Source organism: Typopeltis vanoorti, chromosome 26 (assembly GCF_054136105.1).
Source record: "Typopeltis vanoorti isolate ZY-2024b chromosome 26, IOZ_Tvanoo_1.0, whole genome shotgun sequence".
Classification (NCBI taxonomy): domain Eukaryota; kingdom Metazoa; phylum Arthropoda; class Arachnida; order Uropygi; family Thelyphonidae; genus Typopeltis; species Typopeltis vanoorti.
This window is the reverse complement of record NC_143574.1, coordinates 28,934,071-29,074,784: the sequence shown is the minus strand read 5'-3', so window position 1 is coordinate 29,074,784 and position 140,714 is coordinate 28,934,071. Positions and strand designations below refer to the sequence as shown.

At 35.3% G+C, this 140,714-nt stretch overlaps 2 protein-coding genes across 3 annotated transcripts in view; both read left to right on the top strand.

Moving 5' to 3' along the window:
* The first annotated feature begins 25,539 nt into the window (after positions 1-25,539).
* Positions 25,540-119,534, top strand: Dip-B (Dipeptidase B). Its single transcript, XM_090414946.1, has 15 exons — positions 25,540-25,733; positions 28,010-28,133; positions 40,031-40,099; positions 41,927-42,009; positions 48,709-48,820; positions 59,028-59,152; positions 68,187-68,362; positions 70,491-70,576; positions 76,008-76,112; positions 76,223-76,298; positions 83,872-83,990; positions 95,567-95,650; positions 102,217-102,324; positions 112,163-112,294; positions 119,210-119,534. The coding sequence occupies exons 1-15, from the start codon at positions 25,711-25,713 to the stop codon at positions 119,375-119,377; spliced, it is 1,590 nt and encodes a 529-aa protein (XP_090271072.1). The 5' UTR covers positions 25,540-25,710; the 3' UTR covers positions 119,378-119,534.
* A 10,211-nt stretch (positions 119,535-129,745) lies between these two features.
* The window catches only part of LOC150092445 (uncharacterized), an 18,975-nt gene continuing 8,006 nt past the window's right edge, over positions 129,746-140,714 (top strand). The window contains exons 1-3 of one of the 2 annotated variants that reach the window (XM_090414910.1): positions 129,746-129,963; positions 135,737-135,984; positions 139,747-139,902. In XM_090414910.1, the coding sequence (XP_090271036.1) occupies positions 129,891-129,963; positions 135,737-135,984; positions 139,747-139,902 (477 nt within the window). In that variant the 5' untranslated portion in view covers positions 129,746-129,890. Of the gene's footprint in view, positions 129,964-130,070; positions 130,240-135,736; positions 135,985-139,746; positions 139,903-140,714 lie in introns of those variants that run through there. The other variant, XM_090414911.1, reaches the window with a different exon arrangement.

The window sequence follows — 140,714 nt, the reverse complement described above, 5'->3', positions numbered from 1 at the left end:
AAAAACAGATTGCAAAATAACAACAAATTTGCCAGCCTGGTTGATCGGATAGCAGTGTTTCTGCTATATCCAGGATTACATAAAAGGATTCACGGAAAAGCAAACACGCGGCAATATTGGCGAGAGGAGGTGGGGGATAGGCATTTACTTAGAAATTTTAAAAACTTTTTTTTTTTTTGCGATGTAACGCGAAGTAGGTGATTTCAAGTTATGATATTTTTAGGGTTTCAAAGGGCCCTATAAAAAGTGAGGCAGGAATGAAATCTGATTTAAGGATCATTCCTCTGACTAACTTGTCATTTGGAACGTCCTTAATGGAAGATGAGAAAATGTATTGTTCCAATCACACTTGGAACAATACATACAGTTTTCAATTTTGGTGCGAGCAAAACGAGGCCACAAATACAATAAGAACATAAAAAGAATAATATAAACCATGCTAAATATTAATCCTATTAAAAGTAACCAGTTTGTTTCACTCAACGCAAAAATGCAATATGCAAAGTGAATTTCATGCATTTATTCTTACGTGAATTTGCTGTTGTAAAGCAAATTCATGTCGTATTTGTATGGAAACTAAAAGGTTCTACAAGATCCTTTTTTGTAGTAACTGGAAAAGTGTTAACAAAGTGAACATCGAGTAAAAAGAATCAAGTAAATAAATGTCAAACAAATGGAGTCACCCGCAATAATTATTAAAAAAAATTATTATCATAATACTACGCAAGAGATTGCATAGATTATTATACTTGATCACATGTCAGTTAAAATTCTCGAACTAGATGTAGAAACATTAGAAAAATGCACGCTAAAGAGTAAATTGAAAAAGAACACAATAAAACAAACATTTGCGAGGTCATAAAAGTTTATACACCTTATACAGCTTTCATTGATGTCTTCTCGTTTCCCCTGGTCTCCAGTTATTCTATAAAAATCTCATCCATGTTAATGTGGTAATTAACCCTTACCAACTTATACATCTCGATCAGTTTCTCCTCTTCCTTCTATCCACTAGACTCTGTAATTTGCATTCTCTCAATCTGTCTTCATATTCCAAAGACCAGATACGAACTTAGTCGATCGTCTCTGGCCCCTCTCCAACATCTCTTTATCTTTTTGAAAACACGTGGCAACCAAATCTGTGCACAGTAATCCATATGTGTCCTGATCAAAGTCTTGTACAATGGAATCAACACATCCTTACTTCTGCGTGTCAGTGGTCTCTGTATCACTCATAATCGGCTGTGTCGTCTTCACAATTTTAGCAAAATGTCCACGGAATTTCAAGTCTGTATCCACCACAACCCCCAAATCCTTCGTCTCCTCCACCTCCTCCAAATTATCCCCACCGATTCTATATTCTGCATCCCATCTTTCCTTCCCAAAATTTAAAACTTTACACTTTGTAAAATTAATCAGCCTACCGGCCAAGACGTCTATAGACGTCAACCTTATCATGGATGCGAAGTGCATATTAAAATTGAAATACTATTGATATTACATGAAATATATGATGGATACGAAGCGTATGAGAATGCATATTTGATCTATAATGGCTGGTAAGGTGATTAAACTGACATCCCCCACACCCTAATATGTTCCCCACCTGTTCCAATTTAACTACTAATTTGTCATGTGGCAACCTATCAAAAGAAATTGCAAAACCTAAATATAATGCTGTATATACATCTCCCTTGTCCATTGTATTCGTCACCTTGTTATAATAAACATGTTGCTCAAACACGATCTTCCTTTAGCACACCAATACTGTCCAGTAAAGAGAATTCTACTGCTGTCCACCCAGTCCTAAATCCTTGTCCTCAGTAGCTTTTCCAAATGGACAAGTGGTATATCACCGCTTGTCCATTAAGACAAGCGGTGATATACCATCAAGTCCAATGGCCCCGTTGACATCAAGTTTACTCAATTCCTCATACACCTCCTGCTCACTCACCATCAATGATTCATCCCATTCCAACTATTCTCAAGTTCAACATTATATTACAATACAATCATAAGAATGGATCTCATTCTTTCCATTTTCGTAAGATAGATTTCGTAAATTAATTTTGGCAAACTTGGATATACAAGTACTTAAATTGCTTCATTGTAAATGGCACTTGAGTGTTGATTACTTCAAGTTCCTGCTTCACTAATGTTATCATGAAAGTCAGTCTCTTTTGCTACTGAGAAATCGAAGATATCAAGACACAATACAATCCCATTATACCCACTCCTAACTAGGCCAACTAGTAAACATTTAAACAGAATTAGGGAGCGCTCTCATTCACTTTCTTTCTTATATAGCACTGAACTTAGAACACTTTGACCTTCAGACCCAACCTGTCAGATTAAAAACCATAATAACAAAGTGCCTTCAGTACCCGGAAATAGCACTATCATGAATCATTAGGGGAGAGAAGGCCTTTTACTTAGAAGTAACGTCATGCACCTTTTAAAATATGGTGCCACAGTCTAGCTAAAAAGTAAAACGTTTATACTATGACATCCGGTCAACTGGAAGGACATCTGGTTAAACACGATAAAGAAAGCAGGAACTAGGCTTGCAGACGACAAATGGAGTTTCCGAAAAATTATTCGTTTTACTGTTTTATTATTATAACACAATACGTGGTTTCACAATTATATTTTTTTTCCTAAACACTGTCCAATTTTTATGTTTTCTATTTTTTATCGAATTAAAATATTGTAAATTTCTCACAAGACAGATAATATTAGCTGATAATAAATCCTAAAATATATAACCTTTTTAACGACCTCAAAGCTAATAAAGATAAAAACTACAGATAATATAAATATAAATATTAAGCGCCTCCGTAGCGCAATTGGATGAACGACGGTACATTGCGCCCTTCGATTGGAATAGGCCTAAGTTCGATTCTCGTCGCGACGGGAGGAATCTTTATCTGGTCGATTTCAATCGATGGTGAGTTAGCCGATCTCATACGGAGGTAGCAGGGTTTTTTCTCCCGGAAACTCGGGTTTTTCATCCCGCATACATACAAATCGGCCCTTCAGAACACACGCAATTTACAGACAAAAATTACTAGTTGTGGTAGTGTTGGAGGTGGGCGGTAGATGGCGTTGATTCGTAGTAGAGGTAAGATGTAGAGACAGTTGAAGATGTCCTCCCGCGATGAGTCTTCGGACTCCTTGGAGGTATCAGGAATAATAATAATAATAATAATAATAATAAATTCAAACAAAAGTTCTTACGTTTTTTAAGCTTAATTCACCCTCTGTTCAAAAAGAAACCGAACTTTTTGAAAATAGAAGAAATTAATGGCGTCACCTGTTGTATCTTTTTGTTGTCGAAAGCGGCAACCCCCATTAGTGTTGTGTCAACTGTTTATGACATTTGTTTCATTAGAAGCCGAGTTATAGTGCCAAGGGTGACAGTGTGTTTTGACGAACGGTCGAAAAATTAGTTTCAAATTGACTTTTGCGTTAAACTCGATAAAAGTTTTACCCAAAACGCATTAAATGCTTCAAAAAGCATACGGTGATGAATGCTTATTCCGTACTCAAGTTGACGAGTGGTTTAAGCGATTTCAAAGTGGTCGTGAGACGCTTGAGGGCGACGTAAAGCCGGGCCGTTCAAAAACTGGACTGAGCGAAGTTAACATCCAAAAAGTGCGTGATTTCATCAAAGAAAACCCGAAATCGTCCGTGAGATTGAGTGAAGATGAATTGGGGATTCCAAAATCAACTGTGCACAACATTTTGACCGAGAGTTTGGGCCTTCGTAAATTGAATTCACGATTTGATCCCCACAAATTGAACGACTAAAACATGTATCGAATTGAACACTGCAAGGACCTCTTTAAACGGCTCGTAAGGACTCAGACTTCCTTGAAACGATCGTTACTGATGACAAAACGTGGTGTTTAGAGTATGAGCCCGAAACAAGGCGCTAGAGTGCTGAGTGGAGACCACCAGAAGAGGGGCATCCGAAAAAAAGTCGCTTGGAGATGCCAAAAGTAAAGTCAATGCTGATTTGTTTCTACGATTCCAAGGGCATTATCCACAAAGAATTCATTCTGCCTGACCAAACAGTCAATGGTGAGTTTTATCTCGAAGTTTTGAAGCGATTGATAGCGGGAATTCGTCGCGTACGGCATGAATATCGTGATGAACGACCGTTCGTCAAAACACGCTGTCACTCTTAGCACTATAACTCGGCTTCTAATGAAACAAATGTCATAAACAGTTGACACAACTAATGAAGGTTGCCGCTTTCTACAACAGAAAGATACAACAGGTGGCGCCAGAAGTTTCTTCTATTTTCGAAAAGTTCGGTTTTCTTTTTGGACTGAGTGTGTATAAAAAGTTTCACAACATAAAGTTTTCATTTTAACTTTCATCACCGATCTACTTTTTTTTATTTATTTATTTTATAAAATCTTGTTTCTTTTAGTATTAGTCAGTGATATCAGATCATAATAGCAGTCATTTTGATTCCTGAATTGCTACAACAGCGGAAATGCCTTGAGACACGTGCTAATGCAAGATACTTCACCTACACATACCCGCCCAGTTAGCTAGCTATTGATGTCGTTTCTCTAACAACATGATCAGTCTTTCCATTGGAAGCATGCCCACACCGTTTGCTTGATCTAATTCTCTTAAAAATGTTTGACGCGTCAGTAACTGCACTGGAAAAGGTCATTCCAACTGTGGGACATCAGATAAATGACACAGTATAAATAATATGCAAATTTGTTGTAAAATATCGAATATGAATTACAAATTATGTATTTTTTTAAAATTCAAATACTATACATTATTCTGTATTCATATTAAGAAACTGCCCAATCACACACACACATACACACACACGGTTTTTAGGATAAAGTTCAGTATTTTATTATTTACCCCGAATTATTCAAGTACAAATATATTATTTAAACTGCGAGGTTGTTAATTTAGGGGAAGGCCTTTTATTCTTTCTCTCTTTCGACACTATAATTCGGTAAGTCAGCGGAACCGTGAAGGGTAAAAGACTGCCTGAAAATTTTTACGGAACAAGTGAAACAGGAGAGAAGGAAGGTTGCTCAAGCATGACGTTAAAAACTCGCGTTTGCCCTCTTATCCTTTCTAACAGGTGAGGTGCTGACTAAGACAAAAGGCAAATTCCACAGCTTACAGACACAAACCAAAGAAAGGTCAAGGTAATCAGGATTAAAGTAGAACAGTGGGGAGAGACTTAAAATGACTACTGATATGGACGTATTATTCTTGTGCGAAGATATTTAGAGCCTTTGTTTACTAAACTACAATTTATTAAGTTAAAAATATATCTAGATCAAAGAATTACTTCATACAGTAATTCTAAAAACATTCTACAAAAATGTAGAAGAATTTATTGTATTGATTGGTGATCTTCAAATTAAGAACTGTCATCGCGTATAGTATTTAGAACATCATGAAATAAGTCAGTATAATAACAAGCAACAACAGCAATAATAATAATATTTACTTGCGTATATTTTACAAATACCTTTATGCGCATACCAAAATTCTTTAGGTGTGAAAGATTTTAAATACGCATTGTTTTTGGGCATTTATCAAATGGAAAGGAGTTAGGATGTCAGTCGATGATATGTTTAAACTGGATTTTGGGGGGCAAAATTTGAAAAGAATTTTTGATGTAAGATTCTGATGACGTTATGTGTTGTTCTAGTAGGTTGGCTAGATGTTTAGATAAGATCTAATCTAAACGTGGAATATAAAAACAAACATCTAATAACTTAATAAGCTGTAATTATCAGATGAGAATAACATCACTTGTCCTCTCATATATTGTATAAAATTATATAAAACAATTATCATCCCATCAGCTACTTATGCTTCAGAAGCCTGGAGATTAACTCAACCAATCAAGAAACTTCAAGCATTTGACATGAAATGCTTCAGGGTTTGGTCACATCCAGAGAATGGTCCCTCATAGACTCCGATGTTTAGCTCTGAATGGATATATAGGAAGTAAAAGACCTAGAGGCAGACCAAGAAGTACTTGGATAAAGTTACTGAAAGAACATTCCCATCTGCCCAGCTATAGAGTCATGATCGAGATGGCTAAAGATCGCGATAAGCGAAGAACCTTTCTTCTTAGTGGAGTCAACCCGTTATCAAGCGAATGAGATGATGATGATGATGATATATATATATATATATATATCATCATCATAGACAATAAAATCATAGACGATAGACAATAAAACACGTAGCCTCCGTAGCGCAATTGGAAGAACGACGGACATTGTGCCCTTCGATTGGAATAGTCCTAAGTTCGATACTCGTCGCGACGGAGGAATCTTTATCTGGACGATTTCAATCGAAGGTGAGTTAGCCGATCTCATATGGAGGTAGCAGGTTTTTTTCTCCCGGAAACTCGGGTTTTTCATCCCGCATACAGACAAATCGGCCCTTCAGAACACACGCAATTTACAGACAAAAAACACTAGTTGTGATTGTGGTGGTGGAGGTGGGCGGTAGATGGCGTTGATGGAGATGATTCGTGGTGATGTTCGGTGTAGTGGTTGAGACAGTTGTAGGTGTCCTCCAGCGATGAGTCTTCGGACTCCTTAGAGGTGTCAGGAATAATAATAATAATAATGAATAATAATATTCAGAATATAAATTTATTATTCTACTTCTTAACAAAGAATTGAGCTAACGTAGTTTGGCGGGCATTCTGTTTCTTGCATACAACTGCCGGTATGGCCCTATTGTTTCTTCTGCAAATTTTACTGGTTCTCTCTTCACCAGGGTCAGTTTCCAAGCATTGCTGCTTAAAAACTTCGACTGTATGAAAACTATTTTCAAATTGTTTCTGTGAAACCTCTTTGGGCTTGTCAGCGATTAAATTTTCTTCTTATTCTTCAGGATCTTCCCGCTGTGCATCTAAATGTTACAGGGCGGAATCATCCAGTTAATTAATTAACTTAGATTCATTTGTAAAGCCTCTAAAATCATTTTGCACCATGTGGAAGAATGTGCTTCCAAACGGCTCACATATTGCCAGCAGAAATGTCATTTGACTTTGAGACTTTATAACCATGGCTGCGATTTCCCTGATTTGCCCAGAACAGTCTTGGAAGGCATTCGCTTCCAAAAAAGGCTGGTTTCTTTGACATTAAATATTTGTTAGTCACAATAGTTCCACCCCCTCCGTTTTTCCACAATTTTCTTCAAAATCTCTGGATAATTTGTGGCCCCTCGTTATCTGCACTTGCAGCTTCGCCTGTGATTCAATCATTATGCAGGCTATTTCTCTTTGTTTGAAACGCTCAAATCACCCACCACTAACGTGGAATTCTTCTTATTTCCCATCATTAATAGCTCTTTCTTTCAAGATTGCAGAGACTTAATGCTTTTGATTTAATAAGGTCAGTGTTTAGCGGGATCCGTTATTGGTTACAATCTTCTATCCGTGTAGAAAGAAGTTTCTGTAAGTCAATCAATATAATACTTTCATTTCGAGTGGTCTGCGTGCATGATGAACTTGAAGCAGCCTTGCCTTTCTCTTTGTATTCAGTAGCTTTGCTTAAAATTGCACTTATAGTTGATTCACCCATTTTTGTGTTCTTGTCCTATTTATAAATTATTTCAAGCTGCTGAGTGTTTTTTTTTTAATAGTTAGCCATAAAAATGTACATAGAGAAAATTTTTTTAAATGTAACATTTATTTTTAAGATGTATATAGGCGCACTGATCGAATTTTAGAGGCGCACTGATCGAATTTTAGAGGCGCACTAATCGAATTTGGGTATCGAAAAAAAAAATGCCGCACTAATCGGGGGCGCATTAATCGAGGGATTGCTGTATATATTCCAACCAAGCTTATTCCATTTATATGCCAGCCTGGCTGGCCGAGTGGTTAGCGTGTCCACTCTCCAGTCAAGAGGCTGCGGGTTCCAATCCCACCATGGGCTTGGATGTTTGTGATTGTCTGTGGAAACACCAGTGGTGGTGGATGGCGTTGGTGTAGTTGCGGTCAGTGGTGGATTGTGAGTGGTGGAAGCAGAGCTGTAGAGTGGATGCCCTCCCTCGACGAGTCTTTGGACTCCCTGGAGGTGACAAATAATAATAATAATAATAATAATAATAATAATAATAATAATAATAATAATAATAATATATTCCAAGCAAGCTTATATACACATATAAGCTTGGTTGGAATTACGGTATAATTAACATAAAAAAAAACAACAACATAAGAGTCGTTAATTCACTCTTTGATTACATATCTCTGATAAAAGTTCTTCGTGTCCTAGCCAGGCTCTGAACCCATGTCTTTCTAGTCAAAAGGTTAAGTTGAATTAATTAGATGTTAATCTAATTTAGTTTATCTATAAAACTAGTTAACTCTTCCTTCGCTTTCACATTTATAAGCAGTTATAAATTGTTCCATTGGTTCTAGACAAGATCTGAATCCAAGTATATATATATATATATATATATATATATAATTAAAATTGAAATTAATAATTATTAATTAACGTTACTTCGCACACAAAAGTACAAGAACAAGAAACACATCATTAATATTATTAATATTATATTTTAAGTAATAAAATAAAATAAAAAATAATTAATATTATTTTTAAGATCTTTTCACTTAGGATTTACTATTAGTTCTGCTAATATTGCTTTCAATTATTTATCTATTAGCGCCACCTATATTTTCTCACCATCTTTGATTTAGAAAAAGTACGTATCCTGTCGTGTGTGTGTCAAGTTGGCCATGTGCTACATTTTCGCTTGTAATGCTCAGTTACGGTTGCTTGTTAATGGTTGAAATTTTTGCCCTTTCTAAGAAAGGGTCGTCTTCTTTACAAGAGAAGTTTTATGAATTCTTTCACGCTCTTTGCTATCTGATTGTGAGGTATCATTAAACCAAGTTTGTTCCAATGTATCGCACTGCCACTCAAGAAAATCTTCGACATAAGGTATTTATTACTCGCATAGTGATTTTCAAGGGTAAACAATATTATCATGGATGTTTGAACTAGCAAGCCTTTGTTTATCGTGTTTCATTTCATGGTTGCTTTAGATTCTTTTTTTTTTTTTAATTATAATCTCCTCGCGCTAAGTTCTGAAATGTATGTCAGTCGTAATAAGTTTTTTTTTTTTCCTGATTCTTCTTGAGGTAGGATTATTTCTTAAAGAAGTGTTTTACTAATCTAAGAATCTTTACTGGTTCTGCTCTAGTAATTATTTGAGAATTTCTTTCAAGATTACACATACTTTACTTGTTAATTCTCTAACATCCTTATCGTCTTGTTGGATATTGTTTTTTAGAAATTCCAGCTGCCCTAATCTTCAATGAGATCTGTGTGGTGAAAATTTGTAAGCGACTAAAATTCGAAAATAAGTGAAATGGATTCATTTATTTTCTATTTGAGCTATACTTATACACGGAAGGTCTAGTTGATATTTAAAAATCAGTTAGTCAATCTAAAATCGAAAATAAACAGATGCACTGATATAGGTAAAGAATGCCAACGTATTTTTAGCAAATAAATAATTCTCACTAGTCCAACCAATACAGTGATCATTGACCCTAAAAAAAAAAAAAATCCTACTTTCCAAATTTTATTTATTTATTTATTTCGTGTACGAACTATAGAAAATGTAAGATCATACATATAAATGATTAAAAGCATACGTTTAAAGAAATAGACATTAAGGGAATTGGGATTCAAAGCATTAAAAGTCAAAAATGGCACTTGCATCAAATATTACACAAAAACATAAAATATCAAATTTCATTCATCCAGTGACTAATATACAGGGCGGACATAAAATAACTTTCCCTCTTTGGAGGCATCTGTAGCTAAAACCAATAAATGGAATCAGACCAAATTTTATATGGAGACTTTTGAAGGCATGGGCAGACGATTTCCGCGAAAAAAAGATTTAGTACCAAAAGTCGCCGATAGGGGAAACTTTGGTACTAATATTTGGTAATAGGTGAAGCCAAAAACAAACAGATAATTACATTAAAGCCAGATAAAATGGAATAATAACATTTCGACGGTGTAAGCGACAGCCGCGTCACTCATTCCAGCTGGATATGTGGCGCATTACGATGATGATGATGATGATGATGATGATGATAATAACAACAACAACAACAACAACTTGTGAGAGACACAGAAATTAATGTAGTGATTGAACTCACAGGAAATAATGTTTTATTCATCAGAATCAGGGTCTCCTGGACCAAATACACGATTTTCACTGTGCTGACCTTTCTTGTGTAACGTCTGTTACTGTCTCTTCTTGCACTGCTTTCCGTTCTCTGCTTGGTCTAACTCCTAGTGATCCAGTTTCTTCAAAATTCTTAATCATAGTTCTCAGTGCGTGCTATAGCTGACATAGGACCTGTACTCAGGTTATGAAGCCTTCAAAATTACCGAAGGACCCCTACGGCATTCCACTGTTTAAGGTAAAACAACTTAACAAGTAAAGCACCCTGAGGCAAGGTAGGACGCATATTGAGCACAATTCGTCAGTCATTCGAATAACTGCCTGAACGTTCCCAATCCCTTTTGAGTGTAATTGGTGGCGCTGCTGTCACGTACGCACAGTAAAATTCGCATAATCCTTTTTACCTGCGTTTACTGCAAATATTTGACTGCTTTCGGCTCTGCCAGCGCCAAAATTTTCCCTCACGGTGACTTTTGGTACTAATTTTGTTTTTTGCAGAATTCATCTCCCCATGCCTTCAAGTCTCAATATAAAATATGGTCTCATTCCATTCATTGGTTTTAGCTACAGGTGCCTCAAAAGAGAAAGTTATTTTAAGGCCACCCTATACTTTAAAGCTGTTTCATTGCACTGCATTAAATATTCTTGAGTACATATATTATTAATGTCTATTAAGCAGCATTGCAGAAGATGGTCCATGGTTTGTGTTTCACCACTTGAGCAGCTGTCATTGTCTGTGTAGCCCCATCTGGCCATATTCTGCTTTGATCTACCCATTCTGAAGCGAAATCTATTCAATGCCTTCCATCTTTGCCATTCAAGATGGAAGGAAGGAAGAGATTCGTTTAAGTTCAGAACCTCTGGAGATTGTTCTTGCCCAATTGTTGACCTTACTTCTTTTATGGAATCAACCAACGGTTCCACTGAGTGAATAAAACTTTTCCTTGATCGTAGCCTCTTATGTACTGCAACATGTCCATACAAAGGATGCCGTTCATCATTTAGTTGTTGTTTCTGCTCATATCCCTCTATGTAGTCCTGATGTGAGGAGGTGCAATACCAGACAGTGAGTATAGATGGTCAATTTTTGTAGGCTTAAGGCAGCCGGTAATGTGCCGACATGTTTCATTAAGAACCTTATCAATAATTGTGGCATGTGATGATGTTTCCCAAACAGGGCTAGCATACTCGGCTGTCGAAAAGCAGAGTGCCAGTGCAGAGGTGTGCAGTACTTGTGGATTTGCACCCCACGGAGATGATGTTAATCGGCGCAGAATATTATTACGGTGTTTGAGTTTTAGTTGCTGTCTTCTCTGTGTGTCGCTTATAATTTAGGGTCGTATCTAGGGTAACACCTAGGTAAATTGGATTTGGATAATTGACCAGTTTCACACCATTCCAAATGTATTGCAGATATCAGCTTGTTTCGCTGCAATTTAGACCAGAAGTTTATCCAGTTCATTTTCTATGGAATTTCATATGAGTGGTCTGACTCTATGGCCTTTTGCGCTTTAGTGGTGGCAAATGGGATGACCTACATAACTTCTACTCCATTTTTCCATGTTCATTACTATTTCCACTCTCCTAATCTAAACGCTTACTCCTCCCAAATAACCGAAACAATCCTTACTGTTGTTCTCACCTCGATTTTCTCTAACATCATGAAGAAGATCATATAAGTCCACTAGTAAGTCCACTAATTAATTAATGACTATGGATTGATCCCGATTTTCTACAGGGTGTCCCAGAATTCACGCAAGAAGTAATTTTGATAGAAAACAGAGGGTTTTTAATTAAAAATTGTAATTTCTTATTGATTCATAAAGTATACAGTATAGGGTTATGCATGGAATAGCATATCGGGTAAATGGCCTCCACGGCTTTGCTGGCACATACGCACTCTTTTGTCGAAATTTTCCATGACCCTTTTGCATAAATGTGGCTGAATTTCGTTGATACAGCGCTCAATTTGCTCCTTCAAGGCGTGAGTGGTCGTGGGCTTCTTGGGATAAACCTTAGACTTCAAAAAACCCCAAAGAAAAAAGTCCCACGGCGTTAAGTCACATGATCTGGGCGGCCAATTCTGATCGCCAAAACGGGAAATTACACGACCAGTAAATGACTCATGCAGTAATTGAATTGTTTCTCGGGCTGTATGGCATGTGGCACCGTCTTGTTGAAACCACATGTCGTCCACATCCATATCTTGCAATTTAGGCACAAAAAACTGGATTATCATGTCGCGATAGCGAGCACCATTAACTGTCATTGCCTTACCAGCCGCATTTTCGAAGAAGAATGGACCGATGATGCCTCCAGCCCAAATTTCGCACCAAACAGTGACACGTTGTGGATGCATTTGTTTCTCAACAACCACTCGTGGATTTTCTGAACCCCAAATGCGACAATTTTGTCGATTAACGAAGCCATCAGGATGAAAATGAGCCTCATCGCTGAAGATGATTTTGTTCGAAAAATAAGCATCCACTTGTTGTTGTTCCATAATCCATTCAACGAACTCTCTTCGCTGCGTGTGGTCATTTTTAACAACCCTGAACTGTCAGCTGTCACACTGTCTTTTTTGTTTTTGTTGGCAACACTTTACCGCACAAATGGCGCTAAATTTAAATCTTGCGTGAATTTTGGGACACCCTTTAGCTCTTCACCATTTGAACATAAACCTTGGAATTGTATGGAGAAACTTATATTGTTGTTGATGTCGACATTGCCAGAGAATTCGATCATATCTAACACAGCCGCCCTACTCACCAAACCACAATCTTATGCCGTTTCTTCTCTGTTTATAACTGGGTTGCGAGCTTCCTCTTTCTTGTTCACTACATGATAGATGGCAGATTTTCTCCCAGAATGCCAGAGTACATAGGGAAAATCTATACATTCGATTACTCTTTTCTTCTTTTATATAATTGACCTCATCTTCAGACTACGGATGAAATCCGCCACCCACGATACTAATGCACCTATAGGTTCACATAAAAACCTTTTGTGATTTTTATTATTGTTATAGGTTACATAAATTTATTTTATTATAGGCCACATAATGGCGTATTATCAGCACTGAGAAAGGATTAAAACTAATTTTAATGCTTCCAATATTTCGTATCCGTCACAGCAACATCTTCAGGGATTACAAAAAACGTTTCGTAACAACACACGCAAATACAATAGTGAGTGAAACTAAAGTCCTATCTAGGTGCACCCTCTGTGGGCATTTGCAGGTGGTCCAGGATATAAACAGGAATCTCTGATAATTAATGTTTCCCAATCAGAGATCCCTCTTTATATCATAGGCCACCTGCAAATGCCCATAGAGGGCGCCCACCTAGATAGGACTTTTGTTTCACTCACTATTGTATTGTATTTGTGTGTGTTGTTACAATTTTTTTTTGTAATCCCTGAAGATATCTCTGTGACGGAGACGAAATATTGGAAGCATTAAAATTAGTTTTAATCCCCTCTCAGTGCTGATAATATTCCATTAATCCTCCAACATGAATTATTCACAGCACTTAAGCCTCAACACGAAGGTTACATAAAAACCTATAACTTATACCTATACAGTTATGAAAAAGAAAGCATTTTCGCGAAGGTGTGATCTGGATTATAAATGTAGGCTAAATGAATGACACTGAAGCTGTAAAATTTTTTTTCTTGAAGTAGAAAACTTTGAATTTAAAAAGAAAAATGAAAAGAGATGTAACTTTCCCAAATATTCGAATGTGAAATACCACTACCAGCATTCAACCTCAGACCCTGAAAATTCTAAGGTTAAGTATGATCAGAGAGTATTTACTGTCGCCATAAATTCTTTGATGAAGTTGTTAATATGTGCAATCTAAGTGGGGGCGGCTCGCACAATCTAAGCAGGCTCTGATGAACTACAGCACCCCCAATTTTTCTCGACATATAAATATATTTATGAATTTATTTATATTTGCTTGTAATATTTAATTTTATTATGAACAATCCTATACAATTCTCTTATTTCGTATAAAAAATAATAAAAATCCATCCTGTAGCACTTAGGAGGGCGCTAGCAGCACTGTGTTTACCACAGTGTCATATTACTACGCGCGCAAGCATATACACGTCATAGTGAGATACGAGCTATTAGCATAATGCGGCACTGTTCTTCGCACAGTGCTTATCGTGTTTACTCCGTCTCTTTAAATATTTGGACATTACAATTAAAGACAACATTTGTTATAATTTTTATTTTAGAACATTATTGGGGTTGTGATGATGGATTTTATTTTTAAGTAATTTTGAATTACACTAAACTGTATAATTTTATCGATAATAAACAATATTTTTTTCATGAAACAAAACAAGAAGAATATATTTTATTTTTAATTAATTTGGAATTATACCAAACTATATAATTTTATTGATAATAAACAATATTTTTTCATGTTTAATTTTTTTTTTAATTTTTACGATAATTTTGATATTTTATTCAAAAGTATACACTGTATTTACAGTGTGTATGTATATTTCGAAAGTTGCAGCGCCCCCACGATTTCAAGCCACGAGCCGCCATTGAATCTAAGATAAAATCTAGGAGGTTTCAGAAAAATATTTATAGATGGACAAAATAGCAGAAGGAACAAAAAAAAAAAAAAAAAAAAAAAAATATTAGTATAATTTTTCATCACGTCCTATGTATATTTCATTCCAGTTATTTATTTATTATTATTTGATTACATCTCATTGTTTTTATTCATAATAATTCAATTTAGCGGCTTAAATCATTGATGTAATTAAAAAAAGCATAATGACCACACGGTTTACTTATATATGTGAAAGTTAGTTCAGATGTAGTCGATTTTAACGTAATGCTTATGAAAATGATATCAGCCAAATGAACACCTAACCTGTGGAAAGCGAATAGTTCTGTTCTTTTATTTTTCTTTCATTTTTTAAATATATTTTTTATTTTATTTATACGTAAGATCTGAACCCCGCTGACCTCTTCGTTGACGTATCCCAAGGTGATATCATCATATTCCTGAAGGCATTTAAAATGCATTGGTTCGGTTTGTTACGCCTCATTGCATGGCAAGGTTTACTTTTTTCTTACTATCTTAACATTCCAGTGAAGGACAAAAATTTGCTACTTCCGTATCAGGGTCAATAAATGCCTACGGATACTTTTTTTTTTAATTTGAATATTTGGGTTGGCTATTTGAAAATGTACATATACATATTTATACATGTTTATATTATACTTTTTCAGAACTTGGCTGACTATTATGCCAGAGGGCGGCATCAAAATCTTTGAGACGTTGAGGTGGGACAAAAAACGTTGAGAAGCACTGATCTAGAGCGCCCTCTACTGTTATTGTCTCATCTTTGATCAATTGTTTATTTCCAAACCAAATCATAGATTCATAAGTGAAAATTGGTTTGAACACGATCTTTTATACTGTAAATATTGGGCTAATTTCTGTCTTATTACAAATAAATTATTCAAGCTTTTATTCTGTTATCTATTTCCATATTTAATTTGCCATCTTCATTAATAACTGGTGAAATAGTTGACATATTTCATATTATCTATAGATAATGCATTGAAGTTTCCATGTTTTTGCATATTTTCATAGTTTTAGTCTTTTTATTGCTAATTCTCATGCCAAATTTGTTCCGGCTTTAACCAAATTCAATTTAGTTAAAGAAGCCTGAAGACTTGCACTGGATTCACTTAGGAGTAAAATATCATCTTATGTTTTTTTCTTTTCTAACACTGCTTCTTAACTTCTAGAATCTATTATGGAGTTCTTATTTTTCTATCTTTGCAGAAAACTTTACCACATGATTCCCTAGTGAATCAATCAATGTTTTTTTTTTCTTCAGGTTTTTATACTGAGACTCCAAGGCTTGTTTTGTTTTCGAACTATTATTTTTTTCTTGAATAATATCTGTATCATTGAGTCTACAGTTCACCTGTAAAAGCTTCTCAACTTAAAAACTTTCTTACATTTTTTTTCCCACTGCGCTATTTATTCTTATCCTAATTAAAACTATGGGATGATCAGTTCCTTTTTGAAATCCTCTGCACACTGCTGAACCAGATATCGCTATAAACAATAGTCAATCTTCTTCCTCTTGTGCCTTATCCCATCTATTTGGGGTTAGCCTTTTTACATGATGCGAGCTTTCGCGCGCCATCCCAACCGATTTGTCGCAGAGCCTGACGTTGGGGAGGAGAATATTTTGGTCTGTAGAAGTGTGTGTTCACGGGGCCAATTTTCCGAGGGATAAAAAACCCGAGTTTCCGGGAGAAAAAACCCTACCTTCGTATGAGACCGCCTAACTCACTTTAGTCGAAAGAGACCAGATAAATGATCCTCACCTCATAGACGGGAATCGAACCCAGGTCGACCAATGGTTGGAAACTCGGACTTAGCTACAGAGGCTCTTATAAACCATACTCAATAAAGCTTTTATTATTTCTTGTGTCTTCTCTCTATGTAAATTTGTAAATATATTGAAACATGGTGTTAATAATAATTAGCCTTGATTTGCCTCTTTCTAATTATCAGTAATAATTATTTCTAATAGTTAGAAATAATTAATAAGCAGCACAACATAGTAATGCAATAATTAAATAGAAATAAACTTAATTAAAATGAACTAAATGCTTAATTAAATTCTTATTAATAATTATTAATAATTATTATTATTACTAATTATTAAAACTAATTATTAATTATAATTAATAATTAGCTTTGCCTATTTCAAATTTCACCAAAGCATTCCTATATGATTGTTCATTTTCTACTGCCTTATACTGCAGCATCCTTCTCTAATGATTCGAAAATTTTTTCTCCCTTAAAAGAACCCTCTGTGGGACTATATGCACAAATAAGTGTCATAGTCCAATTTCCCATTTTGAAGTTCCTCTCATAAATCTACTTGAAATTGCCTTCTAATGAAGAGAGTGCTTAGTCACTTCGCCTTTATTTCATTGTTGATTATTGCCTAAATATAACGTGTTATATTTATTATTCAGCATAAAAACCATCTGTTCTAGTCTCAGTAACAGGAGTTATATATTCATGGTACTTCTGTTCTTACAACCTCTGTCCAAAAAGAAACCGAACTTTTTGAAAATAGAATAAACTAGTGGCGCCACATGATGTCGAAAGCGGCAACCTCCCTCTTTAGTGTTGTGTCAATTGTTTATAACATTTGTTTCATTAGAAGCCGAGTTATGGTGCCAAGAGTGACTGTGTGTTTTGACGAACGGTCGGAAAATGAGTTTCAAACAGAGAGCTGCAATTGACGTTTGTGTTAAACTTGGTAAAAGTTTTACTGAAACGCATCAAATGCTTCCAAAAGCATACGGTGATGAATGCTTATCCCGTACTCAAGTTTACGAGTGGTTTAAGCGATTTCAAAGTGGTTGTGAGACGCTTGAGGACGAAGAAAAGCCGGACCGTCCAAAAACTGGACTGAGCGAAGTTAACATCCAAAAGTGCCTGATTTCATCAAAGAAAACCGGAGACCGTCCGTGAGATTGATTGAAGATGAATTGGGGATTTCAAAATCAACTGCGCACAACATTTAGACCGAGAGTTTGGGCCTTCGTAAATTGAATTCGCGATTTGTTCCCCACAAGTTGACCGACGACCAAAAAATGTATCGAATTGAACACTGCAAGGACCTCATTAAAATTGCTCATAAAGACTCAAACTGCCTTGAAACGACCATTACTAGTGACGAAACGTAGTGTTTTGAGTAAGTCCGAAACAGAGTGCTGAGTGGAGATCACCAGAAGAGGGGCATCCGAAAAAAAGTCCCTTGGAGAAGTCAAAAGTAAAGACAATGCTGATTTGTTTCTACGATTCCAAGAGCATTATTCACAATGAATTCGTTCCGCCTGGCCAAACGATCAATGGTGAGTTTTTTCTCGAAGTTTTGAAGCAACTGATAGCAAGAATTCGTCGCGCACAGCATGAATATCGTGACGACCGACTGTTCGTCAAAACACAGTCACTCTTTGCACTATAACTCGGCTTCTAATGAAACAAATGTCATAAACAGTTGACACAACACTAATGAAGGTTGCCGCTTTCCACAACAAAAAGATACAAAAGGTGGCGCCACTACTTTCTTCTATTTTCTAAAAGCTCGGTTTCCTTTTGGACAGAGGGTCTATGCTAGTTCGACTTGTTTTGGTTGGTACTACGTATATTGATGGTACTTATCTTCAATTCTGCAGACGTTAAGTTTCTTCCAGTAGCTGACTTTTCACTGTTTGTCTTTCTTCGTTGAAGTAAACTGCATGGGCCTTGCTTAACCAGGTGACGCACCAGCCAGCATACACTTTTATCATATTGTACCATTCATGTTTGCTTGTTTGTGGTTTAAACCAAGACTGAACACAATTTGCTGTTCTAAGTTCCAAACTGTCAGCCTATTCTCATTCGTTCAGTATGCAGTAAGTAGACACCTGCTAATGGGGCATACCACCTGAGGGGTATTCAGGATCAGAGATTAGGTGAGAATACCAAGTAGTTCCATTTCTTTATGTGTGTGTGTGTGTGTGTGTGTGTGTGTGTGTGTGTGTGTGTGTGTGTGTGTGTGTGTGTGTGTGTGTGTGTGTGTGTGTGTGTGTGTGTGTGTGTGTGTGTGTGTGTGTGTGTGTGTGTGTGTGTGTGTGTGTGTGTGTGTTTGTGTTAAAGATACCAAGCTATTTTATTTTAAACCTGTTTTTTTTTACTCATTTTCCCAAGTAAGCAAACAGACAAATAAGTCAAGTTTGTGCCTGCACGTAATGCAAGTCTAGCTGACCTGTAAAGTAGTAGAAGTCTAGGCAACTCGTGGTAAAGGTGGATAAGCTCTGATCAGTATTCTTAATATTTACCCTTAATGCAAAAATACTGAGAAAGTGATCGGATCTTAATCCACCTTTACTACGAGTTGCCTCAGTTTAGCACTATGTGCAGGCACAAACTTGACATACTGGTCTGTTTGCTTACTTGAGAAATAGGATTAAAAACCAAGTTTATATAAAATTACTTGGTATCTTGAATATATATATACAGGGTGTTCGGGATAAATTTGGCAGTTTCGTAAGGAAAAAGAAAATCTTCTTTGTATCTATTAAATTTAATGAATTGACAAAAAAACATTACAGGCAGAGTTAATTACAATACTATCAACAAGATTTACTCAAAATAACCACCATTAGCATCGATCACAGCTTCAATTCTGCTTCGGAACCTCGAACAAGCTGATGCTACAGTCTCCCTGGGAAGGGCCGCAAAAACTGTTTTAATTTTATCCATTAACTGGGCTTTTGTATTACTGGAAGTGCGATTGGTGTCTTTTTCAACTGCGCCCCATACAAAATAATCCATGGGGTTAAGGTCTGGGGAGTTTGGAGGCCAAACATTTGGACTGGTGAAGTCGTAGAAATTTTCAGACAACCATTTTTGACTTTTCCCAGAGGTGTGGCAAGGGGCCGAATTCTGCTGCCATACATACGGCCTACCATTGGCTACCCTTGTTATCCAGGGCTTGACTACAGTTAGCAACTCCACGAACAAAGCCCGAATTCCAATGCCAGGGTTCTTCAACACCTGTTCCTGCAGATTTGCGAGGAATTCTGCTGTACGAACGCAATCAGATCGTCTGCTAGGGATCTTTCTTCTTGCTACATCCTCGTAGTCACCATTGCAAGTCTCTAGTTCATGCCTGATTGTTTTTACTGTATTCAGGGAGCATTGGGCAGCAGTCGTAATATCCTTATTTTGATGGCGGGCACGAATCATCATGATACAAGTTATTCTCTTCCATGATTCAGGTGGGTTCCAGCTATCCATCCTTTCTGACATCTTGTATATGAATGAAGAAGGGTCCAAACTTTTAAATGAAGAGAAGTGTGTGTTAATACATGTAACTTACGGAAAAATATAATTAATTATAAATATGTCAAATTTATCCCGAACACCCTGTATTTCCTGAAACAATGTTCCATACTGCAGAATTCCAGAAGGGGCCACCTGCGTACAACAGTATCATGAAATGGTATATGAAATTCCGGGATGAAAGCTGTCTATGCACCACTCCCCTGTCGGGATGTCGCACGCACGCGCACACACACACACACACACACACACACACACACACACACACACACACACACACACACACACACACACATATAAAAATGTACTCAAAAATATTTTTTAAAAAACTTAGCTAATGCCTTTCATTCCAGTATAGGAAGTAGGTGAGGCCGTTTTTAAGCCCTAACTTTTGGAGACTGAGTGGGCAGTTCAATCTCCGCTGGTAGCCAATCAGAGATAGTTGGCCCATGTTTATCACTAATTTAAGCAGTCGCAGTAGAGAGACAGCTCAACAAGTGCCGCCATCTCGTGGTCCCTAACCCTACGACAGTTTTTTTTTTTTTTTTGTCTAAAATAGTGTGGATTATACGGTCAATTTTCTTGCGTTTACGGGACAAAAAAGCCTAATTTCCGGGAGAGAAAATTCGCTGGCCGTGCCAGAGATCGACTAACAGGGGAACCGGTCGAAAAAAGGTTTAGAAAAAGTTCCTCTAGTCCGTAGACTTGAACTTACGTCTATATTTGGGCAGTTTAGAACTGAGGAGTGCAAACAACTTCTACTAGCTGCACAGGCGCACTTCAAAAATATCTTAAGCCTATGTAGCTCAGTTGGTGGTGTTTACTCTCCTCAACGCTAAACTGCCTGAAGAAAGAGCGTCAAGAGTTCGATTGTAGTCACTGACCAGAGGAACTTTTTCTAAGCCTTTTCTCGATCGGTTTCCGAGTTAGTCGATCTCTGGCACAGGCAAGCAGGTTTTTTCTCCTAGAAACTCAGGTTTTTCATCCCATAAACTCAAGAAAATCGACCGTAGAAACCACACTATTTTCAGACATTAAAAATATTGTGTTAGGGTTAGATACCACGAGGTGGCGGCACTTATTAGTCGTCTCTTCAGTGCGTGCCGCTAAATTAGTGATAGCCTTGGGCCAGCTATCCCTGATTGACTACCAGTGGATATGGAACTGCCCATTCAATCTCCAAAAGTTAGGGCTAAAACGGACTTACCACTCCTTATACGGGAATAAAAGGCGTTAGGTGATTTTTTTTGTAATTTTATAATTTTATAATGTGATAAATTTTATAATTCTGATAATTTGATATCTGATAATTTTATAATGTGATAAAATTATTACTATTCTCTTTCTTTTAATCCAATAAGACGAGGAATTTTTATAACAGTATCACTATTCAACAGAGTTAAGGAATAACATAAATTTTTCACAAGCATCATGAGAGTCTTCTCGAACACAATCGAGTTGTCAAAAATTCTCAATATTTAGTTTAGTTTGGACTTATTGTTGAAGCAACTAAGTGTGAAGTATCTAAGGGCAGTATGCAAGTATTATAAATATTAACTACGTGTCTCTGCGGCAGGTTTTGCGGCTTTGAGGAAATGAAAATCTTCCACTTCTATATAAAAACCTGCTAATATGATGTGTATTGGTCATATGCATCGCCTGTAGTCCTGTGGTAAGATATTTTCCACTCATTTTAAGCTTTCTGGTTTCATGTTATGCCAGAAATATGTGAATCGCGCATTTTAAAATGATGGATAAGAGCGAACGGAAAAAAAATAATAAAAGACTAAATATTACAGGGTTCTGCATGTAATTGAATTGGAAAGGGAAGAGAGGGGGAAATACGTTCCCTACAGTGCAGTAATTTTGTTGTTAAACCAGTAATGGGTAGACTGTGTAGCTCAGTGGATGTGGCGTTTGCACACCACGCTTGGCCGCACGAAGGAAGACTCGATTTTAAGTCTGGTCGTCGACTAGAGGAAATTTTTCTAAGCCTTTTTTCGACCCGTTCCTGAGTTAGTCGATTTCTGGCACGGGCAAGCGGGTTTTTCCTCCCGGAAACTCAGGTTTTTCCTCCCAGAAACTCAAGAAAATCTACCCTAGAACCCACATTATTTCAGACATTAAATACAAGTGTTAGGGTTAGGGAACGGGAGATGGCGGCACTTGTTGAGCTGTCTCTCTTCATTGCATGCCGCTTAATTAGTGATTGCCTTGGGCCAGCTATCTCTGATTGGGTACCGGTGGAGATTGAACTGCCTACTCAGTCTCCAAAAGTTAGATAAGGTTAAAAACGGCCTCGCATAATCCCTAAATATACGGGAATAAAAATGTGTTAGCTGAATTTTTTTTTTTTAACCAGTAATAGATCCAAATCTCAGTTATGATTTGGAGTGGGAGGGGTTAAAACCTCGGATTTATTGCCAAGAAATGTTAATAATAATTTTACCTTTGGTTAGCAAAAAACAAACAACAACAAAACGAATTAATGTCTTGAATAATTTCCAAGCTTAATTTTCCTTATTTCGTTCTCACTTTAGTCATGCAGTGTTTGCGTGCACTTATCAACACTTATGCATTGTTCGCCGAAGATGCAATTTAATTTTAGAAAATATTGGAGGTAATAATTAAATGATTTTAGTTATTATATCATCGGTCTCAACATCTCTATTCTAAAATACGTCTACTTAACTCAGTAGCGAGGACGATGCTATATTTGCTGTTCGGTCGGAAAGAGCTAGGCTCGAATCCCATCTATGATACGAAAAACATAATGCGAATATATAGAAGCTTGGGCGGCGTTTATGCTGGTGAGTGTATTCCCGTAAACTCTCTGGTCAACTTATTTTTACGAAATTTTACTATGAAGTCTTATATGGGAAAAAATTTTTATGAATTTTTATATGGGATTTTTCAAGTGAAGATGAGTTTGCTGTTCTCTTATAGCAGTAAAAAGGTTTTTTCCCTATTGTCAAACAGCCAAATGACCGGGAACACATGCAATAACAGACAAAAACACCTGTAGAGTGGATTGGATGGTTTGGAGTGGCCTCTGGCGACAAGTCCTTAACTTGAAGTACCATGTAATTAATAGTTATAATAAGGAATTCACAGAGGCCTGTGTAGCTCAGTGGAAATGTCATTACATCCTCTGTGCTAAGCCTTCCGAAAATCTAGTCGCCGACTCAAAGAACTTTTTCTAAGCTTTTCTTCGACCGGTTCCCCCATTTAGTTGACTTCTGACATGGGTAAGTGGGTGTTTTATCCGAAAACTGTTTTTTTGTTCCATAAATTCTAGAAATTCGACCGTAGAATCCACACTATTTCAGACATAAACATATCCTGTTAAGTACCAACAGATGGCAGCACTTGTTTGCCAGAGTTTTCATCGGTTGCCGCTTCTAATTAGTGGTAGTCTTGGATCAGCTATCACTGATTGGCTTCTAGTGGAGACTGAACTGTCCACTCAGTCTCCAAAAGCTAGATAGGGTTAAAAGTCCTTTCCTACTCCCTATAAGGAATAAAAGGCATTAGCTTATTTTTTAAGGAATTCACAATGAAAAATGAATTAGCCAGTCTCATCATAGAAAGGTGCTGGATGATTGACTTTGATGATACTGACAGTCCTTGGACCATTGTTGTTCAATCTATGCATTAATGACATCAGGAAGGAACCAACAGATATTCATTTGTCTTCTAGGAAACACTGGTTTTGTATACCAGTGCATTTCTAAAAATATCAACATGCAAATTAACCCTAAGCAATTTTCTTACCAAAACCACAAAGTTCGCCTGGTTATTAAATAGATATCATGTTTTAGCAATTTGTGCATAATTTATAATCATGTTTTGGCTGACTGCATAAATGGAATGGATATGTCATGATACTGTTGGATTATTTTTCAAACAGTTCAGTAGGATATCACTGTTGCATAAATTGGCGACTATTGGTTTGAAATATAAACTCTTGACTTGGATAAGTGGATAGTCGACAGATCAGTATCAAAAAGTGGTATATAGTGAGTGTGAATCTACCAGATTTAAGGTGACCAGTGGTGCTTTCCACAGATCAGTCCTTGGACCATTGTTGTTCAATCTATACATTAATGACATTGGGAAGGAACCAACAGATGTTCATTTGTTTCTGATGATGAAACGATGGGCAAAAAAGTCAGGGATACTATTGACTTAGGGAATAACTCAATCATCCAGCAGTTAGAGAATGATTTGGATCGGCTGGAAATTTTAACAAATGATAATTGCTATCATTTCAATCTTTGTAAGTGTAAATGTTTGTTAATTCGATTTAAACGAAATATTATAAACGATGAATATAAAAGCCATAACGTAAAATTGGCTAATATTAAGTTGTGCAACTGGTGAGGCCAACACTTCAAGAATCAGAACCAATCAAGATTGTAAATTTATAAAACAGGATTATAAATTTCAACGACAACAATGCAACCTATCTATTTGATTTTAAAGTAAAAGCAAATTAATTTATAATAAATGTAATTAGCGTAAATTGATTTCAATTTATTTATTGCTAATAAAAATAACAACAGATAAGCATTTCTCAATTCTCCCCACCAAAATATATATATATATTTTAATTTATTCCCGTATACGGGGGAGTAGGCGAGGCCATTTAGCCCTATCTAACTTTTGGAGACTGAGTGGGCAGTTCAATCTCCACTGGTACCAATCAGAGATAGATGGTCCAAGGCTATCACTAATTAAGCGGTACACAGTGAAAAGAGACGGCTCAAATGTGCTGCCATCTCGTGGTCCCTAACCCTAACACAATATATTTTTGATGTCTGAAATAATGTGGGTTCTACAGTCGATTTTCTTGAGTTTACGAGACGAAAAACCCGAGTTTCCGGGAGGAAAAACCCGCTTGCCCTTGTCAGAGATCGACTAACTCGGGAACCGGTCGAAAAAAGGCTTAGAAAAATTTCCTCTAGTCGCCGACTAGACTCGAAACCAAGTCTTCCTTCGTGCGGCCAAGCGGCATTGTGCACTAAAAAAATATATATAATAAATTTAAAAAAATAAAATAAATTCTGCCTATGTCATTGAATTTTTTCGTAAGTTTATAATTTTTTATCAATAATAAAGTACACATACGAAGAACGGATCTGGTATTAGATTTACAAAAAAAAAAAAAGAAGATAAAAAATGTCTATTTATCTATCTTAAATATTTATAACACTGTAGATAAATTCTATTGTCCGCAGAATTTATTGTCTTTTAAATCTTTGCACTCAGACAAATCTTTAAGCAATGGCGAAATACATACTGGTAATTTTACGAGTGCATCTTTCAAAGCATTGCAAGTTTTGATTGGAGCGATGGTTTAAATATTATCTTATGCCACGAGGTGCTGAATGACTTAATTTGTGGTCACGAGGTGGCGGAAGATAAACCGCTTATATTAAACGAAATATACCGAGAAAAGAACCTACTTCAGCGAGTAAATAAATTATTTTATTATTGTATAATATAATATAATGTACCATTAAACTTCGATATTAACAGAATTCCAAGCACTTTATTTACTGCTTTTCTCGCAATGATTTCTGAATTAAAAGTAAGGTGGGTAAATGTTTTTCCTGATGTTTCGTGTAATTATTGAGTTCTTTTAACCTAATTAATTCAGTAAACTAAGCAGCTTACTATTACAGGTTATTTTGTAGGTTATTTTATTTACTTGATTACTTGCAATTTATTTGCATCACTTAAGTAACAAAAATTGCTGTATTAAACTAATTATGTTCACTAAGTTAAGGGGATAATAAATCCCTCATTATTTTAATTATTGTATAATATAATGTACCATTAAATTTCGATATTAACAGAATTCCAAGCACTTTATTTACTGCTTTTCTTGTAACGATTGCTACAATGATTTCTGAATTAAAAGTAAGGTTGGTAAATGTTTTTTTGTTCACTGTAAAACTGTATTATTCAGTTTGCGAAAAGGCGGTAGTAAATATAGAGGATATAGATAATAATGTGAGCCTAATAATGCATACATGGTCTGTTACCAGTCAGCTGTGGTTCAAAATCACCCATGTTTATGAAGTGAATGTTCCGATAATTTCATCCTATTGTGAATCACGTTTATTGGATGCTTGAAGTAGTATAAAACAGTGGCGTAGCAAGGGGGGGGGGTGCGGAAGGGGCGGCACTTTGAACCTTTGCAGTTAATTCTAAAATAGTCTCGAGAACTCGGTTCCAAATATTGTAATACTACTGCGAATTTTCCTCACAACTGCTGTAAGAGCAGTTGTGAGGAAGTTTTGCTAGTTGCGAGAGGAGTTTTTTTTTTAAAATTTGATTAAGAATTATCTACATTACTATGAAATAGACTTCACCAATGTCATCGACGATTTTGCTAACAGAAAAGCAAGAAAAATGACATTTTAGAATGTTGAAATTAAAGTTTTCTTCAAACATAAACATAGTGTTGTAATTTATTTCCCTATGTCGTTTTGACTTTTTGTAATATTTTTGGTGTGTGTATTGAGTGTGTATGGACTTTTTCAATCGAAGGCGAGTTAGCCGATCTCATACTGAGGTAGCAGGGTGTTTTCTCCCGGAAACTCTGGTTTTACATCATTCATGCAGACAAATCAGCTGTTCAGAACACATGCAATTTACCAACAAAAAATACTAGTTGTGCATAGTGGTGGAGACAGTTTATAATGGGTGTCCTCCCGCGATGATTCTTCGGACTCCTTGGAGGTGTCATGAATAATAATCGAGAGGGATGGCAAACTCAGGGACTGCCCCGGGTGACAACAACTCTAGCTATGCCACTGGTATAAAACATCATATTTTTCAACAGTCATGTTCAAATATAATGTTCAAGAGACTCATCGCCCAAGGTCCCACTCCCACATCATACCTTGACTTAAATGCATCCACTGTCCATGCACTCTCAGGCAATGCATTCCACCATTCTCTGTGCAAAAAAAAAAAAAATTCAATTAAATAAATGAATAAAATACTTCTCACGCCATTGCTCACACGTATATACGGCTTCCATGGATGGCCTCTTGTTCTCCAGGTGTTCTATGAGAAATCTCATCCATGTTAATCTAGTAATCACCCCCTACTTATGTCTCAGTCATCTCTCCCCTCTTCCTTCTATCCACTAGACTGTGTAATTTGCATTCTCTCAATCTGTCTTCATATTCCACATTCCAGAGATTAGAAACTAATTTATCGTTTCTGAACTCTCTCCAACATCTCATCATCCTTTTGAAAATCAGGTGGCAAATCTATACAAAGTAATCCATATGCAGGCTGATCAATGCGTTATTCACTGGAATTGAAACATCTTTAATTTTACACGTCAGTGTTCTTCACATTATTCCCATTATCCACTGTTGTCCTTATAATTTTAGCACAACGTCCATGAAATTTAAAGGCCCCATAGACCATCACCCCCCAGATCTTTCATCTCTTCCACCTCCTTTAAAATATTCCCACCAATCCTGTACTTTTCATCCCATTCTTGCTTCCCAAATTTAAAAAAAAAATTTGGAGATATTTTTGGGCACATAAAGGAGACGTCATTTTGATATCTCCTTTATGTGCATTGCACTCTTCAGAAAATCCACTCTTTTAGCTCATTTGGAAATCGTTTCGCAAGATTTTCATGAAACAACTGGATAAGTGATGCTCTGAATTTCTTGGCATGTTCCCTTAAAACATAATTCAGTTATATATAATTGTAAACCAGTTTTTGCTGGCATATTATGAATTTTTATTACACGCAGATTTGTTTATATGTAATCGGTATAGCTATTAAGTTCACTGGTATTATGTAAATGCAAATGTAATAATATGACATTTTTTTATAGACCCTCTTCCCAACTTAGTGCGGTCTTGGATGACTCATCGTATGATGCAGTAATACTCTTGTCAACTAAGCAGTTAGGTGATGCTACTTTCAAGTATCAGGCTCCTCTGGTTGCACTTAAAGAGGTGAATATTTGCAAGAATTTAATCTGAATTGATTATCCATCTAAGTAACCAGTTGATAATGAAGTTGTCTTTAATGAATATTTCCCATATTTAACAATTGTTTGACTGTTTGTAGCACAACAATCACCTAAATCATTACTTATTAGATTTAATGATAAAAATTAAACTTTGAAATTTGAATAATAATAAATTTTTTAAGGGAAGAATATATTAAAGTTTAAATCTTACTTTGACTTATATTTTCAAATAGAAGTTTCATCTGTGGTTCTTTGCCATCTTTGGGTGCAGTGCTGCTATAAGCAAGTGAAATAGAACAATTGAAAAAAAAATACAACAGTTATGCAGTGCATGCAGTTTCTAAGCTTCTGCTTCTTATTTTAACATGGTATGACAGACCATTTGGTACTTGATAGATTTTATATAGAATAATAGATCAAGTTGCTCTTTAGTTGAATGTAGAAAGGAAAGTATCCTGTATTGGATAAAAGGTTCCCTTTATAGATTTAAATAGTTTGAGTCTGGATAATTCTTCATGAACTTTAAATGTAAAGAAAGTGGATTTAATCAGTTGTTGATTTCTATTGTATCTCATCCCCCCTCTTCTATCTACCAGTGTATGTAGCCCACATACTCGGTCGATTCTCGTAATCAATATTATATTCTATAATCCCATCATGTTTGTAACTTTTCTATGCAGCCTTACCATAGCTTCTTTATATCTTTTGGAAAAGGGACCAAATCTGTGCACAGTAGTCTAGGTGTGGGCATGTCAATTCTTTGTATAGAGGCAAAAAGCCTTTTATATCCTTGTATGTCTGTTCATTTCAACATCTCAGTTATCTTCTGAGTTGAATTTGCAGTTTTTAATGACCTTTGAACGTCAACTTTCTATCCTTCATAGTGTTAGTTTAAGGTTATATTGCGAGTAGTCATGCAATTTAGTGCTTGTGTAAAATTAGTGAATTAGAAAATTAATGTATTATAGTGTATTAGTAGATTTTCATGTTTTTAGGGTATATGGTATCTTTATAACATTTTTATTGTGATATTGTCGACATGGCACCAGCGGGATGAACAATGGTGGCAAAGACCACCACAATTTGAATTTGCGGGATTTTATTCAGTGCAATGTGTTTGAGTGAAACTTATTCGTCAAGAAAATTAAAGAATATCTGGAAGGAAATTGAAAAGAGTATGTATTAAGTGTCTTCTAGGTGATGACCATGCAAGAAATACCAACAATAAGAAGGAAAATGATGTTATTAATGCCAAATGTGTGGCCATGGAAATAGAGATAATGAAATGGATATTAATAAAGATGTTTAATAGTGTGTTTAAATGTTATCCTTCATAGGACAAAGCAAGAAATTGAAGAATGCAGAAGTGGCAAGAGTTAAGCCGGCTGAAAAAAGAAAGAAAGAAGCAGGTGATCTGAAGGAATAATAAAAACTGACTGAACAAACAAGAAAAACAAGTTAAGGAGAAAATTATATATGGAGACTCAATGATCAAGGGAATGTAACAAAAGTGTGACAATCGTTAAAGGTATCTCTGGCATGACTATAAATAATAAATTACATGATAACCATAGTAATTACCTTTTAATGAAATGAAAGTACAGATATTTCCAGATGCAGGTTTAAATATGAATGCCTGTTCAAAGAAATTTGCGAAGCCCCTTTACATTGGCCAAATCTGAATAGGAACAATTATCTCTCTCTCAAAAGTTTGGGAGATTCTTATCTTATGTAACCATCAAAAATGGTTTTTAATAATATTCTTTATTAATATTAATTTCCAGTACATAGCAACAGTTTTTAATTGGTAAACCACCAACTGCTGTATGAATTTTGTATTCTGGTTTCTTTGATTGCTTGTTTCTACACACACAAATGATGTACTGTTAGTTTCAGTACAAAATATCTGTACTTTAATTTCATTAAAGTTAATTACTGTGATTATCATGTAATTTATTATGAAAGCGTAACAAAATAGTATTTCACGTTGCAAAAATTTATGATATTAGCCATACCATCCAGATGCAAAAAAAAAGGTAAGCTGATGGAAATTATTGTTTTGGTTGGTACAAATAGCAAAAGATTGTAAGTCTAAGTCTCCCATCATGCTATGATTAGAGGTGATTTGAGGAGTGCATAGCCAATTAGTCTATACGTAAATTATGCAGAAGGAATGAGGTAGGATCTGTGGTCTGTGTTTCACCGAAAGAAGGATCTGTACAATGCATATGGACTGCATCTAAATGGTTTTGGTAGTTGAAAGTTTTTCCACTTGGTTATACTATAAATTAAAGATACCAAGAAATTATATACGTGGTTTAATCCTTTATCCAAGTGTAAGCAAACAAAGTTTGCACCTGAAGTGTTTTCATGACTGGGACAACTTGTGGTAAATGTGGTATGACTTCACATCACTTGCCTTAGTGGTGTAACACCTTTTGGCAACTCGTATATGAAAATATGACTTCTGCATTTCAACCTTGGTATTACCTCTTGGTCTGGCTCCCACAGATGAGACCTCAATAAAGGTCAAAACCGGTCTGGGTAGTGACCCTTCCATAATGCATAGCATTATACATGTCTTCAAGGAGATGTGCTTTGCATTATGGGATACTAAGGCAAGTGATGTGATGTCATACCACCTTTACCACGAGTTGCACCACTCCTGAAAATACTTCAGGTTTGCAAGGATAAAGGATTAAATCAAATATGATTTCTTGGTATCTTTAATTTATAAATGGTTTTGGTGTTGCATGTCTAGAGAGCTTTGTTCACCAAGCATGCTGAAATACAAATTCAGGAAAACTTAAGCAATTAGGGTGGAAGCAAAAGTTTGTGTGAAGGTACCCATGAAGCAAATGAGTGTGAGAATGACCAAGTGAGGAATCTAGTCTCTCAAGTAAAAATATTGAATAGGATAGTCAGTTCAGAAAGTAAAGGTGGGTGGGTGCCTAAAGGAATGCTGCAGTTTCTATATATTAATGCCAGAAGTATTAGGAACAAGAGGGAGGAGTTTTTGGCATTGTGGGCATTTTTGCAACCTTGCCAACAGTTATAGGCATTAGTGAGACTTGGCTAACAGCAGATGATGTAGTTACAGGAATTGAATGTTTTTTTTTTTTGAATTTTTTTTTTAATTGAAAATCCAAACCATAGGATCTATTGGGAAAAGTCTAAACTTTTACATAGATCTTTATATAAACATGAACGTTCATACAAAGAAAGTTCTGATGCCCTACTACGCAGACCAAACTTAAACCACAACGAAGTTCTTACTATTCCTAAAGTATTGGAAATTGTCATACAAAATTGTTTTAAATAATTAATTTTTTTTTTTTTTTTTGGTTTTCTTTTGTTACTTCTGTAGCACGTTACACATGTTTAATAAGATTCTATTGTAATCATGCGCCCTAACTGTATGTTATTCCTATTATTGTTTAACCTACTGTACTGATGATGTCCTAAGATACTTAGGATGAAATATTTACAATTAAATAATTTTCACTGTGGTTAATACATGTTTCTTTTAATTATAATTAATTAGGAATTGAATATGAAGGGTTTAATATTTTCAGGGAAGATAGAGAAGATAGGAGTATTGTTGATGATAGCAGATGAATTGCAGCAAAAAAGAATAGGAGAAAGAATAGAAGACTAAAGGCAAAACATACAGTTCATTAGTAAATAATAATATTTTTTGGTTTACCGATCAAGTGTTGATCAATTTTATTAACTGAACCAACTAGTTTCTCCATACTTATCTGTTGGCATCTTCAGGGCTTACATAGAGGTTTAAACAATCTCACAATTATGTGTAACTGCAAGCTGACAAGAATAACTGTAAAACACTGACTAGAATAATTACAAATAAAATAGTATCGAACGTGAGTGAAACACGTATTGCGTGTACAAGATCAGCTAGCTGTTGCTGAGGAACTTTCTGTAGTTTGTATTAAAGTTCATTTCTTCCGTTTTTAAGGTTCTGATTAGGGTTTTCCATATCTCTGGGAGTATTAGGCCTTGATTTCTGTTAAGGTTGACAGTAGAATGGGCGACTGTGGGCTGCCTCTTTGAAAATTCTTGAATGGTAATCTTCCTCTATGTAAGGGAACAGCTTTTGTCCCATTCGATGACATCGTTAGTTGTAGAGAAATGAGACGATAGGCCAGAAATGTCCTGTCTATTGTTTTTGACATAGCCAATGTGCTCCTTTTTTCTGATTTCGAGGCTTCTCGAAGTCTGTCCGATGTAACTAGAGCCACATGAGCATGGAATATTATAAACTCCGGCATATTTGTAGAAAGGATGGTTGTCTTTTGGAGATCTTAGTAGTTTACTAATAGATTCTATTGGTTGAATGTTATTCTTATTTTATGTTGTTTGAGGAGATTGGCGAGCTTGTTGGAGATGCCACTTACAAACGGAATTGCAATCGTTTTTATGTATTGAATATCTTCTTGTTCTCTTTGTGGTGGTTCAGAGAAAAGGATTTTATTGACTAGTCTTCTTGGATATCCGTTCAAGTACAAATTGTTGGAAATAAATTTTAACTCATCTTGAAGGGTCTTGTTGTCCATTGTGATGCAAATCGCTCTTTTCTTAACATGTGTACAATGCTGAGTTTATGTGAGATGTACCTACATTTCAACTCCTTCCACCACATCTCACATAAACTCAGCATTGTACACATGTTAAAGAGCGATTCGTTCATTGATAGCAACAATGAACTGTATGCATCATGAAGGTTATTTTCTTAATCATAAATTAGTAAATAATAATATTTTTTGGTTTAGAATAATAATTCCATAGATGATCTGGAAGATATGCATCACCAAATTAATATGACGAGTACAGGTTCAGTGATTATTATGGGGGACTTCAGCTGTGGAGATATAAACCGGAAAGAAGAAAAATCACATGGCAGGAAAGAAATAGAATTTATACACCCGTTAAGAGATAATTACTTAAGGCAGCATGTGATGGAGGTGACTAGTAGAAGAGTATTGGACCTGGTCATAGGATCATGGGGTATAGTTAAGGGTCATCTAGAGGAAGCAGTATTTAATTGTATATTGAGGGTTAATCGGGTAGGAGTTGGATGGGTGAGTGATATCATTAAGCATGAGCTGCAGAAGAAGACAATGCTATGAAGGGTATATAAAGAGGAAAGGTGACCAGCAAACTCATGAACAGTACAAAGCTCAGGCAAGAAAGTTGACCAGCATGGCAAGGAAGGCAAAATCAGATTATGAGAAGAATCTAGCTTGAGCAAGCCAAAGGAAATCCAAAGAGTTCTTTCATTATATTGCAAGTAAGAGGAAGAATGATTATGGAAGATGAACCTTAATTAGTGATGATGGTCACTAACTAAGAGAAGCAGATAAAATAGTAGAGTTACTGAGTGACCACTTTGCAAGTATATATCATCCTACTGATTACTGCTTTAACATATGTGACAGATACCAATGTGGAAATAGAGGTGGATAAATTGGAGGTTCTTAGGATATTGCAGAATCTCAATGTAAATATAGCTGTGGGATTAGATGGGATATCAGCTAGGTATTTGCAAGAATTGCAAGGGAACTGGCAATGCCTTTGAGTAGGCTCTTTAATTTAAGTCTCAGCTCTGGTAGAGTTCCAAGGCAAATTAATTCCTTTTCATAAGGGAGGTTCTAAGACTGCAGTAGCAAATATAAACCAATCAGGATCTTGGGCATTGTAGTAAAAGTACTAGAAATATTGGTAAAAAAAAAGAGAATTCAAGAATGGATAGATAAAAATATGATACTGTATGAGTGTCATTGGCTTTGCGAAAGGTCAGTCATAGTCATGCCTTAGTAATTTACCAACTTTTTATAATAGAGTAACAGCTGAATTGGATAAAGGAAATGGCTACATGATTTTGTTATGCAAATTAGGACAAATGGGGATTAGATGGATATGACACTGGTTAAGTGGATAAGAGGGTGGCTGCTGGACAGATATCAAAAACTGGTATATGGAGGGGTTAGAATCAAGGCGAAAACAGGTGACTAGTAGTTTGCCACAAGGTTCAGTGCTGGGACCATTGCTGTTGATAGGAAATAATGTGAAAGGAAATATTCAGTTGTTTGCTGATGATTCCAAATTAGGAAGAGTAATAATTAATCAAGGTGATGTGGAGAGCTTGCAGGATAATTTAAATAGGCTGTCAGTATGGACAGAAGTTAATGGGTGTCAGCTTAATGTCAAGAAATATAAAGTTATGCATTTTGGGATAAATAGATTACAAGCCGTGTATATTACATTGGTGGCACTGTACTCCAGGAAAGAGATGAAGCTAGAGATTTAGAGGTGTGGTAGACAGAGAGTTGAAGTTTAAAGAACATGTTGCTAACATAGTCGTGGCTATTGAAGAATACATTAACAAGTAGTGATAAGGATGTTGTTATTCCTCTTTATAAGGCCTCGATATGCCCACATCTGGATTACTCGCTCAAGTAATCTGGTCTCCTGGGTTTTTTGGGATGAGGAAGCAGTTGTGAGATTCATAGGCGAGTGACCAAGATGGTGAATAGCCTGTAGAATATTCCCTATGAGGATAGATTGAAGGTGTGTGGGATTGCAGAAGTTGGTTGATAGGAGAAAAAGAGGGGATATGATAGAAACATTCAAGTTGCTTAAAGGGTTTTATAGGATAGATGAAAGGGAAATGTTTCAGCACTTGCCTAAAGGGACCAGAACAAAGGGATCATACCTGAAAGTTGAATGACGGTGTGGTTAGTAGGAGTGTGTGAAGGACTAGATTTTTTGCTTAGAGAGTTGTGAATGTGTGGAATGGGCTTCCAGAGTTAGTTATGAGTATTTTGTTTGTTAATGGGTTCAAGGTGAGGTATGGTAGATAATGTGGATCGATTGAGTCTCCTGCATTGAGTCTTTGTACTCCATGGAGGTGCCTATATAATAATAATGATTCCAATATTTCTAGCCTCATTAGTTACTCCAAACACAATCCTACAAATATGATATGCTTTTGAATTTTGCATCACACCATCCAACAGCATATTATAACTTTACACTTACTAATATTGAACCGATAGCCATTATCATTTGCCAACTCTTTCAGCCTATTTAAATCTCCCTGTCAATGCTATATATCAGTAGCATATCTGTGATTCCCTATCTATCTTTACATCATTAGCAAACAAGTAAATCTCCTATGAGTTCTTTTATAACTCACAGTTATGAAAGGTTGGTCTGAAAAGTTCTCTGCCTCAACCATAGATGGCAACACTATTGGCAAGCTTTTTTTTTTTCTAAGTTGGTACATCTGTCATAAACATTGGCACTTTCCAAATGCGGACCCATCGAAGATTTCAGGGATACAAAAGAAGAGGAGAAATAAAATTTCTTAGATAGTGGGTTCAATAATAAAGAATACATAGAACTGAGTTATACTGTGAGACATGTCTTCAAAAATTGTTAATTACAGGGAAGAATAGAAAATTCTTATGGACGAGGCATGGTGGTCTGAAAAGTTCTCAGCCTCCACCATAGATGGCAACACTATTGGCAAGATTTTTTTTTTTCTAAGTTGGTACATCTGTCATAAGCATCCATGTGAAATTGCAAGTCATTCTATCAAGTAGTTTGTTTTATACAGCTGTCTGAAGCAAAAGTAGTGTTGTCTGTATCCCTTGAAATGGATAAAATCGAGTATTGTGCGGTTATAAAATTCTTTGTAAAAGAAGGTTGAATGCCAAAAGAAATTCATTCGAAGTTCATAAAAGTTTATGGGCACTCTTCGCCTTTGTTTTCAACAATTAAGAAATGGGCTGCCGAGTTTAAACGTGGTCGTACCAGCCTTGAAAATGATCCACATGAAGGACGTCCAAAAAATGTAACAACATCAGAAATCATTCATCGAGTGCATGATATGGTATTGGATGTCCGGCGAGTCAAAGTGCGTAAAATTGCTGAGAATATAGGATTTCAAAAGAACATGTAGAATATATTTTGCATGAAGAATTGCAAATGAAAAAGCTTTGCGCAAGATGGGTGCCGCTCTTGCTCACAGCAGATCAAAAACACACTTGCATGAAAATCTGAACAGTGCTTGGTGAATTTTCACAAGAATAAAACTGATTTTGTGCATCGATTTATTACTATGGATGAGACTTGGATTCACCATTACACACCAGAATCCGAACAGCGGTCAAACCGTGGTTGTTCAGTGCCAAAGAAGACAAAAGTCTGTTTACATCAGCAGGAAAGGTCATGGCATTGGTGTTGTGGGATGCTAAAGGCATTTTGTTTATTAATTGTATTGAAAAGGGTAAAACAATAACCGTGGAATATTATTCCAATTTTTTAACCAGACTAGACGAAAAAATTCATGAGAAAAGACCTGGTTTGCAGAAGAAAAAAAAATCATCTTTCATCAGGACAATGCACCTGCCCACAAAGGTGTTTTGGCAATAGAAAAATTAAGGGATCTGCACTATGAATTGTTGGAACATCCATCCTATCCCCCAGATTTGGCTCCCTTTGACTTCTGTCTATTCCCAAAACTAAAACTCTTCCTCACAGGTCAACGTTTTTCTTCGAATCAAGAGGTGATTGCAGCTGTAGAGGGGTATTTTGCAGATCTTCTTGAGAACCACTACAGAGATGGGATAGTGGCGCTGGAGCATTGCTGGAATAAATGTATTAGTCTTAAGGGAGATGTTAAAAAATAAAAATAATTTCGAAATTATAAATTTATTTTTTCATCGTTAGGCTGAGAACTTCTCAGACCACCCTCATAGATTAAACAAATGGTTCAAGGACTTATCCCTGGGGAACATCACTAGTCACCTTAAATATGGCAGATTCACATCCTGCATATACTATTTCCTGATGACTGTCCGTCAGCTACCCATTTATCCAAGAAAATAGTACACTTATCCCAGCCAATAGTACACACTGCTTGGAAAGAAGTCAAGTGACACTTCCAATGGCAAGGTGCATCATGCTATGTAATGAGTCACATGTTTGTAGCTGGTATAAATTCAGAGGAATATGGTGCTTCCAAGTCAGTGCAATTGTGTCTAAGTGAAATGACTGTAATAAGGGAACGTCAGAGTTTGAAAGAGGCTTGTGATAGGATGCTTTGTCGCAGGCCTATCTGTTTGGCAAATTGTTAACAAATTGGACCAGATCAACAGTCAATGATACCATACTAAGTTGGAAGCACAGGTCATTGATTGCAAGTGCTACCCTGCAGTAGATGACCTGCCACACCCACTGAACATGACTGTTGGGTGCTGTGTAGGATAATATGTAAAAACAACCATTCAACAGCCAACATGTTGAATGCAGAGTTCCGGGCATTGACTGGAACATGAATCTGTACAAAACCATTTAGAACCGAGGTTGATGACATGCTTGCAATATACAAGCCTCATGTTACCTGAACCAACATGCAACGTTGTCTTCAGTAGATGGTGTTGATGTGGTGGATACCCAGTGAACAGAGCGTGTAACTCCAACTATGAAATTCTGAGATGGAGTGTGATGGTATGGTCCTGTTTTGGCCTTGGACCTCTGTTTGTGGTGCCACAAACATTGAACTCTGAAAAGGTATCTGAACACTTTGGAGAATGTAACGCTTCCTACTTTGTGGTGATTTGACGGAACTGACTATTGTCTTTTTCAGCAAGTCAATGCACTATGTTATAAGGTTACTGCTGTAACTGCATGATTTGTAGATATGAATGTAATCACACTTGAACTGGGCTCTACAGAACCCTGATCTCAACCCATTTGAACATCTGTGGGATGAACTGGAGTGTCAGGTGAGGTGGAGGGACATCTGCTCCACAATGGTCCAGGACCTCATTAAATGTCTACTTGAAGAATGGTCCCCTGATTGTTGTCACATGCTTGTGGAAAGTATGCCATGTAGGATTGCTGCAGTCTTTGCAGCGAAAGTAGATCCTACATCTTAAGTGGGTGCCATGGCTGTTTGTTCCTTACACTGTAGTTTCTGTTGACTTCTTTCAGCTGTACATATTTGAATCCCACATTCTCCATTTCATGCTTCAGCCTTTCATGTAGTGTCCTATCAAATGTTAGCAAAGTCCAACAATAGCGTATTCAATTCATTCTCTTTATCCAAGTCACCTGTAATAACATTATTATGAAATATGTGCAAATTGCTCAGACATTGTCCATGCTTGCAATGACTTGCAAAGTATTATATCTTTTTTTGTCCACCTGTTTTGAGTTCTTACAAACTTCTGTAAAATCCTTACAATCACCCTAGAAATACATGCTGAACAGTCGATAGCTACACATTAGTCATTGCACCACCCTTGTGTAGTGGGATTATCATACATTCTGTGCATTCCTGTGGTATTTCCTTAGCTAAGACTCAAACATGTGAAGGGCCTAGCTAGTTTGATTGAACATTGCTTAAGCATATGTGCTGATATATCATCCATCCATCTTTCTCTTTGCTAAATTCTATCCAGGTTATCTAGAACCTCCTCATGTGCATCTATCTTTTCACCCAATGTAATGGTAGCACTGTGCACTATGTTACATCATGACACATAGTATAACATATTCTTCTGACACATGGGTACTCTCTGTATTCAGTAAAGTCTTCTTCATTCATACTTTCTTTTATTTACCATAGTCTTTGGTCAGCTTCTTTCATACTCTGCCTTATTTTTCCAATATTCATTACTTTTCTCTCCTGAGCTTGATATATTTCATAACTCCTCTCACTCTTATTCTGATGCTATTTCTTCCACATCTTCTGCTTCTCATGGATCTCTTGCCTAATAAGATTGTGCATCCATTTGACTCTCATTTTGTTTGTTGTTCGGACTCCACTTAGAATCCTGTTAGTGTCCACACCCGATATTCTCACGCTCAGTGCTACATGGGACATTATTATCATTATTGCTTTTATATTTTTCTATCCTAACTGGCCTCAATCATCTAATATCATTAATAGTACTCTCCCTTCCTCTCCTGTCTCTTCTGTCATCATTCCTGAAAATCATATATCCATTACACTCGATTCCAGTAACTTATCTGACTCTGAGAGCTAGGATTCACTAATGCCAACAATTTTAGACCACAGCATATTCACTAAAGCAACAAACTCAACCATTTTGTTTCTAATGCTCCTGGCACTTGTATATTGATATAACAAGTTACCTTCTCACTTTTTTTCTTATTCTTAAATCTACAAACTGCTCGGCTGATTTGGGCTGCTTTTTGTTTTCTCTGTTCAGACACACTCAAAATGGTCAAAGCCTAATCTGTTCCTTCAGCAGATTCATAGCCATGCTCATTGACATTTAGATCACTGTTATTTTGGTATGAACTTACTTACTCATCCTCAGCATTCCTCCCAAAATGATCTACTTTCCTGCATTAGTTCTCATTGCAGTAAATAATTTCTCTAGGCTTTCCCTTTTATACAAATCCTTCTACCATCAAACTCACTCCACACATCCAAAAACCTTTGGATGTGTGGAGTGATTTGGATTTGTTTAGCTTAAGTAAATGAGGGTTAGTGTCAAGTTCTCTGGTGATGAAATCTATTGGTGTAACAATTTTTTTTTTTTTTTTTTTTTTTACTGATATCCACCTCCACTTTACCTATTGATGGATCACAACAATAAAACTTCTGCTTGTACTAGTATATAATGGTAATATTGGATAAGAGTATTGGCTGAAGCTGTTTTGTTTTTCCAAAAATTTTAACCTCAGTCTTTTAGTTAATTTACTTATTTTTTTGGCTAGGCTAGCTGCATCATAATATTTTTACATTTAGAATGTATTTAAATATTTCTTAAACTTTATATAAAAAAATATTTTTATTTTTTATTTTTTTATTTCTAGCTTGATCAAGCCTTGGAAAAAGAAGTATCTTTTGTTGCCCTTCCTGAAGAATATACTGTACGAAGACTTGTAAGTACTTTATTGGAGATGTCTTGAAGTGTGTAGCTTAATCATTCCATAGTAACAAATGTGCAATAGGTTTCCAACCTTTGGATGGGATTATTATTAAAAAAATAAATAAAATAATTTCTTTACACTTTCTTGAAGTTAGAAGATAAATTTCTGATATTATTTGAACATTATTATATGACAAAAAAAGGAATTCTTTTTTAAAATAAACTGAGAAAATAATGCATTTAGTTTTGCCAGATAATTATATTATGATAACCAGAAACTGCCTAGCAAAAATTTATAAATATTTGATGAACACCATCATATCTAACTGTTAATCTTAACATCATTGCTTCCTGTTATTTTTAAAATAACAGGAAATGTCAAACAATAAGATTATTCAAGGGCAGGGCTCCTGTACATGTATAATACCAAAGCAAAAGTTCAGAAGTGTTTACCAAATTTTGTTATTATCTTGAGAACTAGATTTTAAGTGGGATACTTTTTTTTGTTAGACATGGGAAATGGTTAGAGCAGTGTTCACTAAACAATAATATTCTCAGAATTCTACTGTGTGATTACTTGGTATATTCTCCACAATTAGTGCAGGATGCTCTGGTAGTCCATATGCATTAAGATTTCTTCAACTATTTTTTTCAAATTTATCTACTAATTTTCTGGTCTCCAGTTTAATTAGTTCTTAAATAAACTCATTGGAATTTTCTTTGGCCTGTTCAGCTAATTGCCCTCTCATAATCTGATTTTGCCTTCTTTACCACTACTACTACTGGTCACCCTTCTCGTCTCTACTTTATACTTTTCAAAAACTTGCTAATCACATTTTGTCTTATAATACCCTTCACAATAATTTTTCAGCTCCTGTTTAATGATGGTACACGTTCTTCTAACTCCTGATTTATCTAGGTTATACAGTCTGGCGCTCCTTCATTCAAACATTCCTTGATATTTCCAACCCTCCTTCTTTTTAATCATCCTATCCTTTAACAGCAGATGAATGTATATGCCAGGATGCCACTGAATAAGAAGACAGGCCAGCAACATCCTACAATGATATGTCCAAATTATTCCTCCTATATATTCTTCATATCTATATAAAACATCAGTAATGCTCTAAAATTTGAGTAAAAAGGCAATGACATTATAAAAAAACGGGGCACTCCTAAACAAAAATAGGCTAAATAGCCATAAAAATAATATTCCTTGACATCCTATGTACTGCTAATATCTTTTCTTTCCAGATTCTTATGCCACAGTACTGCATCAAACTGGCTTCTCAGTTTGTAATAATCACCTGTTCTGTAGTTCCATATATACCCCTTATGTTTCCTTGTGTCTGGACCTGTAAGGGCAAGATTGATCACTCTCTCCAGTCAGAAGCAATGTAGCTACCTTGATTATTGATAAATTTCTATCACAAGATTGAGCACTTTAAAACCCTGAGTTCCTTCCATTGCATGCTGTCTCAGGTATTAATAGCTGTATAAATTTCATTACCTTCCTTCCATGTGACTATTTCTTCTTCCAGTCTGATTTGCATTACCAGGGGATAAGCAGCACAGGGAATGTACTGATCATTACATAACGAGTACACTTAAATTCATGTGTCATGGTTAGGGCTGAGGCATACATTAATTGAAAAATGTGTAGCATTAAAGTGTTATTTTCTTATAATGGCCGATTTCATTTGTTGTAGCTGCAAAGTTATTTGAATCTTGATAACACCTAATTTTTGCATTGTATGCAAATTAAATATATTTTTTTATTGTTAGAAATGAAAAAAAAGTGTTTAATTGAATTAATCGTTATTTTCTTGGTTTTACTTAGATTATCAGTCCAACTGGACCATTAAATAGAGATTATGATGATGTCAGGAGATTTTCTGAGGCTGCAGAGAAAGGAATTAAAAGGTTAATATGTTATTAATAAATGCTTTTGTTTTAGCAACATTGCTATAAAGAAACTGGATAGCTTTTTTTTTAACTAGCTTGGAAAATGCTAATAATCACAAGTTAAATGATCATTGAATCAGACTGTTTTTGTAGTAAGTCTTTTGCCTGTCAGTACTTAGAGTTGTTCTGGCTAAAATAATAAGGCACAGCAAAGCTGAAATTTATTTATTTTCCATAGTTTTGAGATAGGAACTTTTTTAAGACTATAAAAATTAAGGGTTCAGTTGTGTATCTTAAACTTCCATTGCTTCCTTTATACACTTCAGTAGGGGTATTGTTATTGTTAATAACATATAGATAAAATGTGTGTGTATTAATATATAACAATATTGTTATTATATAGTTATTGTATCAATGAAAAGTGATATAAGTGTCTATTACTTTGAAGAATTTAGCACAGATTTATACAAACAGGAGCAATAATAATTTACATTTTTTTAGCATCTTTTTTTCCACATTGAAATTTCTATTGATCGATAAAAGCACTGCCCATTATGGACATCTGTTTCAGAATTGATGATCCAGTTATATTACAACCAAAACATCACGTGCATGCATTTTTAATGCACGCATGTGATGTTTTCTAAAATCCATTTTTCTTTATTTTTTCCTACTTTTTTTTAAAAAATTATTATTCCTAATGTTTAGTTTTAATGCTGATAATGCTACTAAGTTGAGAGACAAAAAAAAAATGCTTCTAGCTTGTTTTTAGATTTACCAAGTTGATAATTTCAGTAAACTTGGTATTTCAAGAAGATAGAAGACAATTTTTGACTCCTCAACATGTCAGATTAGCATATTCTGTATTTAAATTGCATTGCTCTGAAAGCAAGTTATTCTTCACAAGTGAACTTATAAATCACTCGTTATATTCAGAAAAGGAATGCTACAAGGATCATGGCCAATAAATTTTTAATTTGATCTAAAATAATATTCATGAAGTCTGTTTGTATTCCAGTACCAAAAAAAAAGAATAATGTAGTAGAATGTAAAGATTTAAGAGCAATTACTATCATATCCTATGCTTCATAAATACTGTTGAGTTAAAATGATAAAAAAATAGAATGTTTTTGAGAATTAAATGCCATATATAAGTGAACAGCAAAAAGGATTCATGTCAGGAAAAAGTGCAATTAATGCAATTTATGAATTAAAAACTTATTGAAAGATCAATAGAAATAAATACATATATCTGTGCTTCATAGAGATGTTTAAAAAATATTTGACATAGTGAGCCATGAAACATTAATAGAAATATTAAGACATTCAAATTGATACAAAAAGACCTTAGAATAATAATAATAATAATCGAATCCTACTCAAAACAAAGACAATTATAAAACAATCAATAATGAAACAATAGATATCAAAGAAGAGTGAGATAAGGGTATATAATATCCCGTATACTTTTCAACATATACAGTGAAATGATAATGAAAGAATACAAAGAAATTGAAATGGGAATAAAAATAAATGGCAATAGAATTAAAGATATTAGATTTCTGATGATTTGGTGTTCGTAGCAAAATCAAAAATAGTTACAAAATATTGTTGAAATGCTAATCAGAAAAGAATTATGCCTTAGTAAACCAATATATGGCAATAAGTAAAAAACAGCAACAAAACACAAATTTAAGAATATTAATGGGCATTCAAAATGTAAAGGCTTATAATTATTTGAGAGCTAAAGGCTTATAATTATTAAAAGTCAAGAGGCATTTAAATGAACAGAGGGAGAAAAAGAAAATTAAGCAGGAAAATAAGAAACAACAAAGCACGGAAACTGGTTAAGTCAGGAAGTAATGGAATTCGGATAAGTGACGTTGTTTGTAAAAAGAAAAGTTATTTGGTATGGTGAATCTATAATAAAACATGCTGTTGATGAGCGAGTTATAACTTTGAGTTTTCCTGGAGCGAAAATTAAGACTATAAAGGAAGCAATTCGAAAAGAAAAGTAAACGAAATCGTAATTGTAGTAGGTACTAATGACTTAACTGGCAATAAGTTCAGTATGAGAGAGGACATGAAAGGGTTGTTGCAAGAGGTAAGAGTGAGAAAGTGAAAATCATCAATATTTTACCTTGATATGATAAAATTTAATTAAGAAGGGCTATGATGGCAGACGATTTGATGTGTAGGCTGTATAGAAGGAGTGACAATGTTATATAATTGTGTTAATGATGGGAGTGGGCTTTGTCATGGAAATGTTTATGGAGATGTTTATGTTATCATGGAGATAACAATTTCGACTTTGTGTTCATCCGGTTCGGACCCATCAAATGTGTACAAAGATGTATAATGCAGCAGTAGAGAAGATTAGAGATCTGCAAGTTGTCCAACTATGTCATTCATGCAGACTGCAGACAAGAGTATACAAAAGAACATGCAGATGGATTATGTCTGTACACAAATGCTAGGAGTATCAGAAACAAAGGGGTAGAGTTTGTTGCCTTAGTATGTTGGGACCTCAGATTGTAGGCATTAGTGAGACCTGGTTATCAGAATCAGACCTACTAACTGGTATTAAGTGTCAAGTACAGTATTTGTAGGAAGGATAGAGAGGAGGAGGCTTGCTGCTAATGATATTGGATGACTTGAATCCAGTTAGAGTTGAGACCCTAGTATCAATTTTTCTTGTGGCAGTGAGTTTGAAGCCATCTGGTATGAGGTGGAATCTAACAAGATCAATTAACATAGTGGGATGATGTTACAGACCTGGTGAATCAGTTGCTAGTGATGAAGAAAAGCATCACCAAATAGAAAAGATGAGCCCAAAAAGAGCAATCATAATGGGAGACATTAATTATCCAAATATTGATTGGGTAGCAGTAGAATCTCATGAGAAGAATGCAAATACATTTATAGTGCTGTTGTGGGACAACTTCCTCAAGCAGTATGTAACATAAGGAACTCGTCAAAGAGTGTTAGATTTGATTATAGTGTCAGAGGGCATTTCAGTTAAAGACGTAACTATTCTGCCTCCGGTATCCGGAGAGTTCATCGAAAAGGCAATTCATCGAATGACAGTTTGTTGCAAATGCAATTCATCGAAAAAACAGTTCACTGAAAATTTAAAATTTTCGAAAATGTTATGAGAAAATTGATCCATTCAGAACAAAACCTGAACCGTGAATAAGGTTACAATGCTACTTTCATATAGGGAAAAATTGTAGAGCAATATGGTTCTTATAGTCTTTCTTGTCCGATAACTGTTTCATGTCTGTTCATGGGACTGATTTGCCTCTTTCCAGAAGAAAAGCCTAGCCGTATCTATATTATGCTTGCTAACTTACCTTTAGCAGAACAGGACTGATAAAAATTATGCGTAAATGGGATCCAACTACCCAGGTCTTTCTAACTAAACAGCTTCGTTTTTTCTGACTGAACTATGCGGGCTTCATTATTATTATTGTTGTTGCCCGTAGTAATATGCGACTTCAATACAGCAACTATTATGGGATGAATTTTACTCAGATTTGCTATTTGAAACTTTTACAAGAAAATGTCGAACCGTTCCAGTTTTCAGTTCAGCTATATTCTGGGCGACAAAGATATAATGTGTCTAAATTATGTACTGAATTACAAAAACTCTCTGACTTGGCGGAATTAGTATAAGTTGCAGTACAAGAAGCAGTCTGCATGGTTAAGTTTTTTGTTCTAAATAGATTATTTTACCATAACATTATCGAAATTTTAAAATTTTCGGTGAGTTGTTTTTCGATGAATTGCATTTTCGACGAATTGTCTTTCGATGAATTTTCCTGTAACCCTGCCTCCGGTTGGTGACAGTGATCATACAGTACTCACTTGGGAAGTGACTAAGTTTATGAGTGTTTCATTCAGAAAAGGTTACATGCTGAACTACAAAACAGGAAATTATGACCATCTGAGGAGTATCCTGAGTTCAGTGGAATGGAAACAGTTGCTAGATGGGAAGAATATCAACAGTGCATTAGAAGCATTTAAAAAATACTAAATTATGTCACATCAGCATGTGTCCCAAGAGCTCTAAGAATAAATAGGGAGGAGTCAAATGGATGTGTAATCTTATTAAACAAGAGATTCATAAGAAAAGGATGCGGAAGGAATGCCGTGTATAAGGATGATGTCCGTTATGAAAGTTATATGTAGCAGGCTAGAATAATCACAACTGTTGTACGGAAGGCAAAGTATGAGTATGACTAGCTTTGCATGCTAAAGACAACCCACAAGAATTCTATCGATATGCTGTAAATAAAAGAAAGAATGAATATTAAAGAATAACTTTAATATTCATTCTAAAATGCAGATGGCGTGATGGTTATTTTTGCAGAGCTCAACTAATGAGTATCCATTTTGTTAAAAGCTATCAACCTGGTGTAAGTGACATTGAGCTCACTGCTACCTCTTCACTGGATGAAGAAACTCAGGTGTATGCAGATGAGGTATTAGAGGTGTTGCACAAATTGAATAAGAATTCAGCAATAGGAACTGATGGGATATCAGCACATGTGCTAAAAGAGTGTTCAGCTGAACTGGCTATTCCTTTGACCAGGGTGATTAATATGACTTAGAACAGGGAAGATTCTACAGGAGTGAAAAGAATGTATGGTAATTCCATTGCACAAGGGTTATCCAAAGACCGATGTATTCAACTATCAACCAATTAGTAACTCAGGAGTGGTGGTGAAGATTTGGAAAAATTGGTTAGGGCTTGTGTTCAGAAATGGTTGACAGTGAATCTCTAATTTGCAAGAGCAACATCAGTTTTCTAAGGGAAGGTCATGTTTTAGCAACTTGCTCACATTCTCTAATAATGTTACCATTGAACTAGACAAGGGGAATGGGTGCACCATGATACTTTTGGATTTTGCTAATGCTTTTGACAGAATACAGCAGGGTAGACTGCGTAAATTGGAGAATGTGGGTTTGGATTATAGAATATTAGCATGGATAAGAGGATGGCTGACTGACAGATGTCAAAAAGTTGTATACAGAGGATGTGAGTCTGCAAGATTTAAGATAACAAACGGTGTACCACAAGGATCAGTGTTTGGTCCACTGTTATTCAATGTGTACATTAATGATATTGGAAAGGATTTTTTGACAAGAGACATACAGCTATTTGTGGATGATGCAAAGATAGGTAGAGTAATCAGGAATGCTGCTGATATGCAGTACTTGCAGAATGATTTGAGTAGGCTGGAATTGTGGGAATTGGAAAATGGATGAAAAATCTTTTATACTGAAGCATAAGCAAGAACATTATTTATATTAAGGGGATATTGAATCCCACATTGTTTTAAAACTGAATAAGAAACTCAAAGATCGAATCAGAGAGTTTCATGCTGATATAGAAAACTATAAAGTATCGGCGACACTAGCGTTCACCAATGCAAGTGACCCTAGTACGTAGTACAATACCGGACAACTCGTAGCAAAGGTGGTGAAGTTCTGATCGCTATTCTTAGGTATTTTCCATAATGTAAAAACACATTTCCTAGGAAATGTATGCTGTTATTACATTATGGTGGGAGGTCACTACCCAGACCGGTTTCAGCCTTTTTTGAGGCTTCATCTGTTTGGAAACTCGTACAGCAGAGTATATAAGTTCTTTTCGCTATACACTTTGGTATCAATTTGGTCTAGCTACTCACTGATGGATTCATATATTAAAAAATTTCCATCTAGAGTATTTTAATAATGTGGTGACACATCATTTTGTTCACTTGTATGTGGAAATATGACTTCTGCCATCACCTTAGTCCTCAGTATTGTCATGGTCTATCTCCCACTGATGGGACCTTGGTAAAGGAGGAAAGGATAGAGACTGAAATGCAGGATTTCACAATTTTGGAGATCTGACAACAGATTAATTTGAAATAAAATGGTTTGAGAAGCTTATAGTAATGTAAACTTCGTTATGTAGTATTCTGTACCTCCTTGAAAGTACATTTTAGGAAATATCATGATGAAATTTCTAAGATATGTAACAAAAGCATATTATTTTGGCATGCAATAAAAGTGTAATGATAGAAAGTTTCATATAGCATTGTTTGAACTGTTAAAAATGAAGGAAGTTGTTTCTTATATGAGTTGGCAATATGTTGTGTGTCCTGACAGATATTTTGACTTCTTGATAGAAAGAGTTAATATACAGTATATATGAAAAATTTTATTTACATGTTGGATGGTATAAAACATTCGGTGAGATCCATTTATTGAATACGTGGATTCTACTGTCAAGTAGCAAGAAGTTGTTTTAATTAGCATTTCATAAGCTTAAGTTTTTGGTATGAAACATTTTTTTCTTGTGTATGATATGTGCTCAACTCATGCATGTACACATAACATACAATGCTTGATTGATAAATGTGGATTCATACCATGTTAAAAACATGAACTCTTTCAACTGTTGGTCTCAGCGCCAGTTCCAGATGTTAGTTTTGAAAAGGTTGATGTTGATTCATAAATATTAGATGGAAAAGCTTATTTGGTTTTTAATGTTCCTTATTTTATTAATATATTTTATTTTAATTTTTCACTGTTAATTCTGATTCTTTTGAATTTTTAATTTGTTATAATTCTTAATGATTTTCAAGAAGAAATCAATGAAGAATATAAAATTCAAGTTTAAATACATGTTATGTATAAATTCGAAATATTCCTTTATTTTAGGGCTCTTAAGACTGGAGCTAAGAAATTGGTTTTGGTTCTTCCCTCAGAAGATGGAGGCTTTATACATAGTGCACTTGTTAGTGTATTAGGTGCTTTACGAGCACTCTATGTGGTAAGTCTGTTATCTTTTTATGAATTTCCCAAATATGAAAGGTTATTAGTAAACCTATTAGTACATTTGTACCCTGGGTGGACTAAGAATTTTTTTTCCCATTTTTTATCAAGTTTATGTATATAAATATTTTATTATTTATTTTTTGCATATTTCGGAAACCCTGCTCTGGAGACCAAACATGGAACTTTTTTAAGCCACTTCAGGCCTCCAATAAGGGAAGCAGTGGTCCCACACTGGGCATTGAAATCCATCTCCCACCTAATTTTTTTAAAGCGCATTTCCTTTTTTTTTTATTTTTTTATTTATTAGCATTAAGCATTTATCATTAAAACAATAAAAATGCATAGATCCTTCTTTTGCATTCTTCTTTTTCCTCTTAATAACACATACAAGATGTTATATTAAGGCAATAGTGATTTGGGAAAGGAAGGAATAATATAGTACTTAATACTAAACAAAAGGATAACTTTCTTTATGGTAGGCTGTATTAAGTATGGTGTTGTGGGTAGACATCTAAATGGAGAATTGGACAATCAAAAATTTGACTTACATATCCACAAAAAAAATTCTACTAAAAAAAGTGAAAAAAAAAAGTAGAGAAATGTCATTACAAAAGGCAGCTGATGCAAAGAAAATGGAAAAAGAAAAATTGGTCCTTGTTGGAGATCTAAACAGCAGTGTAGGAAATGAACACAAGAATATAGTATTATTATTACATGACTCACTGTGGGAGTTTGAACACTCACAGACCACAATAACTGCCTTGCTAGAATATGTTGTGTTGGAGCACTCATTACTCACATCAGCAATGCATTCTACTCATCTGCCATGCATAAAATCTTCTTATTCACTTACTTACTCACATGACCTTCATATAGTTTCCAGAGATGACCTCTTGTTCTCTGTTATCACCAGTGTTAGAGATACAGGGGAATTATTATGTAACAATTACCCTGTATCTATTTGATAGGCTCCTCTCACCAAATGTGATTGTCTTTTGAAAATACTAGTGGTGGTTGGTGATAGATGGCATTGGTGTAGATGCAGTTGGTTGTATATGGAGTTGGTGATGGAGATAGTTATAGAGCAAGTGCCCTCCCTCAATGCATCAATGGACTCCCTAATAATAATAATAAAATTGTCTCAATCATATCACTTTTCCTATTACTACCAAGCTCTGCAAGCCACATTACTTTAATCTGAACTCATATTTCATTATAGCTTATATATATATATATATATATATATATATATATATATATATATATATATATATATATATATATATATAAGCTATAATGAAACTTGCTTTGACCTCTCATGATTCATCCCAATCATGAGAGGTCAAAGGACCTATAAGCATATGAGTGCTGTGTCTGGGCTGCCAGTGAGGACTCAGAAGCTTCATTTTTTTTTTTTTTTGAAAACTTGTAGTTGTTTGGAAATGCTTCTTGTAGGCTGTTCCAGAGGACAGAGGTATATGGAATAAAAGAGGAAGAAGAGCAGGTTTGTTGTATTTGCACTTGGACAGTAAAAGGGTGCATGGCGGCTGCTACTCTTGTATTAACAGGTGCAACAGAAAGTGGAGGAATGATAGTTGCCATTTCATCAGATCAATGGCCATTGAAGCTCTTGTACAATAGATGCAATGCTGAAACTGCATGTGTGTGTGTGTGTGTGTGTGTGTGTGTGTGTGTGAGAGAGAGAGAGATTGAAGCGAATCTATAAGAGAGGGGATCAGCTATTAGCTGAAATGCTCTCCTCTGGACAGCATAAAGGAATTTTAGAGAAGTTTTAGGTGCACCATCCCAAACACATGAGCAGTATTCTAAGCATGGGTGGATTTGGGATTGTATATAGTTAAGAGTTGGTTGGATGTAAAATAGCATCTTGAATGGAAGAGAATACCTAGTTGTTTTGGATGCTGATTCTCCTCTCTCACTCCCTCTTGCCTATTTTACACGGAAAATTTTGAATTATGAGCCATAAACTCAGCCCCTCTCAAACCTTCTATCTGGCTAATATATGTAGATGATGTGTTCTCTATTTGGCCTCATAGCCCAGACATATTAGACTTCTTCCTCAGTCACCTCAATAGTTTACATCCAAGAATCCCATTTACAATGGAAATGGAACATAATAATAGTTGACTCTTCCTAGACACTTTAGTAACATGCCTTCCTAATGGTAACCTTTCCTTCACTGTACAAGGTGTTTTCAAAAGAGTGTGTACAACTTTGTAGGAGAACAGAGAAATAACTCAGAAGACATACAAAAGCTGAGTGAGTGTCACAATGTAATGAAACGCATCAATTTTAATTTTTAGTCATGTAACTTTATTACCAAGTGACAACATTAGATGGTGTAATGCATCACACCATTTAAAAATGGGGACTTTTGAGTTCAGAGTGAGTGTGTTTTGGATAGAGGAAATGAAGTCTGTAACACAAGTTCAGAGGAATTTTTACATGCAATACAGCAAAGAACCTAAACTAGGTGCATGATCTACATGTGGCATTAGAATTTTTTGAAAACGGGCTGTTCTGTGCATCGTTCGAGGTCAATAGGAAGGCCATTTGCTGTTGCGAAAGTTCAAGAAAATTTCCAGAGAAGCCCTGCTCAAACCATCTGGTTGATGCTCAAGATACCCATCTGGAACATCAACCTACATTTAAGGCCCTACAAATTTATCCTTGTACAAGAGTTGAAGAAAGACTATAAGAAGATATGCCAGGATTTCTATACGGAAATGATCACTAAGATAGAACAAAATAAGGACTTTTTGGACACAATCGTTTTCAGTGATGAGCATACTTTTCATGTAATTAGGCAAGTAAACACTCAACTGCAGAATTTGGGGAAGTGAAAATCCACATGCCATTGTAAAACATGTTTGCAGCACCCTAAAGCTAGTGTTTTTTGTGCCATAAGCAAGAAGAAAGAGTATGGTCCCTTCTTTTTTTCTGGAGTCTACCGTTACTGGTTGTGTGTAGCTAATACCACAATTAGACAACGGTGATAATCATGACAGATGCTTCAATTTCCAGCAAGACAGAGGACCTCCTCAATACCTGATAGATGTAAGATCATACCGTGACACCTATTTTCCAAGCAGATGAATTGATAGAGGGACGCCTGTAGCATGGCCACCATATTCCCCCGACCTTATACCATTAGATTTTTTTCTTGTGGGGCTTTGCGAAAGATTGAGTGTTTGTACCACCACTAGCAGCCAGTTTGGATGTGCTGCAGTCCCATCTGTAATGTGCTGCATTACAGATGGGACATCTGCAGAATTACTGGAGGTAGTCATATTGAACTTTGGGACACTGTACCCCATACCAAAGTTTACGTGCTTCTCTCAGTCAACTATCCCTGTAACCAAACTACCAAACAACTGCCACCACCATCCTGCTCAATTTCAATAGTAGTTTCTCATGGGTACTTGATCAAATGCTTTAGCAGAATCCAGATAAATTAATTTTATGCATTTCTTCTGTTTAATGCACTAATCACACTGTTATAAAATGCAACCAGGTAACTAAATTATGACCTCCCCTTAATAAGCCCATGCTGTTCTCCAAATAGACATATACTACACATGATATACACACTGGCCTATTGTTTGACACTACTGACTTGGATCCTCCCTTAAGCATTGGCAGTATTTTTTCTTTTCGCTATTCTGAGACTTGCTAGATTTCTGATGTACAACTATGTCAAGGGCACTGCCAGCTGTTTCATACATTCTCATAATATGCGTGGTAATATCACATCTGATCCCACTTCCTTGTTAACGTTGGACGTTTATTTTCCACTTGGTTGGAAAATTAAATTTAGTTTAATCCTTTACCCAAGTGTAAGCAAACAACGTTTGCACCTGAAGTATCTTCAGGACTGAGGCAACTCGTAGTAAATGTGGACCAAGCTCTCATCACTCCTTCTCTCAGTATCTCCCATAATGTAAAGCACATCTCTTTGCAGACATGTATAATGCTATGCATTAAGGGAAGGGCCACTACCCAGACTGGTTTTGGCCTTTATTGAGGTCTCGTCAGTGGGAGCCAAACCCAGAAGTGGTGATACTAAGGCAGAAGCAATGGTATCGCCACTTCTGGGTCTGGCTCCCACTGACGAGACCTCAATAAAGGTAGAAATCGGTCTGGGTAGTGGTCCTTCCCTTAATGCATAGCATTACATGTCCGCAAGGAGATGTGCTTTGCATTATGGGAGATACTGAGACAAGGAGTGGTGAGAGATTGGTCCACCTTTACTATGAGTTGACTCAGTCCTGAAGATACTTCAGGTGCAAACTTTGTTTGCTTACACTTGGATAAAGGATTAAACTAAATTCCTTGTTAACATCATGATTACTTAATATTCTGATCACAGACATTCTTGAATTGTCAATATCTGTCCTCCTTCCTATTGTTTTTCAGCAATACTCCTAAGAATAACTCCTAAGAAATACACTAAAATATATAAAAAAATTGCTAATTATATGAAGAGCCAAAGGCTTCAATTCGGCGACATGAACTTATTTAAGTTAAGGGATATTATATCCCATATTGTTTCTTAGCCGAATAAGAAACTCAAATAGTTTCATGCTGAATATAGAAACTATATAAAGTTCGGTGATTTCAAGCGTAAGCAAATACCTGGATAGTGCAGCATCTGATCCTTTAAGGTAGTGCAAGGTGAGGCAACTCATAGAAAGGGTGGAGCAAGCTCCAATCACTATTCTTGATATTTACCCATAATGTGAACTTAGCTCCTAGGAGCTGTATTATTGTTCAACATTATGAGAGAGGTCACTACCCAGACCGGTTTCGATCTTTTTTTTTTGAGGTCTCATCAGTAAGTAGGTAGATCTAGTTAATACCAAGTTTGTAGCAAACAAAACTTACATCCCTTTTATGAGAATTGCCAAGAAAGTGTCCTAATAAATTACTAATTATATGAAGAGCCAAAGGCTTCAATTCGACAACATGAACTTATTTAAGTTAAGGGGCTTCAGCTTGCACTACCTTAAAGGATCAGGTGCTGCACTATCCAGGTATTTGCTTATGCTTGGAATCACTGAACTTTATATAGTTTCTATATTCGGCATGAAACTCTTTGAGTTTCTTATTCGGCTAAGAAACAATATGGGATATAATATCCTTTAACTTATATAAAAAAAATGTTTATTGAACATTTCCACTATATCTTCAGCTGATGTGACTAGTGTTCCATCTCTAGAAACTGTCAGCCTTCCATTTACTCATGACGTAATTGTAGAATTCTTAGAATTCTTTTGCTTTAGTGTTTTAGCCAATCTCCTTTCATATGTCAATTTCTCCTTCTTCACTACACTCATCAACTTCCTAGTCTACATGTTATACTCCTTGTGTTACTGAGGGGTACCCTGTTCTCTATATCTTCTCCATAACATCCTCTTTCTCAGAAGCTCCTGCATGATTCATCTATTTCACTCCTATTTTGTATTCTTATAGTTAAGGACAATAAATTATGTGACATTGCCATAAGTAACTGATTTCTCTAAACTTCAGTTGATCAAGCTGCTACACATTGCCAGTCTGTTTCCTTAATTTATCATAGTATTAGATCTGATTATTAGTATCTGGGTGTGTGGTGGAGGGGGGGGGGAGAAGAGTTCACTTAAAGATGTGACTGTTCGGCATTTGGTTGGTGACAGTGATCATGCTCTACTGACTTGGGAAGTTGCTAAATGTATACATGTTCATTCAGAAAAAGTTACATGCTGAACTATAAAGCAGGAAATTATGGCTATCTGAGGAGAAATAATAAATTCAGTCCCATGGTATCAGTTGCTAGACGGAGAAGTGTGTTGTCAGTGCATTGGAAGTATTAAAAAAAATTCATCTGGAATGCAACATCAGAATATGTCCTTAGAGTTCGATGGGAATGAAATGGATTGCAATCTTATGAAGCATGAGATTCTTAAGAAAAGTTTGATGTGGAAGGAATACTGTGTGCATAGAAATGATGTTTAGTTATGAAAACTTTAAGGCATGGTCCAGAAGAGCCACAACAATTGTATGGCAAGCCAGATGCAAGTATGAAAAGAATCTGGCTCCGCAAGCAAAAGGCAACCCAAAAGAATTATGTTGTTATGTTGCAAGTAAAAGAAAGAATGAATATGAAAAAATAACTACTGAATGTGGATGGTATGTAGGTTTGACTGATGAGTGCCTATTTTGCTAAAATCTATTAACCTGGCGTATACAGTATAGAGCTCAGTGCTACCTCTATGGGAAAAACTCATCTGTATGAGGCGATACTAGAGCTGTTGCTGCATGAACTAAATAAGAATTCAGCAATGCAGGCTGATAGGATATCAGCATATGCTGAAAAAAGTGTTTAGCTGAATTGACTATAAGTCTCAGCACAGGGAAGATTTCAAGTGGAAAGAATGTCTAATTATTGACCTGTCGGTATCTCTAGAATGATGTTGAAGATTTTGGAAAAGTTGATAAAAGTTCACATACAGAGAATCTTTACTTTGCAATGAACAGCATAGGTATACTAAGGGTATAATAATAAGTATACCTTTTACACTTCAAGAAGTGTAAATTGGCTGAATTGTGCACAAAACCTTCAAGAGACCATAAAAGATATGCTAATGAAGAAAAGTAGAGACTGAAATAAACTTTACAGGGAAAAGAACAATGATGAGAGAGGAAAATTAAAAATGAAAACAGCTAAAGCACTGTAAGACTAATTAAACAGCCTAGTGGATCAAATAATCAATAAGCTGTAATCAGTGAGAAAAAGCATAGAGAATATTTGTTACAACTGTGATGATTGCAGTGCAAGATATTATCGCATTGGCATCTCTTGGAGTCTCTCATCATTGGAGGCTCATACTGTTATTCACAAAATACTTATCATACTGCTCCTTAAGGTCGTTTACTGAAGTGACTCCTCTGAAAACCCATTCTACTATTTCTCTCTAAACAAAAAAGTAGTCTTCACGCTCTTACTGACAGCACTCTTATTAAATACTTTCTTGGAGTGACGGCATGAATTTAAAAATTCCTTCAAAGATAATTTGAATCTGAATCTTTCCAATCAGTGTTTAAAATGTTAAGCCAAACTAATCTAAGATGGGATGATTACTTAAACAGAGTGGTCTGATGTCAATAAAAATACTCCACAGAAGACCTAACTCTTGACGTAGTGATGCAGTTAATAGTTCTTTTAAAATGCAAGATCTGACTATACTAGAGACCTGGTAAGATCAATTTGGAGGAAAATTATTGATAGGAAGCTAGTAATGATGTAAATTTACTTTCAATGATGTAAAAAGTACTCTCATTGTATCCTGTAACATCCCTTGAGGATATATATATATATATATATATATATATATATATATATATATATCCTATTACAGAAGAAACAGAAATTATAAATGAACTCAGTTTTCTAAAAAAACGTTTATTAACAATGGCTTCTCTCCAAAGAAGATTGACAAATTTCTTTCCCCCAGGCACTCAACTACTGCTGAAGATCCCCCTCCCCCAAGAGCCTTCATCTCCTTGCCTTACATCAGCTCTCTTTCACCAAAACTGGCAAAGATTCTCAAGAAATTTAACTTCAAAACGTGCTACACTACGCTTCCAAAACTTCGTTCATTACTTTGCAAATATAAACAGAAACATCTTCCTACTCAGTTTCCAGGAGTCTACAAGATTTTATGTGATTGCGGAAAGCCATATTATGGACAGACTGCTAAATCCATCCTTCTACGTTTGGATGAACACCGTAGAGATATCTCCTATAACAGGACTAGAGCTAACGCTCTCTCTAGCCACGTTCTCTTTTCTGCTAATTCAGACGAAGGCCGCCAGCACATTGTAAACTGGACTCAAACTGCTAATATCCATGTGTGCTACGAATGAACTGGAAAGAAAGATTGTTGAATCAAGAGAAATTTCTCTAGATTCCTCTCATATTAACAACAGCCTGAGTTACAATCTCTCGGACGCACACGTTGCTTCTATTCAGTACTGGCGCACTCACGACAGCGCGTAGTATTCGTTTGTATGGAACTCATACTTGCATTTTTTCAAACATGCTACTGTTTTTCACTTGTTCTGTTAGTACAATGTTAAGTCTCTGTAGTTTTTTATATACTTCTTTGAGTATGATACCTGATGATGTTCTTGTAACGAAACTAGTAAACTAGTAGTATCTTGTTAAATATATCTTGCCATCTTTTCTCTCGGTAATAGTCATTAAACTTATTTTATATATATATATATATATATATATATATATATATATATATATTAGGAATTTATGATCATTATATATATGGAAGGCTGTTTACATAGTAAGTATGGGATTGAAGTATAAAGTACTAGTTTGGATAAAGGATGGCTTACTGATGGATATCAAAAAGTGGTGTGTGTAAGATTTAAGGTAATCAGTGGCAGATTCCAGGGAGATTAGTCATTGATCCATTCTTATTCAGTTTTTACTTTAATCACGTTAGGAAGAATTTGACAGGTGACATATAGCTATTTGTTGATGATGCAAAAATAGGCAGGTTAATCAGAAATGTGACTGACATGGCTTACTTCCAGAATGATTTGAATAAGCTAGAATTATAGACGTGTGAAAATGTCTGTTAGTATAATGTTAGTAAACGTAAAGTTACGTGCTTCGGTGCAATGAGATATGCATGTTATATATTGGCTGGATTATGCTAAAAGAAACTACCGTATTTTTCGTGTATAAGACTATACTTTTTTTCTAAAATTTTTAGATCAAAAATTGGGGGTCATCTTATACATGGGGGGGTAACTGGTTGAGTGACCCGCGGTTGCCATGGCGAAACTGCTGGCACCTTGTCTACGCATACAGACTTCTGCCAATCATTACCCTTTGTTAACTCTGTCGATTGATGTCATTAATGGCTGATTCTGAATAAACCAATCGGAACTCTGAAAGCATTCTGCAACTTATTGGTGGGGTAAGTTAATGCATTAACAATATTTGAGCACTAGCCCATAAAAATGTCCAAAAATAAAAAATGATTGTCATGAGTGATGCATAATTTCTTAGTATGTATTTTAAAAAATTACCTAATTACTAAATATACTTTGAATATTTAAAAGACCATCAAATGTGTTCTGTTTTATGTTTAAAATATTGATTTCTTAATTTTGGGTTCGTCTTATACATGGAAAAATACGGTAATTTGGCTGGGGGGGGATCTTGGAGTTTTACTACATAGGAAGTTGAAGTTCAGGTGCCATATAGCGAAGATTGAAAATAAAATATGACTTGGATGATAATTGCAGTGTTGAAATGAATACTGGTATATATAGGAATATGGAAGCACTTTAACTGGTAATTAATTTACAGAATTAACAACGCATATAAAGTATATTAATTAAAGGTAACTTTAATAAATAACTTCTATATTTCGGCGTATAAGCCTTGCTACTAGAATGGAAGCACTTTGCCTCTTAACAAGGCTTTGATGTAACCTCATCTGGGCTATTGCGCACAGAGTGTGCTTGTCTGAGGTTAATGCTAAGTGGAGAGGGTGCAAATGATAGTGTTAAAGATGATATCAGAACTGTGTAATATAGATTTATGAGCAGAAATTGAGAATTTGTGGATGCTAGCAGAGAGGAGAAAGATGGGTAATATGATAGACCTACAAACTTCTGTAATAATAGAGGATACCAGCAGGCAGAATGTTTCATTTTGTGGAGGTGAGAAGAGTATGCAAGGCATCAGCAGAAGTTGAGAATGAATGGAGACAAGAATGGGACAAGAACTAGATTTTTCGCTCAGAACAGTGTGTTGACTTGAATGGTTTGCCTTTGAAGGTTGAGTGCGTATAGTATGAAGGAATTCAAAAGAAAGTACAGTGTGATTTCGATGATATGTGGCCTTCCTCAATGAGTCTCTGACAAGGAGGTCTCTTGTTATAATAATAATAATATATATCTATGTAGCCCTTATAGTATTGGTTTAGGAGAAATTATGACCAGCACTAAGAAGCAACTGATCCCAAATGGGATGGTTGGGGATAAATATTGGAATTTGTAGTTTTGTAAAGGTGAGAGTCAATCCAAAAGAATAATATTTGTATGTATTAAAAATACGACTGAAAATTTATATTTCTTTTTTTTTTTTTTTTTCTCTTTTTCACTTTAAGCCTTTAGAAATCCGGGAAGCTCTACCTACGAAGAAGTCCAAAGCCGATGCATTAGGCATCAGTAACGTAACGAATGCTAACCCAGATCATCTGATAAATTTAGCTATGGTACTTGAAAGTGGAAGGTTAGTGGATGCTTTTATACTGATAGCCTTATGTATAGATATCAAACTATAAGAATTTTGTTCTTGCTGAATACAGAATATAACAAGATAACAAATCTGCATATTTAAAACTATTCCAAATGAATCATACTTGTTAATCTCACCTGGTTGGAAATGTACAGTGCATTTCAGTATAATGGATGGAATAAAGGGAAAAATATCTGTGTATCCTTCTCTAGAGATCAAACATGGAACTTTTTAAAAGTCCATTCGTGTGAATCTCTAGTAAACACAGTAATGGTCTCACACTTACTGAATATCATCCACCTCCTAATGATATTTATAATCTCCATGTCACATCAGTGCCGCACCTGATGCTGGACCGTGCCTTACTTCGTGTAATATACACATAATAAACACAGTACCGGTCTACAGATAATATACATCTGTATATTATCTGTAGACCAGTCCTACTCTTCTTTCTTTCTTACTTGTTCCTCTTGCTCCTTCTCCCAATGCTATTAGAGTAGTTGAGGGCTAGGGGTGAATCTTTCTTATTATACTATGTTTTTTCCATCTCATGCAGTGGGAGCCTGCTTTCCCTCCCAAAAGGCAGGTTTTGGAGGCCTTAAGGTGACAGCCTCACCACCGAACTCACCCTGCGAAAGGTTGGTAGCCTATCCACGGGAAATTTACAATCACTCGTAAAGCTCTGAAGAAGAAAAATAGGATGATTTTAAAATCTATCTGCAAGAGTAAAAACACTACGGACTATATAGAATATAAGAAACTACAGGTTGAAGTCAGAAATTGACCTGGCTAATGGACAGGGACTTCTCTTTGAGAAATTAAAAATAGCTGCTTGCAATGAGCTAAACTGAGAACTAAAAAAATAGAAACATTGATATAGCACAATAAGTGAGACAAAAAAGAAAAAGAAGGGATCTCAAATTCTGGAAGGTTATGTCATGATCTTCTCCAGAATTGCAGAAGACAAATGGCCTTCATCTGGGGTTGCAATTTGGATTAATAAAAAATGGAAAAACAAATTCTTGGATTATACTTGGGTATGAGACAGAATAATCAAAGTTAGAACGAATATTTTCGGAATTTATGCACCAATAAATGGAAAAGAGGAAGAGACGGAAGAATTTTACGGAAAACATTCAGGAATGTATCGATGAAACAAATAAAAATGAAGCAACAATTTTGATGAGCGATTTCAGTGCCAGAGTGGGAAATAACCCAATAACAGGATGCATTGGATCAGAGGGAGAATCAGTAATCAATAACAGTGGAATTTTATTAAGAGACTTCTGCATATTTAACAGTCTAAAAATTAGTAATACTTTCTTCAGGCATAAAAATATACATAAGTACACATGGGAAGCAAGAGGAACTAAATCACTTATAGATTACATTATTATTAACAACAAACTAAATAATATCAAGGATACAAGGGTTTTTAGAGGGAGCAAAATTGATAGTGATCACATGTTAGTTGAAAGCAGATTTGAATTCATAATAAGAACTACATACTTCAAAAGAAAAAAAGATAATGTACCAACATCTAATAAACAGTTTAAAATTCACCTCCTAGAACAGGAGAGTATCAGAAACATATATAAATGCAGAATATTGAAACTGAATATTGAAAGTTAGTAATGATGTAATTTTTTCATGTAGTACTGTCATATCCTGTACACCCCTTGAGGGTACATGGCAGGAATTTGATGATGATGATGATGATATTGAAACTGACTGGAAAAATATATAGGAAACCATACTGAAAGCAGCAGAAGAAAGTTTAGAATAAAAATCAAGGAAAAACAAAAAATGGCTCAGAACTTTGAATGATAACAAAGGAATTAATCAAAAGAAAAAATAGGCTTTTAAAATCTATCTGCAAGAGTAAAAATACTGCTGACTATATAGAATATAAGAAACTACGGGCTGAAGTGAAGGCTTTCCAGAAGTATATGCAGAGAAGATTGGAGTAAATATGTTAAATCATTAGAGCAGGATATCATTGGATCACACTGGAGCAATGATCACAAAGAATAGGTTTTAAGTTTTTCAAGCAACTACAAACAGCAGAAAATCACCATTTAAGAAATAATCTAATTTCCAAAGCAGATTGGATAGCCACTATAAAACATTGTGGAATGAAAAACAAGAAATACAAAACAATGGCAAAACTCACAAAATTGAAGATATAAATACACAGGAAAGTACAGAAGAAATAGCAATAGAAGAATTAAAAAAAAAGAATTTAAAAATTCAAGAAATTGAAAAAACCCAGGCCTCGATGGAATATGCATTGAGCTCTTTAAATATGCAGAGAATAGCTTAAAAAAACCTACTTAAACTCTTCAGTAATATCTGGAAATATCAAAAGATCCCAAAAGAATGGGAAACTGGAGCAGTAATAAATATTCACAAAAAAGGTCCCAAGGACAGAGTGGAAATTACAGAGGCATTACTCTCTTAATAATGGCATCTACACTATATGCAAACATTTTAAAGAACAGGCTAATTAAATATACAGAAAATTATTTAATACAATAAAAAGTGTATACAGAGAAACAAAAATTTGCAGATGGAATATTATCAGACCCTATAACTATAAATAAAGGAGTAAGACAAGGTTTATCTCCGATCCTATTCAATATTTATATAAACAGAATCCTAAAAGAATGGAAAACAACTGTCAAAGATGGAGTTAAACTAACAAATAATATACAGCTAAATACAATACTTTATGCAGAGATCAGGTACTAATTTCAAATTCAGAAGATAAACTCCAAATTGCAACTAACCGTCTAAATGAAATAGCAAAAAAATTTAAAATGGAAAAATCTAAAACAAAAGCTATGGCAGTGTGTGGAAACACTATTCAAAAAGTCAAAATTATGCTTAACAATAAAATAATAGAACAAGTTGCAGAATTCAAATACTTGAGAAATATAATCTCGCAATATAATACTGATTCACAATTGGAAGCGAGACTACAAATTTACAATAGAATTAATGGCATAATTAAAAGAAATTTTGGAAAACAAATGACTAAAGAAACTCAAGATTACATAACATGACCGCTAAACCATCTCTCAAATTTGGAAGTGAAACTTGGATTCTAAAACAAAGACTAGAAGCAGCACAGATGAAGTTTCTAAGACCTCTCCTGGGACTCATTAGGTTAGATAAAAAGAAAAACCTAGAAATAAGAGAACGATTAGATACAAAAAACATCATACAAAAAATAGAAGAATATCAGCAAAATTATCTACACCGCATAGAAAGGATGGGTAACAATAGGATCCCCAAATTAGCATATAAATATAAACCTACAGGAATAAGAAACTATGGATGTCCAAGATTAAGGTGGAAAGATCAACTTCATCTGCAGAGCAGGAACAGGACATAAAAAAGCCTATACCTGAATTGCTCAGACGACGAAGCGATAACATTGTACGTAGATAATTCAAGATGAAGTGTGAAGTATCATAATAGAAGTGTTTTTATAAAGTAATTTTGCTATTTATTTTATAGAAGTTTGTTGTATAGATTGTATAGATTTTCTGTACATTCAAATGAAAATTTCAAATCACATGGAGCAAGTGAAAAAATTTTTTATAAAGTTCTCAAGTTGAATTATTCAGTTTTTATTGTTCATATCTGATGTATGCTAAAATCATTCCCACAAGTATTGCATATGGCAATGATTAAGTAGAGCAAAAACATCTCATTTATGATTAAAAAAAATTATTTTCATCATTTGAGATTGTGAATGTTCTAGAGAAGATTGATGAAGTAAGGACATGCCTCAACGAAATATAAGCTTTCATGAGATTTATCAGCTTCCATTTATAAATATAAAATTGTCGTGTAACTGATATTTATACTGCACCAATCATTTGCTCTGAAATATTCCTAATATATTTCAGTATGTGTGTATGGACTGAAAATTTGGGATTTAGTCAATCAGACTGTATTTCTGTTAACTGAAATGTGGTAGCTTGTGAGTGAGATCAATGTAAAAATAAGAAATCTGGGAAAATGAACTAAACATTTCTTGGTATTCACCCTCAAAGTGTATACTGGATACTATGATAGTCATTATCAGTGCCCATGGATCCAATTCCTATTGGTATCTGATGCTTGTTTCACCATTCTTTGCCATTTTTTCTGCCCATTGCCAGAAACTTAAATCCTGCAAACTCTTTCCACACCACTCCTTCACATCATATATCCACTCTCACCATGGATCCCCCCCCATGAGTCACACTCATCTAGGAGGTCTTGTTTGTCATACACACAGCTCATCATACTGTGCTTTAAACACATTCAAATTCTTTGCAGCCACCACCTTCTCAGGGAGTGCATTCCAATCATTCACAACTCTCCATGCAAAAAACCTGCTTCTCACCCCCTCTTATACAGCTTCCAGGGATGACCTCTAGTGCTCCCCCAATCTCCCACCATTTTTTGAAAAACCTCTTCAACCTTAATCCTACAACACCCTCTTACCAACTTGTATATCTTTATCATATCACTCCTCTTACCAACTTGTACATCTCTATCATATCATCCCTCTTCCTCCTATCTACTAGACTCTGCAAATTGCATCATCTCAACCTTTCTTCATTTTCAGCCTTCTAGAGATCAGAAATTATTAGTCAATTGCCTCCGAACCATCTTTAACATCTCTTCATCCTTTTTAAAAACCAGATGACCAAATCTGTGCACAGTAATCCATATGTGGCCTAATCAGAGCCTTATACAGTGGAACCAGACTCTCCTTACGTCTACAAGTCGGTGTCCTCTGCATCATTGTCAGAATTCATTGTGTTGTCCTCACAATTTTGGCAATGTGTCCTCTAAATTTTAGATCCTTATCCACCATCACCCCAAGATCTCTTATTTCCTCCACCTCCAACAATATATATCCTCACCAAGAGTAAATTCTACATCCCATATTTGTTTTCCAAATTTTAAAACCTTACATTTCACAACATTGAACTGATATTCCCACCCATATGCCTATTCCCTCAGTTTATTCCTTGTAAGACCACAACATCTGCTTTACTCCTCTTAGTTTTTCCCAACTTTGCATCATCTGCAAACAAATGAATATCCCCATTAAAATCTTCTTCAATATCATTAATATACATGTTAAACAGTAATGGCCCTAAAACAGACCGCTGAGGCACACCGCTAGTGACTTTCCTTTTCCTGGATATTGCTTCCCCATACACAACTTGCTGATACCTATCAGATAGCCAGTCTCCAATCCAATGCACTAATCTAATATCCAACCCCATCTGCTGTGGTTTGGCTATCAACTTATGATGCGATAATCTGTCAAAAGCCTTTGCAAAATCTAAGTTAACTACTGTGTATCCATCTCCCACATTCAATGCTGCTGTCACCTTATACCATTGTTGTCAACCCAATTCTGGATTCTGATTCTCACCAGCCTTTCCAACACTTGAACCACAACACCTGACAGACAGATTGGCCTACAATTTGAAACTTGAGTTTTTTCCACCTCCTTTAGGAAGCAACATAATCTTGCTTTCCTTCCACGCCTTTGGAACTTGACCCAATGTAAGACTCATATCAGACATGCCAAGGCAAACGTCAATTTCCTGGCACATTCCTTCAACATACACAGTGATATATTATCATCAGATTCCACTACGTTATTAACATCAAGTTTGCTTAATTCTCCATATACTCTTTCTTCATTCAGTCTCCTTATCATTCACTGCTCCTAATCTCTCCATGTCGCATTCACATGGATGAAAGACCTTTATGAACTGCTCTTGAAATATCTCAACTATATTGCAATTCTGCCATAATTATTCTTTTTTGTCCTGGCTACATATCAAAAGGACTCACTAGGATTTTATTTTTATTTTTTTTTGCTTCATTAGCTAACTGATGCTCATACTGAACTTTTGCCACCTTTATCAACCGAGTCAGCCTCCTTGTCCATTCTTTGTATTCCTCATGGAATTATCACTTCTCTTATGTTGCCTCTACAATGTCTTTTTTCTCTGTATTGCATGCGTGTGTTGAGACTTAAGTGCTATGAGGATGTCATGTTGGAGGTTTAATGGAATATTATCAGCTCTGGGAAAGGATTAAAACTACCTTCAATGCTTCCAATATTTCGTCTCAGTCACTGAGACATCTTCAGGGATTATAAATAACTTTTGTAACAACACACTTAAATACAATACTAAGTGAAATAACACCATGGGTGACTAAAATCCTATCTAGGTGATGCATCCTCTATGGGCATTTGTAGGTGGCCTAGGATGTAACGTGGGATCTCTGATAATTAATGTTTCCCAAATTTTGGGAAGTTTTTTATGCAACCGTATTTATTTAAATTCAGTTGATATCTGAGTGCTGCCACAGATTCTAAAAGCAGTCTTTCTTTTTTGAATTTACTATGGTGGAGCATGGTGGTTTTTCTTCAGGAGATTCTGTGGGTTGTATCCAAAACATGGTCAGCAAGGCCATCTGATTGCAGATGTATGATTCATGTTCTTCTAGTAAGTAAGGCAGCTTGCAGGAACAGGGTACCCTCCTCCAGGCACTGAAAAAGATGGGAGCTGATCTTTGGTCGAATGGATCAGGGTAGTAAGTTTGTGGTGGGGCTTAAGCACTGTGTGGAGGTTGTACTTTTTTAAAGACTTGGCTGTTTATGTGCCACAAATATGGTGATGCCATTTCTGAAGTCCTTCTGAAGAGATGGTCAGGGAATGGGGAGAAATTAATTATTTTCCTAATTCTGTAATCGCTGTAGCCATTGAAAGGAAGGTGTTGTGTATGTGTTTGAGTTCGGTTGAAAGAGAGGTTCCACTGGAACAAAGATTGTGGGCTCTATTGGTTAGTTTTACTAATGCTGTATTGTTGAGAGGAGTGGTGGGAGTTTGTGAATGTATCTGCCTGTGTGAGTAGGTTTTCTATATACAGAGAAAGAAAGGTTACCATTAGGAAGGTGTGTTAGTGAGATGTCTAGGAAGGGTAAACTATTGTTATTTTCCTTTTACATCAAAAACTGAATTCTTGGATGTAGGCTATTGAGGTGACTGAGGAAGGAATCTAATGTGTCTGGGCCATGAGGCCAAATAGAAAACACATTGTCTACATATCTTAGAAGGTTTGAGAGGAGATGAGTCTATAGCTCATTTTTCAAAATTTTCCATGTAAAAATTGGCATGGGGGTGAGAGGGGGGGGGACCCATAGCAGTTCCTTCTATCTGTTTGTGGATTTTGTTCTTCCAAGAAAAATAACCAGAATCGATGGCAAAGAGCTGTAAGATATCAGAAGGAAAAACATTTTTAGGAGGGTTAAGATGTCATTTAGGGGAATATTGGTGAGCAGTGAGGTGATGTCAGAGCTTACTGATATGTCTGTATTATTTCAAGTTAGATTTTCAATTAAGGTTTTAAAGTGGGTAGAGTTTTTTTACATAGGATGTGGTAAGATCAGTGACATCTACTGTAGGTCTTAGGAGAGAATTAGGGTTGTGGATTTTTGGTAAACTGTATATCTGGTGGGGGGGGTGAGAACTGAAAGGTTCGAGTTCTTGTAATGTCCAGCGGCAGAGGATACTTTTTTAAGTAAGTTTTTTAACTTGAGGTTTTGTGGGATCGTGTTCTAGTGGGATGTAGAGAGCGTGATCTCGGAGAATAATCTCCATTTTTTTTTATTATATTCTGTGGCATTAAGGGCGATTTTGGCATTACTCTTATCCACTTTGGTGATGACGATGCCTTTTTCTTTCCATAATTTTCTGAGGGAAGCAAGTTGTCTGGAAGATAAATTACTTTTTTAAGGTGAAGACTGGGTGAAGATGTTGGGGACGTCAAGTCTGATGTTATTGACTGTTTCCAGCACTAAGCAACAGATTCCGTGTTCGATGTTGTACATTATCTAGCACCGGCACTTCTTTCAGTGTGATGGCAAAATTGTAGCCGAGGCTTGGAGGGCACTGACAGCATCTTCATTGAGTCTTTTTGATGATAGATTGACTACTGTCTGGAGCAGTTGACCTTGCAGTAGTGGTTTTGATTTACAGGTTGTTAAACTTTTTGATGTGCTTATTTTTTACTTTTTGGAATTCTTTCCATGTGGAAGCTTCTGAGATGTCAGAGAGAATGAACCAAATTTCAGGGTTGAGTATCATGGAGAGCTCTGATTGTAACAAGCCAATGGAGGCATTTGTTGCAGAGAGGCTGGCAATCTGCTCTCATAATAGTGCCAGGCTGGTACTTTTATATATGCGGAGGGCTATTTTTGAATGAAATTTAATTTTTAGTTTAACACAGTTAGGTATCACTCTTGTGTCCTGCCATCTTTTTAAAAAGCCCAGCCAATTTAATTGCCTAGATAAGTGTAGTTTCGACTTACCATATTGTCTTGATTTGTGTGCTATTTCTTCACCATGAATGATTAGAATCTGTGTGTTGAGGCTCAAGTGCTGTGAGGACATCATGTTGGAAGTTTAATAGAAAATTATCAGCACTGGGAAAGGACTCTTCCACCACCACCCCTCTTAACGATATGGATTATTAAAACGCTTAACCAGTGGAGCCCCTTTTGTTGAGCTTTGTGTGTGTTGAGAGAGATAGACAGTGGAGACCTCCTGCAATGAGTTTTTTTTTTTGACTCCATATAGTCTCTGATGTTAATAATTTTGCTTCAAAAGTTTTCATTCATAATGTTATTCTTCTTGAAATCAAATAATTTAAATTTAATAGCAGTAATTAGGCAAGTGACATTTTCATTTTACTTGTACGATTGCTTCAGACTGTAAAAATTCTGTTTGTTTTTTCTCGTGGGAGAAAAATTACAAGGGAGTGTTAATCTTGCTAGTGAACAGTTGCTGATTATCATAATCAGATATTGAAATTTTATAATGTTGAGATTCTGTATGATTTTGATTTGTTAACTTTATGGAATACTTTATATTAATCTACATGAAAACATTTTGGATTGTTATATACTGTTTGCTTAGATGATTATCTGTTTTAGACAGGTTTGTCGTGACATTGGGGGCTCAGATCCAGAACGAATGACACCTCCAGCAGTTACTGATTATGTAAAGGATATATTTAAACAAACTTGTATACAAGTGAAAGTAGTGGAAGATGAACTAGAAATAAAAAACAATTATCCATTACTTCATGCAGTCAATAGAGCTGCCCGTGGTAAGGATTTCATTTATTGAAATATATATTCCAATTTCTGATCTTTATTTGTATTTCCTGAGGAAGAATTTGATTTTTGACAGAAAAATTACAAGGGGAAACTTCTACCATGGGAATCTTTTTTAAAAATTAATTTTAGAAATTAATCTGGAATGTATTTTTGATGAAAGCTCCATAATTTATATTAAAACAATTTATATTGTTTTATTATAAATTAAGAACTTCCTCTTCATTTTTATTTTATTTATTTTTATTTGCATAAAAGCAAGAAAATGTTAAATACATAAATTATATATATTTAAGCTTTTCATGGCTATTGTACATGATTTTAAGGAAAATCACTTATGACTATATAGTTGAATGTTAAAATAGAATATAACTAATTTATTTTTAAAGGCACAACTAGTTTCGTCTTTCTAGAAGACTTCATCGAGTGCATAATACAAAAGAAAAAAAGTGATACATAAAAAAACATTGTTAATAGGTAAAATTAATGTTAATAATTAAAACATTACATTAATAATTTAGAACAGTTCTAAATTATTAGCAGATTGCTCATATTAGAATGAATTTGTGGATTAGTTGTATTGTTTTCATGCATGAGAATGGCCTTGAGACTGCCATAGCTGAATAGCAGGGGAGTAATATAATATATATTATTTCTACAAATTTTCTACATTGCTCAGTTGTGTGTGTGATCTAGTTGGTGTGTCTTAAAAGTAATGTACTAGAAGTTCTTTTCATTCATGCATCACAGTTTGTCTCTCTCTCTCTCTCTCACACACACACACACACACACACACACACACACACACACACACACACACACACACACACACACACACACACACACACACACACACACACACACACACACAAAAAAAAAAAAGTTTGATTTGCTGTCATTGCAAAAACTGATTGAATTTAGTCACCCGGAAAAGTTCTATGTAGAAGAAAGCAAGAAAAGAAAAAAAATGTTGTGGTAAAAGAATTTCGTTCAGATCATACAGAAAAAGCACCCCCCCCCCCTCAGGCTTTTCCACTAATGTGAATAGAGTTGATACTAAACTTTCTGATGACTAGTCTCAAAAATAATTCACTTCCTTTTTTTTTTTTTTTTTATAACTACATACATTTTTATAAATTTTCACAATTCGTAATTTTTGTGTGAATGGATACATTTTTGATTTTGGTACTTGGAACAGTTGCCTTAAATGACTGCTTCTAGCCTTGAATATATATATAATCAATCCCACATAAAATCCTTTAAATTCAGGATGTCCTTTGAATTTATCATTTTATATAGATTAATTTGCAGATGAATATTACATTGACAAGTAAACTTTTACATGACAATAATGCTGATGATTACCCATGCTTTCAGATATTTCATACTACTGCTATCAGAAGTAGCAATTGTATCAGTTTTTATATATATTTGGTAGAATTTTTCCTCTTGGAAACTGAAATTTTTTTTTTTTTTAATAAATCCCTATAAAAGACAAGCAATTTAGACAGTGTGTTTGTGTTCCAAGGTATTTAATTCTAAAGCACATGTAACTTGTCATACATTGTTTTTCAAGTACTGCAACCTCCAGCTATTCAAAAATTCAGTCTCAAAGCTGTCTTCAGAGTAACTGGTTTATCATGTTAGATAGCTCTTCTCCTTATTGGCTGAGTGAACTTTTACGTCTGTTGCCATGGCTACATTCTTATAGACCAATTATGGAATGAATTCTGATGTTATGCCAGTAAATACAATTCACTATGAATTTTTGAAATTTATTTTTCACCACAGTCAACATAAAATAGCATTTTAAGATTTTGTTTAGGACTTCTATAGTTTGTCGTGGAAGTGGGTGAATTTGCTGAATTGATAAAATCTTTAAAATTCAGTGTGTAGGAAATTAACCATATATAATAAACTAGAGGATCCTTGCTTTGTGGAAGGGCAGAGCCTGAAGTTTATATTTTGACTTGCAGCCACTCAATCCAGTCAGTCAGTTAAGCAACACATACATGTGTCTATATGTTCTTCTTGTAACAATTTTATTTATACAATCGTAGATATACATATTATTTTATATCTGTTATATTGCATATTACTATTCTTTTGTTTTTCATGTAGGTATTGAACGTCATCGAGCAAGAGTAATTTTTCTAAGTTATGAGCCAGAAGGCCCGATTGATACTACTCTGGTTCTTGTGGGGAAGGTTAGTGCATGAAAATTTTTATGTCTGAATGTTTATCATACATGTTTGTTATTTCTGGTGATTGTTTGGTTTTAACCAAATTTTTAAATACAAACAATATTAATTTTTTTAATGTTTAGTAATTATCTCTGTGTTTGTAAATATCATGATATAAAGAAATTATTGTATTTGGCTTAAATTTGTAATAATGATAAGCAGACAAAATGACACATCTCTATGGAGTTGATTTATTGTAGGAGGTATGTGCCACATCATTTCATCATTTTGCACTCATTATCTTGCCACTTACCATACATATTTTGAGGAATGGCTTCTTGTTCCTTCTGTCTTTTGAAAAAATCCTTCCATTGAAAATGTTTTGGCCACCTATCTTTATATTATTTTCTGGAATTTCTGCATTTCCACCAAAACTAGCCACACTCTCTCTCTCTCTATTATTATCCAGATGCCTCTGAACCAAAGCATTATGTAAAGGAAAGCCTCCTCTCCCCAGTCAAGTATGCAGTCTTCTATCTCCCTAGCAATATGCAAAGTAACACTTAAATTTTTCAAGTGATTCATAGAAATCTAAATTGCACTTACCTCAATAATGATGGGGTCCCCTCCTTTATTATACTTAACATCCGTTCTAATATTTTCCACAAATTTGTATTAGTATCAGGTATTTGGAACCGTTCTTCCTTTAGCAGTTATTTTCTTTATTTTTTACTGTTGTTTAGTCATGACTATCATTATGTGATATTTCAAAAGCATTCTATACTATGGCACTGATGCATACTAGAAAAATGGCAGCCAAGACATTGATGTTGAATGATATTAATATACAGGTTTTAGTGTGGTGTAGTGTGTGTTTAATATGTTCATTGCAGAGAGAGAGAGAGAGAGAGATAATGGTTCGTGATACTAGAAAGAAAAAATGGAGAGAATGTTTGTTAGAAATGTTTCATGAGTGAATGCAAGAAATGAGAAGCATGTCAAGAGCAGGAAAATGAACTGACTGATATTAAGGACATGCAGCGGGATTTTGAAAGTGTTACGGAGAATGTAATGGAGGCAGTGAATGATAGTGCACGAAATAGGAATAAGAGTTTGAAAGAAGTGGATGATGAGAAGCTAATGCAGAAACTGCACTTATGTGGTATCCTTTACAAGACAAAACAGGAGGGTGATGATTTATGGTTTTAATGGCACAAGGACAACTTTGTTGTCCTTGTGCCATTAAAACCACAAATTAAACCCCTGCTATTTAATTTGTACATGAATGATATAGCAGAAGATTTGAGGTGGGGGGGGGTATTCAATTGTTTGCTGATTGTGCAAAACTGCAAAGGCAATAGTTGATAAAGGTGATATATCTTGTAGGATGATTTAAATAAATTGACAATGTGGGCAGAGGACAATGGTTGTCAATTTAATGTTGCAAAATATAAGATTAATGCATTTTGGGATGAGAAGATTACATATTTTGTATCATATTGATGGTACTAAATTACAGGAAATTAAGAGACTAGTGATCTGGGAGTGATAGTGGATATAGATTTGAAATTCAGAGGGCATATTGCAAGAGTTAGCAAAATAGTTCAGATGATTACTTGAATGTCGAAGAGCACATTGACTAGAAATGATAGGGAAATCATTATCCCCCCTTATAAGGCTATAAAGCTTTATAAGGCACCTACATTTCTAGTGCACCAGGAAGTGGTGGAGAGGATTCAGAGATGAGTGTCCAAGCTCATGACAGGTCTATGGAATGTTCCTTATGAGAATAGATTGGAGGTGAGTGTGTGGGTTGTAGAGTTTAGCTGACAGGCAGAGGAGAGGGGATATGATAGAAGCTTACAAGTTACTAAAGAGATTCTATAAGATTGACACAGAAGAAATTTTTCAATATATGGGGAGTTGGAGGGAAAACAAGGGGTCACACTCGGAAGTTGTCTAAGAGTGTGGTTAGTAAGGGTGTGCAGACTAGGTTCTTTATGTGGTGAATGAATTGTCAGAGGTGGTTGTGAGTACTCCAAGAGTGAATAAGTTTAAGGAGATGTATGACAGGTATTGTGTTAATGGATAGTGTGTGTCTCTGGTGATAAGTCTTTTGACTCCATGGAGTACCAGTTTAGATAATAACAATGTACAACCAATTTATGTACTGTTGTTGGATCCACTGGAGACTTCAGCCAATGTCCCAGTACATTCCAAAGCATTCAGTCATGTTGTGATCAAGACTTTCTGTGCAAACCAGCAAAGGTTTTTTTATATTATCTTACCAAAACTGTTAGCACCTGCATATGAACTTAGAGATCATTCACTTTGGGATGATGGACTTGGCTATAATGTGTTGCCCAGACATATGCCACACCCGCACTTTTTCATCTGAACTGAAAAGGTTGAGGTATGATGCATTATTCCATATCACAAGTTTTCCATGCTCTGTGGGCCAGTCATAATGTAGGCTGCATTGTTGATTGCCAGTTGATGCTATATGTTAATAACCCTGCCTTACAATGCTTTGCTTTTGACACTCCACTCATGCAACACTTTTCAGTTAAGACCAGTATCCATTTATGACACTTTACTTACTACATGTGCATATTTATACGATGTTGTATTCATTCATATGACACTTTTAGCAACATGATGCTCCTGTGAATCATCCAGTGCACCGTTTTTGTGAACCGTTTGTTTACAATGTTGTTTGCTGCATCTTTGTTTTGGTTTCTCTCTGTGAATTATAAATCTGCTATTTATTGTTAATAAATGGCAGATAAAATTCAATGGAGTGTTGTGGCTTCCAGTGAAAAGATGCATAACCTTATTACATTAGATACTTAAGATATCAAACACTATGGTAGGCCACCAGCTAAACTTACTTTGCACTACTGTTGTTAAAAACAAAGATAAAGTGAAAAAGTGTTGCACTAGTTGATACTACAGTTATCTGTAAATGTGACAATCTTATCCAGAATGGAAAAATTTTAATGGTGTAGATTGATAGCTAGACTGGTTGTTGTGTTCCCTTAAGCCAAGCTATTCAGAATAACTTTTACCTTTGTAAAAATTATTCTAAATTTTTTGTTTGTGTAACTGACAAAAAAATTAAATATATAAATTAAAAAATAAAAATTACCAATGAAGATGTCTTAAAATCCATTGGCAAAGCTAAACATCTTGTACAAATAATCAAGAAACGAAAAACATCATATCTTGGCCACATCATGAGAAACAGCAAATACCAACTTCTATACAAACTATTTTGGTAGGAAGAATTGATGGCAAAGGAACTAGAGGAAGAAAAAGAATATCATGGTTCGACAACATCAAGAAGTGGACAGGAAAGAGCAGTGCACAACTGCTCAGATTAGCACAAGAGCGCAGTTTGTTCGCCAAGATGGTCGCTGGCCTTCGATAGAAGATAGCACAATAAGAAGAACTGACATAAGTTAATTCTTTATCTACATCATGTATGCACATATGCGATAGCTTAAAAAGTTACTAAATCATTACGTGCATCAACAAGTGAAAAAAGCAGTGATTTGCTATACGACAGTGGTCTGGAAACTAATGTATCATATGACTGGGGTATACACCTGTATTTCAGAAACTTCCTTTGTCTATTGGCTGAGGTGGCACCCTCACATTCCCAACAGCTCATAATATAGCCTACACTTGCTTTTGGCTGGTGCAGTCTTTTACAAGTATCACACATGGATAGGCGACTGATATGCTATCTTATGATAATAACATCAAAGTCTGTGAATACTTCGCATTCCAATTGCAGAGTATGATGTACGCTCAGCTGTAGGAGTGGGGGAGATATGAGAATACTGTAGTCCATGCATGACAACAGGAATGTACTTTAGTGCATTTCATTCAAAAACAGGAGTATTCCAGTACTTATTTCTTCATTGTGCTACAACTCCAAAACAATACTTAAATAGCATGTAGTATTATTTCTAAATATCAAGTGATCATTTTGCCAAAAGCAAAACCAGATTTTGATGTCATCCTTTTATTTATTACAAAAAAACTTTGTATACAGTAATGATTATTTAAATTCGTTAGATGTGGGGTGATCAAAATTAAAATATCTCTTTAAGGCCTCTTGTGGAGTGCCATCTAGTGATCCAAATGCTGCAAAACTTTACAGAATACATTGTGCGTCATACAGAAGTGATATCTGAGAAAAAAAAGTAGTTCCTAAAATCACTACAAGGGGTATTGTAAATACCAGATGCACAGAATTTGCATATCACTCAACTCAGTAGGTGACAAGGGAATTGAAAAAGATGGACATGGGATTTTTTCCCTCATTCTGGTTGTTAATACCATACACCATAATGCCCCTAACCTCACCCAAACATGCTTTGCTTGTGAAGCTATACTACATAAATAATTGCAATGTTGTTGCTGCACTCCACAAATTTCGGCACCTGAACAAATGTCGATAAGGTTTACTATCTTCATGTGCTCTGCAGCCATTGATTTGTTGCTTTGAAGAAACAGAATCATTGGGATTTAGACCTGACAGAGGTCACAACAAGTGAATGAAGTTGCTGCTGCTGTTGTGGAAATAATAGGCAGATCAAAGATCATGGAAGATGATCTTTGATCTGCATTTTCCTCAACAATTTCCCAGGATCAGGCAACTAGCTACAGAAAAAAAAAAAATCATTACTTCCTACTAGATAAGTGGTAAGTAATAATATTATTTATACATGAAAGCAGATAAATTCAGAATTCACTTCATATTCTTAAAAAAAAAAGTTTCACGGGTTCTTTGACTTCCCTATAATTTCCCCAAATTCCAAGAGCTACAATAGAAGAGGATTAAATTTGAATTTGAAACAATAGTTTTTTCCAATTAACAAATGATATATTTAAATTTTTAACTTTGTGTTTGTTACGTAAAATGTGTGTAGTCATGCTGTGTAAATTTAAATTAAATATAAATTATGTTTTATTTACATTATATTTAAACAGTATTTCATTTTTACTTTGATTATCCTGGGCCATGAGTATACTAACAGTGCAAAGTAGGTCACATTAGTATGAAGGTTGAGAACCCCTAAAATAGAGAATGTGGTTTGTTTGGCAAAGTCCCAAATTGCCAGCCCATTCTGCATGTGTTGATTATCCAGATGGATACTTAGTAATGACATGCACTATGGGAAGGTGGGTATCAGATATTGAATCAGAAGCTTTAGCTATTTAGTTCTGTATTCCTTAATAAATAAATAAAATAAATCTGTATTCCTTTTAGATCACATGCAGTTCTGCTTATCTCAGTTTAAGTGGCCTAAATTATTTAATAATAATTCCTTATTTATTTTTCTAATAAACTGTTTCAATGGATTAATTAAAAATCAATTTGCTATATATTTTGCCACATTTACTACCATTTAATACAAGTCTTCATAAATAACCATCTCCATAGGGAGTTACGTATGACACAGGTGGGGCAGATATCAAAGCTGGTGGTGTTATGGCAGGCATGCATAGAGATAAATGTGGAGCTGCTGCAGTAGCAGGTTTTTTTCAGGTATGAAAAGTTTTTCTCACAAGACCTTGGTATGAAATGTTTTACAAAATAGTTTTTAAAAAAAATGTATGGAAATAAAGTTTACATATAAATTTTCAATTTTTGTATAGGTACTAGCTGTTACTAAACCAAAAGGAATTAAGGTGTTAGGAGGCATGGCAATGGTTAGGAATAGTGTTGGACCAGGTAATTTTTGCATATTTGGTAGCAACTGCTCTGTATTAAGGTTAATGTATATGAATCTTCATAATTTTTAAAAACTAAAATATTTTGGGATATATCTTTTTATCATGAGAAAAAATTTTGCTTATTTGTGAAATTTTTCTAATTCAACCTCCAAAGACATACTCACTGAGGATTTATCGTAACATGTTGCTGCATAGTATGGTTTATTTAAATTATAATACACTTTATATTTATGTATTCCTATGTTGCATGTTAATCTGAGAAGCGGGAGCTAACTAAATAGTAAAGGTATCAGTACCTATGCAGATGATGGCAGTAGGATTAGTTATTACTTATGCATGATGATTCAGGTTTTTTTTTATTTTAATTTTTATTTGTTACTGTTTCTTAAAAGGTAGACAAAGCTTGATATGATAGAAATATTTAAGTTGAGCAGTCATTTTATAATATGGTTGCTGACTGAAGGTGGATGCGTGCATATGTTTGTATGGCTGAAAGTCAGAGTAGGTGAATGAATAAAGCATCAAATTTTGTTCTAATCATCAGGAAAACAGTCAGCGGAGACCTTACACACACGGAGGATGGGAGGGAGGGAAATTATAAAATTTGGTTATATCTAAGAACTAACCAGTAAAACATAATTACATTCTCTTATTTCACAAAGAACAATTGTTGAAACTTATAATGCAGTTCTTGAAGTTCTAACTTGAATAACTCTTAGATCTATTAGAAAATAACTTATAATTATGACTTCTCATTGCTTTAAAAGATAAATCTTTCCAAATGTTCCAATACATTCCTACAGTTAACAAGTATTAAAAAAAAAATGTAACCTAATAGGTTACATTTCTTTTTTATACTCCTACCCATGAAAGCTTGTTACTGTAGGTCATCTTCGTGCTAGATTATTTAGAAACTTTGCTTTAGAGACCAAACATGGAACTTTTTCTAGCCACTTCAGGCCTTAAATAAGTGGGATGATGCTAGTCTCACTTCACATAGTGAAATTCATCAGAGGAAGTTGAACCTACAGTTTGTTAGTTGGAGAGAAGGTATGCTATTCATTTGGCTAGCTAAACCAGTTGAAATGAATGAAAAAAATATTTTAAAAATTTAATAAAACAATGGAGAATGTACTATAGGTTTATATAGTACTATAGCCTTTTGTGGGTGGGAGCCACATAAGGAAAAAAGAGAAAAAAAATAGAAGTCTCCACATAACTGCTTGGAATTTATAGGATTGTATTCTGATCCATTTGTCAGCTTCCTATAGAGTGTACATTTGGTATATATCCACTTCGATACTGAATGAAGGATGGGTTGGTAATTTGGAACTGAGCTGACCAAATTGCATTTCTGTTGAATGAAACAGTTTTTGTAGTTTTTCAAAACAACTTGTCATTTTAATTAAAAGAAAAAAAAGTATAATGATTTTGTATTTCCTACATGTTTTTCTTCACATCCATATGAGAACAGACACCCAATCAGGTGTCTGTTCTCCTAGTCCAGACACCTGATTGGGCCAAATGACTCAAATAATCCTTACTGGAAGGAGGGCCTCCTTCATTTCCTACTCCATACAGTATCCACATCCACTATCCAAGCTCTAGTACTCCAACAAGTGTGTCAACGCAGTCCATAAATGGCTTGAGTCAAAAATCTCAGCTGCTCATGTAGCCTACACTACAATGTCTACATAAAAATTAGCAAACCCAAAACTGTTTGTAAGCATAAAAATAAATAAAATAATAATAAATAAATAAATAAAAATAAGCAGATGTAAAAAAACTTGCCTTCTGCTCAAAAAGTTGAGCTCCCTCACTAAGAATATTGGGCACAACTATTGCCCTTCCATACTTCCACCCCTCTCTCTCTCATTCAGATAGTACCATGATAACATCACCTAAAGATAAGGTTGATATCTCTTAGCATCAGTTACTTCCTCAAAATCTTATGTAGACAATCGAGAAAAATTGCCTTCCATTTTACTTTATGGAAAAACTCACTGCGTGCCTACTGTTTTCTACCAGAAAGGAAGATATCTGAAAGTTCCTTGGTAATCTAGATATCTGATATCTTCTGGTTCAGATTGTATCCTTCCAGTTGTGCTAAAAATTTGTTCCACAATTGGTATCCGTTCTGAAGGTAGATTACACAAGCTCTATAGCTCGTGCATCTACTCATAGAAGACGCAATGGTAGCAACCTTTATGTAGCCTAAAAAGGAAGATAGAAATCATCCATTAAATTATTATCACATTGTCTTCACTTTTGTACTTCTGTTGAAAGCAATCCAGGTCATTAACAGCCAACTTTATTACCTCAAGTCCCACCAAGTATTGGGACAGTTGGAAAAACTCATGTAATCAAGTCGCTCTTGATATTTCTAAGGCATTTGATCCAAACCTTCTTACTGAGCTACTATTTTGCTCCCTCCTATTTGTGATTGGGTTTTGTCAGTTTCCTCTCTGGTCATTTGTGTCATGGTAGATGGTTTCCTCTCTCATCAGATTTTGCTGTCAATGCTGTAGTATCCTCCAGTGCTCTGCGTTCCCACATTCTTTCTCCTATACATTAATGATTTGTTTTCATTAATCCCAAATCCTATCCATAGTTTTGCAGTAATAGTACATTCCATTCTTCATATGCGAAACCTTGTGGTGTTCAAATGGCATAAACTTTTAGAACTTCCATAACCAGTAGGAAAATTCTAGAAGAATAAACGTTAATCTCTGCAGTCTCAAGTGGAGAATGCAGAGATTAAAGTGAAGATAATCAATTCAATTTCAATACTACCAAAACATAGTACTGTCTGATTTCTCAGAAGAAAAGTCTTTAATTCACTCTTATTTTTTATAATTTTATGATCTCCACTCAAGATGACCTCTTCTTAGATGATTTTCACATAATGCCTCTCCTGGCATAAACATCCATAAAACTTCCTCAGTCTTCAAAAAACTGTCTTCTTTTGTTCAAAAATTACTTCTGGTCTGCACAACTCCACCACTTGGTAAATCTTAAATCGACCCAACCTTAGAATACTGTTCTCGCATTTGGGTTACACCAAACCTTCCTAAGAATACCTGATGTTGTGAGAAGAAGGAATTCTGCTTAATAGATGCCCCTCATAAACTCCCAATTGTTTTTTATACATGCTCTTTTTCTGCATTGTCTTTTTTTGTACATGTTCTCATAAGTGCTGCTCCACCAAAGAAGTCACCACTGTTTGTCCACTTTCCTCTAATTATGTATGTATGCTGTTAGTCAAGATCCATACAGTAAGTACCCCCCACCTTCATACTTATCTCCCAACTTCTCATGTTTTTCTTTCATTCTGTCTACCTTTGTTCTTTGGGACAGCCTTTTTTTTTTCCCAATTCCAAACTCCAGACCTTCTACAGATAACTTCTCTCTAATCATATTATAGGTATTATAGGTTTTGTAACTGCTCATGAGGTTCATATATAATTAGGGTTTTCAGATTATGTAAAAAATAAAAAAATATTAAAATAACAATAAAAAGTAAAAATCACATTGTGGATTGAGCTAAGGATTAAATAATCCAGAAACCCAGTTCTAAAGAGCAAATGTGAAACTTTTGGTCCAAGCCAGTTCTTGTCTCTGCTAAACAGGGGTGGTAGTCTATTCCACAGTGAGATCCAAATCTATAGCTTATAAGCTAGAGAGAGAGTGAATGTTACTCACTTGTCCAGCCTGGCTGGAAAATGTGTTTTGCTTTTTTTTTTATTGGACTCTACAACTGCACTGTTTATCTTGTGTCTTCCCACTGACATTTTCAGTTATCCATTTCTACCATGTTATTATAGATCAGAATAACAAGTGCACGTAAGTTTTATGACTGATTCAGTATGGTGAGCAGTTGAATGGGAAGAATAAGCTATAACTAAAAAAATATTACTTCACACGAAAACTGGAATGAAAGAATATCTGAAAGAGATCTGTATTCTAATGTTGATAAATTAAAGCCTATTGAATCAGTAATATGAGTTGTATAGTATGCAATGAAATTTAATGTATACATTATAAGACAACAAAAAATGAACATAAAAATTGCCCATGTATAGAGTGTTGCTATATTAGATTCGAAAGGTTTTTGGATCAGCTAGTACTATCCTTATTCCTGTAAATTATGGTTCTACTTCTTTCCATGTTATTATCCTGTTAAACAGGTAAACAAGTCAGAGAACCCACATAGTTAACAGAATAATATATTGTCCTCATAAATTTAGTCTGGTTTGAATCAATTGAAATTAGTCTCTTTCAGTATTTGGGCTTAAATTCTGTTGCACATTTTTGGTTTTAATACTTATGGTTTTAATTATGCAAATCTGTTTTAAAAATTATTAATTTTTTAAACCTTTCCATTGTTTGAAATATAATTTACCTTCTGTGAGATATTGAGGACTTCAATTTTTATGTTAGGATGCAGATCATATTGCCAAACTTGAACTCAGACAGCTATATTTGATCTCTATAGAATATGACTGGGTTTAGACATAAGGACCTTTTTAAATAGGCATTTGTATTATATCATTTTGGAGTTGAACTATTTCCTCCAAAACAAGATGTAGTACTGACAATTTTCATTTTGGTAGTATTTTCTCTCTGGTGACATTGATTGTTCTGAATCATTTTGTGTGAATTCTGTTATTGAGAAGTTTTATTCTTTTGCACTTCAGTGATCTTGAGTTGATCTCTGATGTAGGTTTGCTCATTACAATATGCTATACTTCATCAGTTTTTAGTTGACAATAGAATGTTTTCTTAAATACCACTCTCCAAGCTTTGTTTATGCAAGAGAGGGAGGAATAGGCAATTAGATTTGGTTTATTAATTCCACTGATAATTTCCTATAAAATAATAAGATAATTATCTCTCTTTATTTATAAGGTTTTGATACAATTGCATTATGTGGATTACTGTGCACAGATTTAGTCCTGGGTTTCCTGGGGAATAAGGAAGTGGTGGAGAGAATCAACTTGATAAGATCTTAGTGATTTCGGTGAGTTACCAAAATGGGAAAAATTACTAAAGGAATTTTATAAAGTAGATGTTAAAGAAAAATTTCAGTATATGACATGACAGAAAAGAACATAGGGTAATCTCTGGTAGTTGTATAAGAAAGTGGTTAGCAAGAGTATGAAGACTACATTTTTTTTTTGCCTGAAGAATGCTGAATGAGTGGAATGGATTGTCAGAGCCAGTTGAGTACATTCCCAGCAAAAATTCTCAGTTACATCAAGACTCGTAAGTGTACGTTCCTTTAATGTTATGTGACGATCAGCATTCATTTTGCTAAATTATGGAGACTACGACCATGTTAGGAATAATTGCTTCAATTTCCTGACATTTCAACCTCCATGTTAAAGTCATCCTCTGGAGTATATACACACACATGCAAAGATAAAGAATGTGACAATGATTTGATCTACTGGCCTGACCACTAGTGAAAAAAAACCCATCAAAATTATATCCTATTTCTAACATCATCAGAGAACAAATTCATATTAATACTTTTCATACAGCAGTAATGGTGGCCTAATCAATAATTTAACATAAGTGTTTGTTATATTAAGGCTAAGATCCTAGATGACTACAATCCTAATTATACATTATACTGGATTCTTAGAACAAAAGGGTATGTGGATAAGAATATGGATGGCCCATATTTTGAGATTTTTAGACCACCATTATTGTTAAGATTGGGATAAGAATTTCATAGCCCTCTTTAAATTTGCACTCATACATGTTTTGGTGTGATGTAATGTGAACATGTTCCTTTTCGGTCAATTCTATATGGAGTATTCGGGGCATGATCAGAGAGACCAGATTTACCATAGTTATTAAATTTAATGTGTTGTAATGCTCCTTTGTTCAGATAGGAATTGTACATCCTCTTTCACCTATGTAAGGCAAATTACAGGTGCAGTGAATACAATATATTCCAGAGTGGGCCAGGGTAAGACGGGGATCCTTGGAGTAGAATAGGTTCTTTAATTTTGCAGGAGGTTTAAAGGTGGCATTAAGGTTGTATTTCTGTATTACTCTGTTTATTTTATCTGATATCTCTTTAATGTATGGAATGACTATAGTTTCATTGTAATCTAGTTTATTTTTATTATTAGGTGCAGTCTTGTGAAGAATTTTGTTGATAGTATTTTTACTATAGGCATATTTTAGGAAGGTATTGCTGATAACTTAATTCATATTTAAGCACTTGCTCATTGGAGCAAATCTTTAAAGTCCTGTTTTTTAGTGCGTCGATGACTCCTAGTTTTTGTGTTGGTTGGTGGTAAGAGTTTGTGTATATATATGACCTGACACAGTTGTAGTTGCTATAATTTACCAAAATGAAGGTAAATTTTAGTACTAAGCTTGTTGGAACACGTGCAGCTACTGCTCAACATCCCTTCACAGTGCACCTTGAAACCCACAGAACAAGTTTCTTCTCCTCCTTCATCCCTGCAACTGCTGTGCTGTGGAACAGTCCTCCCCTTGTTGTTCTCTGGGAAATACAATATACAGTCATTCAAATCAAATGTGATCAAGTGCCTTCTCTCCCAACCCACCACCCATACACGGTACTAATGTACTATAGGTTGATCAACCAACCTCTCGTGTATGACAAAGGTGCACTTTCTTTGTCCAAGTAAAGTATACTCTCTTTGGATGTATCTTTTGAAAGAGACATCCCTTTAAAAGGAAATGCATTTCGTATATACTTAATTCTACAATATTGAAACTGTTATGCATGTTTAGAATTGCCTGGGTCTGAATCCACATTTTTTAAATGTAAATAAAAATTCAAATATACAAAACTATTGATAGAAATCTAGATGCTGAACCAAGATGTGTGTCAGTCATGTATCGGATTTCAGAGCCTTGGTGTAAGATAAAGAATGCAAAGTTTCACAGTAAAATTTTTATATTTCTGTATTACCTAGTGATATTTTTTTGGTCATTCTTTCACATTTATTTATGGATAAAATAATTATAAAAACAAAATATATTACAAATGCCATTCGTAATGTTTTTTTTTTTTTTTTTTATTTCTCATTTATAATAAGAAAAATTGAGAACCCTGTTGCCATTAATGTGAATGTCTTCTACAAACAGTTATAAACCTATCATATATAGTACTCTAGCTGGACTAAGGGTTAGATAACCTTGTCCTAGAGATTAAACATGATGCTTCAGGCCTCTAATAAACAGGATGGTGGTCATTCATCAGCTGGCAAAAATTGTATGCTACCTGTATATTTTCACAAATATGGCATAGTGGCATATAAACCTACCAGAGATTTTAAATACTTTCAGATCCTGCAGAATCAAAATTAAAATCAAGATATATATATTGCTTTGTTGGTTTGTTTATTAGTATATTCCTATATGTTTTAATATTCAGATTTTGATTTGTTTTCGTTTATGTTGGTTGGAATTATTACAAGAACATGACTTTCTTTGAATTCACTATGCAGACTTTTCTCACAGAAAGTTAAGAAAAAAGTTTGACCAAATTTAAGTTAGAATAAAGATATTTGAAATAATTTCAGATTCATATGTTGCTGATGAGTTAATTACATCTAGAGCTGGTGTAAGAATTAGAATTGGAAACACAGATGCTGAAGGACGAATGGCTATGGCTGATGTGCTCTGTCATCTAAAAGAACAGGTATTAATTGTTATTATATATTGTTTTGTAGTGTCACAAATTCTTAACAGCAACTACACCAGTTGTTGATGGAGTTTATGAATTTTTTTTTTCCATTAAATTCTTTTTAATGGTGAAGGAATGTAAGGAAGATTTTGACATTCACCATCGAAAACCACAAGGAATTTTTTTCTTCATACAAAGCTTTTACTCTGATTATCTATCAAGGATGAAGCACTTGTTTTTCTCTTCTACTTTTGCTATACCAAGAAGCATCTTCTTTTGTAAATGTCATGGACATAACTCCATGTTCATCAGTTTGTGAAATGACCATTAATAATCAGTTGGTCTGAAATATTCACCATGAACATATGCATGGCATATGTTTTATTCTGTATCCTACCATTTTAGCTAGATTTATATGTTCAAGAATAAACTGCAGTCTTTTTCTCTAAGATTAGTTTTTTTTTTTTTGATATAGTATTCCATTCTTGGTGTGAATATGATGCAGATGAACCAGTATTCAATATGTGGGAATACTGGTTTTATTACATATGGGTATTCTTTGACTTATGACCATCCAAAATTAGGACCAAAATTTCCTTAAGACAATTTCTATTCAGATGACTGCACTATAAATATTATTCCTGACAATTTTAATTCAAATCACTGAATTATGTCTGTTATTGAGACAGTTTCCTATGGGAACATGACTCATGCATCTTAAGGGGCTATTAGACATAAATTGTTGGACTGACTTCCTAATTTTTTAGAATTTTTGATTATAGTATATAATTCAGTTTTAGTTCTGTTTTATTTGCATCTGTATTGACTTTATTTTGTTGTGCCATTCAAAAAAAAAAAAAAAAAAAAAAAGAAGTAAATAATCCCGTATCTTCTAAACCGAAGAGTAATAGTGATTTGGGTAGGCAATAAAATGGTGCCATTGAGATGTTTAAGGAGTTGGGCAAGATAATAGGGAGGAAGAATTTTTTTTTACTGAAGCAAACATTTAATGTCTATTGAGATGGGCTTTCTATTGAAGAAAATGCTAGAATGTATCTACATTCATGAAGAAGTTAATATTGAATGCCTAATGTTTTCTGTGCTGCACATATCTAATAACTGTGAAAAATCTCTTTTTATATTTTCTTTAGCAAAAAAAACTTATTATTTTGCTTTATAATAAAACTTTATTTTGAAAGCGAAATAGTAGACTTTTTTTTTTTTTTTGAATCCCTCTTGAATTGCTGGAGTTATGATTCACTTCATATTTTTTTACTTATGATCAGGTGTTAGAAAAAATTTTATATAAAATAAAATATATGTAAGAAAGCCTGTGTAGCTCAGTGGAAGTGGTGGTTGACCACCCAAAGGAAGATCGGTTCAAATCTAGTCGCCAATTAGGGGAACATTTTCTAAGCTGTTCTTCTACCAGTTCCTGAGTTAGCCGATCTCTGGCGCAGACGTGGTTTTTTTCCTCCCCGAAACTTGGGCTTTTTCTCCTGTATACTCAAGAAAATCGACCATAGAATACACACTATCTCAGATATTGAATATATAACGTTAGGATCAGGAACCACGAGATGGCTGTGCTTGTCACCCATCTCTTCACCAGATGCCAGATGTTGTTAGTGATAGTCTTGAGGAAGTTATTTCTAATTGGCCTCAGGTGGAGATTGAACCACCTCTCAGTCTCCAAAAATTAGATAGGGCTAAGACAGCCTCTTCTATTCCCTGTAAGGGAATTAAAGGTGTTAGCATTTTTTTTTTAAATATAATGTATAAGAAAATATAATTGTATGGTATAGTCCAAAAAAAAGAAAGTGCTCAACTTCAAATTCCCCTTCAGTATATATACTATGAGATATACTATTTGACTGCATGCACGTTGGCAAACATTTAAACAATACTTAGATGATCCAATATCAGAATCCCAGTGTCCCGAGAGCAGGAAATTATGACCAACTGAGGAGTATCTATCCTAAGTTATGTGGAATAGGAACAGTTGCTGGATGGGAAGGATATCAACAGTGCATTGGAAGCATTTAAAAAATACTAAATGATGTACTATCAGCATGTGCCCCGAGAGTTCAAAGAATAAATAGGGTAGGAGTCAAATTAATGCGTAATCTTATTAAGCAAGAGATTTGTAAGAAAAAGATGATGTGGAAGGAATACCGTGTGCATAAGGATGATGTCTGTTATGAAAATTATAAGCAGCAGGCTAGAATAATCACAACTGTTGTATGGAAAGCAAAGAAAAGAAACTGGCTCTGCATGCTAAAGAAATCCACAAGAATTCTATCGATATGCTGCAAGTAAAAGAAAGAATAACTCTTCTACGTGCAGATGGCATGAGGGTAACAGATGCAGAAGAGGTTTAACTAATGAGTGCCCATTTTGTTAAAAGTTATCAACCTGGTGTATGCAAAATTGAGCTCACTGCTACCTCTTCACTGAATGAAGAAACTCAGGTGTCTGAAGATGAGGTATTAGAGCTATTGCACAAACTGAAATAAGAATTCAGCAATAGGGACTGATGGGATATCAGCACGTGTGCAAAAAGTGTGTTCAGCTGAACTGGCTATTCCTTTGACCAGACTGTTAATGAGTCTCAGAACAGAGAAGATTCCACAGGAATGCAAGAATGTAAGGTAATTCCATTGCACAAGGGTGGTCCAAAGACCACTGTATCCAACTATTGAACAATTAGTATCTCAGGAGTGGTGAAGATTTTGGAAAAATTGGTTAGGACTTTCCCAAATGGGTTGACAGTGAATCTCTACTTTGCAATGAACAACATGGGCTTACTAAGGGAAGGTCATGTTTTAGAAACTTGTTCACATTCTATAACAATGAACTAGACAAGGGGAATGGATACGCCATTATACTTTTGAATTTTGCTAAGGCTTTTAACAGAATACATCATGGTAGACTGTTGCATAAATTGGAGAATGTGGGTTTGGATTATAGAATATTAGCATGGATAAGAGGATGGCTGACTGACAGATATCAAAAAGTGGTATATGGGAGATGTGAGTCTGTAAGAAAGTGGTGTACCACAAGGATCAGTGCTTGGTCCACTGTTATTTAATCTCTACATTAATGATATTGGAAAGGATTTGATAAGCAACATACAGCTGTTTGCTGATGCAAATATAGGTAGGATAACAGGAATGCTGCCGATATACAGTACTTGCAAATTTGATTTGAATGATTTGAATAGGCTGGAATTGTGGCCATGGGAAAATGAATGTTAGTTCAATGTCAGTAAATGTAAAGGCTAATGAGTGTTAGTAGATACGAAGTTGAAGTTCAGGGACAATGTTGCAAAGATGCAATTACAACTCAAAAGATAAGAATGATAAAGATAAATTATAAAGTGGCCAAATGCCTCTTTATAAGGCCTTGATAAGACCTCATTTGGAGTATTGTGTGCAGGACTGTTGTGTGTGTGTCTCCTGGTTTCCATTGTTATTCTGATATAGTGGAGAGAGTGCAAAGTAGATAGTTAAAAATGATATCACAATTCTGGAATATTGATTATGAAGACAGATGAGAATTTGTGGATTGCAGATATTAGCAAACAGGAGAAAAAGTGGGGATAGGAGCGAGACTTAAAAACTTCTGAAAGGGTCATACAGGATTTCAGTTGATGGAATTTTTCAATTAATGGAGGGTGAGGAAATGGCAAGAGGGCATCCCTTGAAGCTGAGAATGAATGCTGCTAAGAAGGGGGGGGGCTAGATTTTTCTCTTATAGGGTGGTGCATGATTGGACTGGATTGTCATCGGATATCGTGAGTGTAAGCAGTATGAATGAATTCAAGAATAAGTATGATAGCTGGTGCATGTAGTATGTGGCCTCCCTTGATGAGTCCCTGACTCCCTGGAGGCTTCACTTAATAGTAATAATTGAAGAGCACATTCTACACCATTTTATTTAGCTGTAGCAATGGTGTTGACGTTGGAAGAAAAGAAGTTTGTTGTTGAGCACCATTTCGTTCATACAGAGTTGGTAGAGCAAATGATCCAAACCTATAAACATCTTTGTGAGCAGTTTTTTGTCATATCTGTACGTGTGACTCAAACAAATGGTGTCATCATTTCCTTAATTGAGGAGTTCCGAAGTACCGTGAGCATTTTGCAACACTGCAAAGGGCATTTGGGGAGACCATGAACTGTTTACACAAATAAAAATCACGGGCATGTGCTGGAATAAGTGTCAGCACCAAACAGTGGTAAAATTTGGGATACTACGGTGATCACTACTAAGGAACTGGGTGCCTTTTCATACATCATTCAGATGGGTCAGTGTTTAACCGCAATGGATCACACTACATGGCGGGAATCCTGTTCATGCGTGCTGCCAATGTCTATAAAGATCCATCCTTCCTCCTTAATGTCTGGTTCTCAGACAGAGCACATTTCCATCTAAGCGGTCATGCAAACAAGTGAACCTACAGGTCTTGGTTTTCTCAGGACCTGAATTTGTTTAAGAGAAACCTCTTCACAGCAAGATGGTCACCTCATGGTGTGCGTTTTCCAGCCATAGCATAATTGGGCCCTGCTTCATTGAAGAGGGCAGCATAACCATGATCTTAAATACCGAATGCTGCATCAAGAATGTGTTTATTCCATTCACCCAGGATTTACATAGGATGAGTCATGCAAAAAAAAAAAAAAAAAAAAATTCCATTTCGTGCACAGGTATTCCAACAGGACAGAGCAACCTGTCACACATCACATAGCGCTTGAGCCTATTTATCAGACCACTTCCACAGGAGGCTCATTTTGAGGTTTGCAAAATTCCCTTATGTTCTCCTAATCTCACATCACTTGATGCCTTTCTTTGGGGTATGTAGAGCTTCACTACTTTCTTTGAATAGCCTTTCATATCTATATGTAGATATGTGTAAAAGCTTTGTGTTTTCCCATTAGATCCTATGGTTTGCATTTGCAATTCTGTATTGTGCTGGGGCTGATTTGTGTAGTTTAATGAGCCAGATATGGTCTTGATGTTCAGAAATGCATTTATAGACTGATCTTCCTGTTTGCCTATAGCATGACAGATTGCATGAACACGGGACCTGATATACTCCAGGCAGCATCATTGTTGAGAGTTTGTCTTTTGACAAACCAAAAGGCTTGTAATCATCCAGACCAAGACTAAGTGCAAATATTTCAGCTTCATTTTTTTCCCTAAAAAAAAACTGCATTTCAGAGTTATGTTTTGGATTCTTGGAAAAAAGAAAAAAAAAAGTGCAAAATCTTCTCACTTTATGATGCACAATTAAGTTGGTAAGGGGTAATTACCAGATTGACATGGATGAAATTTTTCATAGAATATCTGGAGACAGGAGAACGAGAAGCCATCCCTGGAAGCTGTATAAGGTGGGTGTGAGCAAGGAGGTGAGGAGTAGATTTTTTGCATGGAGTGTGTTTGGAATTCTTTCCTCAATATATAATCACAGCAGGTTTTTTTTTTTTTTTTTTTGCTTTGGAAACAGAACAGTGACAATGCACCAGCAACAATTTTTGTTCAGTTCAAAATTATTTCTTCACCTAGTGCTTTCTTGCTATGTCATCTCCAAGTAAATGAGCATTTTAGATCTTTGAAATGGGGAACTGGAAATTTAAAGAAATTGAAGCAAGAAAACTTTTCACATGAGAAGGTAAAGAAAAAAGAAGTTTAGCATCCAGAAAAGAAGTCTGTGATAATCAAGGATATTTCCAAAATTAAATGTGTGTACTAGATTCTAAGATGAAAATTATTATTAATTATTTTATATGAAATATGAGGGTGGTCTGAAAAGTTCTCAGCCTAACAATGAAAAAACAAATTTATAATTTCTAAAATTATTTTTATTTTTCAACATAATCTCCCTTAAGACTAATACATTTATTCCAGCTGTGCTCCAGTGCCATTATCCCATCCCTGTAGTAGTTCTCAATAAGATATGCAAAATACCCCTCTACAGATGCAATCACCTCTTGATTTGAAGAAAAACACTGACCAGCGAGGAAGAGTTTTAGTTTTGGGAAGAGATAGGAGTCAGAGGGAGCCAAATCTGGGGAATAGGGTGGATGTTCCAACAATTCATAGTGCAGATCCCTTAATTTTCCCATTGCCTAAACACCTTTGTGGGCAGGTGCATTGTCCTGATGAAAGATGATTTTTTCCTTCTGTAAACTGGGTCTTTTCTCATGAATTTTTTCGCCTAGTCTGACTAAAACATCAGAATAATATTTCCCAGTTATTGTTTTACCCTTTTCAAGATAATTACTAAACAAAATGCCTTTAGCATCCCAAAACACCGATGCCATTACCTTTCCTGCTGATGGAACAGATTATCTTTTTCGGTGCTGAACAACCGGCTGCTGTTCACTGTTTTGACTGTTGTTTGGATTCTGGTGTGTAATAGTGAATCGAAGTCTCATCCATATTAATAAATCGATGCACAAAATCAGTTTTATTTTTGTTAAAACTCTCCAAGCACTGTTCAGAGATTTTCATACGAGTGTGTTTTTGATCTACTGTCAGCAAGCGCGGCACGGCACCCATCTGGCACAAAGCTTTTTCATTTGCAATTCTTCATGCAAAATGTATCTTAAACATTCTTTTGAAATGGTTATAGTCTCAGCAATTTCACACACTTTGACTCACCGGTCATCCAATGCCATATCGTGCACTTGATCAATGATTTATGGTGTTGTTACACTTTTTGGACGTCCTTCATGTGGATCATCTTCAAGGCTGGTATGGCCACATTTAAACTTGGTAGCCCATTTCTTAATTGTCGAAAATGAAGGAGAAGAGTGCCCATAAACTTTTATGATCTTCGACTGAATTTCTTTTGCTGTTAAACCTTCTTTTACAAAGAATTTTATAACCACACGATACTCAATTTTATCCATTTCAGGGGATACAGAAACCACTACTTTTGCTTCAGGCAGCTGTATAAAACAAACTTCTTGATAGGATGACTTGCAATTTCACATGGATGCTTATGACAGATGTACCAACTTAGAAAAAAAAATAGTGTTGATAGTTGCCATCTATGGTCGAGGCTGAGAACTTTTCAGACCACTCTCATAATTACATATAATGAAATAATTATTAATAATTATCAACAGACTCATCATGTGAGGTCCCATTCTCATGCATAGCTTATCATACCTTGACTTAAATGCATTCACTGTGCCTCACTCCCAGACAGTGCATTCCAATCACACACCACTCTCCATGCAAAAAATCTACTCCTTATACTCACCTCATACAGCTTCCATGGATGGCTTCTTGTTCTCTCCTGTCTCCAGATATTCTATGAAAAATTTCATCCATGTTAATCTGGTAATTATCCAGTACCAGCATATACATCTCAATCATGTTTTTCCCTTCTTCCTTCTATTCACTAAGCTCTATAATTTGTATTCATTCAATCTGTCATCATATTCCACATTCAGGAGACCAGAAACCAACTTAATCAGTCATCTCTGGATCCTCTCCAACATCTCCTGATCTGTTTGAAAACCATGTGAATAAATCTGTGCAGTAATCCATATGATACTTGATCCAAGACTTGTACAATGGAATCAAAACATCTGTACTTATACACATTCTCCACATCATTCCTGTAATTTGTTGTGTTATCCCACGATTTTAGCAAAATGTCCACAAAATTTCAAGTCCCTATCCACCATCTCTCCTACATCATTCATATCCTCCACTTCGTCTAAAATATTCCCACTAATCCTATACTCTGCATCCCATCTTTTCTTCCCAAATTTTAAAACCTTACACTTTGCTACATTAAACTGATATCCTCTCTCTCTCTCTCACACACAAACACACACACACACCTATTTAGACAGTCTATTTACATTTGCATAATTCTTCCCATCATCTGCAAATAGCTGTATATCACTATTAAAGTCCTTTCCAGTGTCATTTACATACAAATTAAACAACAGCAGCCCCGAATCAGACTCCTGGGGCATGCCAGTAATGACTTCTCTTCTGGAAGATCCCCCCCCCCTTTACACAACCTGCTAATACCTATCAGGCAGCCAATCCAATGCACTAATCCACTAACCTCCCCCTCCCATCTGTTCCAGTTTAACTAGTTTATCATGTGGCAATCTATTGCGAAAGCCTTTGCAAAATCTAAATATACTACTGTATATGCATCCCCTGTGTCCAATGTATTTGTCACCTTGTTGTAATAAGTAAGCAGATTGCTAAAATACAATCTTCCTTTAGCAGTCTCATGTTGTCCATTAAAAAGAGATTCTACTGCTTTCAACCCCAGTTCTAAATCCTTGTCCTCACTAGCTTCTCCAGCACCTTGACCACAACTCCAGACTAGCAGATTATCTTATAATTCAAAGCCTTAGCCTTATCACTCCCTTTATGAAGTGGAACAATTTTACCATCTTTCCGATCTTTCTTTTGGAATTTGGGCTAATTGAAGACTCATGTTAAAAATCCAAGTTAAAGCTGTGTTAACTCCCTGGAACATTCACTCAAGACATGTGGTGATATACCATCAAGTCCCATAGCCTTGTTGGCATTATGTTTACTTAATTCCTCATATACCTCCTGCTCACTCACCATCATTGATTTCTCCCTCATTCCCATTGCTCTCAAGTTCTGCAATATGTTACATTCACAAGGAATACTTTAATGAACTGCTCATTAAAAATCTCTGCTATATCCTCCTCACTGTTTATCATCCTCCGATAACCATTCTTCCTTCTACTGGCTGCATACAAAAAAAAAAAAAAAAAAAAAAAAAAAAAAAAACTCCCTAGGATTTTTTTTTTTAGTGTCATTTGCTTAACTGCTACTCATACCACACTTTTGTTACCCTTACTGAGTCACCTTCCTTGCTTGCTCTTTGTATTTCTCATGTTACTGATTATCTTCACTCATCTTGTGCTGCCTCCATAATGCCTTCTTCTTCCAGAATGTATGTTTCACCTCTTCAATCATCCATTTTACACCTGCCTTATTTAATCTCCTGACCTTTGGAATACACTCAGTCATTACCTCTGCCAGATACTTTCTGAGTAGAGGCCAACTGCATTGATTTCCTTCTCATCCAATTCCTTGTTCCATGATATCACTCAGCTGCCTGAGATTGTCATAATCACCTGCCTTATAGTTCCACATATAACCTTTTCTCCCAAATGTACTGATATGGCTGGCCACCATCCAAATAATCACTTCATGATCACTTTCACAAACTCTAGGAAGATGTGACACTTACTTTAAACATCTTCTGATGAGATAATCAAATCCAAGACCCTTGATCCATATGTGGTCTCTGTTACGTGCTGTTTAAGGTAGTTATCCCTTAAAAACTCCAGAAATGTATTCTCTTTGGTTCCTGATGCTCTTTGGATCCTCTTCATTCGAATCTATATTACCATAATTGAATTCGTCCATAACGATCATCCTTTTCTTATTAGCCAGACCAATTTTTATAAACATTTCCTTCTCACTCCCTTCCACATCACCAGATTTACAGCAACACCCTATTAAACATTTCATCCTGTCCACTTCCACTTTACACCATATGCTTCAAAACCATTGTCAGTATTTGCTCCTTGCATCTCCACCATAGATGGGCCCAACTGCTCTGCCATCATCAGTAATGCTCCTCCTCCTCCCTTTTTGCCTTCTATGTTTTCACAAAAGACTACATATCTCTCCATCTGTTTCTGTCAGAATGTCATCCTTGTTCAACCACTTCTCACTGATACTAACAATTTTTGGTTGAATAAACTTTATCAATGCTGTAATTTCATTCCACTTGTTTTGAATACTTCTAACACTTGCAAACATACACACTAGCTCATTTCTTTTTCTATAACAAGTCCCACTGACCCCACTTCTCAGATATGACTCCTCCCCCCCCCCAATCCATTCCTGTCTATCATCACTAATATTACACCCCACCCCAGACTTAAATGTTATCCCCTATATCCTTGACTATCTTAATCCTTTCTCCTTGTCCATCCTGACCTCCCTCGTTTCCCTGTCCATCTGTGTTCCTTCTCTCTCATTCTCTTCACTCGTGCCATTCACCTTTCTATTCACAAACTTGCCTACCTTACTCTCTTGCTCTTCCACAATGCCTCTTGCTTCCTCAGGTGTTACATTCACTTCATTTATTTTCACTTGCAGCAACAGTTTCTCCAACTGACTCACACCAAATCTATTCAAATGTAGCCCATCTCTTTTATATCTATCTGTACCCTCAAACTCATCCCACACATTCATAAAATGAACTCCTTTCTCCTCACATCACTCTACTGGCATACCATTCATAATCTTTGTTTGCCTTTTCAACTCATCATTATCATACCTGGGTAACATGCTGACTACCTTCCACACTGTTATCTTTCACTCTTCTTAACAGCCTCATGACATCCCTTCTATGTTCTTGTTACCAGCCAAATCATTCGTGGCAAGTACCACTACCAAATCTTTTGCTTGCATACATAAATCCAGTGCTTCAACCACCCTGCTCATTCTTCCTCCTTGAAAACAGACCTTGTGTACCTTTTCACTTACCATGCCTCTTTTCATCGAATTTCTGTACCTTGCCACTCTAAAATCAGTCTATTTCTTTCAAATCTTTAATCCCCTTCTTCCTCTCATTCCCATGCAAATCTGTAATTCATCTCAGTTCATTTCTCATGTTTAATCATTTGCTTCATCTTTACCAACTCTGCTTTCATGTCTTCAGTTAGTTTTTCAGTGCCATTTACACAAATTGCATTTTCACTGCCTTGCACGTCTGCTGTCTTACCACTCACCACCGCTAACTCACTGCCATCTACATACTGTCTTACTCATTGCCATTTTTATCCACTGTCTTACTGTTACCATTCAAGCACTCAGCCATACCATTCATAATCACTTACTCTTGTAACTACATTCACTATCTTTTGCCCACTATTGCTTACATTCAATGATATCTCATAATCCATAAGTATGCTACACTTCTTACATGCTTAAACTCTCTCATCTATCCCCTCCACATAAATATTTTCAGTCTCTCCCAACCATACATATGGCATCTTACCATTTTAGAAATATATTTTATATACATTTTAGAAATATCCATGCCCTTTGTATTTGTCTTTTGCACCTTACATTTCACCATCATTTTACTCCAATCAAAACCACACACAAACATAAATTTAATAAATACAGAACTTTAACTACACCAAACGCCACCTACTCATCAACTGTTGAATTATTCCAACAAAGTATCTAGCACTAGAAAAAGGCAATTCGGTTTTAAAAAAAAATGATAAATTACTATTAGTAATAGAAATCTAAATGTTAACTTTTCACTAGAAATGTCTTTAGTTCATATTAAAAATTAAGTGTATGTATTTGACATGCTTTTCATTATATCAAATATAATTTTATATGCTGAAAAGCTTTGTAGCTTCATTAACCTCACAATTAATCTAGTGTGATTAATGGGATGTACTTCAGTTTATTTCAAATTAACTGAGTTTGAATTAGCCAAGATTTATATGCTAATCTTTTTTTTAACAACTGGAATTCTTTAGGCAGCAAGAGATCCGAATCCACATTTCTTTACTATTGCAACATTAACAGGACATGCTGTTTTGGCCGTTGGTGAAGGCTATTCAGTGAGTACTTCATATAAAATATTATATTATAATATGATGTGTAATTTCACACTGAGATTGAAGAGAAATAATTATTGATTCCTTCTCTTCCATCCCAGTGCTATCAATTTTTTTTCTTACATGCTAAAAAAACAAAAAGTACAATATGTTATTCTATAGGAATTAAAGTTTTTTGATAAGTTTAGAAAAATTAGTTTATTAAAAAAAACAAAAAAACATCAACTTCCTGATATATATACCCTTAAGGGATGTACAGGATAATTATGATAGTACTACATGAAAAAGTTACACCATTACTAACTTCCAATCAATAATTTTCCTCAAAATTAATCTGTTATCTGTAAAGACTCCAATATTATAAGATCTTATATTTCTGCCTTTTAAGGCACTTTTTACTGTATCATTCATCTTGGTCTTTCTCTGGGTCTTTTTCCTGCCACCCAGGCAAAGAACACTTGTTATTCTTTCCTCTCCCATTCTGTTTAAGTGACCATGCCAAGTGAGATTAGTTCTACTAACACATTCCTGAATGCTGACAATGTCAAGCTCTTTCCTAATATTCTCATTTTTAATGTGATACTGCCATTGATGCCATCTGTTCACTCCACTAAAAGAGGTCTCTAGTCTTTGATCAAGTGTTTTATTTCTAACCCAGCTCTCGGATCCATAAGTTAAAATTGGTTTGAATTGGCTTGTATACAACTAATTTAGTGTTTTGACTAATTTCTTTCTTATTTCATATAATATTCAGCTGACTTTCTACTATGCTTTACTAATACTGTTGTTTGTTTCCATATTTAATTTACTATCTTCACTAAAAATCGTGCCAAAGTAGCTGGAATGTTTTACTTGTTCTATAGGTTCACCATTCAGGATATAGTTGTCTTAAATGTTTCTACCTATTTTCATTGTCTTTTTATTGCTGATTTTCATACCAAATTTATTACAACAGTTATTCAATTTAGTTAGAGAATCTTGCAGATTTTATACTGGATTTATTCAGAGGTATAAACATCTGCATAAAAAGCTAAGATTAATATCACCAATTTTGATATCAGATTTAATACCACTTTCCTTCATAATTTGATCCATATAGATAATAGTAGTGGAGATAATGTGCACCCTTATCTCACACATGATTTTACCAGTTCTAACTGCTGACTTACAGCTTAAATAGAGACTTTAAGTTTATTGCTTAACTATGTATTGCTTGATATAATGTCCTATTTACATCAGATAACTTGATAATTAATACTTAAGGAATTGACAGCGTACACTAGAAATATAAATTAAAACAACTTTAATATATACTTTCCGATATTTCGGCAAGGTTGCGTTGACATCTTCATGGGAACTTAAGATAAAGACACGTGCACGCAAGTACTACATAACAGCAAATGAGAAACAAAGCAAGGAAGCTACCGTTTTCTTAAAGTCCTGATGGTGCCCCCTGGCGGGCTATATTAGGTGTTCTTGGCCGGGCTGAAGTTCTTCTGATGTATGTTCCCCAAATTTGGGGCAGTCTCATGCAACCAAATTTGTTGAGGTTTGGCATTTTCCTAAGGGCTGAGGCTGATTCCATGAATAGTCTTTCATATTTGAACTTGCTGCGGTGTATTATTGTGGCTTTCTTACACCTTATTCTGTGGCGAGTATCCAGAGCATGGTCTGCAAGCCCAGAGTGGCTGTACTGGTGAAATCAGATGTATTCCTTGTGTTCTGAGATTCTGATATTTTCTGTCCTGCCTGTTTGGCCAAAGTGGGACAATTTACAGCTGCAAGGGACTTGGTATACACCACGTAGGTCTAGGGGAAGTGGTTGGTCTTTAGTGGAGCGGATAAGGTATGCAAATTTTCTATACGGTTTGTAACAAGTGGTCAAGTCGTTTTTTTAGGATTTTGATTTTTTCCGAGGTGCCTCGGATGTAGGGAATTGGGATGGATTTAGAGTAATCTTTTTTTTCGAGGGGGGGGTGGATAACTGGTTTTAGTATTTTTGGATTTTTTTTGGGGGGGGGGGGGGGTAGCCATTGGCTGAGAAAGTGTTAAGGATGTGATTTAGTTCAGTGGTTTAGGGCTTGATCATTTGAACAGATTAGTTTAGCCCTGTTGAATAGTGCCCTGTTGAATAACTTTATATTGTTGTGGGGGGGGAGATTGTTGGTGAATGTATCTGCCTGTATTTTCTAAAAACTGAGAAAACCAAGGTACTATCAGGTTGGCAGGTGACTAGTGTGTCTAGGAAAGGGAAGCTATTGTTTTCCTCTTTTTTCCAGGGTGAACTTGATTCTAGGGTGTTGGTTGTTTAAGTGTGTTAGGAAGGAGAGGAATATTCGGGCCATGTAGCCAAATAGCAAACACATCATCAACATACCGAAGCCATATAGTAGGTTTTTGTGGGGCAGAGTTTAAGGCTTTCTCTTCAAAAGTCCCCATAAAGAAATTGGCCAAGGATGGGGAAAGTGGTGAACCCATGGCTGTCCCCTCTATCTGTTTGTAGAATTTTTCTTGCCAAATGAAATAGTCTGAGTTCATTGTGAACTGAAATAGGGCTGAGATATCAGGAGGAAATTTAGCTTCGATGAGCTCTAAGGTTTCTTTGAGGGGGACATTTGTGAATAAGGAAGAGATGTCAAAACTGACCATTATGTTGGAGTGTAAGGTTTTCTATACTGGCTTTGAAGTGGGCTGAGTTTTTTGTGTGTGATGGTGTGTTGCCAGTATAGTGTGAGAGTGCTTTGGCTAAATATTTAGCTAGTTTGTAAGTGGTACTCAATCATACTGACTACATAGGTAAGCTTAAGGCTTTACTATTAGATCGAGCTACTTACTTCCCCCATTGAATACAATCCCACAACTCGCAAATTGGAAAACTCCATATGCTCCTTAAGAAGGTCACGTCTTGGCCTGTGGAGATTACTAACAGACAGACTAAAACCATATAACTCTAGACACTCCCCCCCTCCCGTGTATGTATGTATGTATGTATATATACATATGTATGTATATATATATATATATATATATATATATATATATATATATATATATATATATATATATGGGCTCCCGAAAATACATAAAGAAAATGTGCCATTATGTCCCATAGCGAATGGCATTGATTCCCCCACTTACAAACTAGCTAAATATTTAGCCAAAGCGCTCTCACACTATACTGGCAACACACCATCACACATAAAAAAAAAAAAAAAAACGGCCCACTTCAAGCCAGTATAGAAAACCTTACATTCCAACATAATGACATAATGGTCAGTTTTGACATCTCCTCCTTATTCACAAATATCCCCCCTCAAAGAAACCTTACAGCTAATCCAGCTAAATTTCCTCCCGATATCTCAGCCCTATTTCAGTTCACAATGAACTCAGGCTATTTCATTTGGCAGGAAAAATTTTACAAACAGATAGAGGGGACAGCCATGGGTTCACCACTTTCTCTACCCCTTGGCCAAATTCTTTATGGAGACTTTTGAAGAGAAAGCCTTAAACTCTGTCCCACAAAAACCTACCATATGGCTTCGCTATGTTGATGATGTGTTTGCTATTTGGCCACGAACACCTAATATAGCCCTTCAGGGGGCACCATCAGGACTTTAGGAAAAACGGTAGCTTCCTCGCTTTGTTTCTCATTTGCTGTTATGTAGCACTTGCTTGCACGTGTCTTTATCTTAAGTTTCCATGAAGATGGCAACGTGACGTTGCCGAAATATTGGAAAGCGTATATTAAAGTTGTTTTAATTTATATTTCTAGTGTACGCTGTCAATTCCTTGTGTTAATTATCATGTTTAACCTGTGTATAAGCCTTTCTACAAGAAACACCATATAACTATATAACTTTAAAGAATCCTTTCTTTAATGGCCAAAAATGGAAGCTACTTCCGGCAGCAGGATGAAGGTCTCATACCAGGCAGTTAAAGTTGTCTGCCACCTAAAGACATCACAGATGTACATGTTGCAATGGGATTTAAATTCATAATCTCTAGGTTGGAGAGCAGATACTATCTAGGCAACAACCATTCTAAATCTGGATCATGCATATATTTCAGATGAAAGGTGTCATTCTGGGGTGTGTGTGTGTGTCATGATAGATCACACTATAGTATGTTTAAGTACATGTCTGTTTAAAAATTATGCTACCTAAAGGAAGCCATAATTCCTAAGTAGAGATGACTATAAAAATTACAGAACAGTTTAGAAATCCTGTACACTAGCAGTCCTGTTCTATATGAGGTTATGAATATTGTTTTGCATTAAGGGTTACACATAACATAACTATCCCAACATCATTGACTGACCAAATTCACTAGGTTTGTTTGACTTAATATAGACTTTCTTGCATATCATTCATTCTTCACTGAACATTAACAATTAATGTAACACTAGTAGTAAACATTAGCAATTAACATTATTGCAAATAGATTAGAAGGATATTATTAATCCATTGATGTCATAGCCAGATAAGATAGGAACTTAATAAGTTTCCATAAGTTACCAGAGAGTTTACAAGAATATAACTTGTGGCATAAGAATTGCCTTGGATTGGCACTATTTAGATGGACTCTACCCAGGAGCCCATATAATAATTGACTTTAATTGGTGCTTGGTAGTTTTACTGGCCTGACAGTTGTTTCGGAATAGTTGGTTCTCATCAAAGACCAGAAAGAAAACCTAAAGAGGGCGAAAACTCTCAATTCAGTACCACAGTGTTAGAAAGTTATATTATTCATAAATGAATTCTCAATAGGTGCATAATTAATTATTGAAATAAAGAGCCTAAAAGGCTTCAATCTGGTATAGTAAATTATATAGATTAAAAGGATATTATTAATCCATTAATGTTGTAACCAGAAAAAATAAAATCTTAAAGTTTTGAAATTTACCAGAGAGTATAAATAATATAACTTTCTAATATTATTGTTATAATTATCATGAAAGACTTCCAGGAAGTCAAGTACTCAAAGGAGGCTGTAGATCACCTACACTGGTTCTCATATCTTCTCTTAAACTCATTCACACTAGATGCACTCGGTACTTTAACAGGCAAACTATTCCACTCACTCACTGCTCTTTGAGAGAAAAATCTAGCTCTCACCTCTTTCTTAACCTCACACAAACTAACTTTCATGGATGCACCCTTGTCCTCTCCCTACCTTCTATATAATGAAAAATTTCATCAGTTAATAATGCATAACATCCTTTCAGAAGTTCATAGACCTCTATCATATCACTCCTTTTTCTCCTGTTTACCAGTGTCTGCAGTCCACATACTCTCCATCTGATCTGTCCTTGTAATCTACATTCCATAATCTCAGTTCATCTTTGCACCCTTTACACAGCTTCTTTATCCCTTCCGAACCCAACAGACCAAATTTGTTCAGTATAGTTGTATTAAGTTGTAGTCCACCAGTATAATATGCCATTTGAAATCTCATCTCTTTAATTGGTCACCTTAAATCTTTTAGATTTCACACCCACCATACACCACTTTCTGATACCTATCCATCAACCATATTCTCCAATTTATCAACAGCCTTTCATGTGGTATCCTGTTAAATGCCTTAGGAAAGGCTAACAATATCATAGTATATCAATTTTCTTTATCCAATTCAGTCGCAAAATTATTCTAAAATATGAGCAAATTGCTAAAATGTGATCTCCCTTTAGTAAACTCCATGCTGTTCTTTTCAAAGTGTAACTTGTCTGTCAACCCATTTTTGCATTGCAAGCTGTTACCAGCTTCTCTAAAATCTTCATCACACCAGAAGCACTAAGATCAGTAGCTAGACAGATCAGATTTTGTGCCATCTTATACAATAGAACCATCATACATTCTTTCCATTCCTGTGGAATCTTTTCTGAGCTGAGACCCAAGTTATCCAAGCATGTCAAGGGCCAAATCATTTTGGCTGAATATTCCTTCAGCATTCATTCTGACGATGAACAACCTATTTTCTTACCCACTGTAGGGTGAATGCCTCTCCCATTGTAGGCGGTTTGGGTTTACTACTACTCCCATGGTGACCCAGTCCCATCAGAAACTAGGTTTTTGCCTAGTTTCTGATGATAACTAACTGTTCAACTGCAAAGCAGTGGTGAAGATGAAATCCAAGAAGTTAAGAGGCAATCATGGAACCAGTGAAACTGCAAAGCACTAATAAAAGGCAACTATGTGGGGCTCATGGGTAGAGTTCCATTTCAAGGCAATTCCTGTGCCAAAGGTTATATTCACATAAACTGTCTGGTGAATCTCAAAACTTAGGTTTTCTCTCTTGATAGGCAGTTAATAATAATGTTAATTAATTATGTACTACTATCATTCTATACACTGCATTAGAGCATATGATATGAACATATGATAATAATAGAAAACATTAGTAATATACTTTTTGAACATGTACAACAGTTTATTTAAAACAAAACAACTGATGTTATATTTTGATGAAATCCACAGTAAATATGGTATAAGATATTACTATACTAATAAGTTGAACAAATTATCTTGATCTTTTTGAACTTAAAATGATGTTTTTTCCCTTATTTAATGCAGATTGTGATAGATAATGGTCCTGCAAGGAAAGTAGGGATAGGGAGAAGTTTGCAGAAAGCTGGTGATCTAGTTGGAGACATGTTTGAAATCTCCACTCTTCGTCGAGAGGCAAGTTTTTGATTGCTACCTTAATTTATTTTTTTAAAAAGTTGAGATTGCCTTAAAATTTAGCTTTTTCTTTTTCACTGTAATCTGTGATGATGCAATTTTTCTTTTTACCCTTCTATGCATTTTCTTATAACACATCAACTAGTTGCCACTGCTAGTCTATGTATTCTCCACTGCTAGAAGTGGAGAATTTTTTGAGTCATTAGAAAGGTAGCTGATATAAAGAAAAATCTGGTCCCTGGTGACTTATACAGAAGAGTAGGACATGAATACCAGGCATATAGAAATGTTTTGGGAAAATTTGAAGAAAGGAGCAAGGCTAATAATATAGTAAGTAATTCCTGTGCCAAAGGTTATATTCACATAACCTTTGGCACATCTTTCAATGTAAAGATGTGCACAAATTTACATGGAGAAAAGATATCAGGAATAAGAATGTTTCATTGATTGTATTATTGTGGATAATGATACCTTCAAGACACGAGTATTATTAATTAATTATTATTACATGACACCTCCAGGGAGTCCAAAGACTCATTGAGAGAGGGCAGCTACTCTACAACTGTCTTCACCTCAATCCACCTACTACAATGAACCACAACTACTAACTGCATCTACCAATAGCTGTAGTGTAGTTGCAGTTGGTGGAGTGAGGTGGAGACAGTTGTAGAGTAGGTGCCCTCCCTCGTATTTTCAGACAATCACAAACATCCATGCCCACTGTGGGATTGAACCTGCAACTTCTTGGCTAGAGAGCAGATACACTAACCTCTCGGCCAGCCAGGCCGGCTATTTCAAATCCCCTAGTATACCAGGGGATTTGAAATAGCTTGCAATCAGGTCTAGTTTTCCATCCATAATAATAAATGTAGCTCAACCATGACTTTGCCGTGTAATCCTGAAATAATACTAAAGCATACATCAATACAATTGTTACTGTAGTATGCTAAATCACTATAGTACTACTGTTTTAGTAGTCAGAATATCGATAATGAACTATGGTACCATAATGTTAAAAAATATTTAAATTGTTAAAAATTATAAACCGTGTTATAACAAAACCTGTGCTATGCAAGGTATTACTATATCACACTGAAAAGAAAAATATGTAAAAGTTTTTTTAAAAAAGAATCAAAGTTGAGCAGCTTTCAGAGGTAAACTATGGAGCTTAAGTATACCACTATTGGAGTCAAAAATGAAGGATTCAAAACAATCAAATCTTTTAGACTCATTGGCAAACTTTGAAGAAAACATTGATTCATTCAGAAAGCCATGTAATTAATTTGTCTGCTAGGATAAAAAATCAGAATTTCCTGGTGGACTCAAGAAATTAGAGGCAATCATGGAAAAGAAGAAAGTATATTAAAAGTTCTAAACAATTAAATCAGCATGTCATCTGAGAGAATACATAGAAAAATTTAAGGAAGAAAAGTAGTGTGTGAAAGTAGTTAAGCAAGCAGGTCTTGGAAAGATCTTCATAAGAAAGGTGGGGAAGATGTTCTGTGGAGGCTATTGAAATAGAACATGGAAAAAAGGAAATTAGAAATGGAAAAAAAAGAGTACTTTAAAATGAATCAGGAATAATAAAGGTGAAGGTGGCATGAAAACTGCAGATAAAATAAAAAAGACTATCATAGGTAAAATAACCTGCTCGTGCGGCTTGAATTACATCGGCCAAACTTCAAGGAGCCTTGAAATTAGGCAAAAAGAACACATAGGTGATGTCAATAATAACAGAGAAGAAAAATTGGGGTTAGCTTTTCATTTCTCAAAAACGAACCATATCATAGAGTGGGATAGAAGCACAATTCCTTACATGGAGGAAGACTTCTGCTCCCGAATTTTTAAGGAGGCCACAACAGTTGCCTGCTGTATACAAAACCTTAACAGAACCAAGGACTAATCTTGCCCGTGATCTGGAAGACCCTTATCAGATCCTTCAAGTCACCAGAACTGAATTATAGTGCCAACTATAGAACGTTCCTAAATAACAAGTGATATCGTGCACGCTCTATGCATGTATTGTACGTGCTCTGTTCTTTGTTTAATGTAATTGGAATCGGTTGATTATAGTTTGTAACAGTTTTTTACTTTTTAGTGCCTTACATCAGTTATGTACCCTGAAAATGCCAACAACCTTAGTTGGTGAAACTAGTTGGTATAACATAGTTGTTTATTATATGCACTTGATCAATATAATCCCATTAAAAGTCTTTCCAGGTTATCATAGATGTTTGGAGAATTATTTTGAAGGACAGTTTAATGAAATAGTAGGAGTACATATCAGTGTTTGAGGTTAAAAAAAAAAAAAAAAAAAAAAAAAAAAAAAAAGCTATCAAATATCTAATATCTAGTCTGGTTAAAAGATAGGAATAATATTCCTTGGTTATTGTTTTGTCAAAAATGAAGGAGAAGAGTGCCCATAAACTTTTATGAACTCCGAATGAATTTCTTTTGACGTTAAACCTTCTTTTACAAAGAATTTTATAACCACACGATACTCAATTTTATCCATTTCAAGGGATAATGACAGTACTTTGGCTTACAACAGCTATAAAAAAACTTACTTGTTAGAATGACTAGCTATTTCACATTAATGCTTATGGCAGATGTAACAACTTCGAAAAAAAAAATCTTTTTTTTTTTTCTAAGCTGGTACTAAGCCGCTAGTGTTGCCTTTTATGGTTTGAGGCCGAGAACTTTTCACACCACCCATGTATAAATTCATGTTTATATATGGATCAGTGTAACAGCATGGTGTTTTCCCATTGGATCCTGTGGCTAGTGTTTACAATTCCATGTTGTTTGAGTCCAGACCGCATCTGGACTGATGTGATCTGGACCTGATTAGAGATCTTCCTTTTTCTCCATAGTAAGAACAAGTTGTGCAAACATGGTACTTTTGTATATGGCAGGTAGCAGGTTATGAATTTGGTTGATGGGTTTATAGGTAACGATGAGTTTATACTTTTTTTAAATTTTTTCACTAGTTTAGACATGGCTTTTATATATGGGATATTTAAATAACTTTCATGGGTAACATGTAACAAAAATTATATAGAATTTTATTCAAAAACTCCAATATGTTTCATCCAACGTTACACGGACATCCCTAGTGAAACAGCTAACTACATTCAAAGCACGAATCACAATAATGAGTCAAAAAATGTGCTTATTATTGTGCTTATTGCAGCTGAAGTACAGGGTTTTTCAAAAGGGTGTATACAACTTTCCAGGAGAATAGAGAATAACTCAGAAGACATAAAAAAAGCTGAGTGAGTATCATAATGTAGTGAAACACATTAATTTTTGGTCACATAACTTTATTACCAAATGACAACACTAGATGGCATGGTATGTCACACCATTTGAACATGTTGACTTTCGATGATTCAGAGTGAGCATGTTGTGTGTTTTGGTTTAAGAAAACGAAGTCTTCAACACAAGTTCAGAGGAATTTCCGCACGCAATATAGCAAAGAACTTCATAGTAGGCGCATGATCTACCTTCTCATAGTAGACACAAGAATTTTGTGGAAACAGGCTGTTCTGTGTGTCATCTAAGATCAATGGGAAGGGTGCGTACTGCTAATGCTGTGGAAGAAGTTTGGGAAAGTTTCCAGAAAAATCCTTTCCAAGGCTTCTCTGGAATCAGATGGGTGTTTGTCAAATTGGAATTCCACATGTGACTGTGGTGTGTTTTATGAACAGTATTTACATTTCAGACCTAACAAATTTACCCTCCTACAACATTTGAAGAAAGACGATAAGAAGATATACCAGGATTTCTGTACGGAAATTATTAGTAGGATAGAACAAAATGAGGACATTTTGGGCACAATCATTTTCAGCGATGAGTGCACTTTCACGTAAGTGAGCAAGTAAACACTCACAACCGCAGAGTTTGGGAAGTGAAAATCTACACAGCATCATAGAACATGTTCATGGCACCCCAAAATCTAATGTTTTTTGCACCATAAAGCAAGAAGAAAGTGTATGGACACTTCTTTTTTTTGGAGTCTACTGTTACTGGTGGTGTTTATCTGGACATGCTACAAGAGTACCTAATACCACAATTAGATGACAATGACCACAACGGACACTTGCATTTCCAGCAAGATGGAGCACCTCCTCATTACCTGACAGATGTAAGGTCATACCTTGACACGCATTTCCCAAGCAGATGGATTGGTAGAGGGATGCCTGTGGCATGGCCACCGCATTCCCCCTCACCTTACACTGTTGGATTTTTTCTTGTGGGCTATGCAAAAGATAGTGTTTGTACCAACCACCACCAGTAACACACAGACAGTTAAATTTGGATGAGCTGCATTCCAGAATTACTGCTGCCATTGCTGAAATTATGCCAGATATGCTCTGCTGCATGTGGCAGGAATTGCTGGAGGCAGTCATATCGAACTTTAATTGTCTGTGTTGAAACTTCAAGTGTTATACTACATTTGTATGGTAATAAAAATTGTTCATCTATTGCTATTTACCTTCTATTGTTATTTAAATTTTTATACCTCCTTTTTGAAACATCCTGTATATGATGACATTATTAGAGTTCAAAGGAACAAATGTTCATTTTTCGAATGAAGCACTTTTAAACTCAGCATGTATGATTGCATTAATTTACCAAAGATATTGGAGACTGTCCTTACACACAGTCCTTTATCCAACTCATAAAGGACTGTGTGTAAGGACATTAGTTCTGTTGTCAGTTACAATTTAAATTGTTTTCATCATTTGTGTAGTTTAATTCTGTATGCCTAACACAGTTTCACCATTAGCATAATTTCATCATCGCATTCAAAATAGTATCAATTCTGGAAATTATGACTAGCATAGAACGTGGTATTTACGATCTTACACCCACAGTAGCTAATAACATTTGGTTGATTGTAGCTAGTATTCTAGCAAAATATTAGTGAGTTTAATAAATATATTGTTTTCCTCTCTTGGTATTGTTTATTCCGTAAAACATTATGAATCATCGACACCTAAGCCTCTCTATACATATTCAAATTCTCTACAGAGAAGAATGCACATAAAGCATGTCAACTTGGTAAGTGAAATCTAAAATTGTCAACTCAGTTGGCTGGTTTGGACACAAATACCATTCCATACCATCTAAGATTCCACAAAAGCTTAATGTCTTTATATGCAAGCAAACTTACTGCTAATTCGAGAACAGATCAGCAGCACTCATGTCGAGTTAGCAAAAATCAATGCTGCATGAAGAGCTTTTGGAAATGCATAATCCAGAACAGTGGTCGATTCTTATCACCATCTCTGAAAATACTGCTAGTAAAGAATTTTTAAAAATTAAGAATTACCATCTGAAAAAAATTGCATCTCTTCAAGAGTGAAACTATTCCTGATTGCAACTACATCAGGAACACATAGTGGTGAATCTATTATCACAGACTCTCTCAGAAGATGCTATCAGCACACTTAGTCACAGGCATAATTTCACCATCGCATTCAAAATAGTATCAATTCTGGAAATTATGACGAGTATAGAATGTGGTATTTATGATCTTACACAGTAGCTAATAACATTTGGTTGATTGTGGCTGGTATTCTAACAAAATCAAGACCTCCCAGGAATAATATTCCACCTAAAAAAATCAGTGCTTAAAAAGTTATATAGGAGCAAACAAAGTTTTGTAACTTGGTCTGAAGAAATTGCCAAATAACTCAAACCTTGTCATATCAAACCACTGGAATATACAGGGCCCCTAAAATTCATGAACCTAATACCACCTCTGTCTTATAGTAGACAGCATAGACATCTCCACCTACATACTTGCCAAACTTATCCAAATCGCTTTCCTCCCTTACATGCAACTCTCTCTCATCTATTAAAAATTCTGCACATTTACAAATGTATCTTTGACAGAGACCTTTAACCTAACCAAGCCACTTTCTCCCCCCCCTTTCATAAATGAATTATTCAGATTCATTATATGTGCAGGTATTTCCCACGGAAAGGAAAAAACATGCAAACAGCTTGATGAGACTGCTATTCCTCCTCCTCCCAAACATTTTGAAAACCAAGCACTCAACATAGCCACACTTAAACCAATAGTTTGGTTGCACTGTTTTGATGTATTTGCTGTTTGGTCCATCCAGACACATTAGAAACATTTTTGGCATCTTAATACCTTAAAATAAACCTCACCATTAGAAAAGAAAGCAACGATCGTCTTCCCATTTTACATAGACTAGTGACACTTCTTAGTGGCTCATTATCCTTCTTCATTTACAGAAAATCCACTCACACAGAAAGGTATATACCGTATTTTCTGGTGTATAAGACACACTTTTTTACCTTTTAAAAATTCATCTTAAAAATGGGGTGCGTCTTATATAATGAAGGTAAAGGTTGCTTCCTTTTTTCAAAGTCATACGCACTCCCTTTTATGTTCCAAGATCTTTGTAGGCGATTAATGGTGCAATCAAATTGATGCGCGACTTCTAGTGCATCATTGGCTAAGAACGGGGAGTCCTTATTCAAGTTTCATAATATCTTATCCGAGTAATCAGTTACCGATGTTTATCAGTATTGAGTTGACGTGTTGAGATATTTTGTGTTCAGTTTGATGTTTCCCTGTAGATTTTAGTGATGGAAAAAAACAGGCGACATTCATATACTTCAAGTTACAAATTGCAGGTTGTAAAATATGTGGAAGAACACGGGAATAGGGAAGCTGAAAGACATTTTGGACCTCCGCCTACAGAAAAAGTTTTTTTTAGGTTTTTTCCCAGAAAATTGTATTAAATTTCTTGGGTGCGTCTTACACATAGGAGCGTCTTATACACCGGAAAATACAGTACATAATCACACCACCATCCTTTCCAAGTATGGCATCCTCAAAACTCTTACGCACAGAGGCAGGTCTATTTGTTCAAATGACACAGCACTTTTTAGCCAGTGGCTATAGTCCATATAAAATACTGCATACATCTCTATCTTTTTACCACACAGGATCACCACAAAACTATTGTCATCGTATGTGTTAAGAGTACATCTGAAAAAATAGCCAAAGTTCTCTGCAAATATGATCTCCATGCCACTTTCAAACTTTGATCTTCAGCTAGCTACCTTCATACATTCTCCTAAAGATCAACTTGAACATCCTGGTGCATATAAAGTTCCTTGTGCTTGCAGTTTAGCCTACTTAGGACAGATTGGTAGATCAGTTAACATCCACCTGGAAGAACACAAAAATTACATCTGTATGACGAGTCGGGATTGGCAGACCATGCTCTGGATACTCCTTCACATAGGACCAGATGGAGGAAAACATCTTTATTACATAGAAATTGTTATAGATTTGAGACTGTTTTTAGAATCAGCCTCAGCTATGAAATAGTCTTAACCTCACCAAGTATGCTTACATTAATTTATCCAAAATCTGGGAAACTATCATTTTAAGACCTGATAGCCTGACTTCTCTAAATTAACTTTGTGGTTATCCAGTCCATAGAGGCATTATTAGCTCAACAATATTAGTTCTGTTGTTGGTTATAATTTAAATCGTTTTCCTCAATTACGTAGTTTAGTACTGTGTGCTTATTGTAGCTATAATTGTGCTCCAATGAGGCTGGTTAGAAATCTGGTAAAATATTACTGAATTTAATAAGTTTATAAAATGCTTTGTGTTTATAAATGTCCTCTTGAAAAATTGAGATTTTTTTTTTATTTTTCCTACCTATTTTTCAAAAATAGGTAGAAAAATGCATTTTTCTATTAATGAAAAAGACTGCATATACTATCCATGGTACATAAGCAGGTTGATCTTCATGCAACATCAGTTATCTCAAAAGAAAGACTAAAAAGGGTTGGAAATTTTTCCACTTGGTTATACTATAAATTAAATATACCAAGAAATTATATACTTGGTTTAATCCTTTATCCAAGTGTAAGCAAACAAAGTTCGCACCTGAAATATAATCAGGATTGGAGCAACTCGTATATAGAAGCTAATGACTTCACATCACTTGCCTTAGTATCTCATAATGCAAAGCACATATCCTTACGGGTATGTAAAATGCTATGCATTATGGGATGGGTCACTACCCACACTGATTTTGACCTTTATTGAGGTATCATCAGTGGGAGCCAGACCGACCCACTGAGTTGGGGTGTGTTTTCAGATTTGTTCCAGTAGCACACTTTTCGCTGTTTGCCTTGGTTCTCTGGTGAAAACAACGGGGCCTTGTTTAACCAGGCAACGCCGCAGCCGGCATGAAATTTTGTCATGTTGTACCATCATTTTGTGTTTTGGCTTAAGCCAATAAGAATACAATTTGGTCGGCTAAATCCCAGCCCATCCTCGTTTGTTCAGTATCCAGATAGATGCCCAACAGGGTGCACCACAAGGTGAGAATTGGACATTAGGTCAGAAGCCCTGGTCAGTTCTTTGCATTCTTTTAAAGGCTATGTGGAGATCTCGTCTCAGTTATACAGCTTTGACCCTTAAGCACCCCGTAGCCAGACGGTGTCACACCTTATTATTAAAATACTCTGGATTAGATATAGTTCTTAGAAGTTTTTCCACTTGGTTATACTGTAAATTAAAGATACCAAGAAATTATATATTTGGTTTAATCCTTTATCCAAGCGCAAGCAAACAAAGTTTGCACCTGAAAATGAAATGAAAATAAAAATATGATTTCAACCTTAGCCAGACCTCTGGGTCTGGCTCCCACTGACAAGATCTCAATAAAGGTCGAAATCGGTCTGGATAGTGACCCTTCCCATAATGCTTAGCATTATACATACCTGTAAGGATATGTGCTTTGCATATGGGATACTAAGGCAAGTGATGCGAAGTCATTAGCTTCTATGTATGAGTTGCCCCACTCCTGATTACATTTCAGGTGCCAACTTTGTTTGCTTACACTTGGATAAAGGATTAAACCAAGTATATAATTTCTTGGTATCTTTAAGACTAAATCTATGGTTTCTAGATTCTTGAAATTTTTTAATAGTTGGGAAATGGTAGTTCTTGAGAATTCTCAAAAATTTTATTTTGATTTGATAGTTAGTTTCTCTTAAGTAAGAATTTTTGTTTATTCATGATAAAACTAATAATGAACTGTACATTTTAATATATAAGAAAATAGTAAAATTTGATTAGTATTAGATATTAAAAAATAAGACTCAAATTTTGACGATTGTAAACAAACTGTTATATTGGTATGGCATACAGATAGGTCACAAATATGTGACCTATCTGTATGCCTTGGTTCACTGACTTTAAGATTAACATAAAAAATTCTCTGTATGTACTATTGCTGGAGAAAAAAAAATTTAATACCCAACAATATTTACATTTATTGTTAAAATAGAATTTTAAAGAACAGCTTTAGTCAGAAAGTCTGGATCTTTGTTTAGTTACAAATAAGCCTGAAGCAGAAAAAATTTTATTTCGATTGACTTAGGTCTGTAGTGCATTTAACAGAATTTTTGGTTTCAGTGCCACTACACATATCACTTCACATGAATTCATTTCACTTTTTGATGATTGAATTAGCTTTGATTTTCCTATTGGAACGAATATATCTATCTCTGCTTTTAAATCTTAGATAATTAGATCATAATATCACTTTCTTTTTCCATTTAGCAGATTCCTGCAGGGCAAGCCTTTTTTTACAGCATAACATTTGCTCTGAATGTCAGTACTCCCCATACTTGATAAAATAGCTATTACTGCATAGAATAGATACTTTCAGTGTTAAATAGTAAAGTTAGCTGTATTAAAGCATCTGAGCAGTTTGGTGTGAATATCAAAACTTAAATTTTCTATCTTCATTTCTTCATATAGGATTTTGAATTCCATATGGGAAAATCAGAGTATGAAGATGTACTTCAGTGTAATAATCTGCCTTCTTCTCAAACATCACGGGGACATCAATCTCCTTTTGCCTTCCTCATCATGGCATCCGGAATGGATCAGGTTAGTCATTTAGTTACCATATTTATCAGTGATAAAAGAGGTCAAAGTTCACAAGGACTAAGGCCATACCATAGTTGCATTATTTAGTGCAACTGTGGTATGGTATGGTATGGCCTTTATGCAGACTCTCATGTGGACACTTCAATCTTCTGTGACACGAATTCTCATCATGTGGTCCAATACCAAGCTTTAATTGCAGCCTCAACTTTCCAAAGACCTACCAAATCTGACACATTATCATTCCATTTCATCGATAGCCTGCTAACCCTTTTTCTAGGTTCTCCACACTCTACTAATTTAAAATGTTTTTCCTCTCCACTTCCATTCTTTCTGAATGTCCAAATATTCAAAACATTTCTAGTTGAAATGTTTTGGATCCTGGAGATCTTATCCTAGAGAGAATATCAAAAGAACTCTGACTCATTATGCTTGAGTCAGAGTTAGTTCTTTTGATATTCTCTCTAGGATCCATCTATTAGTCTTTGTAGCCATTGTGTGGTCTATTGAGCACATCACCAAAGAAGGCTGAACTCTGTATACATTTCTGAGGCAGAAGCAGACTGCTAAGAATAATAGAATTTGGAGAAAAATGATGTACCTTTTTTTCGTGTACTACTATAATATTTTAAGTTTTCTGTAACACTACATATCAAAGCTTATCCTTTTCTTGTATCAGACTTCTTTAGATTCCAACTTTACATTCATAAGTTGTTACTAGGCCTTTAACTAGGTGGGAAATGAATTTCATAGCTTGTTGGAGACCTGAAGTAGCTTACAAAAGTTCTATTGGTCTTTAGAGCAGGGTTTCCAGACTGTGTAAAAAATAAATTAAAAATGCAAAAATATATAAAATTGATAAAAATAGAAAAAATTCTTTAGCTCACCCACAGTACAAAATGTACTATAGGTTTGCAAATAGCCTTTTAATGGGCGGGAGCAGCATAAAAAGAAAAAAAGACAGAGTCTCTTATTATTGTCCTGACTGTTCCTAGTTTTCTGAATGGTAACTATTTGCATTGGTGGAGCCTCAATTATTTCCCTACTATGCTTACAGTGCATCACAGTTCTTTCTCTGGATTTTCTTTAAGAAACTAGGGTTGAAGTTCAGTTCTTCTGCTCTTGCTGATCGTATTAATTCTGTTAAGAATTCATTCTAGCTCTTCCCTGTACCCCTCATTATAGAAGAGTACTGTCATTACATACCTTAGGTTGCTGACCCACCTGCCATCTATTCTAATTCTTGTCTTCAGTTCATCTATTGCTATGTGCTTGATGCTTGATGTTCGCAAGTGAGTGGGGGGGATGAAGTAATTGCTTACTCAAATCACTTGGTCCTACACTTGACATCATAGTAACCCCCTTGTTCACTGTACAAGCTAATTATCTACCTGGTAATGTTGAGAGATGCCTGTTTTCTAAAGTGTCTTGTGGTCTATTGAGCACAGCACCAAAGAAGGCTGAAATCTGTATACATTTCTCATCTGCCTGAGGCAGAAGCAGACTGCTGAGAATAATAGAATTTGGAGAAAAATTGTGTACTTTTTTCATGTACTACTACTGCTATAATATCTGGTGCACCCCCCCCCCCTCCCAAAGGTATATGTCAGGAGTTTGGTGATATATTATGGTAGTAGTACATGAAAAAAAGTTATATCATTACTAACTTCTTATCATCAGTTTTCCTCCAAATTCTATTATCTCAATCCTCCAATATGAAGAGATCTTATTTCTCTCTTCTAAGACACTTACTATATCAATCCACCTAGAGTTTGTTCTTTCTGTGTCTTTTTCCTGCCATCCTGGCAGCGAACACTTGTTTTGCTAACCTTCCCACTCGTATTCCATTTAAGTGACCATGACACCTGAAATTAGCTCTGCTAATATATTCCTGGATGCTAAGAATGTCAATTTTTTTTCTGATATCTTGATTCAATTTTAATTATACTGCCATTGATGCCACCTTTTCACTCCTCTAATCTTTCTCAGAACTCTATCTGCATCCAAGAACAAGTTTCATCACTATTGTTTTTTTTTTCTGATCTCCTCAGAGATTTTTTTTTTTTCTGTCCCTTGTGAATGACCCATAAGGGATAGAAACACAAAAATGCATTTCATTTGGTGGACAGATCATGTATAACTTGTCATATACATGCAACATTGTCCATATACAAGTAAAGGCACAAGAAAATGAATAACAATGATAATTATCTTAAAATACATAGAGATAACATATGACATATTAAGGCATAACTAATGATAAAAAATAAGCTATTTACATTGCTGAGAATAGAATTACAAACTTTTATTTAAGAATAGAATATACAGTTAGTTAGATTGAGGTTTGATCAGTGCAAAAAAGCTTTGTTCATATCCCTGAATATAAATGATGTACATCATGCATATTCATGCATGATGTACATCATTTTAAACAAATTTAAAATGATGTCTATATGATTAGGCATGTGTTTGAGCAAAATGATTTCATGATCTGTGTCTATTCTGTCCTGAGTAAGACCAGATATGAGATTTCTTGTATTAGGAATCTGTTATTGTTCATGAAATTTCTTCTGTGTGGAATAGCTGGTTTGTCCAAATAGAAGAGATGATGTTTCAAAGCTGGTCCAAAATGTGAGAGATGATTTCAGGTGCCTTCCATTCTCATGACACTTGGACAGTACCTGAGCAGTAAACACTTGAAAGAGACAAAGCTGAAAGTTTATCTTTGATGGATGGTAAGAAATAAAGTTCATTGATATAAAAAAAAAACATGACATCAGGTTATATTTCTTCAGGTTATATTCTTGCAATTGGTTTAGCAATATCAGAGACATAATGGAATGAAACCCCACATTCATTATTTCAGATATGTGAACTCAGATTGATAATGAGTTGAATATTTCAGGAGAGCTAATCACTGAGAATTCTGAGGATCTACAAAATATGGTTAATAAACTAGCAGAAATCTTGATAAATTTAGTCTAAAAATACCATGGTTTCTATAAATTAAAGAACAAAGAGAAAAATCACAGTAACTCAAACTGCATGATGAATTTTTATGTAATTCAGTGAAAAAGCAGTCCGGTATGAGATGTGAAAGAAATTGTAAATAAACAGTTTAATTCAGTAATAAATGGGTATGCAAAGATAATGATCAAAAACAAGGTCAAAATGAGAATGTCAAAGTGCTTCAATAAGGAACGTGGTCATCCCTCACAGCAATGTATTATAATGCTGTAATAATGACCATTGCTCCTGCAAGGCTCTCCTAAGTGCCTGAAGGTTTTGGGAAGTGGGGGGGGGGGGGGGAGTTGAGAGCAGCAACACATCTACCTAGAGCATCCCAGACATGCTCAATTGGATGAAGGTCAGGAGACCTGGCTGGCAATACACACACACACAAAATTAATCAATGATGAAAGGGATGAATAACAACCTAAACATAACTTTAAAAGATTTCCATAGAACAATTGTGTGTTTATATATATATATATATATATATATATATATATCTTGAATGTCTAGACACTTGTAATGAAAAATGTGAACATGAAATAAAAAAAAAAGAATTCAAGTTGCCAGAATGGTGTTTCCATATAAAACATACTGATAGAAAAGTCAATATAAATGCAGCTGATAACTTATGCATATTCTATGTAATGTGCATATATTAGAAACATGGACTATTGGGAAAGCACGGGAAAGGAAACTGGTGCATCTGGGATTTGGTTTCTAAGAAGAATGATGGGCAGATTAGCTGGATAGAAAAAGTTACAAACACAGCTACTTGAAAGAGAACTTATTGAATGAGACTGGAAAGCAGGGAAATGAAATTTTAGAATATGTTAAGAGAAGAACAACTGAACATCATGATCATCACAAAAAAAACTCAAGGAAGAACAGGCTGTGAAGGACATAGCACACTATGCAGAGAAAAGCACCATCCAAATCTTTAGAGATGCATGAGAGAAGTACAGACCATGGTTCCGATCAGAGATAGCATCTGAATGAATGTTCTATCCCTTAAATATCTGTCTGTCTTTGCTTCAACCTTCTTGTCCTGATAACATTCCATGTCAGTTTTGAGATCCATTGGTTTAAGATTTTCTCATTTCATCAAAATGTTTACTGGCTGTAAACATCAAAATGTTTAGCAATATGCTTCTCCCTCCCAGTCATTTCTGGCATCATCTTCCAGTAGAACATCAAATCTTTTCACAGCTATGGAAGCCTCCCAAGGGGGATTATCTCTCCTAGGGATAATCTCCCTTGCAAAGATTTATAGTCCTAGTTTGGCAAGGAATTTTAAAAATCAAAAATTAGTTAATTCAACTAATTTTTGATTTTTAAGATTGCATCAAAATGCAAGACATCACCTATATCTTGCATTTTGCTCCTCGACAGCTATGTCCATCTTTGATGGACATAGCCGTCAAGGAGCAAAATGTATGTTATCCATTTATTCACTATTTGCATGGTTGGGATGTAATCAGTTTGGTGTCTTAACCCATCATTGCCAAGTATGGGTACTGTTAGAAGCATATGTTAGTAATAACTAATCTGTTATCTGGAATTTGTCCAGTGTCTTTCATCACAGCTGTTTCCTTCTGAGACTTAACCTGCCACACTTGGGCTTGACTATCTTTCTTTCTTCCTTTCTAGAATGAAGAAAACATTTCTCTCTCTCTCCTTGGAAGCAGTCCAAAATAGCCTCAAATTTTTGTTAAACTCCTCACTTTGTTATTCAGGCTTGGCTGTGTAACATTGCATAAACTACCATGATTGATAGGCTGGTAGGATGTCTCAAGTCTAGTTAAAAGTATTCTGCTATTTATGGGTTTGTGTCCAAGAAGTAATCGTACATAACCTTTCCTCACTACTGTAAGCTACTCTGTACTTTGAATTTTCTCTGGACTGTTTCACCATCCTGCATTCAGAAACAACTCACTCCATCCTGTTAAGTCTCTGTAATTCTCAGGATGCCTTTCTGACTCCTCTCTCTACAAAAAATATCAAGAGAATCTATCTGAATTCTCCACCTCCCGACATTGTATATGTCTGAATAATATTTACCTCTATTCACAGTATCATTGACTTGCAGTGGAGACTAATGTGACCTATCATTGATTCTTCTGTGCAATAGTTGATGCATAAGTTTCTTTGAGACACAATTATTTTGGTTTTTGGAGTGAAGTCACTGCTGGAAAAAGTAATAGTGTTATAGATGCCCTTTCTTTTCCACAGTATGGATGAAAATACCTTAAATACCATTGGTATGCCTTCTTCTTCATTCAAAACAACACATTTTAGGACTTCCCTTATCCACCTGAAGGGATGCACCTGGTGGGAGTGAATTCTTCTTGAGGAAAATAGAACTGCTTCAGTGTTTTCCAGTTCAATTTGCTGAAAAGTTGCTAGACTACTTCTGCTATAAAACGTCAGGGTTTTTTCTCCCAGAACCCCCCCCCATCCCATATACAGGCAAATCAGCCAGAAAACACATAAGTTATAAACAAAAAATACTATTAGTGGATCCATGAGCAGATGAATCAGGCCTATATCCAGGTCAGTATTCCTGACTGTAGTCCGTGTGTGTGTTCATGGGGCCCATTTGCCTGCTTTTGGATGACCCCCCCCCCCCCCAGATCAACTGGCGGAAAAACCCTGCTGTCCACACCCAAGACCGATTAAGTTGGCTATGGCTGAGGAAGATCTTTAAGCTCCTCACGTTGTCGATGGGAATCGAACCTAGGACACTCCTTCCCCTGGCTAACCGTACGGACTTAGTAAAGATAGTCAGTTGATACAGAAATAAATAATAGAATAAGCTTGATTAGTATGGTGGGGACCAGTTAAAATTGTATCAGACAAAAGAGAAATTATCCAAAACACCAAACTAGCGGTATATATAAATCAGTGTTCAAATAACTAAACACATGCAGCTGAGGAGTAGGATAAAAACAAAACAGTTGATCAGCAATTGTAGAACAAAGATATGAATCCTGAAGAAAATTGGCAGATGGAATAGATGGTGTAAATTGCAGAACCATTTTGAAAATGAAATTGTCAGAAAAGAATTGTACATTACTAATATTCAAGAAAGTGGATTACAGCAGAGATGGATTAGTTAAACAAAATGAGAAGTAAAATCTGGTGTTTGAAGGAAACGACATGCAAGGTAGTACCTTAGACTGAAATATAACAGCAGTCATTGAAGATTTCACGTGTTTCACATCACTAGTGTACAGAAGTACATTAGTTTAGAGGGAAACTAGTAATGAAGCCATAATTGGGTTAAACTATCAATATTTTGCTTGTGTTGCATGTCAGTCATTGGTTATATATATATTACATATATTACAGATAAATGTATCATACATATGTGAAGATACAATACTTTTCACCTGAAGAAATGCATAGATCGGTTATAAGGAATTTCATCTTCATTTTTGCCATGGTGACTCCAGATTTGCTAGAAGCATAATCATATGCAACAGTACTTTTATTCTGGTATTAAATACTGCACTGTTTTGTGAAATAATCTCTTGTGAATTTAAATAACAGATGGCAGTGCATATTTATTGGGGTTTTATGACAATTCTAGATATACAGTCACATTCTTTTGCGATGTAATGTGAAAAAATAGTGCTTATATATATGTGAAAGGATTGAAGTAACATCTAACAGCTTTTTAATCCTCTTCTCTACATTAAAAAAGAAAGTAAATGCGCTACAGAATTCAGCCATCAGAATTATTATTTTTAGATAGAATATTAATATGTAGTTTCGAAAGATGTTATGTTTCTCTTATGGGTTGCTAATAATTTATTAGATTTATTAAATTTATTAAATTATGTATTTTTTTAATTAATTTTTGAATTACTTTATATTATTATCTTATTTATTTTTCATTTTCAGCATGGTGGCGACTCAGAAAATCCTCTGAAATATTGCCATATTGATATAGCAGCATCTTCTGGACCTTTCCCGGGAATTCCTAGTGGTGCCCCAGTACTTGCACTTTCTTCTCGGTTTATAATGGATCGCTTTTCATTAGAAAGCCATAAAACTGCAAAATCAGAATAATTATATTATCAATGATGCATTGAAAGTATTATTGCAGCTTCCATATATTTTAATATTAGGAAATAATTTGGGAGAGGAAAAAAAAATTTTTAAGCTTCTGTGATAATTTGATTAAAAACAAGCTTATTAAAAACGATTAAAAAAACAAGCAAAGAAATGTTTTGCATGTTAATTTTCTTCCTGTGTTTTAGAGATTTCATAGTTTTTAACATACATATTTAAAATTGCAAAATTATGGTTATTTTCTCAAAATTCCATAACTCATCTTAATCAGTGAACCAGATTCTCCATGACAGCCCATGGCGTTACTTTGTTGTTACTAACTAATGTGATGAAACAACAGAGTGAAATTTGTAATTTCACATATTGATCTATCCAAATGCATTTTGCTGTAATTCGAACTATCTACACACAAACTTTTAATATAAAATTACTATTGCCACTTTGTTTTTGCAAAATCATCAGATTTAAGATTGCAGTCTTAAACATTGATAAATATAGCAAGTTTTCCTCACTGGAAAAGAAACATTGTGAGAAAAATTTTGACCTGTTTGCACTTATTGTGTGCTTCATTATACGCAGAGTGCGAAGATGGAATTATTGATGTAAGGGGCTTGCATCAATAACTCCATCAATAATTCAGCTTACTGCAGCCCTTGCAGTAAGCTGAATTTTCTTCTGGTACTTCAGGGCTTGGAAAGTGGACAAGAATTTTAGATCAAATAGAGAATGAAGGTCATTCCAGTGAGGATAATTTCAATGGCTTGCTTCAAGCAGGTGTTTGGTTGGGAAAAGTGGAAGAAATAGTTTCTTATGGATAGGGTGAGTTGAAATTCTAGAATTTATCTGATTTGGCACCTTTGTAGTGCTAAAGGACACAGTTGGGAGTGATTGAATAAATGCCCTTCTGGAAGAGAGGAGACTTGCTCCAGGTTGTGGTCCGAGTTACTGGGTAACCTCCACCCACAGTATATCTGGAAGGAGAACTGGTTTAAAAGAGGTCGAAAGTATTTGGAGAGTTAAGAGGGTTATTGAGAAATCTGGTAGGCAGGTGTATGATTTGTGTTAGGTCATTGCTTATAGCAAAGACCTCTCATTTAGCTTGATTACTGGTGCTGATAAAAGAGAGTCAGAATTGTGGACATTAAGGTATTCTAGGAAGATTACTTCACTGTTTGGATAGCTGGGTTGCAGATGGTCATGTTTCATGGAGAGGAAGGTGAAGAGGTCAGAGTTTTTGGAGTTTGGAAATCTAAATTTGCTTAAATCCAAAAAATCACATCTTAGATATTAACTTGGTATATTTCCTTAATGACTCAATGAAAAGTAAGCATGTTCATCATAATCTATCTTCCCTTAACTGCATCAACGTCAATATGGATGAAATATATTAATTTTCATGCACTTCGCATCCATAGTAACTTTGATGCATATACACTCTAAGCCAGTTGGATGGTTCATAAAAACATACTCATGTTTTGCCGAACAGGTGATGCTAAAGATATCTGAAGAAACAATTCATCCTTTTTTTCTATTATACTGTCTATAATTCTCTATTTTATGCAATAACCACCCATATAAATGGAATAACTCTTACAAACTATCAAGTAGAAAATGGAGTGATTCATTGAAGATGATCAAAAATGAATGCCTGGCATACATCTGATCATCATCAAGGAGATATATTGTTTACCCCTTTCCTTAATTATCGCAACATCAGTGATGATACACTACTATGTATGCCTAAATAAGTATTAGACCATGCATTTGAGCAAAACCTAGTGCATTTGCTCTCCTTTGGTTCTGATTACACTTTCCACATATACATCACTATATATTATAACATAGTATATAACTAAGATGAAAAGCCAAACGGCTATTTTTCTTGCGAGGTTGATATAAGTTAAAGGGATAAAAATCCCTTATTGTTTTTCAGCCGGTAAGCGAAACTACGATCTGTAACGTTTCTTTGCCGACGAACTGTCAGCGTATCCAAGCGTAAGTGACCACTTGGTAGTGCCACACCACTTACGCTTGGATACGCTGACAGTTCGTCGGCAAAGAAACGTTACAGATCGTAGTTTCGCTTACTGGCTGAAAAACAATAAGGGATTTTTATCCCCTTAACTTATCACTATATATTATTCAGGTATTAGTTGTGGTGGTCAGCTGTAGATGGTGTTGGTGTAGTTGCAGTCAGTTGGTGGATTGAGCAGTGGAGTCAGAGTTGTGGAGCAGGTGCCCTCCCTTGATGAGTCTTTGGACTCACTGAAGGTGTCTAATAATAATAATAATAATAATACTCTCTGCCAGTTTGTAATAATGATTTGGGTGTTTTAGACTATTTTATCTTCAGCGTGACTACCACTTTGGCTCACACTTGACGTTTCAGTTCATCCAAAAGATATTCTGGCAGATTATGATCAGGATTGTGCAGACCAATTTTTTTCACATTTTCCTTAACCTATGTGTTATATTACTATGTTTATTATGACAGGGTAAGCTGTTATGTTAAAAGAAGTAGATCTGTTCTGTAAAATATCTACTATGTAGGAGCATTGCATTGTCAAGAAGTTTTGCAACATACATTCACTCCTCCAGGCACTATAGGTTTAAATTTACACCCAGGAGAGAAAGAGCTCTACAGCATAAAGCTCCACTGCCAAATTTTGCAGTTAGATAAATGCATGAGCTGTTTCCTAGGCATCTACAACAGTTGTCAACTGATCAGAAAAGGGTGTACCATAATTTACTTCATATTGTGGACTTCCAGTGCTTTACAGACAAGGATGTTCTTTGCATCATTGCATCTTTATTATTGATTTGACTCATAGAAAAGCAGATTGTTCAGTTCTTTACATAGTGTACTACTAATTTTTATAAACTCTTTGAATTCCTTTGTTTTCCACATCGAACTACTGAGATTTCTGTACTCCCTTCTGAGCATCTTTGTTCTTAGCTTGTAATTTTTTCGTGACTTTCTTAGCTGACAAGCAGTTTTGCATTAGGAACACCCACCTAATAATGCAATAGTCCACCATTGTACACTCATGACTTGCAGATGCCTAGGAACAGATTCCACAAGGTGTCAAACATCCTCTATGCATAACTTGACCCCTTTCTGCTGCAGCAACAATTCTGTCAGTTCATGCTCGTTCCGTGGAAGAGGATCAGCAGTTCTCGCACCTCGTTCTAACATATTCCACATGTGTTCAAATGGGTTATAGCAAGAGGTTTCAAGCCAAGGCAATGTGGCAAATTTGTTGTCGTGTTCCTTCAACCACTCAGTAGTTGTATGAGACTGATGACAAGGTGCTTTGTCCTGTTCGAAGATGGCACTGTGGTTGGGGTAGACTCCCTGCAGATATGGATGGAAATAGTCAGCCAACAGGTTCCTGTAGCGTTCATCATTCAGTGTTTGTGAGATGATAAACAACGGACCTAGGGTGTGCCAGAGAGAAGCTCCCCAGACCATAACACCACCTCCACCAGCCTGTTGAACCTCCCCTTTGCATCCAAGGGGATAGGGCTTCATGCTGTTTACAGCAAATGTGAAGCTGGCCATTAGCATGTTGCACCACAAAACAGGACTCATCACTCCAAAAGAACTTCCATCTGTCAAGGATCTGTTGACAACATTCCTTGGCCCAGGTGAGGCATTGTTTACAATGCCTGGCCATCATCATGGGTACCCTTATTTGTCTCTGGCTGTAGAATCTCAGGAAAAGCAAGGTATGGTGCATGTGGAAATAAGTCTAACTGTCCCACTGTTGTACTGGTGGGTGAACTGTTGCATGCTTTTGCTGAAATGCCAGTCGTACCCAATGCACACCTCTAGGTCAAATTGGCTCACGTCACCACACTATCATACTTTGCTTTGAACTCATTCACAGTCGTGGCACCCACAACAGACTGGCAGCTTATTCCACTCATTCACCACTCTCCAAGCAGAAAACCTAGTTCTAACACCCTTGCTAACCACACTCTTACTCAGTTTCCATGCTACCTGGTTCTCTCATCACCAGACCTATTCTGAAAGATTTCCTCTGAATTTATCTTCTAAAAACTACTCAGTAATTGCATATCTCAAACATATCAGCTATCGACCAGTTTCTATTACCCACAGATCTTCAACTTGTTCTCGTAAGGTTCATTCCATAAACCTGCTACCATCTTCGTCATTCGCATCTGGATCCTCTCATCATCACCAAGAAACCCTGGCGCCCAGATTTGCGCATAACTAGTGAAGATGGAGTCTTATCAAGGCTTGATAGAGGAACAATGACCTGCTTCTCTCTCTCTCTGATCGTCAAAGTATTCTTTAGTAACGAAGTAATCTGATAAGCTGCTTTAGGCTACTTTTGCTATGTTCCCCCTAAACTTTTAACTCCCTATCCACTGACACTCCCAAGTCTCTGTTTTCGTCAGTTTCCTGGAATATAGTTCCACCAATGTGGTATGCAGCTGGTAATCTTTTCACCTCAAATGCATAACCTTACACTTCACCACGTTAAACTGACATCGATTCTCCTTGGCACAGTCTGCCAATCTATCCAAATCATCCTGTATGTGCATTGTAATAGCTTCATTCTCGTAGATTTGAAGAAGATGGTGTTTAATGGCACATATCAAAAATTCGAAAATGGATCAGTGATAAAAAAAAAAATGTTAAATTGGACAAATCTGCCTTAGAAATTACTGCCATTTCGAGATGGTAAGGATTCAATAGAAGGTGATCCAGGAAGGAAGGCCCGTCTGTTCTTACGGATGAAAATGTGGAAAAAGTTAAAACTCGTCGAATAATTGCACCGAAATTAATTATCGGAAAGCATGAAATTTACTGAAAATTTTAGTGAAAAGAAAGCTTTGTTCGGGACTCGTACCACAATTAATTGTGGTACGAATTTCGTAGTTCTTTGACTCCTGAGTAGGAAGGGAGCATCGTGTTACTGTTGTGAAAATATCGTTGGAATGGTTGATCAAGGTCGTACCTTGATCTAATATTAGAGAGAATCGTCACTGGTAAGTCATATGCAACCTCCGAATGAACGCCTGAGACAGGGAAGCAGCAACGAACAAACAGCTGTTACTGCACGACGATGAGCGAGCACATTGGGTGTCAAATGTGAAACAGTTTCTTGCTCATCCACCACAGTGATCCAACACTTGTCTGGTTTTACGCCGGCAGACTTTTTTGGTTTCTGAAATTGAAATGACAACCTGACTCAGTGGAGGTCATCCGGAAGAGTGACTGTCGAGCTCAATCTATACATTTAGACGCCTACCAGCAGAGTTTTGAAAATTTATATGAACTATGTAAATGTTGCATCGAGTTAATGGGGATTATATTGAAAAAAATGATTCATTTTCCTCTACTTTCTTTTTATTTTTATGCGAATTTTGTCATTTAACAGGCACATTTTATTCTGTTATAAACGAGGCTTCACGACGGAGTAGTTCGAGGTTGAGGTATTAGAAAAGCTGGTTAATGATAGAATTCAAGAATGACTGGCTAGGAATGGAATGATCGATAGAGACTTTTGCTTAGTGTAGGTCTTGTATTAATATTTTACTCACTTTCTATAGGAAAGTGTCAGTTCGTTCGATGAGGAAAATGAATACGCTGTAATATTGCAAGTCCATTCAGCGAGGTGCCGCATGGAACTTTTTTACGCAAATTGAAGCAAATAGAGATAACATAAACGAGAGAGAACACACGCAATTTACAGACAAAAATACTGGTGGAGGTGGACGGTAGATGGCGTTGGAGATGATTCGTAGTAGAGGTTCGGTATAGTAGTTGAAGTTGTAGGTGTCCTCCCGCGATGAGTCTTCGGACTCCTTGGAGGTGTCACGAATAATAATAATAAAGCTTGCTTCATGGATTGCCGGTGAACACATATATTGAATTAAAGAGAAGCGATGACCAATGGTGTAACCATATGCAAGATGTAAATGCTGTAACTGGTTGAAAAAAAAAGTTTTTTTTTTTTTTTTTTTTTTGTATTACTCGACAGTAGTATTTATTGCGTTGCTATTTATCTTATTACCTCAATAGAATCCGATCACCTTCTCATCGATAACACTAAACCATATAGTTAATCGAACAAAATCTGTCTTTCGTGAATTAGACTACGAAACCTTTACAAATATAAGACTTTTCAAATGAAGGTAAGATAGTTGGCTCATACAGAGTGGCAGGTATTTTACCACTAGACAAAGCGGCTGGAACTACAAGAAACTGGTAGACATACTAGCCTTATAGCCCTCGTTGTTTTGGCTCTAATTACAACCAAACCAGATGTCCTATTATTCAAAAAATAAGGTTTTCGCTTTTTTTTTTTTTTTACATATTTTATTTCATACCTTCTACGAATCCTGTATCCTGGAATGGAATCCTACTACCATGTCCAGTAAGGTTTTGCGAGGATCTTTAAAACTTTTAAAAACAATCAGACATTAATGAAGATTGTCTAACCAACTCAACCTCTTCTCCAGCACATAGGAACAAATAATCTGCTATGTATCTTTTCTACAGCTAATACTTTCATGGCCAATCCTAATCCAAATCTACATCTGGAATTTCATCACTGTTCTCAAAACATGTTAATAGCCAAACGACAAGGCAAGTTTGTTGGTTAAATGGATAGCTTCTTCACTTTACAAAGACAACCCCAGCGTCTAGTATTAAGGGCAATACTCGACGCTGGGGTTGAAGTCTTCATGTGGTACATAAAGTTCGTCACTTGGCTTGAGGCTTATTAGCTGCCATATTAGGTAAGATTATCAGGCCACCAATAAGTAATCTCTTACTTTATAAGAGGCTGCGTTTTTAGGCTTTCAGGACATCTTTCGTTCTGACTATTAGTTCATAATCTTTACTGGGATCGTTTCATTTATTTATTTTTCAGTTAACCTTCAAATTCACCATATTGAACAATTCATTTGGTCCATTCACATGACTCTGTCGAAAAAAAAAAAAAACTCGCACCAATAGTTAAATAAATAAACGTTTTTAAAAAAAAAGCACACACATCCAACTAACTTGGCTTGTTTGAAACCCAATGCTTTGAAAGAGCGGATAATCTTTTTCAATTTAAATGGATCCGAGTGAATATACTTCTGGGTGTTTGTCTCCTTATGAAAGCTGTATCGATCTAGCGAAGATCAATAAGCACAAAACGACGATTTATCACTACTTTAATAACATTCTTATTTCATCATCACATCGAAATTGTGTTGCCATAATAGTAAATATCTCTAACACTTTTTATTTCTCAAAATTTCCTAAAGAGATGCACTTTCTTAGTCTTACTTTTTTAGAGTAAACTTCCACCACAAACGTCTGTTTCTTGACGCTACGAACAAGAACGCAGATAAATGCCGCCATCTGGTGGTCTAAATCATAACGTGTGTATTATTTATGTATGTGTTACTGTGTTATATGGTCATTTTCTGAATTACAGAGTTAAAAACTAAAAAAAATCGAGTTTATCTTAATTTAAACTTTGTCTTAATTTAAAGAAAGTTATCGTAACCTGAAATCATTTAAACTCTAGCTTAGAAAAATCTTGAGAATATCATTTTTTTAAACTTTTAAATTTAATACATGCTGATTATATTTCTATAAAATAGTTATTTTTCTTGCTATAAAAATAAAAAATAAAATAAAATAAAAAACTCAGTTTCGAATATATTCTTCGGCTGGAAAGACGTTAGTTCGAATCTCATCTAAGATGTGAAGAATCTCTATCAGAGAGTTTTAACTGAAGGCAAATCAGCCAGTTTCAGAATAATACAATTGACAGCCATAAAAACTATGCCAATATGATTAACCTTCAAAGCTACAAACTAGAACACTGAGACAAAACCTGAAAATAAGAATACGTCAGTTCCAAAGAAGTCATGTTACTTTAGTCGTGAAAGGTTAGTGTGCCTAACGCTCAAGGAGAAATGGTAATAATACCAACCTTACTAAAATAAGTGTTGAATAATGATAGGGCTTGGTATGAATTTTTGGTGTCTACAAGCTTTATTTTTATATTGCCTATTTATTGATTTAACTATTATTAATAATTTATATCACATTAACTATTGTTTCTTGGAAATTTATATACTTTTAAATATTTAAATTTTGGTAATTATATTAAAAACTTCACATCTTTGGACATCATGGTAAGCTCCATGACGATTAACTCAAAAGAATAACTTACTCGTATAGGTTAAATTCCAGTCATTGACTTGAAGTTACGTTCCCAGTAAGTAAATCCTATAGTCTACCGTATACATCTGTTTACTCTCAAAGACAATGCATTGGAAATCTCAGCTGTTTGAAATGGAAACGATCAATGTTAAGTTCAAAAATTCTACTGGAGTTCTGAAAGGTAGTAAGATATTATGTAGAGAGCTTTTATAAGACAAAAGTCAATATGGTCAAGGCATCCATCACACCTCCATGTGGAAGATCTCGGGCACGTCTTTTATTGAGTGCATTTATTCTAAGAAGTTTAGTGGCAGAGGTATAATGGTCGGAAGCTATTTCTCTGGTTTGAATCTTTGATGCTTGGAAAGATGAATGCCAACCCATATATAATATTTTCTTAAATATAAAGACCCAATAGGCTTCATTTCGGCGATACAAACATTATTCAAATTAAGGGGATATTAAATCCCACATTGTTTTAAAACCGAATAAGAAACTCAAAGATTGGAATCAGAGAGTTTCATGGCGAATATAGTAAACTATAAAAGTATCGGCGATTACTAGCGTGAGCTAATGCAAGTGATCCTAGTACGTAGTACAATCTCAGGCAACTCGTTGCAAAGGTGGGGAAAGTTCTGATCGCTAATCTTGGTATTTTCCATAATGTAAAAACACATTTCCTAGGAAATGTATGCTGTTATTACATTATGCTGGGAGGTCACTACCCAGACCGGTTTCAGCCTTTTTTGAGGCTTCATCAGTGAGTAGCTAGACCAAATAGATACCAAAGGGTGTATGCTGTTATTACATTATGGTGGGAGGTCACTACCCACATTGAATAATGTTTATATCGCCGAAATGAAGCAGCCTATTGGCTCTTTATATTTAAGTAACTTAATGGTTGCACCTGTTTGACAACTTGTATAGCAGAGTATATAAGTTCTTTTCGCTATACCCTTTGGTATCTATTTGGTCTAGCTACTCACTGATGAAGCCTCAAAAAAGGCTGAAACCGGTCTGGGTAGTGACCTCCCACCATAATGTAATAACAGCATACATTTCCTAGGAAATGTGTTTTTACATTATGGAAAATACCAAGATTAGCGATCTGAACTTTCCCTACCTTTGCAACGAGTTGCCTGAGATTGTACTACGTACTAGGACTACTTGCATTAGCTCACACTAGTAATCGCCGATACTTTTATAGTTTACTATATTCGGCATGAAACTCTTTGATTCCAATCTTTGAGTTTCTTATTCGGCTTTAAAACAATGTGGGATTTAATATCCCCTTAATTTGTATAATATTATCAGTGATTCTGATATTGTGGCAAGTTTATGAAGCAGATTTACTTCTCTTTCAACACGATAGCCAATTATTTGTTCAATGAAAATTGTGGGAAAAAATATTTTTTTGCAAGATTCCCAATCTCAACCAACAGAACATCAACGGGGTGAACTGGAACTTCGAGTGTGTCCAGAGGAGACATTCCATCTGTGGTACATAAACTGGTGTTCATGTTGAAGGTAGAATGACCTAAACTACCTAAGTCATATATTCAGAACTGGTAGGAAATATACTTAGAAGGGTGAAAGTTTCGATTATGGGCAAAAGGCTGGCTCGTATATAGTTGAAGTCTCTCTCTGAAATATAATGCTCTCTTAGAGTTTATTTCATAATAATAATATGCATATGATATGCTTGCAGGCTCTTAGACCTACCAGGTATCCTTGGCTTTAGGGACCATTATTATTGGATAACATGGTTAAGGTTGAGTCTTATGCTTAAGTATATATATTTTTTTGTATGTAAATTCATGTGTTTTCCTCTTTGTGGGTGAAAACTGGATGAGAATATTTTAATATTTCAAAAATATTTGAGGGAAAAAAAATTCATTATTACCATTATCACCGATAATGATAATAAATGTCAAATAATAATTATTGACTGAAATGATTAAATTGTATTTGAATATGAATTTTAAAACGTAAATGTGATTAAGTTTTTAATTTGTTTAATTTTTAATCACTATAATGTATTTATTTAACCAAATATATTCAAATATTATATTACCTATTTGTGAAAATGAATTCTTTTTTTTTCCCCTTTTGTGTTCATATTTATGAGCTTGTAAACAATGTATTGTAGGTGGCGTGTTAAATCGTTCTAGAACTGACAACCGTTTCCTAGTGCATATACTGATCGCTTATGTAGGTTAGAAAAATAAATGAATTGTTTATTGCCGTAAGGAAGGATTTTGGATAACTCAAGTGATATTTTAGGATTTTTTCTCATAAATTGCTGATAAAATGGATTTATATTATGTAGACAACATGTACGATCCAGCTCTTCGAACTTATGTACCAATTCCCGTTCCTTCAGGTAAACAAACATTTACCTAATAATACACAAGAATAATATGTGATGTATTTTGTATCGTGATTTGCGCGAACGCGGCTTTGCTTTTAATAATTTGACGCTCCCTTTTAGTTGCTGAAATTCTGCTGATTTGTATGTTGATAACTGTGAGGTAAATAATATCTATAAATGAAATAATTGATACCACATTTAAAGCTGCTTTATAAATAATGTAAATGTGTTCTTACCATGGAGTTCAGTCGTTCAAGTTAAGTTAGTCTAAGATGATTCAAATTAAGGGTAATTATCTTTATATGTACTTGAAGAAATAGTTAATATGCAATGGGTACTTACAATAATTTATCAAAAGTCGCATGTCCTCGTATTAGAGCATTTATCTTCCTCACGTTGTCTCAGTTAATTTTACCTTAATAATATTACAAAATTCATAAATAAGTATGTAAAAAAATTGTGCCTCATCAACACAAGGCAGTTAAGAGAACACAAGGCAGTGCTACCTTCCTTCTCATTGCTGTTATTTTCCAAGTCGAATGTTATTTATTTAAAATGCACTTTATTATTATTACGTGAGATCTCCAGACTTATTGGGAGGACACTACATCCCACACATTATCCAGTTTAATATATATTATAATTAATAGTTTATATTTATTTGATATTTTTAAATTTTAATTTATTAATATTTATAATTAATATTATTCTCTGATAATTCTACGAAATGAGTTGTATAAAATCTTATTTTTTTTTAAATATATAAAACTGCGTGTATATGTGTAAAGTTTCAGGTAAAATAAATTTAAAAGATAGAAGGCATAAAATGGATTATGCCTTGTCTGATACTGGAGCCGTCTTTTTATCTCTTAAACTATCTCATGAATTTTGATGAAATATGGATTAGGGAACCATTTAAATAAATTATGAATCATGTTTAGTTTGGTCCACAGTAGTTCTGCTGACCTGCATAGAAGCTGAATATATAAAATAACCTATTCTTAATAACCAGTTTGTATTTTCTATTTGTATCTTTTACATATTATTATTTTCATTTTATTTATTTTTTAATTTATTATTATTTTTTCTTTGGAAAATAAAAGACGTTAGCAGCTTTTTTTTTTCTCCTGTTTCGAATTTTCGAAATATATTTCTGAGTTAGTATTCTTTAATATTTTCCAGTATATATTTCGAATTAAACTTACTCGTAAGTTTAATCCATGTAATATTTAATTACAATCTTAATGAAACCTAAGTGTAAATCGCATATTCATTTGTATTTACCTTAACTATATTTCAGTAAATATTGAAATAGTGTAACGTGATACAGTGATAAGCGACTACCTCAAGGTGCAACATGTACAAGATATTCGATCTTCTTAAAATGGGGGGATGCCTTTCCTATACATTTTGTCATCTTGGGTGGATATTCATTACTGACAACAAAATGACAAGCCAGGGTCTTTTACGAATTATATATGCAATTGTTGGAAACATTACCTTCCATGAGATATTTGGTTGCTTGTGTGAATTTGTGTTATGTCTCCAGCGAGTGGCATATGCTGATAATGATCATTCTAAATTCTGATATGTATTCTCACCTTTTTGTCGTCTACTGTTAATAACAGGTTCTGGAAAATACTTGTCCATTAGATGGAGTAGTATTGATCAAACATATTCAAAGACGCTTCAAGGATATTTGCAGTAGCGGTTTCCGCTTCCATGCTGCTGTATTCAAGATGCGCCACCTCTAGTGCACCGACTGAGATATGCGTTTAAACCTGTGAATCGTAATTTTTATTTTCAAGATTTGTACGTCTTCCCTGTTCGTAAATAATTAGCTCGAAGAAAAAGGTTTCAATTTCAATCTTTCTTTTCATTGAGAAGTTTCTTCAGATGTTAGACGAACACCCGAAATTTTCAGAGATTGTTAAAATGGAAAAAAAAGGAAGAAAGAAAGAATAATTCTGTCTTTAAAAGACTGAAAGTATAAATAATAGGCATTTCGAATAAAGTGGACACCATGCAGAGTTTGCTTTTTTCCTTTTAATTCTGCAAACTAGTTTTCGAAATGCTACCCATTCGCATTATGTACAATATCATCGCTTTATTACTGTCTTCCTAATCCAGTCATAATTTATGTTCTCTCCTTGTTACTTATGATGATTTTCGTGTGTTTCTTTGTTTGAAATTTTTCTTTCTCTGTCTAATTGAGTGCAGCGATTTTCATGCTGTTAGCCACATGTCAGTAAATATATCCAGGAAGTAATTTCAAGGAATGTTTTTAACTCAAATGAGATCCTGGAAAATAATCAGTTTTCCATAAAAATTGCTCTTTTCTTTCTTTCTGTTCTGTTATTTATGATGGGTATATCGAGCACTTAGTTGCGTAAGATTAAAAATGCACTCTTTATATACTGTAATGAAGACAACGATGGGTTTTATTTCGAAGCTTTTTTTCGACGTTCAACCACCTATTATTGTTGCTGTGTGTGTGTCTATTTGACGACGAGTTTTGATAAAAGGGATTTCGCCGAGCGTTTGTATTTGTGATCTTTATTTTAAGTAAGATGTCAGCACATTTCATTTACAGTTTAAATTGAATAATATAAACCAGAAATTAGGACAAAAATCGCCATTTTTATGATCTTCGATCATTTTCACTGCTTGTTTACTGCGATAGCTGCTGGTTCTAATCCCGCATAAGGTATCGTTGTTTGTGAAAGCTTGGAAAGTGTCTTGTGTTTCTATGTCTTAATTTAAATAAAGAAAAAGAAGAGAGAAAAAAAGCAGTTCCATCAGATTCAATATGCAACAGCAGTGAATGCATTGAATAATAATAATATTCGCAAGGGAATAAAGTTTGCTTTAAAAATATTTACGAAGACCTAATCGAGAACAAAATCACTTTTGAAAAGAACTGCTTAAGCTTTCCATGAGATTTAATTTATTTGTTATTTTGAGATATGGAATTAATCTGAGTGGGCATATGCATGTCAGCGCATACACGTACTCACTCATAAGCATATACGGGGTAGTTTCATTCGTTTTACACGTATTTGGTCACAGTTGTGATAATCAGTAATAGCTCGCTCACCTGCTGATCGATTTTTAGCGCCGAGTTGGTCGTAGTTATAGAGCCAGTTTTCTTCCAGGCGCTCCGGCTTTCAAAATAAACCAAAAAACAGACCTCGATTACATTTGATAACAATGTTCCTCGTAAGTTAACTGGGCAAAAAATAGCAATTGGATAATCCAGGAAGTACATAATAAATTTAGTTTAATCCTTTATCCAAGTGTAAGCAAAGAAAGTTTGCGCCTGAAGTATCTTCAGGACTGAGACAACTCGTGGTAAAGGTGGACCAAGCTCTCATCACTCCTTGTCTCAGTATTTCCCATAATGCAAAGCACATCTCCTTGCGGACATGTATGTCCGCATTAAGGGAAGGGCCACTGTCCAGACCGGTCTTGACCTTTATTGAGGTCTCGTCAGTGGGAGCCAGACCCAGAGGTGGTGATACTAAGGTGAAAGCAATGGAGAAGTCATATTTACCTATACGAGTTGTCAAAAGGTATCTCACTTATTATTAAATTACTCTGGATTTAGAGAAAGATGTTGGAAGTTTTTTTTTTAAACTTCCAACAGGAAGTACATGTTTCTCCAAATGAAATTATGTCTTCTGAAGGAAGGCGGATAATAGTGCAATAAGGGTCTACTTCTCATAAAAAAGGTTCCTTAATATCTGCACTTATATTAACGCTCCCCAGTCTTTTTATTGTACTCAAGACACTGCTCCAAAAATCGCCATTATCTCCTGCATAAGATAAACGTCATTCTTTGCAAGCGACAAATTATATCGTACTGAAAATCTAAATTAAAACCTCTGTTTAATTTATGTTCTTAGGATGATGTCTCTTCTGATTATAGGTCCACAAGTTTTGTTAATAGTCTTAAATATGGTTGTTCGAATTTGATTCTTTTTTTTTGTTTTTCAATAGCATACTCTGTTATCCTGCTGGACACTACCAGTGGTCACTTTTTTCAAATTTGCTTTAGAGTCCTGTATCTTAGACCTGTACATATTTTCTGTATCTTAGACTACTCTGAACACATCGCCATCAGCAGTCCTATCATTCTATTATAATTGGCCACAGTTCAAGAATCATGATTAGCGTTGAACACTATAACTCCTTCCTTTCCCTATAATTCAAAACATAACCACAACCTAATCCAGATGTCTGAATAAAACGCCTCTGTAGCTCAGTGAGAAATTTTGAAAAGATCTGGTTCGAATTATGTCTTTATGTCTAAGATGCGAGGAACTGTTATAAGGGATTTTCAATATGGTGAATTCTGTAGCTTTGACAAGGTTATCCTTGTCAAAGTTCGCAGCTGACAAACCAGCTGCGAACACATGGAGTTAACACAGTAGAGCGGTTTCATACTCGTAGTTTCTTTGTCCGTAATTTGCACTGTCTGAACCCACCCGGAATCCATTCTCTTGTTATTTAGAAGGATATCGTCTGTTTTGGTCTTTTTAGTCTTAGCGAACAGTATGTCGACTTCGTATCAGTGCACACCTCTTTTCTGTGGATGCGTTTGCGTTTATGGCCTCATCAGAACTGAAGAGGTTGAGGTGGTGTTGCTCGGGTTTTTCTGACGAAAAATCTGAAACTTTGTGTAACCGGGCAACTCTTTAGCCGGAATGTACAGAAACAGCAAGAGATTTAATGGAATTTAGAAGCGGCTCCTTCCTTCCAGATTTACGCTCAAAGCTTCCCTGAAGTGTTCTATGTTTGTATATTGCGTGTGTTCTTCTGGCCGATTTGCCTGTTTTGATGGACGCAATACTTGAGTTTTCGGGAGAAGAATACCTCCACGTTCATATTAGAACGACTAACTCACTATTTGATAGAAAGCACCTAACAAAGTTTCCTTACGTCATAGATGGGATTCAAACTCGGGTCATTGCAACCAAATCAACCGAGCTACGGAGGCTCTAGAAGCGGACTATGGCATATATTGTTTTTATTACTAATATTGTTGTTGCTGCCTGTTATTGTGTTGCAGACATTTCAAAGAATTTACGTTCTAAAAAGTAAAACAATAATAACCTGCTGTTGTGTCAGCCATCTGCTTTTTAAAGTACGTGCTCATTTGTTTACACAGATATTTTGAAGGAGCCAAAACTTTTTCATTTTTTGTTAAAGATTTTTTTTTAAATATGTTTTTGTTTTTGTTATTTATTTAATTTATTTATCGATTGATTTTGCTAATTCGTTTCGTTGATTAAGGGCTGCTATGAAATTCATAGCAGCCCTTAATCAACTTAACTCTATTCGAAATTGAATGGAATATCAGTTAAACGATACGCACCCTCCCTTTATTTTAATACGACTGGGTTGAACTTCTCAATTGGCCTTAAGTAATACAAATTAGTTGAAGAAAACGAAAAAAGAAAAAAAAGTCCCGGATCAATAATATTCAACAGCAAGTTGTATTAAGTCCTTAATAATCCTTGTATGGTCAGTGACCTTGTCAGTGATAGTACTTAGTTGCTGCATTGCCTCTTTGTATTTGTAAGGGTGATATTTGTCTATTGGTTCACCAAAACCATTCTGTTCGATTTCATAGAATATTGAATTATTTATTTGAAGTTGTTAATACATTTTAAAGAAACTGAAGTGTTATAATATTCCTAATATCTGAACACTAGCACACTGTAGAATTTCAAACTAACATTGTAAATAGAAGTGGACCATTTTCTGTGTTCTTTAATTGCAGTTCACTATGAGTGCTTTCCTCCAGCATATCCTTTTCATCCTGTTCATCTTGGATATGTCTATCCACCAGCTTATAATCATATTCCACCCTCTTCCATGGATATGGCGCTGTTCTCCAGCCCTTGCTTTGATGAACCCTGCAATCGATTTGTCGCTCAAAAAGAAGAAAAAAAGAATCGCAAATACCGAAAACAAAAGAAGCAAACCAAGCACTTTACCACTCCTTCCTTGGCTTATCAATTATTCCATGTAAGTAGTTTTATCACCTTCCTGAAATACATCTCAAAACTAGTAAACAATTGAATTAATATTTAATTAATGTTTAATCTTCCATTGAAAACACCACGTGATATTCCGAAGTCCAGAATGCATTTACACCGTGTCCAAGATGTTTCGGACACCTTCGAAGTAATTAATGTCGTTCTGATTTGTCACTCATGCCACAAAAATGTCTATGTAGTGCATTTGGCTCTATATTCTTTTGAGATTTGGTAAGTTTAAAATTGCCGATTTATTCTGTGTGAGTGTGATTTAATTAATTAGACCAAGGTTACTAACTGGAGGAAGGGGTAAGTTGATGATCTCAGTCAGTAATATCTCGGGTAGGAAGATACGCATCTGGATCGTCTGTCTTCTGAAGTCCGGCATTTCGATACATTCATAATAGAAGAAACAATTGCCAATCGTAAAAGCGAGGGTTTGCTTTGGTTAGTTCAAAATGGTGTGCATGGCTGAAGCCCATGAAATAGGAACAAAAATGGCGAAATTTAGTGCAGTGATGTCTACAGTATGGGCTCAGCAAAGATTGCCTGCTTGCTATTTTTCAGCGTCCATTCAAGCAACGCTATATTAAGAAGAAAAAAAAATTATAACCATTTTTTAGATGCGTGCCTCTTTTAAGCCTGCTTGTCATAGAGTTTGTGTGGGTGGGTGGGTGGGTGGGTGGGTGTGGGATCAGAGTATTATGTCTCTCTGAAGTTGTAACGGGTAGAGGTTTGTTAACCTCTCCATCGCATACAATGGAGAGGTTAACAAACGTGTATAACTTCGAAAATGTTCTGATACATAAGTGATGGATACACAGAATCCATCACAGGTATTATTCTATTATCACGAGTAGTTAGTGCTATTCATAGGTTCCTATGAATAGCGCCACCATTTTTTTGAAAAGAATAGGGGACCGAGTGTCATCGTCGACTCTTTCCCTTACTACAGAAGTAACAGATAAATTCTACGAGGTTTTGATATTATAATTTTTTGCATTTCCACCTAGCTATGGGGATATGTAAACGCACTAGAGAGAGATGTATAGCGTTAGATGGTGGTGGTGGGGAATTTATTTTAATTATGAAAGCGGAAAAAAAATTAGAATAACTGCATAATTTTATTCTTGTGATTTAGCTGATAATACTAGAATTGGAGTCCAATAATACCACAAAGTATACGAAACTATTGAAGAATCATTCCAAAAATCGGTCCATTATCGAATATTGGCTATATCAAATCGTAGCGTATAAAAAAAGGCTTTTCCATTATATTTATCATTGCTACAATGAACTTTGTTGTTCGTTCAAGGCATTCCAACAGCAAATTATCTGATAGCTTAGAGAATATTCCTGCTGTAGTGGGTAGCAGTCACAAAAGAATAAATTACCTCCTGGTAGGAGGTAATTTATTCCTAGATGATCCATTGCATACAATGCTTATATGACATGTAGCTTCCAAGTACTGATTAACATTTACATTTCCAGTTTGTATCAATATTCATATTCCATTTATATTTTGACGTACATATTTCTGACCTTTACATCCATATTTATATTTTTATATATACGTATATTTACACTATATAATTCATATAATATCAGTAATTTATGTTACTTTACAACGACTGGTAGTTGATGTTATTGGCAAATTTAATTAATACTGAGTAATACTTTTCGATAAGTCTGTTTTGACACTGGCCACTTGTCTCCGGAAGTGATGACGTGTTGCATTAAGGGTATCCAGATGGAGTCCAATAGCTGACAGTCGTAAAGCATGTGGTGAACAGTCTGTTGAAGGTTCACACCTTCAACAGACTGTTGAAGGTGTGAACTACAAATACATGATGGTGATTCCAGGATATGGAATCTGTGTAAGTAATGTCTTAGTTTTCCATGTCCCGTTAGTAGCGTGGTTAAACCTGAAGGAGTGGTGTTTTTTCAACCGGAGTCTGCTTCTGATGCTTGACAAGAATTTTTTTGTTGTTGATTGATCCATTTTTAGATGTTTTCCATTAAGATCCATCGATATTAATACTGACTCGATTTTATTAGTTGTGAATGAGTCGTCGTTAGCTGCAGTTTCTGTTAAGTTTTTAGTGTAGGCTCCGTCTGTTTCCCTGATGGTTGATAATATACGTCTTGTCTTATTTTTGCTGGCAGCTCATTTATAGCAATTCCAAATTCAGTTTTCGCGTTTGTAATTTTGGACTGATCGCTGTATTTGGCTTTATAGTAGTTCTGTGTTCTGCTCTCTCTTAAATCTTGGTTATTTTATGTTCTTTGGTATAGTCGTCTGAGTACGTTAACACTGGTATAGTCGTCTGAGTACGTTAACACTGGTATAGTCGTCTGAGTACGTTAACACATTTTCTAGGACTTAATTCGGAGTTCGACCAAGGTACTGATTTTCTTCCTTCGATGTTTAGCTTCTTGGTTGTTCTGAGTGTTTGGTCGCTGGATGTTTTCAGCCCTGATGAAAGCACATAAGCAAGGAAATCTATATCGGCTTCTTCTGATGCCCAGATGGCTAGGCTCTTGTCTAAGCTGAGCTCTTGTTTGCTGATCCAATTAAAGTGATGTTCTGATATTAGAAAATTCTTTTTTTAATACTTTAGCAAACGTACTTGATGTTATTGCGATGGTTTGGGTTGTGTATTCCGTTTATATTTTTGTTACTGATAAAAAAAACTTAATATGCGATGATGGAAAATATTTTAAAATTACTTGAAAAGCCGTACATTTTGTTGTTGATGTTGTAAGGTTTTTATATTAATGCCAGTCCTATATTTTTTTTCTATTTATGAGTTCTGTTAAGTTATTTTCTTGGGTCTATTTTACAGGCCTTGATAGAGTGTTGAAGATTTATTTGAAGGCATGCCAGGGAAGTAGTGCTGTTTCTGCAAGCTTTATTATTGCTGAACGTGTGTTCTATTGCGTTGTTCGTATCAATTTCACTGGGAATATTGCATATATTATCAGCATTGAAAGATGTCGGTCTTTTCTTTGAATTCAATTAACACTCCTCCGTTATTAATACTTTTCATTTTTGCGATTCCGATTTTTATTTTTCTTGGGTCTATTTTTTCTTTTATGATATTTTTGATTTCTCCGGTGTTTAGTTGAGCTGTCAGTTTAACTATTAAATTTATTGCAAGGATTGCTTTCAGATTCGTCTTTGTTTTTAGCATTGTTTTTAACGATTTGCGAGTATAGCTGAGTAGGCTGAGCCAAGTTAGCCTGTCCCTGGTTGTTTGTAGTAGTCTATTGATACTTGAGTTGCAGTTTTAAATTTATTAAATATCTTCGTTAGCTTGTTCACTGCAGTTAGCATGTCCTTTTTAAAATCATTTCTTAGATTACCGCTTACTCTGGCAATGTTACGCAGAAAATCAAGGGCTTTTTCGAACTCTAATTCTTCCCGTGCCACCATCTTAATGTTACTCAAAGTTATAGTATCATGGCTGTTTTTGTAGATGATAACTTGTTGTTGTTTAAATAAATACATCTTTATCCTTTATCCTAGATTTTAAATGTTAAATACACCTTTATCCTTTGTTTTAGTACTAGCTTTGTTTACACAGTTATCCAGACTGAACCTAGTACATTGCTTTAAGATTTTTCCTGTCCTTAAAGCTTATCGCATCCGTTTATTGACCTCCATTTTCCTTATACCAAATAATAGACCAAATAATACATTAGTAATTTATTATTATTATTTTTTTTTTCATATCATTGTCTCCTGCAGCAAGATAAATATCCCAGCATTCTCCAGACTAATCCCCATTTGTGCAGGAATGATATCGCCACCATCCTCGAGCAGTCTTGGCAACAGATGAGCGAGAAAGAAAAACTGCCTTACCTCTATCAGGCAGGAGAATTGCCAGTGGCAGTTCAGGAAAGGGTAAGCCCTCTAGTAAGAATCGGATAGATCTTAATTCAAAATATTCTAAAATTGAACATCCAATATTTCTAGTGAAATACGTGTAATGTCTTAAGCTTTTTTCGAAAGAAACGAGTTAATAATTCTAGTGACTTCATGAAAATTGGTCGATTTCAATCGATGGTGAGTTAGCCGATCTCATACGGAGGTAGCAGGGTTTTTGTAAATGTAACCTATCTGCATGCGACGAAATGGTTTTCCTGTATTTGTTTACGATGGATTATGATTATTTTTTATCTATTACAGTAGTTTTGTTTATTAAATGTATGTTATTAAATTCTCTAATTATGCATTAATTATAACTAGGCTGGCAACAGGGGAATACGATAACAGGAAGTCTTGTGTGATTACTGAAATATTTTACTGCAAAATTACTTTATTAGATATATATAAAGTGATTACTGGATGCCTGAAGCGGTATGAAAAAAGGAATTTCGTCTCCATAAAGAGCTTATTTATCACATTAAGGTGATATGGCCAGCCTGGCTGGCCGAATGGTTAGCGTATTCGCTCTCCAGCCAAAGGGCTGCGGGTTCGCATCCCGCCGTGGGCATGGATGTTTGTGATTGTGATCCACAGACATGGATGTCTGTGGAAATAGTAGTGGTGGTGGTCGGCGTTAGATGGCGCTCGTGTAGTCGCAGTTCCGTTGGCAGGTTGAGTGATGGAGACAGAATTGCAGAGCAAATTTAAAAGACATTTGCGATTTATTTTCTTCGGTTTTTAATATTTTTAAGTCAAATAAAATACTTATGACGAAAAAAAAAAACTGA

Excerpts from the sequence above, each read along its gene's own strand:
- Dip-B (XM_090414946.1), top strand. The coding sequence starts at position 25,711 with ATGATTTCTGAATTAAAAGTAAG. Across the intron at positions 59,153-68,186 it reads ATGGTACTTGAAAGTGGAAG|ACAGGTTTGTCGTGACATTG; the intron begins GTTAGTGGATGC and ends TATCTGTTTTAG. Across the intron at positions 102,325-112,162 it reads TCTCCACTCTTCGTCGAGAG|GATTTTGAATTCCATATGGG; the intron begins GCAAGTTTTTGA and ends TTCTTCATATAG.